Source organism: Microchirus variegatus, assembly GCF_963457635.1.
Source record: "Microchirus variegatus genome assembly, chromosome: 14".
Classification (NCBI taxonomy): Eukaryota; Metazoa; Chordata; class Actinopteri; order Pleuronectiformes; family Soleidae; genus Microchirus; species Microchirus variegatus.
The window spans coordinates 10,097,227-10,206,889 of record NC_139815.1 but is presented as its reverse complement, the minus strand read 5'-3'; the positions used below and the strand labels follow the sequence as shown (position 1 = coordinate 10,206,889).

The following is a 109,663-nucleotide window of genomic DNA, read 5'->3' as shown; positions in this document are numbered from 1 at the left end:
CACTGGAGTCGTCATAGAGGCCCCTGGTTTTGACAGCAAATAACAATAATATAATCATTGTTATACATGTACATAGCACCAAAAGTTACAAAGCGCTTCACAAATGAAATTTATTTAAAAAATTTAAAATAATACAAAGAATACAAGCATTAATACAATTATGTTTTTATTATTATTATTAAAAGGCTCAGTGTGTAAATTTTAGATTAAATTATTTGCATTTAGCAGACATTGAAGTAAGAAAGTATAATAATGAATACATTTACTTTTTTATAAGTGTACAATCACCTACCTCACCGCCCACCAAATAATATCAACTTATAATGAGTTTAGAGCTGAAACGATGAATTGATTAACTGATTATTAATCGATTGCTAAAGTAATTGTCAACTGTTTTGATAATCGTTGTTGTTGTTTTGATCGATTAATCGGTTTGAAGCTTTTTTCATTATTAAAAGAAGATTTCTGATCGTTTTAGCTTCTTAAATGTGAATATTTTCTCAATTTCTTTGATCCACATAACAAAGAAATCATTTAAAACTGAATCATTTTGGTTTTTGGACAAAAACAAGACATTGCAGAACATCATTTTTTAACATTTTCTGACATTATGGACCAAACAATTAACCGATTAATCAAGAAAATTCATTAATTTACAATTGCGAAAATAATCATTAGTTGCAGCTCTAAATTAGTTATTTCTGTATGTTTTTTTATTACTATGTTCTGTTACTATGTTATAAATATTCCATATTAAAACAATCACATTTGTTATGTGAAATGATGTGAAATATCATCATAAATATTATTATTTCCATGTATTTTTCTCAAAAAGTTGGCGTTTTTTTTTTTTCTTGACCGGCCCCTTACTGACCAAACTAGACACTCAGTGGCCCCCAGGTCATTTGAGTTTGAGACCCCTGTTTTAAGGGTTGTGGACATGCATGCACCTCTGCATCCATGAATACTGTCCTATTACTGTTTACTCTCTACTGTCTGTTTCTGCTGTTTTATAATTGACCTTTTATATACCTTGGTTTGTATTACTGTTACAACAAGTGTATTACTTTTTAAGTCTGTTAAAAGTGTTAAAGGACATTATTTTCAGCTCAGCAGTTCCTCACTTCACCCAGAGTTGAAGGTTAAATCGATTCATCCTGCAGCTATAAGAAAGGCATCAGGTCACTTCCTGTAGAGGGGACAAATGTGCTGCTCTGCTTCTCTGCCCCTGCACATCAGGTCTGGTTTTTCACTCCTGCTGCTGTAGTGCTGTGCTGTTCAAAGACACGGTGACAAAAGGGCCAGTGATTGAAGTGGTGACAGTGCTGATCTGTTTTATGAGCTTCTGACCTGCACAGGAAGGAAGTGAGGTCGAGAAACGGACCCATCAACTAACTCGTCACTGTCAGGATTCTGGACACAGCTCGACATGGACACTTCACTGCAATGAAAACTCAGAGTGTGTTAGTGGCTTGAAATGCTGCAAATCCTCATTACATTTAAGATTTGAGATTAGTTCTCTTGAGCAGATATATTGCTGAATATTGAACTGAAGATGTAAATGTACTGTATGTAAAAAGAGAAGGGAGGTAAAGAAGTTTTCTGAGGATGTAGATGTGAATCTTACAAGACCAGGAAGTGTATTAATACAGTAGAGAGAGAGTGTATTTGTGTGTGTGTGGGGGGGGGGGTACACAGCTGTTGTAGCAGGATTACCAAGGCAAGCTGATCTCTTTACCCCCCCACCCCCCCACTCCCCCGTATCAAAACACTTTACAACACAACCACTGTTAACTCTTACATGGACACCATGAGAGTAAATTAAATACTGAAAAAGTCATTTATGTCCAAATCAGGATGTGTTCTGGAGCACACAAGTGCGATTTCAATCTAATGTTTCCAGTCTGTTTTCCTGAGGTTTGCATTTACATGGTGACTTTATCAAAGTGTATTGGCGCTTTTCCACTACACAGTCCCGGCACGGCTTGACTTGGCATGTTTTGGTATTTTTTTTGCTTTTCCATTTGTGATAGTGCCTGGTACCTGGTACTTTTTAGTACACTCTTAGAAATTAAAGTGCCAAGTAGAACCATATAAGGTTCTTCGGCTTGTCCTCATAGGAGAACTCTTTTTGGCTTGAACCCTTTTAAAATCCTTTATTCAGGAAAGGTTTTAAAAAAGGGTTCTCTGGATCAAAATGGTTCTTACTGGAATCATTAGTGTTACCAATAACCCTTGAAAAACCCTTTCTTCAGGAAAGGGTTTTTCAGAAGCAAATGGTTCCAGGTAGAACCTCAGCCCTTGTAAAAGAACCCTTTTGGAACCCTTATTTCTAAGAGTGTGTCTGCTCTGGTGAGGATCCAAACTAGCTGATCTGATACTAAATTTGACGTCATCAGACTGCCGGGCCCTGATTGGTCAGAATGTCGTCACTGGAGGAGGCAAGACATCTGACTCAAGAATCAAACTGAACAATGCTGAACTGTAGCTCAGTTAAACAGACTTGCATGAATGTGCATTAATCTCCAACATTTAGCAAGGAAATCTCAATCTTTCTAAATCTAAAACGTAAATCAACATTTAACAGAGGAAACAAACCCTTCCACTGTATTTCAGTCCAGTGACATCCAGTAAGACTGAGTGTGCTCTGGTCATGGAGGAAGTACTGAACTTGTCTTTTTACTCATTCTAATGATTCAGTTACATTGAAAACAACTTATTTTACAAGTCACTAGTCAGTTTGTGTGTGTCATATGTAAAACAAAGTCACAGCATTTTCATGCAGCCGAGCTGTGATGACTACGCCCACGTTGAGGAGGTACTATAGTCATGGAAAATGAACTCATTCAGTAGGGTAATAGGGTATTAGTGGCTGTCATTACATGAACCTTGATACTTTGAAACAAAAGGTTGGGAAAGTCACTTCATTTGGACGTTCAGGGTCCCTCTGCCCTACAGGCCCATCCGGATACTTCATGACCATGACTTCATCCAGAGGATTAAAGCAGCAGAGTTTAGCTACATGTGCAGTGACATCAGTGAGTATTTTTGGGTGCTGGTCCAGTCAGATAGATGTCATCAGCAGTCAAACCAGCAGCTGTGGGTCAATGCCAGCTTTACATCTACCTACCAGGGTTTGTGAGTCTAAGTCCACCGCTTCAATATGAATAGTAAGGTATAGTACATGCACATAAACAGCTGGTTTAATCAAGGATCAGGTGACAATGGTTCAGCTGTTGCAGAAGAAAATTAAGTGCAAAATTAAGTTTGGCAGCAGAGACCGGGGGGAAATAACACTGTCTGACCTCAAATGAACAAACACATGATAAAAAATAAATGATCTAATAATAATTATCTGTGGAGTGTTCTCATTCTCTTCTCTCCACACATCTGATCATGTCATTCATTTAGAAAGTTTTCATTTTAGATGCCACTAAGGGTATTTTTTTTAGGTTTCCAACAAAAACCTTGCTTTCCTTTACATCCAATCATGAGTCAGTCAATAATTATACATTACAGCACATTACATTCATTAGGATTACCTGCTCACAGTTGGATTTCAGCTGCATGGGGCATTGAGCTGCTCCCTTTGACCACCTGTGATAGTCAGGCCGTAGAAGAAAACATTAAAGATCATAAAAGTCTGACTACATCTAAAACCGTGGAAACACTTGTGCCTATGAGAATCTGTGTTATTTCAAGCTCATCTGATCCAGATTTACAAACCAAATAAGCTGCATGAAAATAATAAGGATTATTTTAGTCGGACAACATCTTGTTCGTCTGAATTAGTTTCAACCACAACAGGCCCCAGGTCTTGGCAGCTTAGTCCTGTCTCAGCACAAAGTCCGATATAAAGGATGACGGCTCACATGTCTGCTATAAAGTGCTAGTCCGTGGATTTTGTGGGCTCACTGCTCCATATCGCTTTCCATTTGTCTGTGCCAACGTGTCCCGGCATGTAATCAACCGTGTGTTGGGGACCAGTCAGTCGGTCTGGGCCAGAGTTTTTTTTTTTTTTTACTTCCTCTCGGTTCACCATCTTCACACATCTGGTTTACTAGTTGACTGATACTGGACACTGAGTCTCTGCAATTAACGGTGAAGGTCTGAACAGTCTCACATCTGCTCTGGCTGGAAGAAAAAAAGTGCCAGTGCAGTCAGAATAATAACAATTTCACCATGTTTCAAACATGATGACAAAACAGGGACAAGTTTAATGCATGCTAAACATGACACATGGAAGTGTGAATCTATACAGAGGCGCAGCTTGTGAACAGGCAAGGCAGGCAACTGCTTGGGGCCCCGATCCGATTGGGGGCCCCCGACACTCGGAGCCTGAGGGCTGTTTTTACTGAAATGTGCAGTGACCAGCCGCCTCCTCGTCCCCCTTAAAAAACAATGGCCGATTTGCAATGACATCTCAGTAGGAAACCTCCCTAAAGGGGCCCCACCTCACTTTAACCTGTGTGAAGTTATGGTTCTGCAAGTTGGAAAATGAAGAGGATTATTTTACTCAGTGTATATATGTTTTTTTATCTCAGTTATTTACAGTATTTTATTGTTCTATATATTTATATTGTTTTATGATGTGGGTTCTTTACAGTGTAATATATTTTTTTTACTAAGTTTATATAGTTTTTTAAAAGCTATTTACAGTATTTTATTGTTCTTTACATTTATATTTTCACATACTTTATCATTACAAGGTTTTCCTATGTTATTTCATTCATTTCGAAAAAAAATAAATATTTTTAACTCATACATTTTTTTCGTTGGTGTCATATTATTTATAACATAATGGAGATGAACACTGGTTGGAAGGGCCCCCTGGGAATTTTTGCTTAGGGCCCCTACAGACTCTAGAATCGCCTCTGACTCTATACTATAGAATTTCAGGTGTTTTCATTAAGTTTTTCCATACGATAATGGGAAGTAAACATGTGAAGCACAAAATCTTTACATTTCAAGTTGAGTGAGATTAATTAAAAACAATTATGCCACGATTATGATATACATTAGCACAGGATACCTGTTGGAAGACAGATTTATCATTTTTAGACTACATCAGAAAGCATCACGGTTCAACGTTGACAGAGAAAATTATCTTTTTTTCAAGAATAATTGAATTTTAAAACAGACCAAATATGTTTTTTTTTTTCATTTTTCCAAAGGAAACATTTATTGAAAATGCAAATGTACATTTGTATAATACAAATCCTTTTTTTAAACACATGCATCTATACGACTCCACCAAAATGTTCTGTTCCTTTTTTTCGTCATCAGAATAAAACCAAACCAAAGTTTGCCGTCTTTGTTCTCCGTCAAATATTTTGACCTCTATCAAAACTCCAATAAATAAATAAAGTGCTCCACATACTACTGGATGTAAATCAGTTAATCCACCTCGCTAACAACGATTACTTCAAATACGCGCGAAATCAGCAGATTTACAGTTGATTGCTGTCTTACTAAAAGTTAAATATCTAAGAATTTGATATTGCAAATCATTTTCAAAAAAGTTAGGAAACTTAAAAGTTATTTACAAAGCAACTACAGGGAATTCTGGTCAAATATAAATCTCCAATCAGAAGATGACAACGACTGAGGAAATGGACACAAACACATCTCAGGGCTCCACTGCTTGAAGCCCCTGATTATTATTATTTTTAAATATGTTTTGTGTTGCCCTTAATCTTTTTTCTTAATTGGATATTTTATTCTGCAGACTGACAGGGAGGTGGCGCTGCAGCAGCAGCAGCACTAAAGAGCAGTTGGTTTCAAGTCAAATGTAGTCATGTAGATCATGTGATTGAACAGATGCAGAAGATTTTAACATTATTTAGCTGTGCACTCATTTGTCATCTCTCAGCATTCAGAACGATTGTGACTCAGAACATGAAAGCATCGCAGTTTTCTTTGAGCCAAACTAAACAACTAAATCATTTTCAGTTTGTGCGCGAGTAAATCTTTTCAAATTTTGCTCATGAACAGTTGACTGTAAATGTTGTGATAACAATGACCTTAGTTAGTTGTGGCTTACCTGTTGGTTACCTTAAAGGTCTCATATTACACCCTATTTCTCTAAGTTAAACTCGTTCCCTGGTGTCCTAATGAACATTTCTGTGACATGCTTTAAATACCTTAAGGATGAAGCACCACAGCAGTTCAATCACACTGCCAAAACAGCCCTGTTCAGAACGCTCTGTGTAGTAGTATCTCTTTTAAAAAAAAGTAAAACGAAACTTAAGGGACAGGAAATGACATCAGCCACAGAGGCTACTGGGAGCTAACAGCAGTTAGCATTTGGAAAAGTGATCATTTGCAGGCTCTAGCAGGCACATTGCCGTCATATATAACATGTATCCACTGGACAGATAAATCCTCTGAGGCTGGAAGTTTGCGTAGAACTCTGTGCTGCACTGTGGAGCCAAGAATAGAACTTTTCGTGGACTTCGTGGACTTCTGGTTTTCTGATACCGTTGCCCTCAGCAGCGCTCTCGTGTGTTTTACGGACAAAGCGGAGCTCCGCGATTCCACAATTCCAGGAATTTAGCGCATTGTGACGTCCCAGTGAGGACAGAAGTCAACATCGTGTGTTTTATCTCCTGTACTTAGACTGAGGAGGACCACAAAAACATGAGTGAGTCATCGTTTGTCACACTTTGCCCTTTTTTTTTGTGTCCCAAATATAAGTATATATAATTTAAATGATTAAAAAGTTGATTTTGCATAATATAGGACCTTTAATGCAACAAATGTCAGCATATGTACATAAGTGGAATTATTTTGTCAAAATTATTATGCTACGTATTTCAAAAATTGACCGAGCCTCTTATTGAAACATCGTGGTTTGATACAACTGTATGAATCACAGGGGATAGTTACTCAAATAAAAAGGTGTATATAATCTGAACATGTCTTTCTTTCTCTATATTTATATTGTAATTATAATTATGAACAGTACTGGCCGGAATTACAGGTGAGCAGTCTGCCTCCACCACACACTCATTGGTTTAATGTAACACATGACGATGGTTAAATCAGATACCAACATGAGGATAAACTGATGATGATCTGATGCACAGTAAAACCTTCATCTTAATCCATAAATAACAACATAATCACGTGTTTGTCATAATTTGACTTGACACCCTCGGTGCTGCTGCTGCTGAGGAACACAGGTTGCAGTACCGCCTCCCTACCAGCAGAGGAACCAGAGCAGCTTACTGTGTATGTGTGTGTGTGTGTGTGTGTGTGTTCAGGACCACTGGCAGGAGCAGTCAGTGGGCTCCTGGATGGTGTAGCTGACCCAGGTTGCGTTGCTGGAGCAGTAGAGCTGCACGGAGCGCCGCTGCAGCCCCGTCTCCCTGCAGCACTTGCAGAAGCGAGCGTACGTGTTGATGTTGTAGTTGTAGATGCTGGCAGACGGACACTTCCCGTCACATGACACAATGTTCACCTGCACGACACGTGGGGGAAAAAAAGTCAGTCAGATTTGCACTACATAGCAAAAGGTTCCAGATACAGATGCTACCATCTTGCACTGGTGAAGTCAGTGCAGTTTTGAGTGCTGGTATTCTGAAAAAAGCTGAGGTCACTAAGGTCAGAACGTACCTAGAAATAAAGTCTTAAAGTGGTTAAGTGCCTGCATCGATTATTATCTCAATTATTGTCTCAACTGAGCATATATGGAGAATAAAGTTTACAATTACTAAACACATTTTCTTTCTAGTTGAGTCGTCCGGAAGTAAATAAAAGGCCTTTTCTCAAGAAGACATACCGGCCTGTTGCTGCGGCAGTCATTCTTCCTGATCGTCATCCTCACCGTCACTTTCTGACAAGACTTTCCATCTTCTTTGCCTGTTCATGTGACAAATTAGTCACAATAAAGTTAGCATAAGTACAGACACAGCAAAGAAAGAAAAAACTGTGGGAAGGTGTTGACACTGATGATCATGCACAAGCCTTGAAAGTTAGGTGTAAGTGCCTGGATGATGGGTTAGAAGATGAAGGAAGAGACAGAACAACGTTTCACAGTTAAAAGCAAAGAAAATAAGAGAATAGTTACTAAGACGTAACACAAATCAAAGGAAACCCATCATGCACTTACCACTTTCATAAAACAGCTTAAACCGAAATAAATAAACCCCAAACAACAGAGTGTGTTAACATGCTACATTGAGCTTCACAGATACAGTAGACCCAGCTCCTTTTCTGTGAGACATCAGTGCAGCTGCCATATTGGAAAATAATAGGCCAAACCTCAGGATGCACGTGTGTCAGTTTTTACACTAAAATGCTTAATAGTATAAGCAAATTTACAAGCTTACCCTGCATCAGAGGTCTCAAACTCGCATCCCTCCGATCAATTTAATGCGGCCTGCCACTTAAATCAAGTTATAATGGTGTGATTTCTGTATGTTTTTTTTTATTAACATATAGATTTTTCATCATAAATACTTTTTATATCGTGAACTATATATTGTTCCATATCCATGCAGACAATTTTATTTTGAAATTCTGTGACACATTAATCATTACAAATATTTATATTGTGATATCATTATGGAATGAATATCGTGATATGATTGAATAGTTGCCTTTTCCCCAAAAAACCCCTGCCCCTCCAGTAGCTGCATCATTTAAAGGAGCATTTATTTTTGTGATTTAAATGTAAAGATAAGATTTAGCATTCATCTATGATGTTATTTGTGTCAATGGTATTTGCTGTAGCCTGTTTGGTATTTCTTTGGATATTTTTCACTATCTTAAACAGTCAGAGCCACTCTCTGATACGGCAGCTGCAGAGATGCTTCACATGAGCAGGACATCATATCTTTGTATTTATACCAACACAAACTCTACTACTTAGCATGAAAAAAAACAAAACAACAGAGTATAAACATTAAGTTGCTATGTGCGGCACAAATACCAGTCATTTCCTTCTGGAGGTTTAATGTGTTGAATAATAAGTGTTTTTATGTTATAAATGTTATAAATAAAGGACAAAAATTACAGTAAAAAAAAATTACATTACTACGTCATCATTGCTCCTCCTTTACGACTGCAATTGATAACAAGTACAAATAATAAAATAAATAAAGGTTTATTTGAATTAGCTAATGGTCCAAAATGAGTTCAATACAATGTATATGCTAGCGTTAGCAAAACTTAGATATAAGAGTATTAGGACCAAACTGAAAAGAAAGAAAACATTTAATCTTTTGAGAAAAAAAGTCAAAATATTCAGAGAAAAGTAATAATATTACTAGAAAAGTCATAATATTACGAGAAAAGTCTTTATATTAAGAGAAAAAGTCATAATATTACAAGAAAAACGTCATATTAGGAGAAAAGTCATAATATTACAAGAAAACGTCATAATATTACAAGAAAAGTCATAATATTAAGAGAAAAGTCATAATATTACAAGAATAGTCATTATATTACAAGAATAGTCATAATATTACAAGAAAAACATCATAATATTACGGGAAAAGTCATAATATTACGAGAATAGTCATAATATTATGAGAAAAGAGTGAAAATATGAGGAAAAAAGTAATACCATTACGAGAATAAAGTTGTGATGTTAGGAGAAAAATTATTATCATTATTTTACTAAAAATATTATAATTATTATTATTATCAAATAGCAACATAATGCAGATGTAAATCTCAATCTTTCCTGATGCTAAAGATAATGTGGTGCTGATGTGCCAAAAGATTCATATCGGTTCAGATTCAGATTTCCTTATTTGTGATGCCCCAAACGAAAATATAACTGATCATCTGAGATTTTGCTTGAATAATATTTATAACCACTTTATTCTCATAATATTGTGACTTTAGTCTCATAATAGTACGACTTTAATGACGAAACATTTTAAATTAAAGATGTCTTCAGTTTGGCCCTTGACTCTGTCGTAAAAAACCCATCAACAATAGTATGGAAATATGTCTATAACTGTTTTTAGATATGGAGTTTTGCTCTTCAAATATAACATAAGCAGGAGATTGTCTGGTCAGGCACATTCACACCAGCAAGTGATGAACCCTAAGTCATCTAGAGATCCAGGGATTTTCCTGCTGCCAGTGTGCTGTTGCTCTTCACTGGTGATATGTGACAGTAAATGAGAGGGAACTATGTTGTGTGGTCAATTCTTGCAAATGTTCCACCTGCTTCTACTATAGAGTGTATGTGTCTTTCATGATAAAATGCCTCACATAGTAACTTCAGTTTTCCACACATCTGCCGTTTGTGTAAAAAAAGACCCCTGCATCCTCCCACCGACACCAGCCCACATCAGTAAATCTACTGACACATGCAGACGTCTACTGCAGACTACCAACAGCACATTGTTGGCAATCAACAATGCACTGCCCAGACAGTGCTAAATGGGGAAAGAGTTTAGCTGAAATGTATATGTACTGTACATGATCCTCAGAGCGAGAATGGGGGTTATATTTCTGTCCTCTCAAGTGTGACGTCATTATTTAGGTCAGTATGAATGATTCCTGCCTGGGCACCGTTGCCCTTTCTACCGATTTTAATTTGACCTTTAATGAGACACAACTGAGAGGACTCTTCTACCAGTGGGTCAGAGTCAAACTTTGGGGTTCCATGAGTTACTTCTTTATTTTGTTTTTTTTGTTTTTGGAGGGAGTACATTGTTGAATATCAACAATGGCACTGACAAGCCTTGTTGTTTTTGTACCTTGTTCACAGTTTGTGTTAACTGTGGGAGTCAAGGGGCTAACAGGGAAAGGGAACAGAGGGAATCCAGTACCTGGTGGGATTTGTACATGAGGGTAAGCTGCAGCACACAAACCACAAACCCACATGAATGTAATCAGATGCCTTTCAGTGAGACCCTATTTTAATCATTTGGCACTTTAGAAAATGCACTTGCAGTTGCCGACAGTGAATCCACTGACAGATTTCTTTCTAATCGGAATAAACAGCAGACAAATGTGATGGAGATGACAGCAGAGTGCGGATTCAGATTAAGATTAAGATTTTGGCCTGAAAAAGGGACAAACTGAAGGGCAAACATGTTGGAAACATGTTGAGCAACAGGTGACGGAACTCGTCTGTATCAGCTGCAGCCTACAGCGCTATACGCTAACTACAGTACTGCTGCTACGCACAGCCACATCAGTTACTCACATGTTTTACAGCATCCATCCATGTAACTTACGATAGCTCCACCAACCTGAGGAGCAAATGAGAGACACAAGTGTTTGAAATTCAGAGTAGTTTAACACAAAGAAATCATGTTTTGCTTCTCTTTTCAGAACATGTAACATTTTCATGGAGCTGATTGGTCCTATGAACTCTATCTAATGAAATCTATTTTTCTCTTAGGATTTAACTTCTTTGTTGATTTTCACTCCAAATGCATAGCCTGTGTGCAAATATAGACATTGCAAACAATATTAAATCAACGTTTTAAGAAAAATACAACAAACCTCACAGTAACAAACAGAAGTAGAAGTGTCTGAAGTACAAATCTAAAATATTATACTAAATAGTCCTGTCTTAAATGATCCATATAATAGGAATATTAATCAGCAGCAGTATTGTTGCAGTTTTATTATCATTATTCAGGCTGACCTTCACACACTCTGTTTCATTGAAGGGGGGACAGCTGAAAGAGTAGGAGACGAGTGTAGGTCCAGACAAAGTGTCTGTGCAGTCGAACTTCATGCAGTTTGACACCCAGGATTTCCCCGGCTGAAAAAAAAAACCCAACACAATAACATCATCAAACTTCTTCATCTGTAAAGCAGCAGCTACACGTTGACATTATAATAAATTACCTAGGCTGAGTTGTCTATCTTTAATAGTAGCTGCACTGCATTGTTTTACAAATTTGTTTACAAAAATGTTTTACATTTACAAAAGAAAAGTAAACACGGATCACATTAATCAGACTGTACCATCTGAAAAATATACATAAACACTTCAATCACCATTTTTTTTTTTTTTTTTTTTTTAACCAAATAAAAGGTCCCATATTATATCTAATTTCTCCAAGTTAACCTAGTTCCCTGGTGTCCTAATGAACATGTCTGTGACATGCTTTGGTCAAAATACCATAGGGAGGAAGCACCACAGCAGTTCAATCACTCTGCCAAAACAGCCCTGTTCAGAACGCTCTGTTTAGTAGTATCTCTTTAAAAAAAGAAAAGTAAGATAAAACTCAAGGGACAGGAAATGAATGCAAATGAGACACAGGAAACTAGTGTCACAGAGGCTACTGGGAGCTAACAGCAGTTAGCATTTGGAAAAGTGATCATTTGCAGGCTCTAGCAGGCACATTGCCGTCATATATAACATGTATCCACTGGACAGATAAATCCTCTGAGGCTGGAAGTTTGTGTAGAACTCTGTGCTGCACTGTGGAGCCAAGAATAGAACTGTTTGCGGACTTCCCGGTTTTCGGATACCGTTGCCCTCCACAGCACTCTCGCGTTTTACGGACAAAGCGGAGATCCGCGAGACAACAATTCCAGGAATTTAGATTCTTTTGACGTCCCAGTGAGCGCAGAAGTCAACATTGCATGTTTTATCTCCTGTACTTAGACTGAGGAGGACCACAAAAACATGAGTGAGTCCTCTTTTTTCACACTTTGGTGACTGGTAGGGCCCCGGGAGTCCCAAATATAAGAATTTGTATGATTAAAAAGTTGATTTTGCAGAATATGGGACCTTTAAGAAAATGTTAATATCATTTGGAATAGTAGTCTCTGTCTCTGTCAGTTGTGATACAGTAACAGATGTAACAATATAATGAAGACTGTGACATGTAATTAAAAGCAATGACAGAAAAAGCTAGTGAGTTACTGAGCATCAGTTTATTTTCAAATTAAATCAACGTGGTTTCTTTTCTTTTCTTTTTTTTTACAAAATTCCTAATAGCTCAACAAAGACAAGTTGCCTCAGCAAGTTACACTTAGTGATCGGACCAATGTCCTACCTTATAAAGCGCAGCTGTCCCATTCTCATGTTCATAGAGGCAGGAAATATTTTTACAAACGCCACAGCACGTTGACTGGTCCTTGGGAGGGATGTAGATCTGATTCTGAAAACACCCAGAAACTATATTAACTTTGGCAGCACAATCAGGACAATAGATATGAAGGAAAGGGATGAAAAGATTATTGCAACTGATTAGAGAGTGCGAGAGTGCGTGCATGCGTGCGTGCGTGCGTGCGTGCGACATTGTAATTGTAAATGAAACTCTGAAAAATGTTATTGAGGTGGGTTGTTGTTTTGATTTGTATATGGACACCTGCTACTACTCTAAGCTACTGAAATACCAGCCACTGGTGAGTCGTATATGTCAACTAGGTTACCAATGTAAACTTATATCTTTAATCTTGGGAAGCTTAGGTCATATCAACAAAAATGTGGTTAGAGGACTGCGGTTGGGTGGGTTACATAAGACTGAAGCCAAAAGATTGGCAAAATTTTGCTCGGTGTCAGCCACCATAGGTAGTATGCGAATCTGGAGACAAAGATGTTTTGTTTACCCTTAAGTGTTTGGTGTAATACTTGAACTTATCATGTCAGTCTTGTAAAGGCATGTTGCTTTATTAACGTGAGACTTTGTCAATATTTCTTCCCAAAATGTTTGGATCTTGTTCTCCTTCTTGCAAAATTTGGATCCAAATAAAAGCATTTAAATGTGTGTGTGTGTGTGTGTGTGTGTGTGTGTGTGTGTGTGTGTGTGTGTGTGTGTGTGTGTGTGTGTGTGTGTGTGTGTGTGTGTGTGTGTGTGTGTGTGTGTGTGTGTGTGTGTGTGTGTGTGTGTGTGTGTGGTGATCTTACTGGCTGGCAGTGGGTGGAACAATTGATGCTGGCTGTGCGGAGCAGGTGGAAGCCGCTGGCCGGGTCGAGGCTGCGGCTGCACTGCCTGTTGTGACACAAGCCATCGTCCCCGCGCTCCACTAGAGTCTGTCCTGGCCTCAGCACGCCCCGCTCACCAAACACACACACTGCCTCGCGCACTGAACACACACACACACACACACACACACACACAAACAAACACAGAGAGAGAGCAAGCGGTCAGGGATCAAACTATGATCAGCAGTTGTGTTATTCATGTTGTTTAACTTCAAACGACAAAATTGTGTATGATCAATTGTATGAGAGAATATACTGTGATATATGCAGCAGTGCTCACCACACTTGTATCGTTTGCAGGAACACTGGTTCTGTGGGTCGGATATGAAGGTCCTGTCCAGCTGAGCAGCCTCTCCCTGCAGGATATGGGCAAATCATTATATATATCATATTTAATTATTTCATATTTCAGATTAGGGAACACATATTCACCATTAACTAGGTGCTTACTAACATCCATATAAGTAGCATACTAGCCCTTTATTAGTAAATATTAAGCAAGTATTAACACCTTATTTAGGAAAAATCTTCATTTATATCATAATAGAGGTAGAATAAAGTTATGTAGAATAAGGTGTTAATATGTGCTTAATGATTACTAATAAAGGGATATATATGTTAGCAAGCACCTAGTTAACAGTGAATATGTGTTCCCTAATCTCATGTGTTACCAAATATTTAAACAAGATGATTTTCAAAACAACTTTACCTATTAAACTCCTGTGAGGTCTATAAATAAACACTATATACAAGAATATATATGTAAAAAACATCATTATGTGTCCAAGCAGAAAGACTTAAAAAAAAAAATTTAAAACGTTAAGACGTACCAGGCCACATTTTGGGGAAGCAATCTTTTCACAGGAACATTCTGAAAACAGATAAAATACACCATCATCAACCACAAGTTTCATTCCTCTTCAATGTCCGGCTGACAACACTCTGTTATTTAAACTCAAACAACAGCTCAGAAACCAAGATGAGTTGTGAGTTTGAATTAATGTAAATGCAGGCAGTTGCAAACCAAAAAAATACAGACAATTGTATGAGCAGTTTTGTTCATTATGACCTGAATACAGAGGTGGAAAATTATGAATTACGTTTACTCACATTTCCTTTAATTGAGTACTGTACAGTACTTAAGTACAGTACTTCACTACATTTTAAAGCACATCCATGACTGAGTAAAAAAAATGTTGGCCTTAATATTAAAAAAAAAAAAAAAAAAAAAAAAAACTGTAACTGGTATGAGACAAGCTACTATTTTTACTTTAACTTGAGTACATTTGTAGACCAGTACTTTTACTTGTACTTCAGTAAAATGTTATCAAAATAGTGGTACTTTAACTTGAGTAGCATATTTCAGTACTCTTTCCACCTCTGCCTGAACACATCATGAACTGTCACAAGACGCACCGCATGTTTGGTTGGGGCAGCAGCGTCCAGGAGCGGCAGCCGAAAGCACTGACATTCCAACAGGACAACTGAGCTGAGGACATCTGTACGGCTCACACACTGCATATGCACACATGCACACACACACACACACAGAAAATACATTTACACATGCAGCTGTGGGCATTAGACCAGAACAGATAATCACTCTTCTTCACTGTTATATGAAGAAGAGTTATCATATAATATTTTTTTTCTCTACAATATTTATCTCGAAAATAGAGAAGTATATATTAGGTAAAGTAAAAGAACTCCAAATACATGCCTAAACACAACACTTGTATAAGTATTTCCTACCACTGACGTCTGTATTAAATTGCACACAGAACAGAATTACATGAGAAATAATGTTGACATTTAAAAGGGAAAAACAGGAGGAAGGTTGTCGATGAGCTCAAGACACTAGGACAGAAAAGATCAAAAAGTCATTCCAATAAATAAGTGTGTGTGTGTGTGTGTGTGCATGCGTGCTCTGACCACACTGGTAGGCGGGGCAGCAGTGGTCAGTGGTGTTGCCATCGATTGTCAGCACTTCGCCATCCTGGCAGAGAGAAGGCGTCGCCGGACAAGAGGAGGAACACACTGTGGGAAACACACATGGTTATACTGTATGTCACAATGGTGGACAGTGTGTGTGTGTGTGTGTGTGTGCGTGTGCATGTGTGCGTGTGTGTGTGTGTGTGTGCGTGTGTGTGTGTGTGTGTGTGTGTGTGTGTGCTTGGACTGACTGCAGATGTGGGCCAGACAGCAGCTGCCGTCGGCTCTGGTGGCGATCAGAATCTGGTCCTCTCTGCAGATGGGAACGTGGGACTCACAGAGCTCAGAATCACACTCTGAAACATATCGAGAGAGTATAAGAAACTCTCTATGTGAACACATATGAAGACACCTCCTCAAGGTATTCCAGATACACTGGAATCACGAGGCGGTAAATGTGATTTGTGAACTTATATTTAATTAGAATCAAATTATCTGTATCTGAGAATATAAAATAGTGTCCATGAGATTAAAATGGATGGTCACTTAAACACTGAGAAGCAGTTCATATAAATGTCTTATTTAAAAGGTGAAACACATTTTTGCAGACAGAAACAGGCAAATAAAAATGGTGTCCACTTATGTGTGATGGAAACTCACCACACACAAAGTGTGGACAGCAGGACTCCTGTTTGTAGTATGACACCAGCTTCTCCCCATATTTACACGCAGGAGGCGGCAGCTCGCACAGGCTCTGGTTACACACTGTAGTCATAAAAATAACATCTCATTAACATTTTATGTTTAATTCACATTTTAATTTACAGATACTCTCAAACTGCTCAGGAAACCTTGCAGCCTCACCGCAGATTTTCTGTGGGCAGCAGCTGGCGTCATCGGCCAGACTGATGACCTCCTCGCCTGCTCGGCTGCACACGGGCACTGCCACGTTGGAGCAGTTGTACTCAACGGGAACTATCGTGTCTTTGTCACAGCGGTACATGCAGCAGGCGTCCTTCGAGGCGTTCCACGTCTCGCCGTTTGCGTGAGGAACGCCGGCGCTGTCTGTGCAAGCTGTGAACACATGAGGCACAAATACAGCAGCAGCTAATGTACCATTTCGTAGCAATGTAGCACTTTCACATTATACACTTTTTCTCCAAATTAACTTAGTTCCCTGGTGTCCTAATGAACATGTCTGTGACATGCTTTGGTCAAAATACCTGTTTTGGCACGCAATCACTCTGCCAAAACAGCTCTGTTCACAAAGCTCGCTTTGAGTGCCTGTCTCTTTAAATGCAAATGAGACACAGGAAACTACGTCAGTGTCACAGAGGATCCGGCAGCTAACAGCAGTTAGCATTTGTCCGACTCTAGCTGGCACATTGCCGTCATATATAAAATGTATCCACTGGACACGTAAATACTCTGAGGTTGGAAGTCTGTGTAGAACTCTGTTCTGCACTATGCAGCCAAGAATAGAACACTATTCCGGATACCATTGCCCTCGTCTGCACTCTCGTGTTTTTTAGGGACAAAGCGGAGCTCCGTGAGACAACAATTCCAGGAATGTCTCATTGTGACGTAACAATGAGTGCAGAAGTCAGCATCACATGTTTTATCTCCTTTACTTAGACTGAGGTGAACCACAAATGAGCAAGTCATCTTTTTTCATACTTTGCCGACTCATAGGGCCTCCAGAGTCCCAAATATAAGTTTTAAAATGATTAAAAAGTTGATATGCATGATAAGTTTTTCATTGTTTTTGTATTTCCAACTGCACAAACAAATGTCCTCTCGACACTGTTGTCATCTTGGCTGTAGAGACTGTATCTTACCACACATATCAGGCGACACGCAGAGGGCAGAGTACGGCCGGTGGAGGAGCGTCCCCTCAGGACACACACAGCCCTCAGTCAGGCCTGTGCACTGGTCTGGGTCAGAGTCAAAGTCGTGGTTGGGGCAGGACTGGGAGGTGCAACCCGGCAGACAGGCCTGATACTGCAGGGTGTTGGGACACACAAAGGCTGCAGCAAGAGAAACAAACATAGATGCAATACTTCAAATTAAGACTTAAAAGACAACCTTAGGATTTATGGTTGTTCATTAGGCCATACACTGGACTTCTTTGCCTTGTTTAACAAACTTACGGCAGTAATCTGGCCTCCTCCACTCAATGCAGATGTTAAATTTGTGACAAGAGGCCACATACGCGGCCAACGCCACACACTGGTTGTTGAAGTACTCTGCATCTCGTATCCAAACCTCACAAAATGTACTGGGCGGCACCTGAGATAAAAACAAAGAGACAATCAGATAAAACTGATTACAGTCATAATAATTATTATGATTATAACATAAAAGGGCAACCATGGAGAAATTGGAGTATAATAAAGTTTATAATGCGTGGAAAAGGCAGAAAATCATTGATAAGTTCTATACATTTGTAGGATCTATTTGTTTTGTGATAAAAGCAACCAAGAAACCAGTCCACTGATGAATTAACACGTACGAAGGCATGGCAGGGGGAGAAGTCGCGGTTGTGCAGCATCGCCAGGCAGCTGGAGCAGTCGCTGGTCGAGCAGTTGAGCTCGCGGCGGCGGCTTTGGCTGATGTAGCTGGTCGTGTTGGGAACCTGCCAGCTGTCAATGAACAGGGCCGGATCCTCACTTGCACCCACTGTGGTGCCGTTGGCCAAAGTCAGGTCATTGGTTGGGTCGCCATCACAAAAACCTGTGAGTTTAAAATCAGATGACGTCCATGAACGTGGCAAATGCAGCTGCTATACATAATTAAAGAGTTCTTCATGCTTTGTTCTTTTTTAAAAATAACTAAAGTGATGAATGAGTACAATTGCATAGCACGGCTGCTCTTACCACAGAGGCCCAGTGTAGAAAGCTTGTTGCTGGAGCTGTCGGTGTCGATTACCATCATGCCGGTGCTGTGATACCACTGCAGCCTCAGACCGGCGGGGCTACGAATCAGGTACATGTTGCCTGTGTCGTAGATTTCAAAGCCATATTTCTTGAAACGAGGTTTGGCGTACCGCGTATTTACGTAGAGCTGAGGGCAAACAGAGAGTAACCATTTCTCATATGTCACAAAACATGTTGCAAAGGAAGCATCAGGAGAGGATGGAGGCGAGTCTTACCCTCCTTTGCAGCCTGTTGATGACAATATGGTTGGATTTGTGTGTGATGTTTAAGGCGACAAGACAAAGGTTAGTAAAATTCCACAGGAGCTTGAGAAAAGAGAAAAAAAAGAAGGAAAATTGGTGACAAATCAATTCAGTGAATTTATTTCTCATCATTCCATGAAATGGACTTACTGGTGACTCAGAATCGGCAGGACACTCCCGAACCAGGACGCTGACAGTCTCATTGGGCAGCTGGGTCACGATGTATGAGGCGGCCTTGTAGACGGCGACACTGTTCCCGTCAAACGTGATCACGTTCAGGTCCGGGAACATTGAGCAGCGACCTGGAACGTTTAAAGCAACAAAATGTCATCCATGTGTCAGAACAAAGATAAAATAAAAAATATGGATTTACCGTATTCTAAGCTCATAGATTATATAAGTGTTTTTCTTACATGGACAGTCCCACTGAGGGCAGCACTTGTCCCCATTGACCTGGACAGCAAAGCCGAGCAGGCCACAGTTGGGCGGTTCAGAGGCGAAGGGACAGCTTTGAGATTTGTTGAACAGGACAAGCTGGTTGTTGACGCAGATGTACTTTGTGCACTCATCAACAATCTCTGCATATGGAGGCTGCATGAAAACAAAATCACAATCTCAATATCAGAGGTTACACAAAAGAAAAAACCAAGCAGAGAATTGTTTCCTGCAAAATCTGACTGTACTCCACAACATAGCATTGCATAGCATGAGTTGCTTAACTCGAAGAGGCTTATGTAAACCATAAGCTAATTAAAATGTGCTGAAAAATGAAGATGGAACATATTTATGACATAATTTACTATTTACTTTAAATCGTGATAAAGCTATTGCAGTTGCAGCTCTGGGTCTTATTTTGAATTTTAATATTTAATGGATTTCAAAGCATGATTGTAAACAAAATCATGGAAACCAGAACACAGTTATCATGTCCTTCTAGCTGAGAATATGTCATTCTGCTGTAATAATGTAATAATCAGTATCTAGTAATACTTTGAAATGTATTGAAATATTGGATGAACGCTGCAACTGTATATATTTTTATGTCTTATAAACCCATGAGGGTTGGACACGTTTGTGCAAGACACACAAACTAAGAATCAATCAACCTAGCAGTAGTTTCTAAGTAAGTCTGTGTGATTGAAAGTTAAATGTATGATAAGTGAACCCACAGCGCACATTCCTGTAGGGGACACTGCTCCAGACGTTGTGTCCTTCGCTGCATGTCTGGTGGTTTCCACTGGTGCATGAGGGGATGTCCTCACAGATGGTAATGCTGCACCTGGACTGCTGTGGTCCACTCTGGGTGCCTCAGCGGTTTGCACAGTGGTTGTGGTTGGTGGATGTTGGGGCGTCGTAGCTGGAGAGGAAATACCGTGCTCGTGGGTGGAGATCTCAGGCGGGGACGTCAACTGTTGGGAGGTGGGTGGGGACACCCACCACCTGTCAGTCTCTTTAGTGGCCTGAGTTCTCTCAGACGTGACAGCCTCTCTGCTGGTCGTTGTGGGGATGGCGGTTGATGCTGTGGCTGTCATCAATGGAGCAGTTACGGTGGTCAAGCTTGGAACTGCTGTGATTGAGGCGGCACGTTCGGTTGTGCTCACTGTAGTGACTGTGTCGGAAGGTGTTTGCACTGTTACAGATGACACTCCAGATGTGGTTGAAGTGCTAAGGCTTGATGTGACCACTGGAAGGTGTGGAGTGGTCAATCTGGTGAATACTGTAGGAGGCCTCGATGCTACGGTAACCCTTGCAGTGACAGGCCTGATGGTCGACCTCTCAGTCGCAGTGACTCGTGGGGGAACTCTTGTTGTCACCGCATACCTGGGAGTCGTCCTGAGGGCTGTTGTGCGCGTGACGGTTGCAGTTGCTGAGGCGGGTGTAGCTCTTACGGTGGACACCAGTCGGGTGGTGACTTTTTCAGGCAAAGTCATTGGCCTTGGAGCTGCGACAGTGGTTGTGTGCAGCGGAGACCAAGATGGAGGCGGCGTAGTCGTGGCTCTTGTTGACACCTCCGCTCTGCCTGTCACTGGATGCGTCGCCTCTGTAAGCGGTCGTATGACAACAGGTCTAATTGTCGTGGTGGCAATTGCTGGTGGGGCTTTTGTAGCAGCTGTGGTGAGATGAGTCTCGGGTGCACTCGGTTCAGGTGGGGCGGGTGTGACCACTTTACTGGTTATGGTGGCTCCAATTCCTGCTGTTAAAATTTTATAAAGGGTTGTAGTTTGGGCAGTGGAAGCTGTGAACGATGCTGACGTCGCAGAGGTGACAAACTGTTGTGTTGTTGCTGTAACTGGAGGATGAGGTACTTCAGTAGTTGTAGTGGAAGTCACCACATGAATGACAGAAGATTCAGAAGTGACCGCTGGTGTTTTCACTGACGAGGTGTAGACTGGGGTAGAGGAGGTGTCCTGATGGGGGGGACGCCATGACTCAGAGGTACGTGTTGTAGCTGGAGGACGAGTGAAGCTCTCAGTTGTGGGTGTTCGTGATACTGTAGTGGTTTCTGTATCAGATTCTGGAAGTGCAATAAGTTTTGTTGTGACAGGCTGAGCAGTGGATGTGGTGGACACTCTTGAAACCTCTGAAGGTCTTGGGGATGTCTGAGTTGTTCTCTCGATAGTTGGGACAGCAGCAGACCAGGAAGTTCTCTCAGTGTAGGTTGTAGAGGTGGACATGGGAGTTGTTGTTGTTGTGTCTGTAGTCTCTGGAAGTGCAGCCGTTGTTGTTGTAGTGGCAGCTGTAGATATTTCAGAAACAGAAGTTTCAGGTGTGTCCACTTTCTTTGTTGTTGTTGTTCTCCAGGCTGTAGCAGCTGAGGTCCAAGCAGTGGTGGGTGCATCATGGTGTTGGGTTGATGTTGTTACCTCAGGTGCTGATGCAGTGGAGGTAGTCAGTTTAGTAGTTGTGGGATACGGACTCTTCTCTGAGGTAGAAGTAGGCACTGTTGTCTCTTGACTCATGTATGGTGTCGTTTTACTGGTGCTGAAAGGTGCGAGGACGAGTGTGACAGATGCTGTGGTTTTTGATGAAGTGGCTGTGGGCAAAGACACCGTTCCTGTTTCGACAGGAGGCGCAGTGGGGAGAGGTGAAGCAGTTGTGAATGGTGTACTGGGTAGACCAGGAGGGACTGGCGTGGTTGTGGTTGAAGATAGTCTCTCCACTGTTACAGTCGTTGTACTAGTGTCTGTGTATGCAGTCGTAGTTGTACTGGTAACAATGGTTGTGTCTGTAACTTTAGATGTGTCTGAGATTAGACCAGCACCTGGGCTAGAAGCTGTTAGAGTCGGAGTAACTGCTGCTGAAGGTGTCGTAGCCTCTGTGGTCTCTTTGGTTGGGTGCACGATAACAGGATGGGGAGCACTGGTGGTGGTGGTTGGTCCCTCGGTGGAGGTGGTGGTCAGTGCTGTGGGTGTGGCTGGCTGCTGGGTCGTGGCAGTGGTAGCAAGGAGTGAGTCCGCAGGTTTGGGGGAGGAGGTGCTCAAGAACAGAGCAGTGATAGCAAAAGGATCGATGGGCGTCCTTGGAGTGCTGCGGCCAATGGGGCTTACGGTGACCCCAGCCGCAGGCATCCATGCTGTTGTAGCTGTTATAGTGGTGGTGGGGTTTTCGGTCACTTTGACTGTAGACAGCTGCTCTGGCTGGACAAGAGGAGGAACTGTTGGGGAAGACACGGGTCCGGGTGTTTTGGAAAGTTCAGGTGGTGAAGAAAGGGTAGCAGTAACTGGTCGTGTTGGTTCAACAGAGGCAGCTGGCGGTGCGGTGGATGTGGCCTGTGTGCTGATGGCTGGAGGAGCGGTAGTGAGTTTAGTGGCGGGACTAGTGTGAGGAGAAGCTGAGGATGCAGTGGCGACTGTGGTCTTCAGGAGGGTGGAGGAGGCTGCAGTGCTCGTAGTGGATGCAGTGGTGGACTGAGCTGTGGATGATGTGGACGGCTGCACGACAACGGGAGCCTTAATGCCTGAAACCAAACAATTAAATAAGATGTGTATTATTTAAAAACCAATACAGTTTTGAAACAGACATTATTTCTGGTTAATTACCAACTAATTGAAGAGGTCAGCACCCACACAGATGGGGGCACTGCAGAGAGTTGAATAAAACTAATGTGCTGTATGCTGATGTAGGTTTATATAAAGATGTATTAATAACAATCATCTCAAGGCACTTAACATAGTGAGGCAGAAACCTTACAATATTATAAAGAAAGGAGAAGAGAGAGCTAACACTTCACACAATGAGCAAGCCCTAGGCGTTAACAGGAAGAAACCTCTAGCAATTACAGATCTTTTTAATATTTTAATTACCTGACGTATATCTTATTTTAATAATCCCACTCATTATGGTGATTCATAAGAAGTCGGTTTAATAACTAAAATCAACAAAAGGATACTCACAGTCTTCAACATGGACACAGCGATGAGTCACCTCATCCAAGACCATGTGTGGGGGGCAGAAGGGAAGGCAGCCCTCCACTCTGTGTAGAAAGCAACATATGGCTGTTTATGTACAAACAAGAAAGCCCAAGGATAATGTTATGCTTTCTCTGAACAAAACAGGATATTGGGTAATACCAAATAGATCAATCCAACTGGCAACTCAAACTCAAATAAGGAGAGAAACATCCTCATGAAAAGAGATCTATCAAGAATAAATCCACAGAAAGAGAAAATTTCATCTCCGTTGGGATCATTGGGAGGTGACACCTGAGTCCAGACAATAATGGTCTACAAAGTGCTGGACTTCTCAGAGTTAAAGAGAAGGAAGAACAAAGATCTGACTGACTGTGGGATGGTGATGCAGGCTTCGGCTGATGGGTCGCTGCAGGTCTTGAAGCAGGGGCTGATGCAGGAGTCATATCTCCATTGACATACAGGATGTGGTGGGACTTCTGAGCTGGAGCCTGATTGGAAAAACATTTTTTACTTTTACTTTATAACCCATTTTATTTGACTGATTTGGCATTTTTTTGAACAATTACAGTAAAAATCCCTATCACATCAACACTTGTGAAACCTTTCTGCTCAAAGAAGCAAAATTTTACTTTGACTGAAACAGGAAAACGCTTTTCATATTATGAATTTCAAAGCAGAAAACGAAATTAAAGTTTGCAAATTGTTTCAGGTCAGATATAAATTGTTTAATAAGAATTTTATGTAAATGTGCCATTAAACTTTTCCATTATTCTGGACGTCTGGACGAAAAACATGTTTGGCATCTTTGGAAACTGATACTTAAAATAAATTGGATAGGTTTTGATTGACACATTTTTAACACCTAAAGGCTTACACTGCTTAAAAACTACTTTTTGAGTGATTTATGAAACATAAATCAAACTACATTTTGAAAAAAAATTGTATTTCAGAATATTATTATTTCCTAATGTACAAGAATTGGAAATGATCCACAAATATTTCCACTGACTATTAATATGATAAATTTAGAAAGCCATTCATTTCTGTCCGATGGCTGGACTTCATCCCTGAACTTTTGCCACATTCACTGCTGTTGGCAGGAAATCCAATCTGCTAGTGCTGCTCTCTTTTCTATTAACTAAAACAAATGCTGCTGTATTTTTAGCATTAGAGATTAGTCTGGCTGCTCAAGCTACACTAGTCTCGACCTTTAAGCACAAAGAGGAGATTAAATGAACCCTAAGAAAAACCTGCTGAACCATCACTGATGGTCGAGTAAGGGCAAAAAAATAGCTCAGACGTCAACAATAAACCTCTTAGATTAGTAACGTCTCTGCCTCTTTGTCAGATAATTGACAGTGTTGACACAGAAGCATATTGAATCATGTTCATTCCGGGCTGCTGACCTGTGAGTCTGAAAAGCGTGGCCTTGCGGAAAATGTCAGCATGTCTGTATTTGAGCAGGTGGAGTCGAGGCTGTGTGCTGTGCAGGAAAAAGCCAGGCTTTGCGTGGGATTCTAGTGAGTCATAACCAGGGATCCAGGTGTTCCTGTGGAGAACGAAGGTGGCCCCGTCCCAGAATGCATCACTGTCCTCCCACTTGGCCAGCCTCACCTGGCCACTGGGGCTTGCGTACAGGAAGAAGTTTGGTCTGTGCACTGCCTCAAAGGAAACCCGTGATGTGTCTGTGTGGATGATAGAAAAACAATTCAAGGAAAACAAGTGCAGAGAGAGCAGCCACTGGGATGTTTCGTCACATTCACTCACACACTAATCATTAAAGAACTTCAGATAATGGTCTAGTCCAGATCTTAGCGCAGCATGACACCACTTATCATAAAATGCTATTACAGAGACAGGAGCCGACTCTTTGGATCTCAGGTACTGCCCTCTGCTGGTATAAATCATACTTTTCTGATAAATTCCATTCCATTCATTGCACACAATGTAATTATGGAGTTCCACAGGGCTCAGTGCTTGGGACTATACATGATTCCTTTAGGGAACATTATTAGAAATGAGTGAGGTCAATGAATTCTGCAGTAAACACCTTAGAGAAAAACTTTCTGATCACATTTTCACTTATAATAAGTAACTTTTGACCAGGACAGGTCATTTGATTCACACATAAAACTGATTTCCAGAACAGCCTTCTTCCACCTGCGGAACATAATGAAAAATAGAAACCTTCTGTCCTTAAAGGACGCTGAAAAATTTGTTTCTAATTTCTTACATTTAGATTAGATTATTACTACTCATTATTGTTACTATCAGGATGTTCCAACAAGCCTGTTAAAACCCTCCAGTTAAGTCAAAATACTGCAGTACGATTTCTGACAGTTAGCTTGTTCACACCGCCTCCCCATACAGTATAAAATTACATTTAAAATCATCCTCCTTCTCACATACAAAGCACTTAAAGATCAGGCACCATCATACCTTAAATACCTAATTTTAGTTTATCATCCCAACAGATCACTTTGGTCCCACAATACAGGCTTAACTGTGGTTCCCAGAGTGTGTAAGAGCAGAATGGGAGGCAGAGCCTTCAGTTATGAGGCTCCTCTCCTATGGAACCAGCTCCCAGTGTCGGTTTGGGAGGTGGAGCCTGTCTGTATTTAAAGTTAGACTTAAAACCTTCCTTTTTGATAAAGCTTATTGTTAGGGCTGGCTCAGGGAAACCTGAACCGTTTCTTAGTGTTGCTGCTATCGACCTAGACTGCAGGAGGAACTCCTGTGATGCACTCACACTCACTCCCTCACACTCACACCCTTACCACACTATGAATATGACTTTATTGCATGTCATAAATCTTGATCTTTCTCTCCCTAGTCTTTCCTTCCTGTCCTCTCTCTCTCTCTTTGTCCTCATCTTGCAGGCTGCAGGATCCAGATCCAGTTGTGAGGCTATTATTATTATTATTATCATTAGCAGAAGTAGTATTGCCATCATGATTATATGATTATTAAAATTGAAGTATAAAAAAAAAAATCAACAATCAATACTACTGGTTGTATAAATGACAATGAAGTATGTTAAACATGTCAAAACCAATTCAGAACTAAATTAATGCAACTGATATACATCTGCTCCTGGTCTGTTTATTCTCACCTCCCTCTTATACAGAAAATGTATAGACTTAACATAGTGAAACAAAATGAGGCTGAATTCATCTTTAAACGTATACAGGCTGAAGCAGTATCTCGGTCCATATGCAGAAATCGGAGACACCAGCCTGTTTCACCTCGCCTTGGCTCGCTGAGCAGCCTGTAGCTCAGGTTTCTGCATTAGCATTTGTTTTGAGCCCATCTGCCACTGATTTTCAACCTGTTGGCTGCTGATTTTCAACGTGTCTGCCCAATTTTAAAGATGTCTGCTGCTAATGTTAATTCTGTCTGTCTTTCAGAAGCCAATGAAAGTTCATCTCCTCACTCCAAACTCAAGTCAAATGCAGAATAATCTGTGTAAGAGGAGAACACCGGGCAACTGCTATTGCTCTCTGAAACTCTCCGATTTAAAGAGCGCAAAAGGAGCAAAATGGGACAACTGATGCAGTAAAAATGCAAACGTCTCATACTCTGCTGCTCAGTTGGAGAAAAAAATCCAAGAACTTCTCAAGAACATAATCAATACAAAATTCCACAGTTTTGCTGAAGGACCTTGTTCTCAAATGATGATTATCAATATGAACGAAAGCATACAGCGTGGTAAACAAAATCAGCTCACCATGTGGACGGGCTCTGCTGAGGCCTGGCGTCATCATGAACTGTGACAGGAAGCTGCTGATGATGTTGCTGCTGATGGTGGAGGTGCTCATGTTCACCTGCTGGAGGAACACAGAGCCGCCAGACCTGTTGGCTGCCAACACAGTGCTGCGATCCCTGAATGGGATGAGCCTGAAGGGTCCTTTACCCAAAACTGCAGAGAGAACACCATGTAAGTGCAGCAAGAATTATTACTAGTGTTAATGCAGTTGTAGATCATATATAGCAAATTGCATCTATTTAAGTAACACTGCTGATTTCCCCTCTTTAAGAAAGTCCATTGTGGGCTATTGTAAAAACATGGTGGTCCAAAATATTGGCCCTCATAGAGCTAACTCAGCTCCTGATATATATTTGATATGAAAGGCTCATTCAGGGCTACACTCTTAGAAATAAAAGTGCTAAGTAGAACCATATAAGGTTCTTCGGCTTGTGTTCATAGGAGAACCCTTTTTGGCTCCAGGTAGACCCTTTTTATAAAGCTTCCACCAAGAACCCTTTTAAAACCCTTTATTCAGGAAAGGGGTTTTAAAGGGTTCTCTGGATCAAAATGGTTCTTACTGGAACCATCAGTGTTACCAAGAACCCTTTAAAAACCCTTTCTCCAGGAAAAGGGTTTTTCAGAAGCAATGGTTCCTCAGAAGAACCTCAGCTCTTGTAGAAGGACCCTTTTGGAACCCTTATTTCTAAGAGTGTAATAAAAAAAACAATTAATGCAATCAGGTGATTGTACACTAAAAAACAAAAAGTATTTTATCCTTCATTTCTCCCAAATGAAAATAATGTGTCATCTAAATTCTACACAAAACTTTAAGCTTGAAAGTGATTTCAAAATAAAAGGCAAATAAAAATGAAGACACTTAATGAAAGCACTGTTGTTTTCTCACATTCACACAAACTGTTTCACTGCCATTCGACTAAAGTAAGAAATGTACGAAAAAACTAAGATTTACTGTGTTTACCAAGTGTATACATTTAAATGTTTTATCAAAATGTAATTCCTAATTTTCCTGTTATTTATTCATCTGGAAAAGCAGAAGCAGACGAATAAATCACTGGTCTGGAAAAGGAATTATCCACAAATGAAAATTAGCAACAATTCAAGCATAATTGATTAATCAGAGTTGGTCAAGAAGTAGGTTATGAAAAGTAAATTAAAAGTAGTAGTAGAGATGGGGAAATGTAGACACTACCATACCTTTGTTGAAGAATTCACAGTCATAAGCTGCAGAGAAAGTAAATAAAATACAAAGTTTTTAATGTGCTTATTAGCTGTCTAGCTTCATAATTTGTCAGTTTCATAGCCTGCGAAAAACAGATTGTCTGACTTACGGCACAGAGACGGGGAGCGCCAGTCGACAGGAACGCCCTGGTGACAGCAGCGCTGGGCGTACGCTGCCACGCTGCTGCAGAAACACTCGCAGTCACCTCCACGACTGCAGGCACACGTGTCTGCCAGGCAATTCATGTAGAACCAGGTAACGTCCACCTGATGACCCAAATAAAGCAGATTAATCAAGCAAATTCTGTTCCTATTTTGTGCTACTTTTATACATCTGACTCATTTGCTGCAGTAACCAGTGAATTTCTACCAAGGTAGGGTTAATTAGGTCTAATCTAATCCAATCTAAAAACACCTTTCAAACTAAGGTGATGAGCGATACTGTAGAGATTGTAGCAGGAGTTTGACAATTTCAAACTCTGGCGCTCATTCACAGTACATTAAAACAGTCAGAAGTCAACTCCGACTGAGGGCTGTTGTTGTTATTCAGTTACTCACCACTGGGTGGCAGGCCTGGAAGACCTCAGTGAGCAGGACGGCACACCGCCGCTTTGCAAAAGGCTCTCTGAGGGGATTGAGGCTGCAGGGATGTCTGATGTCTGGACTGTTCACACACTGAACACACACACACATGCACAAATTAAAGTGTATTTTTCAAATGGAAGGAAAACATACATAAATGACATAATTCCACCCTATCTTTCACCCCTATCCTGGACTAAAATAAGTGAAAAGAAATCTTAACATTTAATAGGATTACCTCCAAAAAAGAATCAACAAGATAGATAACCTCCTTGGCAGAGGTTACAAAGCTTGTCTTCCAACTATGTCCACACACTGTCCTCCTTTTCATCTTCTAACATCCTCTCACTAGCGTCATATTACATGAACAAGTGCTGGAACAAGCACAATGACAAGCGTGGCTGGAAATGTCAGTGAGGATGATACAGGTGACTCAAACCTCTGCTGCAGTCCAGCTGTTGCCAAACTCCTGCGGGGTCGACGAGTCAATGTTGTCCGGCGTCCGCATCTCGTTCACCGTCTTCAAGTCGTAGTTTCCGCACAGGCCGCTCAGCTTCCCCTGAACACATCACCAACATCTCCCTTCAGCTGGATGTTTTCTCAAATATTGACGTCCTCTTCATATTACAGTATGATTTTATTGTAATTATTTTTACAAACGTTTTAAATTCCATATGCTTCTTTTATTTGCAAGGTTTTATACGTGTATGCCTGGCATCCACAAAATTAACATTTGGACAAAATGGAAAGTAAAAAGAGGAATAGTCTACGTGTTCAGGGACTATTACGATGGTAAAAGTCATTCCAAGCTACTTTTTGTATTTTTGAGAAGAAAGTAATTTCACTGTCAAAGTGCATTAGGTCAAATGGATCATTTCCTGAATTTCAAAAATTCATTAAAATGATCCCTTAAGAGGTTTGCTAATATTTTCAACGGATCCTTGTTCAGGGCGATGCCGACTATTATGATGGTAAATTTCAAGTAATTCCGAGATACTTTCTGTTTTTTTGAAGAAAGTCAGTTCACTGTCAAACCGATCAGGGTAAATGGATAATTTCCTGAATTTTAAAAAAATATTAAAATTATTCCTTAAGAGGTTTGCTAATATTTTCAACGGATGCCGACTATTATGATGGTAAATTTCAAGTCATTCTGAGATACTTTTTTTTTTTTGAAGAAGAAAGTCAGCTCACTGTCAAAGTGCATCAGGGCAAATGGATCATTTCCTGAATTTCAAAAATTCATTAAAATTATTCCTTAAGAGGTTTGCAAATATTTTCAATGGATCCTTGTTCAGAGCGATGTCGACTATTATGATGGTAAATTTCAAGTCATTCCGAGATACTTTTTGGTTTTTTTGAAGAATGTCGGCTCACTGTCAAAGTGACCATGTTTTCATTGTAACGTGATATTAAGTCATTATGCTATATTAGGCCAGTTTGACACCTCTGTTGTAAATTATGGCAAAATGTTTCAAATGCCAAACTAATCATCGCATGTCAATCCCACAAAAAAAGTAACAGAACCAGCGTCCTACCTGCCACCGAGGCCCGACCTGGATGTGGATTGTGGTCTTACGGTCCCAGAGGATGGTGACATCATCCTCAGGGAAGTGAATCACTGTGAAGTATCCAGCCGGCCACATGAGCATCCTCTGCTTCCTGTCAATCACACTGGATGGATTCTACGTAAGAAAAAGCATTTCAACTTTAATAGAACTCTTCTTACATGTTGCTGTCATGACAATAGCAAGTGGGCAGTTGAAGTGATGGTGACTCTTACCGGCTTTCCAGTGTCATCGTCAAAGGCTATGAAGGATCGTCCAATAGTGATCATTAGTGATTTCCTGCAGATTACTCCACTGTCAAAACAGTCGACGTTCTCGGCTGTAACACCGAGCATCGCACCCTCGCTACTCTGAGAAGTTCAAAGAAAAAATAAAATGTAAATGAGAGTAGTGATTGTAATCACGGGTTACTTCAGAATAAAAGCCTGCATATTGGTTTTATTTTAGTTTTGACATGCATTGTCCCAAATATTAAGGTGCAAATACAAGTTTAAAGGGATACTTCACCGATTTGAATGTGGATTTGTAATCTGTTTTCCCTTATCCAAATGTGCCCTACTGTGAGTCAAATGACGCGTTTTGCGTCACAGTAGGGCACATTTTGAAAATGGAAAACAGATTATTTACAACTCAGTGAAAAACTGAGGGAGGGAAGCACATTTTCTAAAAAAATACTTCTGCTATTCTAGCAATACAAAGCCACATTCAAATCGGTGAAGTATCCCTTTAACTTGTTTGAGATGGTCTATAAAAGTATTTTGATTATTTATAAAACATGCACATTCCCAGTTCCCATTCTTTTGCTTTAAACACATTTAATACCTTCACAAGATAGACTTTGCATGCACCAACGTAGTCATACAGCAGGCCGTCAAATGTCCTGTAGTGGCGATCAGCGTAAGCCGTGCACATGGACGGACATGGACGAAACACACACTGGAACGTTCCGTGCTGGCAAACACTACAAAGAGAGCAAAACCTGAGCGATTCAGCATCAACTTGTCCCTACTTGGTGTAAAGGCCCTTTTTTTCCCCCACATCTAATGGCCGTCTTTTGTCAAGACCCTCAGGTTTACAGTAGGCAGAAAAGTGGCCGGTGAATCGTCAAAGGCTGAATCTCAGCTCGTTGCGCTATTATACGCTGTCATCTAGATCTTCCTCTCTGGGCTATGAATCGAAGAAGAATTAGAGGGACGAGAGAATGACTGAGATCACATGGAGGACATTTCCTTTCACCAGGGGGTTGAACAGTCTGAAGCAGAGGGAATCAAAGAGTCAAACAAGGGCCCGCTCTGTTTTCATGCAGGCACATTTTTTTTTCCTGTCCTGTGATAACAGAATTATGGATATCAAGTGGCCACTTGTGCTGCTCGAACTGTCTCAGGAATCAAAGGATTCAGGCCAGAATATGACTTTTAAAATTTAGAAACATGACAAATACTGTTTGGAGAAGGCAACATAAATAAGTACAGCAAAGGTCATTCAATCAGTAGCAACTGGACTCCTAGAATTTCCATTTCCATTTCCAGAGTCCGGTTGCTATCCATTGACTTTGAACAATGAATAGAATGGATAGAATTAGTAAAGAGCTGCATTAAAGTACTAAACATCAGACTATTCTATTAGTGCAAAAAAAAAACTGAATCTGACTTTTAGAAGGCTTGAACGTACCACTCATGGCAGGGAGAGGAGACTCGGTCTCCTGGGTAATACTCCTTTCCTTTCCACAAACAGGGACAGGCCAAGGGTTCAAAGCACTCATCTCCATGTTTCAGCAAGCTGGGAACAAACATGAAATATATTCCACAGTTCAGTTGTGCTGATTCAGAAAATTGAGCCTGGATGTTGTATTTTGAGATCAACCCAACGACTTTCTGATGCTTTCTTGGGTTAAATCATGTAACCGTGGCTAATTAACCTCAGAAGAGGCAGGTCTTTGCTTTTGCTTTGTTTGTCCACTGGGAATCAGGACAATTACCAATATATGGTGCCAAAAAATACTTAATTGTCGTAGCAGGTGAACAGTGGCGTGATCTGTTATTGAGCAACTGCAGATGAAACGCTGTAACACTCGTTAGTACATGAGAAAACCAGACAATTAGGATTCTCAGAGAAAGCGAGAGAAACAGTCTTTGTCTGGATGCCTCCATTGGCTTTCCAGCCTACGAGACGAAGCAGATAGGTATCTCGTCATATTCGGGGGTTGAGTTATATCGACTGGTGAGGCTGCAGACAACGACGTGACACACTGAATGGTGCTGCCACAAACCTCAGGTTCATCTGAGTAGAGTTACACCCCAGATAAAAAGTGTGTTAACAGCTCCCTTTATCCAGCCGCCAAGCTGCTGTATCAATTACTCTGATCAAAGATTCAACAATCACTCTTTCTCCTGACCTATGTGCACATAATGAATAAATCCTCATAAGCGCTCTCATTTTGAACTCAATCCCATCCGATGACGTAAAAAGTGACTGTGGAAGAATTTGCTATATGGCGTGACGACCATGATGCGGTGCAGCAGGTTGAACGCAGCCTGCGATGAATGTGGACTTGTGTCAGGTTATGCGCGAGAGATCAAGTTTAATCCTACAAGGATTGGAAAATGCAAAGTGCACTTGTGCAAACTCGGTGTTAAAGGGTTAACAGCTGAGTGGAATTGGCAGCACACTAATATTGTGTCTCTACTGCATGATCACTAATGCACAAACTGACCCCAGCACAAGACAACAGCACCAGGATTATTTTTTTCTACAGTAGAAGTCTGGGGTGTGACAACACAATCTCTCTCACCACTGGCCCCATTCAGACCATTAACATCCTGATATAACGATGCATCCTGGATGAGTCTGCTTCGAACCACTTGAGATTAGATCTGATTTGCGGCTCATGTCTGTTTGTGAGGATAAAATTGTGATGATCAGTGTAAATAGTGTGGCAGTGGTTACAGATACTAAATCAATGTATTAGGTGGAGATTAAAGTAAAAAAAACTCCAGTGTGTTCACTGAGGAGGTGGTCTCTAATCTGTGCTGAGGATGGATGGATGGACCCCTGTGATTGGATCTGAGGACAAATTGGACGGATGTTTATACCAGGTCTGAACGAGGTCGTGGTCATTCTGCAGAGAGTGTTCTCATAGATCGATGTTGAGGTACTATGTCCACACTGTGACCAAAACGAAATTCCAACATGTCACATTGTCCTGTTTTGCACCTCAAATTCCAGGTTCATATGAGTTCACTGGGACTAATGACACCAAATGAGGAATTTGTAAATGAGTGGACGATCATAAACAAAGTGTGCCATTGTGGACGAAAACACAAGTGGTTCTTCTGTCAACACCTCTGCTAATTATTTCCTGTTTGGTGGTTTTACGTCCAGCAGCAGGTGAATCATTTTGAATTGAGATACAAATAGATTTTCATGATTTAAATGTTGCATTAATGTGACACGAATCTGCAAGATTCTTATTTCCTGCTGTCTGCTTTAGAAAGGAACAGTAACGTAGTCTGCACAACTATAGTACTTCTACTGCACAACTGTACTACTATACATACTATGTATGATTTATCAAACCTAATGGGAGCTCCTGGCATTAACAAAGATATGGGACACAGTTGTGGTTATTTGATATTGTGAGTTAATATTAGTTCCTTTTCTCATATGACATGTTTTACTTAATTATTACATTGAGGTGGAATTGTAAAGATTTTATCTACATGTACATGTGTTGTATGTATATATATATACAGTATGCATTTATGTTTTGTTTGTGCTTAAATGTGTTAGTGACACGTCAATTCCACCACATCAGTTTGAGCTTGAGGTCACATGTTTCTTGTCAAGTTCCCTCAAAACTGTGAAAAACGAGCATCTATAAATAACTCCTGACTCCTGACCAATGTCACCCAGTGAACCTTTACCAATCTCGCTGTCACTGCATTTCATGTCGCTATCATCAGGGAATGTTCAGGTTTAATGAAACCTCTTTGTGTCCATGTATTTACCAAATCAGTTTACTTCATAAACTCTCCTGTTTTCAGGGAGTTATTAAACACCGTCACGTACCACGACTGCACGGCTTGTCGTTGCGACGATCACAGAGTTTAAAGAGGTGAAGGGGGATTAAATGAATCACACCAGTGAGGTTTGGCAGAGGTGACTGCGAGGAATCTCTGGACACAACTGACCTTTTCCTCTGTGTGTGTTTCACTACGTCAGATGATACACTGCAGTGTCTGAGTAACAGGCAGAAAAGCCAAACTGCTGCTATTTATAGGACAAAGCACTTCAGTAGCACAGGGCACTAATTTATGGACTTAATTGCATATTAATGTGTGCATCCTATCGTGTGATTTTCTGTAAACATCACTTTGTAGCCCTGTGGCATCAAAATATACTTTTTAGTGTTATTGTCTGGTTTTGAATTGAGTTGCCTTTAAAGAATTACGCAGAACACACACAGCCCTCCGTGATGTCGCCAGCATGCCCAAGCTCTAAAACAGCAAGACAAAAGACCACTGTTGTCTCTCTTGGCACAGAGCTACAATTAATCAGATTTACTATATAATCTGTGCAGTGTACAAAGCTAGCATATGTTTAAACTGACCCCCGCCTGTTCATTTTGTAATCAGGATGACTCTTGATCAATGTCACAGAATGAAACCACTTAACCCGCGTTGCAGGCCGAAGCGATTAGAGGGATCAGGTGACTGTAATTCACTCCACGAAGTTTGCCCACGTCATCTGTGGATTTTAAGGACGTTTGTCCGCTGTGGAAAATCTAGCGACCGTTAAAAAAAAATATCGGCCATGAACAAACAGCTTTCAAAATGAAGTTTCTGACCAAACACCAAAAAATAAAAGTGCTAAGTAGAACCATATAAGGTTCTTCGGCTTGTCCTCATAGGAGAACCCTTTTTGGCTCCAGATAGAACCTTTTTATAAAGGGTTCCACTTAGAACCCTTTTGGAGGGTTCCTCCAAGAACCCTTTTAAAACCCTTCATTCAGGAAAGGGGTTTTAAAGGGTTCTCTGGATAAAAATGGTCTTACTGGAACCATGAGCGTTACCAAGAACCCTTTCCCGAAGAAAGGGTTTTTCAGAAGCAAATGGTTCCAGGTAGAACCTCAGCCCTTGTAGAAGGACCCCTTTGGAACCCTTATTTCGGAGAGTGTACCATCTGCTTTGAGGAGTCAAAGCAGCAAAAATGATCTACAAATGTAAAAGTAACTTTGTGTTTCAAATCGAGCAACAGCCCATTCATATTTAGTATTTTTTTATACTTTATGTTACTTTTTTAACATGTTTTTTTTCTGTGATAGTCCTTATTTTAGAAAGGTGCAACGACACTGTGTGAAATCGACTCATATTGACTCATAGTACATGGAATCAGAGTAGGGCCACATTTTGGTAACGGACTAAAACGTATTTGCCAGTGATGCATTGAATGGTTTTTGATAATACGCAATTGTCATGATGCAGGAAAAAGGTCAGGATTGTCATGAACTTCCATACACAATGATTCATAAATAACTGGTAATATGTCACTCACCCGGGGGGGCAGGTACATCCAGTCACACAGGGCTCATGTGTCGAGCAGGTGAGGTTGAGCAAGTATGACTCACAGGTGCGCTCACAGGCCACGCCCCTTCCTGGCAGGAAGTCATCCTCCCCTTCGGAGCAGTTCTGGTAAAGTTGACCTGCTGGACACAACCTGTCTGCAAGAATAAAGGAAGGAATCGCAGGTTAGCAAGACACTATACAAGAAATGCTCCACAGTGTCTTTGAGAAATAATCATTCCATATTTTAGAAGTTAAGCTTTTAACTGAGTGACCTACCAATGTCCGTTGTTTGAGACACCAGTTTACCATTCAGGCAAAGTCTGCAGGCAAAAAAAACAGAGGTGGCCCGACATGACGGAAGTAAATACAACAATACTGTGGAGAGGTGATTTAGGAATATTCATGAAATCAAATAGATTTATAGAGAGTTTTCCTTTTGCTGAACTATAGAGACAGTGAACAAAAACTTGTAAAAGAGACAGACAGAGTGAGAATTTGTCCTTTATGACAAGAAATACTTGACAGAAACAGGAAAGAGGATCTTACTGAACACCTGCTGACGTCATGATCACATCTCCCGGCTCATAATCTGCTCCAAGGAAACTGCAGGGACATTCGCTCCTGAAAAACAACACACACACACGTACAGTATTTATTGTAACAACTGTTTTTGTGTATTAGCTGTACTGACAAAACCAGGCAAAATCTTCAGAAATATTACATCTAAAGGTACACATCAGGCACACAGATCACAAACACTGTTCCGTTTGCTCATTACGGTTGAAAGAATATTAAAGAGTTACAGATATGTATCAGTATGCACGGTACTGCATTAAGTAATTAAATCATTTCTGGGTTTGCCCAGTTATCAAACTATAGACTAAGTTGTCTTATTATCTTGCTTGGTTCCACTGTGCGTTAGCGCTTTCCAATTATCATGATCCACTAGTCGTACCAAATATCTCTTTAAATGGCATTCAAAATGACACACTGTCCATTACCATGAATAGAAATGTGGATTGTATGCATTTTAACAGTGTTAGAAATGTTTTTACTATTCAATTTTTGGTAACACTTTAGATTCGGGAACACGTATTCACTATTAACTAGGTGCTCACTAACATATATCTATATATAAGTAGCATACTAGCCCTTTATCATAAAGCACATATTAACACCTTATTCTACATAACCTTATTCTACTTCTATTACGACATGAATTAAGATTTTTGTTAATACATAATAATAATACTTAATATTTACTAATAAAGGGCTAGTATGTTACTTATATTCATGTTAGTAAGCACCTAGTTAATAGTGAATGTGTGTTCTCTAATTTTTGACTAAGTCTCATAGTTTTACAATGTCTTAATGCAGAAATTATATTTTTAACATCATAACCAAACCACAAAAAAAAAACAAAAAAAACAATTTCATGAAATTAAGATTAAAAAAATCAAAGTCATTAAAGTGCACCTATATTGTGGTTAACTGTTTTTAACAGAGGCTGAAAGCCTTTGTAACATATAGGCCAGCGGCACACATCAGCCTCTGTACTACAAATTCTTTCTCACTGGTTATCAGATATCTGTGTCGTCCCCGGCTCGAGTGGGAATGAAAGGGGGGTTTCACAGAGGATTCCTTAATGTAACTTTATCACATGGTAAGTAAGGCACCACACTGCGCTAGGATGTAAAAACCTGGGACATTTAAGAGGAATTAAGCTTGGTGTCGTCGGGGGCAGAGCAGGCTAAAAGGGAGAGTACAATTAACAAGGTCTGCTGGCTCTGTAATGTCTGCAGAAAAGACACCGCGCTTTCCACTTAAAGGCTGACCTAAACTTCACAGCAGATACAAATATCACTTTAAGAGGACTTGTTTGGTCGAGTGCCATATAATAGGCTGCACAACCCCCACAACGGCAAGGCAGGCAGAGCTGGAGCTGCTCCGATACAGAATAGGGCCATTGAGTCAATCCTGTTTTCTGAACATGACACTAAAACAACAGAATTGGAATGCAATAATGCTAATGCTCGCATGTGTGTCTCGTAGTGATGCATATAGGCATGATAGGAGATTGAGTTAGTTTAGTTAACTCCTGCTTAGAGGCATCCCTCAAAAACTTCCTCAGTGTTACCTGTGGACACAGGTGTGTGTCCGATGGTTGTAGAATGATCCCTGAGGGCAGACGCAGCCTTCCTCGCACTCGTCCCCACAGTGCTGCGGCACAGAGAGGGCAGAGCAACGGCTCTGGCAGGACGACACGCAGGTGCCGTACTGCATGTTGCCAGAACAGGTGACCGCTGCAAGAAAAGAAGGTTCAAAGTTTTTATTACACCAGAACCAACCCGTCCTCCAACTGAAACGTAACTATGGGTCATTTTGGCCAATCCCTGAATGCAACCCATAGGTACATATTTAGTTGGTAATGAGGTTAGGGATAGGGCCCACAGAAGGAGTGAGGTTAAGGCTAGGGCTAAAGGGTATAGGCAGTACACTCTTAGAAATAACCGTATAAGGTTCTTCGGCTTGTCCTCATAGGAGAACCCTTTTTGGCTCCAGGTAGAACCTTTTTATAAAAGTTCCACCTGGAACTCTTTTAAAACCTCTTTCCAGAATAAAGGGTTTCTCTGGATCAAAATGGTTCTTACTGGAAACATTAGTGTTACCAAGAACCCTTGAAAAACCCTTCAGGAAAGGGTTTTTCAAAAGCAAATGGTTCCAGGTAGAGCCTCAGCTTTGTAGAACAACCCTTTTGGAACCCTTATTTCTAAGAGTGTAAGTTACAGACAATGACATAAAAAATAGTGTGTAAAAGTCATGGGACGTCATGGGACAACATGGGAGTTGAACCTGTGTTGATCACACCAGAGTATAATGCTTTAACCACTAAGCAAACTGCCGGTGGAAACCTCACTGAAGCTACTTGATGACTACACACCCATGGTAAAAGATTGCTGTTACTAATGAGTGTCTATTTTAAATGTATGGACCATCCATCCATCCATCTCCTACCACTTTATCCTCCAAATCAGGGTTGCGGAGGGTGCTGTGCCAATCTCAGCTGGCATAGGGCGATAAACGGGGTACACCCTGGATAGTTCGCCAGTCCATCACAGGGACACATAGAGACAAACAACCATCCACTCATGGTCAATTTAGAGTGTCCAATTTACCTAATCCCCAAATCTGCATGTTTTTGGTCTGCGGGGGGAAACCGGAGAACACCCATGCACACAAGGGGAGAACATGCAAACTTCATGCAAAAAGGCCCTTGTTCTGACTGGGTTGCAAACTCTGTACCATCCATCCATCCATTTTCTACCACTTTATCCTCCACATGAGGGCATCTTTATCATTTTACCAATGAACTGATACATTGATGAAACATTAGAATGTCATTTATATATATATATATATATATATATATATATATATATATATATATATATATATATATATATATATATATATATATATATACATATATGTGTATATATATCTTCAGTGTTTCCGCTAAAAAGATACCCATCTAAATATGCAGCCTATTAGCGAGCTAGTAAGCTAGCATACAGCACAATATTCAACGTGTGTTTCGCAATGCACAGCTCTTGGTACCATGAAGCATCCCAGATTTGCATTGCAACTGAATTATAGTTGACAAAAACAACACTCACCACAGTCGGGTATGTGAGATCGAAAGTCAATGATGACAGAGAATCTGCGGCAGTGGTGAGCGTAGTGGGCGAGAGCAGAGCAGAAGCACGGCGTCCCGCACTTGCAGGTGTCGGAGCGACACTGTTGATGGAACGGTGTCGGACTGAGGTACTCGTGGCAGGCAGAGAAAAGATCCTGGTTCAGGATGTCACACATACTCGAGGCGTAGGCCACTGCGCGGGGGAACATCAACGATACAGGTGAGGCCGAGTGTCACCACACACACCAGGCCGGTGAAGTGAAGCTCTTTCGTTGAGCGTCACATAGTTAATCATGAAAATGAATGGAAAGCTGCACTCTTACATAACACTAAATCTATGCTTGAAATGAAGGGGGAAAAAAAATCAGAAAACCAGATTCTAAATCTAAAGAAATCTCATATTGAACATTGTTGAAACTAGCACATAACTTTTTAACTTTAACTTATAAAGTTTTGGGACCACATGGGAGATGCTGAGTCATGAAACAGGGAGAAGAGAAACTGACCAGCCTGCTGGTGTGTGTCACAGGGATCAAGCTGAGGTGTGCTCAGGCTGGTCGTACAGGCCGACAAGACTCTCCAGGCGTTTCCAAACAGGTGGGGAGTGCTTTCTATCATACCTGACGGAGATCTGCAGGAGGACAAAACACAGCTCTTGTTCATTTCATCCATTTGAAAGTGATATTGAAGCCACACAGGCAGTTATCCTCCTTATGACAATGACATTGAGTGGTGATTATCTCTACTTTCTGATTTTACTGTTTAAATAACCAGTACCAATAATGTACCCAATTCCCAGTTGTCAACATTGTCAGTCAAAGGCAAATGCTTGCTTATCCAAAACTACTTATCCGTAGTACTGGTTGACAACCGCCGATGGGGGATTCATGTAAATTCAAATTTTCAAGAAATTGCAGGTAACTTTCAAAAGAAAGCATTTTTTTTTTTTTTTTAGACCCTACAGTATTTCAGATACAGGCCTCTACCAAACGGTTGAGACGTCTGTTCATAATAAACCTGGTTTTCATAATTCATAAAGTACAACATTCAGTCACATTAAAGTGTTAGTGAGTTCAACTTGATGGATTTTTCAATGAGATATAGTGACTTAGCGTGTGGTCGCCCAAATGGTTGAGTAATACCTTAAAGGGTTAAAAAAGGCAAAGGGAAAAAACAACTTGCATTTCTACCACATTTTCTTTTGTTTGGAATTTAAAGACCTATTGAAAAAACTATGCTTGTAATCTAAGAGGATGAATAACATTAACCACTTTTATTTTTTGGGGATACACGATTTTCAAGCTTACTGTATAAACAAAAATTAGTGCATCTGGAATCAGGACAAGAAATGTGGGGAGGTGGAAGGTGATGTAAAAGCGGGAGTATTTTTCAAAGCAAATGAGAAATTAAGTTGCTCCTATCTGCAGTCCTGCAGTAAACAGTCCCATCTTTACTCCAAAAAGTTGATGTATACCATAGAAATACAAATGAACTTAGTCTGTTGATTTGAAAAGTGAAGTCCAAGTGGGAAGTAGCAGTTAGCCACAGGCTGCAAAAAGAACTCTGTTGGAATGGACGTCCATGTGGACAGCCGACTAAACATGCGAATAGTTTCAATGTCTTTTTCAAAATAAGATGCTATCAATTTTACTAATTGTTTTCCTCTCAATGGGACGTTAACATATGGCACATATGATTGAATACCATCTGGTATCATCCAACAGTTGCAAAAACTGACATGATCTCAGTCAAATCATGAATCTCTGGGCTTCACAACAGCAGTTAATTTCGAATGGCGTACTCTCAATTCAACACTGCTCAGCTCTAATCAGTTTTAACGATCAGTAAAACACTTTCTTGAGGACTTCTGGCAAAGTGAGTTCTCGGAGCATACGACCACTTGAGTCACCGACTGTAATGTATATCCATTTACAGCTGTTCGACAACATCCGCACTTTACAGTCGGCCATTAGGACACGGTAGAGCGGAGTTCCTTTTCCGCGAACACTAAATTCCTTGTTGAAACGGTGTGTCCAGTTGGGTGCTCATCTGGTCCACCTTAAAGAGCCGATCAGAGAGTGAGGCTTTTGATGCTGAGCTGCCCAACCCGTGTGCATTACAGAGAGAGAGTGTGAGACGGAGTGAGAGAAAGCACTTCACCATCACCTGCCTCTCTGCCTCTCTAACTGCTCTCTCCTTTCACGATTAGATGGGAAGTTAACAGAGGCCACAGGATGGGTTAAATGTCAGCCGAAACACACTTACAGGAAGTCATCTTGAATGTTTCCGTTGAAGGTGCCGCACAGCCCCACCGTGTTGTCCTTCCACCGCTCGTCGGCCTGCAGGTAAAGGCGAAACTCCTTCCAGCTGTACTGCAGACGCAGACCGAACGCCGTCCTTACCTGGAGGAACATGGACGACAGCTCCTGGACGTGGAAAACATCTGCAGGAGGACATTCATGCATTTAAATGTATGACGCCACAAACAAATAACGTGATATTGTTTCTGTTCATGAAGGCAAACAGAGGAAGAATAATAATCAACAACAAAAATCACCAATCTGTTATCATGTTATTGTCTTTTGAAGATTGCAGTTATGCATATGTGTAACGGAGACTAAGTTGTTGCAGCAATGGTGCTGAATTGAGCTGATGGAGCCAAAATATCAGATCATTCTCACAGAAGTCAGCACAAAACATACAAAAGGGCAGGAATACTCAGAGGGAAAGCATTTTGTGCAATACAATGCGGTTAAGTATTGGGAAAATTTTTAGTTCAATAGCAGAGCTGTCACTCAATCCCTGTCTGCCATGATCCTCAGAATGCTGAGAGTCGGGGGGGGGGGGGCGCTGGACGTGAACAATGCTGGACGTTGATGAAAGATGAGGAGTTTACCGTCAGAATAGGGCAGGGAGATGTGGTACTGTCCGGCCATGAAGACCTCGCCGACATGACTCAGCGTTATCTCTGTCTTCGGATCCTCATCAATGACCAGGTTAACTGATTGGATGCAGGCGCCATCCAAATGCTGCAATTGAGATGAGACGGCTTGATGAAGGATACAGGACAAAACTTGTGACCAAACTTTAAAAAAACATTAATCTAAACCCTGAAACGCTCGAATTTCAAAACTGCACTTAAGTCCATCACTTAAGGTAAAACTACCATTACTTACTCTGCCGCATCTGAGACAGTAAGCGATCCGCCTCTGTAAATCGTTTCTTTCAAAAGTGGCAGATCCCCACAGCCACAAGGTTCTAGCACCCACACCTCCCCCCTTCTACTCTTCCCATCATTCACCTCCTGTTTTCACATAACCTTCTCTCTGTCCAAGTCCCCACACCCACCCCCCAGCTCCTCTCTTCACCTCCCGCTTCACTACAAAGCCATTCACAGCTCTGTCAGTCAGAGGCTAGATAAGGTAATCCAGTTCAGTTGGCTGTTAGAGGGTCTTGGGCCCCTGCTATGATGAGTGGGGACATCTTATATCTCACCCTCCGTCTCCTCCTCCTTCGCTTTGCTGAGCAGCTCAAAGGCTGATGGGAGATTAAAGGCTTGGAGAGAGCGGAGTGGAGACGAGAAGAAGTCTCTTCTAATTTTCATCCTTATCTTACCCGGAGTTTGATCAAGACATTTCCTCAACTCACCTCTTGAACAAAACGACCTCAACTCAGCAGGGATAATAAAGCACTTATGTGAGACAGCAAAAAAGAAAAGAAAAACACTCACGGCTCCACAGGGGGCATTCTGGATGGTGACTGTGAACTTTCCTGAGTTCCGACTCTTGGCGAGAACATACTGACATGTCGCAGGAAAGGTGTAGAGCCGTCCGTCAAAGGAGTGAAAAAACATGTCGCCAGTGACCGAGCACTCGCCTGAAGAAAAGTATAAAAACGTTGTTTCTCTTATTAAAGGAGACATATTATACCCTATTTCTCAAAGTGAACTTAATTCCCTGGTGTCCTAATGAACATGTCTGTGACATGCTTTGGTCAAAATACCTTAAGGATGAAGCACCACAGCAGTTCAATCACTCTGCCAAAACAGCCCTGTTCAGAACGCTCGTTTTTGAGTGCCTGTCTCTTTAAATATGCAAATGAGACACAGGAAACTACATCAGCGTCACTGAGGCTCCGGCAGCTAACGGAAGTTAGCATTTGGAAAAGCTATGAGTGGCGGACTCTAGCCGGCACATTTGCGTCATATATATAATTATTTATTCACTGGACACGTAAATCCTCTGAGGCTGGAAGTTTGTGTAGAACTCTGTGCTGCACTGTGCACTGTCGGACCACAAAAAGATGAGTGAGTCATCTTTTTTCACACTTTGCCTACTCATAGGGCCTCCAGAGTCCCAAATACAAGTATTAAAATGATGAAAAAGGTGATTTTGCATAATATGTCCCCTTCAAAGAAAGGTCAGTTTGGTACTTCTGTGTGATGGTACAAACCTGGGCAGCTGTAGTCCGTGCAGTTCCACACTCCACCCACGCATGTGCTGAAACAAAAAAGCAGAGATGTCCACAGGTGGCTCTGGGAACACGAAGAGCTGAACTAATCGGCTAGTTCACTAGCTGAGAAACTGGACACATTTCACCCAGGTGGTCAGATCTGAGGAGATTAAACAGACTGCGCGGAGTCTGCACAACAATTATGTTGTAAAGCAACATGGCCTCACAAGGTCTTAGACATGTCCACCTGGGGTCCATGTTCAAGGTCAAAAGGCAGCAAGATGAGGATATTATATAAATAATATAGCATTTACTGTAGAGCCATAATTCTCTTTCTTCATCACAGTCTGAGAGAAACGTTATATGTTGCTTACCAGTTGTTGCACTCCTCCTGCAGAGTTTGTCCAGAGGGGTAAAACATGCCGTGGTACTCACAGGGACAGTCAGACGGCATCACACACTCTCCATCCTCATAGATCAGACCTGAAAAAGGGACAAGATAGCTTTATATTTGGGATAGGTGGAAGTATCAGTAATGGAGTAGTAATGCACAGTATGTCATTTCTGCTCAATCAAAACAATAACAAAAGACCTGCGGTTTCACGACATTGGGAACTTGGAATGATTGGATTTGTTGTCTTATTTAGCTTCAGCTTTACAGAAAGAGCTTCACTGGCAGACAGTGATGTGAATCACGACATTAAAATAAACAGTGTTATTTATTTCAGTCATGGGGTAATCTAGCTAATTACTTTTCAGTTGTTACAATGCCAGTTGTAATGATTACAGATACTATAATTAAGCTCACTTAAGCTGTTTTCACATCATCTGGCCAACCAATGATGACGCAAACAATCAAGAGACACGCGCAGAGATGGCAAGGCCAGCGAATTCTAAGGTAGCGTTTTTCGAACAGTTTAATTGTGGTACAATTAGAAGCATAGTGATGATAATATCTATAAGTACATTTAATAGGCACCTTGTCTCACATTGTCCCACAGCAACATTAACATAGTGCAGATTAGTTTACAATGTGTTCTATTAATTAATAATTGATAAGTGACTATTAAGTGTCCATTTAATTTATGAAATATATTTTAATATTCATACATTTGAATGTAAAGTTTCATGGGGGGGGGGGGATAATCCAAATTCTTTGACATATTTGAACATTTAAAAAAGTAATGCAATAGTTACTTTCCATGGTGACTAGTTCCTTTTACAATGTAGCAACTCACTTACTAACTTACTGAGTTACTTTTTGGGAGAGTGTTTGCTTTGCCTTGGAAGTTAAAAAACGTAGTTAATAGCGGATGACGTCAATAAATGATGACCAAAATTGAATCAGAAACATGGATTTCTATGGATATGAAGGGTGCTGGAAAAGTTGTGGGTAATGTAAGTACACTACTAAACAATATATAACACAAGTCTCATTGTTTTTTTTAATGCAAAAAAATTGGACTACATTAGACACGATATGAATTAAAACTAACCATCTGGACAGTAGCACCCGTCCAAGCAGGCCAGCTTGCTGTCTATGCACGTTCTTTCAATGTTGCAGGACCGCGGGCAGCAGCTGATGCATTCCCTGTACTGCAGACCAAGAGGACACTGCTTCGCTGGTCACAGAAATGAAATATCGCAAATATGTCAGAAACTTTCTTCTGCAGAGACTGATATATGATAAATATACATATATATATATCTGTATATAGGAAAGATAACACCCCAAGCCAATTGCAGGTAAATCATGGGGGGGGGGGGATCATAAAGCTCAATCTCAGGATAATATTTTAAGGAAATTATAAATGATAACTGATACTTACTAATAAATTATGGCTATGTACGATACATTTTAAAATGTAATTGACTTTTATGGACGCATTCGTATGAAATAAGGAGGTCACACATTATAATGTTTGTGTTGCTTTCATGGGTGGCACACAGCGGACGACGTACCACACTGAGGAATGTGTCGCCTCCAGTCGTGCAGTGGGTGGTCAGCGTGGGCACAGGCTCGGGCGTACTCGGTGAACACCTGGCATACCACATCGCCGCTGGGACCCGACCTTTAAACAGAGAAACACACAGAGAGGAATGCTTTGAGAGGAGCCAGGTGACTTTGTGGACACCAAGCCAGGTAGACTGAAATGATCTTTAAGTGAGCACCTCAAAGAGATAACATTATCAGACTGTGGATGAATAAATATGCAAACTATATCTAAAAAAAAAAAGCTTTTGTTGTAATTTTACACGTCTAAACACTCTGATATGGTGAATTAGTTTGTGAAAAGGGAAAACTGTTGACTTTACAGCTGGTGTCTGTTCCCAATCAGCCAACAGATTGCCGAGGCTAAAGTTACCCTCAGAGGGAGCGCATGTTCATGGACCAAAGCCATTAAAAGACACAAATGAGAAACCAGAGGGTGCTCACGGTCTTCTTCATGGACATGGAAAGTTATTTCAATAGGGTGAACCCTGCTTATTGAGATGAATGCTTGTTTCCTCTCTGGAGTCATTAAAGTGGATGTGAATCTGTTGCTCTTACGTGCAGAGGTCATTGGAGCAGCTGGCCATGTACGACAGTGGGCTGACAAAGTCATGGCAACTCCGAAACGGTGGATCCAGCAGCATCGTACACACCTCCTCCACTTTCTGCAAACATGAAAAACAGGCAAAACAGAACAAGTTTTTCCTCGTTATTCCAATAAGAAGAAGAACAGATTTATATTCGAGTGTGGGCACATAGAGGCAGGGATGAGTTAACATTAAAGGTGCATTATGTAATAAATCTAAAGCAACTGGTCATAAAATCCTCCTAATATGTCACAGAGACTCAGGAATAATGTTCATATAACAAACTGAACTCACCAACAACAACAGTAGAGCCAAAATATTTGCATTAAAAAAAATCTTTTGCAAACTGCAAATCATGTTTTGGCATGTGGCGCCACCTACCACCGTCTACCAATCATTGCAGTCAGTAGAGTCTCAGCTGCCGAGCAACCACGGGTTGCCAGTTACGTCAGAAAACGAAACCTAAAAGACCTCAGTATTTTGAATTTGAATGTAGTAACCGTTTTTGGCCACATTCTTACATATGGCACCTTTAAGGTTTAAAATAGGCAGTAAGGCAACATGAACAGTGTCAAATGTGTACAACACCAAAGAAGAAAAAGACAAATTCAACCAGGTAATTCCCAATAAACATTTAAAATCACATTAAATAATAACAATTAAAATAAAGTACTTTCAAAATTAAAAACTCTACTTTTCCATTAGACACTGTGTTTCGTATCTGTATTTTTAGGGTTTTAGTGAAAGAAAAAATGCAAACCAAAAACACACTTTGTTTTCAAATATTCATAGAATAGAATAGACGCCTTTATTCTCTCACTGTATTAGTATTAGTGCTAGAGTAAAAATACTTTATCTTTACTGCTTAAGTTTTTATCAGGCTCTTTACCAACAGCACGTGAGCATCAACTGCAGCACAGGGTGAGGAGAAGCCTGAAGGCACCATGGGACATTGGGCCTGGTGAGGCTCCGTCTCTACCCAGCTGTTACCGAACATCTCAATCTCATTCGTCAGCACACCTACGGGAGAGAGAGGAAGGATGAGAGACAGAGAGCGCGTATTTAACTGGTGCATTCAAGGACAGTCAGGTCGGTTACCCTAACCCAGAGGGAGGTTATTGAGAGCATGTTATATTTTTTCACATTCAGATTTTGATGGGACACAAACTTGTACTTGAAGGTGCAATAAGGTGCAATACTTATCCAATACCTGGAATTGGACTACATAAGTAAGGCAGAACAATTAGGATATGACGGATATGACAATGTGATTTATTTTTGTAACATCAACAGTATTCACCGTGATACTGATTTAAAAAGTGATGGATTACCAGAACATTCTAAAATATGAACTACTCTAGTCTACCCTAATGCAAGACACACACAAAAACACATAAATTGTTTCCTGATTTCCATAGAACACAGAACAATCAGTAATAAAACAAATAAACTCCAACCTGCTTTAAAAATGACACAGTTTTAAATGGATGCAGTTCTGATGAGCTGTTGTTAGGCTGTAAGTGACGTTGAAGTGAACTTATTCTTGTGATAATAATAATCATATCCAACATATCAACCCTATTAAGACACTGCTTCTTGATTAATTCTAAATCAAAAAGTCAAGTCCATCTCTGTCATTGCTCCTACACTACTATATTTAGACCGTAAGTGGAGCCACACGTTTGTTGCTGAAGTAAAAAAGTGTCACTGAACAAATCCTTGAACAATTGTACTGATCAGATTACAATCTTTGTGTTGTGGCTAAGTGCTTACTGATCACAATCTGACCATGCATGTTCAGGTCGATTCATGAGACAGAACTTAAAACAAGCTAAGCTGTTCCTATAAGCCACATGGTGAGATCGTCGGAGTGATAAGTGACGTTCAACATCACACCGCAGTCGCACCGTAATTACTTTAAACGAATCGACAGCTTCATTTACAGTAGCTTCACATCTAGACGGAAGAAATGACCCCACCATAACTCGTCCTCAGGTCATCCTGGACGTCTGCGTTGAAGTTTCCACACAGACCGCACGTTCTGCCCACAAAGTCCGGACTGAGCTGGATGTAGACGGAACCGCTGCGTCCCTCCCAGGCGAGCGTGAAGCTGTGATGCAGCGTCACCAGAACGTACTGGGAGATCTGCTCCAGCTGCAGGTCGTGGATGTGATGAGGCAGCTGCAACCTGAAGCCAGAGACCAAGATAATATAATAGATGCGTTTTTTATCAAGATGTTTTCCTGGGTTACACTGCTGACCTTTGACCATTAAAGGTTACGCTGGTGGCGTCTAGCCGGACTTCACCCTCCCAAGGCAGGAAGAGGCTGAGCGATCTTTGGCAGGTGTAGGGGGCGGAGCCACAGCCCGGGTCATTATGGACCTGTAGACAGGAAGATCCAAAGTAGAACTGTAGGTGACCATTCATGTGAAAACTGTTGCAGTGCAGAGTGTTATTTATCCATTCATCCTTGAAGCCGAGAGAGTGATTTTATCAAATGTAATTGAACTCCCTACAGGTGTTCCTTCCATATTGCACTCACAAAAATATGAGGTCACCATGACCTTTAGCTTTGAATCTATAGTTCATCTGATTTTTTTTTTAGTTCTGACATTAAAGAGTGATATGTTTCATTTTACTTGGACCCTTCTACACTCTTAGAAATAAAAGTGCTAAGTAGAACCATATAAGGTTCTTTGGCTTGTGCTTTTTGTAAAGGTTCCACCTGGAACCCTTTTGGAGGGTTCCACCAAGAACCCTTTTAAAATAATTTATTCAGGAAAGGGGTTTTAAAGGGTTCTCTGGATCAAATGGTTATTACTGGAACCATTAGCGTTACCAAGAACCCTTTGAAAAACCCTTTGTTTGGGAAATGGTTTTTCAGAAGCAAATGGTTCCAGGTAGAACCTCAGCTCTTGTAGTAGAACCCTCTTGGAACCCTTATTTCTAAGAGTGTAGGTTTCTAATGCTATTCATAATAGCCTATAGTACTAGTACTTTAATGAGCAGATGTCACAAAGTGCTTCACAAAGTGATCTTTTCTATAGATAGCAGGTGCAGCAGAGCAGCAAATAACTACCAGCTCATGCACAAATGGGGGAAAAAAAACTGTAGACAAAGAAAACTGGGCATCAAAACCTGGTATAAATGCTGGAACTTGGCCATGAAAACTTTTTTAAGGCATTCCTGGACAAAGTCATCTATTTTAAAAAAAAGTCTCTGCTCACTTTCTGCTCACATTGCAGTTTTTGTTCATGAAAAACCTGGTGTTAGTAATGATGTCAGTGTACATTCAGTGATCATCATGCATATATGGATATTTACATTACCCACTTTGGTTTTAGTCTTCCCGTCCACAGCTACAGTATCTGTTGCTCTCTCAGAGGAACAAAGTCTCAGTCTGATGCAGATGATTTCCAGGCATAGCGGGTAATTGCGGTATTTAACGGTAATTGACTCTAATAACCAGATAGCTTTCACTAATCATCAGAGCAAGTCTTATCCTCAGGCTAAGACGGACGGTGGTTTGGAACAGGAGTTCAAACATTCCACAACTGGAATCAGGCATCAAAATACTGGACTAACCTGAACAACCATGCCGGCCTGCGTGCTTTCCTCGCAGTCCTTGAGCAAGGTGTACGTGCATCGGCCGGGGAAGAAGAAGTAGAGGCCATCGAAGGTCTCAAAGTTGTACTGGCCCCACGTTCTGCAGGTCATCTCTCTTTCGAATCCAGGATTTGGGACTGAATTTGATGAGAGAAAAAGACGACTGTCAGAGCAGTTTTTCACTGTGTTGTATAGATACTGTGTGTAGTTTACCTGTCTGACATCTGTGTCCAGTCGCCTGATACAAGCTGCAGTCACATGTGTCAGACTGAATGCATTGTCCTCCGTTCAGGCATGGAGACATACATTGCTCTGATGGGAGAAGAACAACTGTCACACAATTATATAATTAATGATTCATTAGAAACGTGTACCAAAGAATAACAGCAACGACTTTTGGCTTTTAGGTTAAATTGAACTTTGTTTTATTGTGCAAATACACTCTTAGAAATAAGGGTTCCAAAAGGGTTCAGAGAACCCTTTAAAACCCCTTTCCTGAATAAAGGGTTTTAAAAGGGATCTTTGTGGAACCCTCCATAAGGGTTCCAGGTGGCCAAAAGGGTTCTGCTATGAGGACAAGCCGAAGAACCTTATATAGTTCTACTTATCACTTTTATTTCTAAGAGTGTAGCAAACACACAGAAAATGTGTTTAATAATTATACTACTTTATCCAACTATATCTGTGATTATTGGGTTTATAAAAAGACAGAAAACAATGAATAGAACATAGAACCTAGCCCAAGTGTAGCCCAAAATGTAAAGCTGTTGTTTCCTATCAAAACAAGCTGTGAAATTAGCAAACATTGACGAGGGAGAAGCTATGAAAAAGACTCAAAACAGTTGGAAACTGACAAATTGTTACATCCAGTCGCCCATGTTGTAATCCGCTGTGACGCACATCAACAATAAGAACCGCTGACTCAGATGACTACGTTTGAGAATCAGTCGGCCACATGCTTAAGCAAAATTTGCCATCTGTCTGACAGCGAGGCTCCGACAAACGTCCCAGTCATTGAACGCACCACTAAACACCAAATGATGGCTCCCCATCCTGCGCTAACACCATCTGCACAGTGGACTTACAGGTTTGTCTGCCCAGTCAGCCATGTCCCACACAAGCACAGGTACTATAACGAGGTTTGTGGAGGGGAAAGTATAGTGATACCTGAACATAAAAAAACTACCTGCCTGCTGTTCACTCTGTCAAACAGACAGCTGGACTGTTGGTCACTTTCAACCCATATTTGACAGCATCAGGATGAAATTACATATGATTCACTCTTATTTTATTTTACCCACCAGGGAATCTGTGTTGGCTACTAGTCTGAGGAAAAGCTTGGGCCTGAATCATCACCTGGTCAGGTAATAAAGTTTGGGGGCTTTTTTGGTCAGGAACAAGTGTATGGATTTTGATTACATCCATGCTTTGTCCAGTTGTTACTTCTGCCTTGACTTAACTGTATCATCATTTACACAAAGCTTCTTCACTCACTCAACATCCTTGTTAAACCCACCTGGACTCCTGCGCAATGACAACCTCAGGGTTTCCTTCACATGCCTGTTGTGAAGTGAATTATTAGCTGGATGCTCCTCTGGAGAAAATGATCCACTAACTGGTGACAATAAACCAGATGACGAGTGGTTTGGTTGTTCCGAGCTGGTCCGAGACTGGTCAGGCTGTTTCACATTTGACTGTGATGTGGTATGAGCTGTTAAGCTGTATGACACAATAGCTGGTGTTGTGGTTGTTGGTGATTCACTGGCTATGGTTGTTGGTGTTCGGCTGAATGGTGTGGTTGTTTGTGGTTCTCTAGCTGGTGTTGTGGTTGTTTGTGGTTCTCTGGCTGGTGTTGTGGTTGTTTGTGGTTCTCTGGCTGGTGTTGTGTTTGTTTGTGGTTCTCTGGCTGGTGTTGTGGTTGTTGGCGACTCACTGCCTGGTGTTGTGGTTGCTTGTGTTTGGCTGGCTGCTGTAGAGGTAAGTGATTGTTTGGTTGGTGAATGGTTGGATTTTACTGCGCCTGTTGATGACTGAATAGCTGGTGCTGTACTGGTTGGTTTTTGGGTTTCTGTTGCTTTTCTGGATGATGATGATGATGTTCTTTGGGGTGGTTGGCTAATTGGTGTTTTTCTGCTTGGTGATTGGCTGACTGCTACTGTGCTGGCTTCTATCTTAGTCGAAGACTGAATGGATGGTGTTACACTCGCTGATGGGGTGTTTGATATCGGAGTGGTCGATGACTGGCTAGGAACTCCTATCTTTCCTGGTGTTGTGCCGCCTGGTGATTGACTATCTAGGGTTATTTTTGTAAGCTGGCTCAATGGTGTTGTAGTCTTTGGTGATCGACTAGCTTGTGTGCTGCCTGGTTCTTGTCTGGCTGATGACGTGGAGGTCAATGATTGGCTAAAGACTTCTGTCTCTCTTGGTGATTGACTGATTGGTATTATCGTTGGCAACTGTCTTGATGGTGCTGTGCTGGCTGATGGTTCACTAGCTGGTGTGCTGCCTTGTGATTGGTTGGCTGATGTTTTGATAGTTGTTGATTTTCTGGGCGAGGGTGTGCTGCCTGGTGATTGGCTTGATGATAGTGTTCTTGAAGCTGTTGTGGTTGCAGATGACTGGACAGAGCTGAGGGTCCATGAGGGTGACAGTGTCCTTTCTGTGCTGGAGGACGTCAGGTTGTACGTGACTAATGTTTGGCTGACCGATGAATGACTTGAGGATGATGTGTTGCTTTCTAGGCCATCGGTCATTGTCTGGAGGTCCTTCAAGGAAAGAAACTGCATTAGCAGGTGTGTCATGCAACAGTTGAGACCATTCACTCATACTACAGCCCTAATCTGATCCTACTGAGCAATGTTTTATCCAAACTAATATATTAAATTATCATTTTCCAAATAAGTCTTGATGCTGCTAAGAGAGCAGAGTTAAATCCATGTTACAGAGCCTGATCATTTTAATTAATACCATGAGTGTAATACAATGTCAAGAAAAGCAAGTTCTGCTCTCATGTGACAGATTAATAAATAGTTGATTAATATATGGAACACCCAAAATCCCTGAGTGTTCAGAATGGTCTTTGTTTTACGCTGTTAATGCTACCTAAGGCAAAAATGAATATCTAAGATGTGATAATTGTTGAGTTTTGATAGGCAGATAGTAAATAGAAGATAAATGCAGCTTTGTTATCAAAAATCATTGGCATTTGCATCAGCATTCAGAAACCACGGCACTATGATGCTTTCATCCCACAAGGGATAAACAAAACAGGAGGGTAGGGGGGATTGGGTGAGGGGGTGATGATGAAATATTAATCGCAGATCAGTATCAATACAGATAAAGGAAATTAGCAGGTTGAACACAAATACAACAGTACACTCTTAGAAATAAGGGTTGCAAAAGGGTTCTTCTACAAGGGCTGAGGTTCTACTTGGAACCATTTGCTTCTGAAAAACCCTTTCCCCAATAACCAAGGGTTCTTGGTAACGGTAATGATTCCAGTAAGAACCATTTTGATCCAGAGAACCCTCTAAAACGCCTTTCCCGAATAAAAGGTTTTAAAAGGGTTCTTGGTGGAACCCTCCAAAACAGTGCACCTTTATAAAAAGGTTCTACCTGGAGACAAAAAGAGTTCTCCAATGAGGACAAGCCAAAGAACCTTATGTGGTTCTACTTAGCACTTTCATTTCTAAGAGTGTAGGTCAGCCCAGATGTCCTGATGCATTGACTCAATTTGAAACAAAGTACATTACACTGACATGAGATACATCTCCTCTCTATTGCTACATAACTGGTAATTGTTTTGTTCATTTACAATCGCCCATGTTTTAATAAGCAGATTCTCACGCCTTGATGGGCCAAAGGAAAAACAGACAAAAGTAACAAACACATTCAGGCTGATAGAGGCATTGACAGAAGAAGGGTAAGACAACAGAGCAGCTACTGTATATCCCTGCAGGGACTCACTCATACGTCTGTGTCTGAGGGGGGAAACACTTACACAAACACACAAAATGGGCACATCAGTCAAGGGAACAATGCCCATTTTCAGTTCATATATATATAAATAGATATGTCATCTATGTTTGTGCTCAGTCAGACCTCATGGGAAATGTATGTGTTTGTGCACAGATTTACAGATATTTCAAAGATAGTTTGGACTCAGTCAGTACAAACACAGGTAATGTCAGTGTATGAATTGTAAATTCATCAAACTCAGTGTGTGAAATGTAGACATTCTGTATAAAAAAAAATTACATTGTGTAAAAGTTTTTGTATAAAAATAGTTACTATATATTTTTTTGACTCTACTCCAGGTGTGTGTTTAGGTGCGAGTGTTGCAGGTTTTTTTTTTTTTGGATTATCTCTGACTGTGTGTTTGCTCCATCAGCACCAGTGCTCAATGCAACGGCCTACCTGCCCTCCCTGGGAAGCGGTGTCCCATTTCTGCTGCTTTATACTCCTGCTCCCGCTGTTGGGACATAGAGAACAAGGAGAGGGTTTGTTCCTGGTCACAGGTGACCCCTCCACCCCCCCCCCCCCCCCCCCCCAGTCGCACCCCCCGGCCCCAACACTGGATGTGACAAACCCCACAAACCCACCTCCATTACGGAACACACCAAACCATCAAAGAGGTAAAGACAGTTTAGATAAAATAAATATATCTGTGTCTCTAAAAACCACAGTGAAATCAAAGCAACAACAATGATTGACAACATTACTGAACAGTAAATCTGCTGGTTAGTGTAAAAAAAAAAGTAGAAAAGAGACAAAAGGCACCATTGCAAGTTTAAACATTTTACTTGTTTTGTGTGACAGTTGTCCAAAAGTCCAAATATTGTCTTTTACATTTAGGACTCATGATTAGTGATTTTCAGCCCTTGTTATCACAATAAAATGATTTGGATAATCATAATTTTGGATTATTATAATTCACAGTGTTATGCTGTGAATCATAGCATAATATGGGAAGAAAACACCAGCAGAACCACACACTATACAGCACTGTGCAAATGTTTCTTATATTATAGAGCTCTCAGTCCAATTGAAGCTCTGGTACAAGTTTGAGGTCAATTGGATTTTCAGATATAATGATGGAACCATCTCCAGAGACAAGATCGGTCTTTCTAAGGACACATCCTGTCTGCCATCGCATCACTGCAGGTTCTCCAAGATGCTCAGAGCCATCTCTAAATACTTACTGTGTTGGTTTGATTTTGTTATATTTATTTATTTATTTACTTGCATAAAGTTGTATGACAAATAACATGACGTTACATATTCTTAATCGTCAATATGATCAGATCATTTATAACTAAAACTTTGCACAGCACTGTATTGTATATAGAATATAAAAACAATATTAATATTGTACAATATATAATATAATATATAATGTAATCATATCAAATTAAAACATTTTAAATCATGACATCAACAAATGTTTATATATATACATATATATGTGTGTGTGAGTGTGTGTGTGTGTGTGTATTTAAAAACTACTCACTTTTTTAATTCATCCCATTCTGAAACGTTCACTCTCTCAACTGCCCAGGAAAGATGAGCTGAAATTAAAGACAATGAATTAATAAAAATATCAAAAGTAAATAATAAAGACAGTTTAAACTTTAAACCTGTTTAAACACAGAGAAGACGCTGAGCTGCCACATAAAGGTCAATAACTGATAATATCAGTATTTTATTTATAATTTTTTTTCACTTATGAATCTGCCTTTGTTTTTTATCATTTGCAGGCTCTCACAGGTGAACTCACCTTGATAAATTAGGAACAAATAAAACGATAACACGCGAAGGAGCCTTTTCCAGCTGCTTCTTAAATATGGATCCATTCGTGTTCCGCGGATCCCGCCGTCCGTCAGTCGGGTTTGGACAGCATCACCTGATGAAAAGCCTGCGGCTGAACTCCCGACGGTTCCTGCGCTGCTCCATCCGCCTCATCCAAGAGCGGCGCGCCGCGCGCCTCAAGAACCGCTACACCTGCTCATTAGCATAATGTATGCGCATGTGGGCGGGGCCGAGGCAACAAAGTGTGTGTGTTTGCGTGTGTGTGTGTGTGTGTTGCCTCCTCACTACTTTCATGAGCACGGACCAGTAGTCCTCATGGAGACTAATCCTCAAAACCTGGTCCTAAATGAGGCGGTTTCTGAGGTACTGGTTAAGCAACTGCATTATGTCAATGCTGTGTCCTCACTAAGATATAATGTCATGTCGTCACTAACGTCAGTTCACTGCTGTGCTAGGTATTCAAGCTTTAAGCACCAAAATGACGCACACCCATTAGAGCTGCGCCCTCACGTGGTTTGCACGCAGTAGTGCATTACAGCGGTATGTGCAGGGGATAGAGACCTTTTTTCAAATGAAACTTAATGTTTGTAAAGAAATCGGCGCTTTTTCTCGCAGCGTGCAGATCAATTATTGTTCATGCATTTTGCATGTGATGACTTACACAATGAAATAATGCCTCCATGTTCATTAGTCAGAGTCAGACATTGTCTCTGCCGAAGCATTTGCACTTTGCTCTGAACACTGGGAAACTGTGTTTATGGTGTGGATAAGTGACTTTTAATTATCTGGTGGTTTTGAAAAAGCAACTGAGGAAAAATAGCACAAAGATAAATATGTAGTGCAGTTTGGTTGGCTGGATTGACTTTAGTTCTTCACAAAACAGACAAATCTGCTCCATTTTCCCTCTGTGGGTTGACTGTGATTACTACAGCAGATTAAGTCTGTAAATATAATATATGAATACAAAAATACTTTACTCACTTATCAAGTGAATTTAGCCTTTAATCATTAAATGAACACCCATAAGAGAGGTTATATCAGTGTATCAGGTGTTTTTCAAAACCAGATATTTAAATGTATTGTGCAGCAGTGCCTCCTAACCCTTGATTTAAGTAATTCTTAAGAAAAGTCTGACTTAAAAAGAGTTTGAAATACTGTTTGCACGAACATTAGCTTTTTCAATGTCTCCAGAAAACAAGGCTTTTATGAGCCGACTGCAGCTATTGTTTCAATGCATCACAATCTGATAAAATAATCCATACTGATTTCACATGATATAAAAGTGAATTACTTCACACTTCTGCAAACATGTAACTTGTATTGGTGTGCAATTACATTACAGTACCATCTGGGGTGTTTTTCAGGATTTGTTTCTTACTGAAATTAGTAACATTTCTGTACAACAGAGACATTTTACTGTAAGTAAAAGCTAGTTTTTTGCAACTCACCTTTTCCTTCTACCAGATGAACCGTCTTCTTGTTCACTGGTGGAAAGCCGTTTTGCATCATGCATTAGAACAATAATTTCAGATAATAATAAACTATTATTTGAAAAGTGTAAAACCAATTGACAAACTTAATTAACATGAGGAGTTTTCTCTTCTTTAGCCCCAGACATAATATTGCTCATTAAACCAAGCATATGTTGATATAACTAAAAATATAAGTGGGCCATTTCACTCACATTTGAAATATTGATTATTATGTTCCAGAATGTGGTTTCAACAAAGTCCCGAGTTGGGATTTCTTTGTGTGGCGTGGCCTCTCATGTCGCTTACCAAACAGACCATGACAACCTCACCTGATCCCGAACACATCCCCATCTATTAATGTCAGGAAACACAAACCTCGAGGGAAAAAAAAAAAAAAGCTTTATGCTGCTGAAGTGACCCCAGTGTCACCCGTCTGCACACAGACTTTCATTTGCATGTGAAAGTCTGGGTCTTCGGCAGAGGAACCACTTCCTGTCTGTGGCTAAAAAGGCTTTTGACTGACTGAAGCCCTCAGAGACCCCAGCAGGGCTTTGAGTGGCCCGACCAGGTGTCTGCTTTCATAAATGGACACTGACCAGGGAGGGAAGGGGCTGAAAGGAAGACAGATTTGAGAGAAACTGTTGAGAAGAGAAATAAGAGTTTTGACATCCCTCCAACTTCATGTCTGCACATACATGAAACTTGAAAGTCTGTGTGTTAACATCTTCAAACTTGTATTTTTACATATTTTCCTACTTTCTTTTTTGGGTGGTTAAATATTTAATTTACGGGCATCATGGGCACAAAGAACATTGTTTCTTTTACTGTATATATTCTGGAAATTGTCTATTATGTACACTTTACATTATATTCTATTTAACTTTTTATATAGTCTCAGTGTTAATATCTTTTATATTGTACTTTTCTTGTTATCCTTATCTTTACTGTCTTGCTGCTGTAACGCTGTAAATTTCCCCACTGGTAGACAAATAAAGGACTCTCTTATCTTATCTTATAAGAGATTACACATGTACATGCACTGCAAAGTGATGTGTGCCATGCACCATCATTCCATCATCATGTTTTCTGTAGATTAAAGTGGGTTCTGCACGAGTAGCTTTACTTTAATTTAATGCATATATGTGTATGTTTTTCGGGAAATTGACATTTTTGTCGTCTAACGATTCACATATGGTAAATTTGTTTCAGTGTTCTATTGATCTATTACAAAATTTGAACTAACACAGCCAAAATGATGACCAAGAGAGAAAATTTGCCCAAATGGACATAAATGTCCATAATGAAGCTGATGGGTTAATGCAAGTTTTGCACACTGTACTAATGTCTCCTGTTTTTACTGGACATAAAACATTCTTTCCAAAAGGTACTTCTCATATCCTACTTCAGTGCAAAGGTGTTTTCAAATTAGTAAATTCATTTATTTCAAATAAACAGCGTCAAGTTAAAATCTAAAAGTTACCATTTCATGCAGTGTACCAGATTATACCTTTTCCATGTGCAGTCCCAACAAGTTCTGGTGGAAAGTACTGGGCAGGTGTCTACAAATGCATATGGTGGGGGAGGGGCCAAACTATTTAAAACTTAAAGGGGTTATATACCGATAATATGCTTTGGTCAAAATACCTTAAGGATGAAGCACCACAGCAGTTCAATCACCCTGCCAAAACAGCCCTGTGAGGAATGCTCTGTTTAGTAGTATCTCTTTAGGTCCACCTTAAAAAAAAAGTAAAACAAAACTTAAGGGACATGAAATGACATCAGCCACAGAGGCTACTGGGCGCTAACAGCAGTTATCATTTGGAAGAGTGATCATTTGCAGGCTCTAGCAGGCACATTGCCGTAATATATAACATGTATCCACTGGACAGATAAATCCTCTGAGGCTGGAAGTTTGTGTAGAACTCTGTGCTGCACTGTGCAGCCAAGAATAGAACTTTTCGCAGACTTCCGGTTTTCGGATACCGTTGCCCTCGCCTGCACTCTTGTGTGTTTTTTACGGACAAAGCGGAGCTCTGCGAGACAACAATTCCAGGAATTTAGCGCATAGTGACGTCCCACTGAGTGCGGAAACATCGCGTGTTTTACCTCCTGTACTGAGGACCACAAAAAATGAGCGAGTCATCTTTGTTCACACTTTGCCTACTCATAGGGCCTCCAGAGTCCCAAATGTAAGGATTTAAATGATTAATTGATTTTGCAGAATATGTCCCCTTTACATTCTAATTCTCCAACAGAGACTTGATATGTCTTGACTGCGTCAGGAGCAGTAAAGTATAATAGCAATGCAAAAATAGGTTGCCAGTGTCTAAAGAAAGACATACGAAGCTTCACCAGCAAGAGTTAAAGGTGAAGTAAGTAGTTTATAGTGACATCTAGAGGAGAGGCTGAAATTTACAACAAAGAACTGCTCCTCTGCTCACCCCCTCCCTTTCACTGAGCGCTACGATATCCTCAGCCGGTCAAATGTCGTCCTCGTTGTCTTTCTCCGTGTCAGCAGATGAGGTTTGTGAGGCGAGGGAGAGGGCGAGCTACCACGGCCGTAGCAGACGAAGAAGAGAGAGTGAAGGCGGCACTTCCGCTACAAGTAAAGCGACGCTTGATTTGTTCTCTCGCGTTTGTCCTTACAGGCTCCGGTAGAAACATGGTGTCTCGCTGCCAACAGTGGCTATGCAACAGCGGCCCGCGACCATGTTATTTTACATGACTTTTTGAAACACTATGAAAATGAAACAGAAAATATTATACAGCGACTAGACAATGCAGGAGCACATAATATGTATAAAAAAAAGTGGATTTTGGGTTATATAAACCCATAAATACTACACAGTGTCCCTTTAAGACAAAAAAAAAAAACTGGTTATCCTCTAAATTGTAAAGTTTTCATTTAAAAAGGTTTTCTTACCATCACCATCTGCAGATAACAAGAACATATGAGGACATTTTCACACTGGCAATCTAAGTTTGGATGCCACCCACTCTCAGTTCTCTGTTTGGGGTGTGCTGACGACATATAAACTCACCAGATCAACTCAAGAACACAACTTCATCAAGACATTTGATTCCTCCAGTTAGTTAGACGATGGCATATATTGATGAGGTCGATTGAGTTCCAGAAAAGTGTTGCTATTATTCTTTGCAACCTATTTATTATCAATAAACCATCAACAACTATTAATCATTTGTATCAGACTGCTTGATGTTCCTAATAAAATGGCAGCTGATTCAATGCTTCTTCTTCGTCTGTTAATTCTGTGTGGGGTTAAAGTGTCAGCCCAAAAGTGGGAAAAGACAAACCAAATGCAAAAAGTAAGTCACATTCTTTATCTTTAACCCAACATCTATCCCACCCCGGTGAAATCTCGGACACTGATCTGTGCAAACTGCACATGGCGTTCGAAAAAAAACACAAAATCTGTTGGAAAAACAGAGAAAAAACATTCATTGTGTGCAGTTTCTAAAATATTGGACAGCATTCACATCAAGTTCTGTACTCATTCAAAAAGACTACATTAAAAAAAAGGCATAGAACATATTCAATCATCACTAACCAGTAATTATTAACAAGAGTGTGATCTCGTGTAGGAGTTTGAATGCTGCGTTCGTGTGCACACTGGACAAAGAAGAAGAATAAGTTCAATGCGCACTACAACCACAGATGAATCTACAACGTTTGCTGTTTTTATTTAACTCGGGTGTCACTTAGGGTGATAAAAACTTGTTGAAAGAAATGTATTCTGTTCTGATTATTCAAATCTTATTTTAGTTTGAGCTTCTCAACTCTGGATGGAAATGGCAAATACTGTAATATTGGCACTCGGGGACAATGAGACATGACTGGGGGTTTAAGAACAGTGCAAACCAAAGGTACACAAAGCCAAAACCCCCTGGAATGAAGTATGTATGTATATAGCAAACTACCACCCGTGATATTTGTTCTTTCAAGAGTTAAATAAAGAAAAAAAAAGACAATTTTGAAGTATAATTATGTACCACAGTTTATATCTCACAGAAAATAATAAAGTATTGATCTCAAGATAACTGCCAGACCCGCTCATCTCCTTGAAGTCTGCGTTAATTTAGGACTTCAAATTGTGGAGAGCGGGAACCTCTCAGTGTACAGTCTGCTGGAAATTATTATTAGAAGAATTCAGAATCGCAGGCAGTTTCTTGAACAGACTTAATGATGGAAGAGTTAAAACGTCCCACTATCTACAAAACAGGGAATGAATCGACGTATATTTACATAGGTTTTTTGATGGATGATCATATCCACCCAAACTGCTGATAGACGTAAAGAAAGAATAAAATCCTCGCACTCACTTCAAATATCTTAATATTTTTGAAGGTTGCTCATGTGTTTTCTTGCATTTCCTACTACTGAGGATGCTGTTAGCCAAATATAAATATTCTGTTCTTTTGAACAAAACCTTACATGTAATTTAAATGAAACTTAGCTTAAGGTTAACAAAATGTTTTATCAACATTGAGATGACAAAACTCAGTGTGCATGTAGGTGTGTGTGTGTGTGTGTGTGTGTGTGTGTGTGTGTGTGTGTGTGTGTGTGTGTGTGTGTGTGTGTGTGTGTGTGTGTGTGTGTGTGTGTGTGTGTGTGTGAAACGCTGGATCTTTGGATAGAGTCCTGCATGGTGCCTGGCGTGATTGCGTTATCTTGACCGGTGGTTGGCGAGCAGAAAATCCTTGTCTTTACAGGTGAGGCACAGTTTGAGGTTCCTGAACGAGCCGCCCGCAGAATAGAACGCCCAGATGCCCATCAGGAACAAGATGACGTAGGTGGGAACAAGGCTGGCGACATACCCGGGGTTTTGGAAAGTCTGTGGGAGAAGACGACGAGAAATTAAAATGAACACAGCATATTTACAACATTCATTCATTCATTGTCGACTATATCCTCCACATTAGGGTCACAGGGTCATTGGAGCCAAGGCCAGCTGACATTGGGGTTACATACACAATACGCCACCATGTATTCTGTATTTATAACCTAATAAAGGCTACAGGTTTTCTGCAAGTTATGCTATGTAGTCATGTTCTTGTAATATTTGTAAGCATCGATGCTGCTAACTTGACCAGGACTCCCTGGAGAAGAGCTCTCGCATCTCAATGGGACCTCCCTGGCTAAATAAAGGATAAATAAAATGGATTCGGATTCATCTAGGGATGCAGGACTGTAACCTTCATCAGCAGGTGGATCTAAAAGTTAATAAAATCAGTCCTTTACTTTATGAGTTAGCTGCTAACAAACAAACAGCTGAACAGCATAACCTCATTAGCAGAGGAAATTAAACACAGTGACATGTAATCACTCATTCTTTAGTTCATGGTAGATAAACAAAACTATGAATTAGTATCAAGAAATGTATATATATATATATATATTTTTACCACTTAAGTTACTTCCAAGGTTTGTATCACCATAGAAACAGGGGAGAGTTGTGACTGGATGCACACAAACGAGGTAGTGAATGGTTCCATTGTATTATTCCAAGGTAAATGATCCCCTCAGCTTGTTAATTTGCATGATCTGGAAAATCAATTGACATGCTGAAAATGTTGAGGGTCACTGAGGAGGACATTTTAGAAGTGAGGAGTAAAAGATGAGTGCGGCAATCAATTAAAACCGTGGCTGTATGCAGAAGCACAGCTTGTGAACAGGCAAGGCAGGCAACTGCTTGGGGCCCCGAGCCGATAGGGGCCCCCCGACACTCGGAGTCTGAGGGCTGTTTTTGCTGAAATGTATCAAAAATGTGCAGTGACCAGCCGCATCCCCCATTGATTTGCAATGACATCTTGGTAGGAAACCTCCCTAAAGGGGTCCCACGTCAATCCCATGAAGAAGAAAGACAAGTGGCTCTGCTGGCGCAGATAATGATATAATCATAGCATTAACAGTAAATGACTGCTGTTATTGAACTGTTAACTTTGTCTAACTAACGGGGACACAAACTTGAACAGCAGCTAACATTAGCGTCAGAGCACTAGCTAACGCTAACTAGTAGAAGCAGTGCTTAAAAGGAGCCGATGAGGAATTGTCTGGTTTAGTAACCCCAAGAAAACTATTTAACTTCTATACTTTACCTTTTGTTAAGTTTCTATACATTTTTTTAAGTTATTTACAGTATTTTATTGTTCTATATATTTATATCGTCTTATAATGTGGGTTAGTTACAGTGTAATGTATATTTCTTTACTAAGTTTATATGAGATTGTTTTTAAAGTTATTTACAGTATTTTATTCATATATATTTTCACATACTTTATTTTCACAATTACAAACATTGCATTGTTTTATCATTCATTCGGAATAAAAAAATCTTCTGACTTAATACATTTTTAGTTGGCGTCAGATTATTTATAACATAATAATGATGAACTCTGGTCAGAAGGGCCCCCTGGGAATTTTTGCTTGGGGCCCCAACAGACTCTATAAACGCCTCTGGGTGTGTTTGGTGAATGCTTTCGTCCTCTCTCCGTGCGCGGCAGAATATGACGTCGTCCGCGACGTGAAAAAAACTTAATCAGGTGACTGAGGGACATGAAAGGAAAAGTGCCAAGCGAGTCGTGTGTCTGTTTTTACGCGTCATTTCTGGAGAGTCGAGTCGCAGCAGCAGCAGGAGGAGGAGGGACGTAACGGATACAAAGACTGCCGTTTGAAACAACTACTATCTCAGCGAAATAATGCCGTTCAATGTTCACAACACGGAGACATGAAACCTACAAAGTCCAGCAGTAAGAAGCGGCCGTGGACTTCAAAGTGAGTTTTACGCCTGGGCACGTGAACCGCAGCGATTCATTTAAATATATATACTTATAATATTTCACTGTGTTTGTTCAGGAAGGCTCGTGACGTGACGCACACTGGTCTGGCACAAGCCCTCGCCACGGTAAACGCGATAAATGAGCTGCAGGAGAAACGCCGCGAGGAAGAAGACCTGAAAGCGTTGATAGAGGAGCGCAAACAGGTGCGGAGCTAGCAAAAAATATATCCTCCATGACAGAATCATGAGGGGCTTTTGAGGCCACCAAGAGTATGGTGTATATTATATATAGTGTAAAAACGCCATATGTATATTATACACTGTATAATATACATATGGCGTTTTTACACTATATAGTACGGCATCGACTCGACTCTTCACAGTTTGGTTGGTTTGCCATTATAGCACGTGTCAAACTCAAGGCCCGGGGCCCAAATGTGGCCCGCGATGTGATTAATTGGTCTCAAAAATCTGTGTTAAAATAGGTCTATGTTGCTTTAAGGCGTGCATTGACCATAAACTACATTACCCACAATGCATGGCGATCGGGTTACCCGCAAAGTGACGGCACCGCCACTAGATCGGAGTGCATCGTTGTATATGCATCATGCGACGAGTGAAATTGAATAAGTAATAAATACAGAAAGTTATTTAGCAATATGTTACATTTATTCTGTATGACAGTTACATCTGGCCCTTTGAGGGTATCCAGCCCTCAGTGAAAATGAGTTTGACAGCCCTGCATTATAATATAGTACCTCCTCAATGTGGGCAGGGTCATCACAGCATGGCTGCATGACTTTGATGTACTTAATTATTATTATATCAGTTAATTAAAAAGATTTGTTCAGTACTTCCTCCATGACTGGAGCATAGACTCCTGACACAGTCACTGAATACAGCGGCCGGGCTCGCCGCTCGTGTTTGCAGGCTTTCAGCATTGCTGTCACCAAATACACCAGACACCTATTAAAGGAGATTTTAGACATTTCCTTGCTAAAGGTTGGAGATTAAGCCACGTATTCAGGATTGCTAAATCCTTTTAACTGAACTACAGTTGGGCATTGTCTGGTCCGATTCTTGTGCCTCTTCCTGTGATGGCACAGTGACCAATCGGTGGCCGGCAGTCTGACGACATCACACAAAATAACTAAGCAAAATAACCGTGCCGAGGTCGAGTCAAGTCTCGCTAGTGGAAACACGGCAATAGTGTTATGGAATTCTTTTTTTTAAACGAAAATCCAATCAATCAATGTAAATAAAAACCAGCAAAAGCAATTTAGCCGAGTCATGTTTGGTCTGGTTATTTCTTTATGGGAAAGTAGGCCTATAGGACCTTTGAAATGAGTCGGCACAAATATGTTATTAACAGCTTCATGATCTAGAACGACTGTATCGGACCGATATCAGTATTAGTAGATACTCGAGTTTGATATTGGTAGTAGACACAAAAATCTGGTATTGTCCCATCCCTATTTTGCCAGAACGTTGATTAAAGTTTGTGTGTGTTTTTCTGTAGGACTTGGACAGGCTGCAAAGGTGCATAGACGAGCGACAGAATGAGAGACTGAAGTCGCACACTAGCTATGAAATGTTTCAAAAGGTAAAAGTACAGTACAATATTTCACCCAACTGCTGTATTAGTTGACAACAGCCTAACAACAAAACACTCTTTCTCGATGTTCGCACAGCACCAGGACGCGGAGACAGCTTGTACCAAAGCTGTTCATGAAGCAAAGACTGGGGCGATTGAAAGAAAAAAGCAGATAAAGTACTTAAAGGGTGAGAAGGCTCAACTGCTGGAGCGGAAACAAAAGATTGACCATCAGGTGCAGAAGGTCATCGTGTACTCGCATGTCATGGAGCAGATGGTGGAGGTGGCTGGGGTAAGCACGTTTTTGCTAGTCACAAATTATTACAGAGAACACATACATCTGCTAATATGAAACAAAATGCAAAGCATATTTCCAATAGCTGAGCTGGACATGTAAATATTGACATCAATACTGCCTCCTTGTGTGAGAACAGTTCAGTGATGCAGAGACGCTTGCCGATTGTTTGGAGAGACAACTGGACTTGAGAGAAAGGCTCCTAAAGTGGATCGATGACCACAGAAGGGAGAAGCAGATGGACAAGAATGACTTAGAGGAGATGGAGGAAGTGGAGTCTGAAGCTCAAACCTGGGTACCCATGATTTACATTGTGTTAAATCAGACCAAATCAAATATGGCTAAATCAAGACTTGGCCATCGTCTTCTAGTGTTTGTCAAACTTGATTGTCGCTCTCTTCATACAGGGAGAAAAGTTGGACAAAATTCATAAAGATATTGCAAGGAAAACAGATGAATTGGTTAAAATTCATCAGGCAATTCAACACATCTACAACAAAGTAGGTGGCGAATCACAGACTGACCCAAATGCACAGCTGACCGAGGTATGTTCAAAGAGACAGAGCTGGCGACCAACAAACAACAATCATAAGAAATGACACATTGCATACTCTTTCTGTCTCCCTATTAGATCAAGCTGTTCATCGCTATCCATAAAGACAAAATGCAACCATCAACATCTGGATCTAAACCCGCCCAAACGCAGTCCTGTCCGGTCCTGGACCTATTATGATAAGTCATTGATGATCGTCATGTTCTGACAACACAGTGGTGTCTTAACTGGCACAGCTTTTCTAGCCTTAATGGTGCTAGAGGTCCAGCAAATGCAGCCCGATAGCTTGAACTGTAAATCATCACGAGATGAGTGGCTCTTCAGACAATCGAGTTAATGAATTCTGATGAGCATTTCAACTGGAGTCAGTCAGGTAAACACACACAGAAAAAGAACAAGAGAAGGAAGAACAGAAGAATACAAGAATGTCAAAGTATTCCCCTCTATGACACATTCCATTTTCCTCATATAAAAAGGAAGCCAGATAATTATTATGGGTTGTGAAATGATAATAGGGAAAGAAAATCTTGTATATGGATGAAACCAAAGGTTGTATGGGGGACTCACTCATAATTTGGTTTAGCTGAACACTACTTTGTTACACATCAGAAGCCATTAAGATTAGCTCCATGGTTTATATAATATTGCATTTATGTATTAAACTGATAAGCATCTACAGCTGTTTGGAGTAATTAATATAATATCTTAAACTGCAATGCGGCAAACAGAAGTTATGAAGTAGCAGAAAAATGTAGTTGGTCACTGAATGACTGTCAACGCCACGTCTGGGTGGCTTCATGACCTCTGACAGAAGGTATCGCGTTTGAACTTTGTTTCAACTTTGGCGAAGAATCACATCGACACGATGACGAATCAGTGTTTAGATTCTCCGGATGATGTTGCATACTTGCTAGACTCAGTTCATAATGGATAACGGCTAATATAACAACTTTCTAGCTCGTATTGAGGCCAGACCGGGATTACATGGAGTTATACCAACTGCAGGTGTTTCATCCCAGCTATAGAGTGTCTGCTCACCAAACGAAAGTATGGAAGCCATTCTCATCCATACAGAGCTCCCCAAATATACAGTGAAAGCTGTGCCTGGCTCCAGATGACAAAAACATTGTGTAGTGTGACCTTGTCGTTACTTGAAACTCACCCAAACCTACTCTCAACCCCCTGTACCTTGTACCTTGCCATCAGCATCACTTACCAGACAAGACACCACCAGGTGACTGATAACGACAGCAGCCACAGCCCACCAGCGCTGCTTCTCACAGGCATCGAAGAACACAACGCCCCAGAACATGTGAAGCAGGATGATGGCCATGGTCATGAAGGCTGAAACAAAGAAACAAAATTAAAGCTGCAGCCACTTTTTTATTCAAAACTGAATTTTAACAAAGATTCAGCGACTTCGACATATTGACACACTTGATATCGCATCATTCATGTGTGGACACTTATCCAGTATATCAAGATGCACGTAACAAAACAACATTTTTTACCCGAGGACAGAAAGTAGTGCTGTGAGTCTCCGTGAATGCCGATAGTCCCTGGTCCCACAGAGTCGGCCAAGATGTTTACCACTGAGAAGGCTCCACTCATGAAGCCAAAGCCAAGACCAGACACTGAGATTAAAAACAACAGAAGACAAGTAAATTTCACACCAAAGGTCTGGAAGAACTTGATTTTGTCAACCGTAAAAAACCATGCCAGCTAACAGCGCCAGGAAGGTACCCCTGCCACCCTCTTTAAGTACCCAACAAACTCACTGCACAAACCTGTCCTGCTTCAAATAATAAATCAACACCCACCTGTTCAGAAACTGAATGAATGGTGTGTATTCAATATTTTGTTTTTAAATCCCATGTGAGTTTTTGAGCATTGTTAAATGATCTCATCACCATCATCATTCTGTAAATAAAGCTTTTTCTTTCCCGTTTAGGACTTAATGAAAACTGGAGGAAGGATCTTAATCTTACATAAACATATTTAACTTACTAGAGCTACATGGAAACAGACATAAATAAGGTCACTATATGAAGTGCAGCAGAGAAGCAGTTTGTGGAAGGTGCAGGTTAATCGTACCATAGGCCAGCTGCCGTATAGAGATGGGCATGGTTTCCTCTTGACTGAGAGTGAGGAGTCCTTCATTTGCTTTCCTGCAGAAAGATTCACAAATACACATGTAAGTGCCTTTATTCCTTGTTTTACCATGGTCCTATAAACAAGAGCATGAATAGTAGAGAAGTAAGTGTGTCAGTGAGTGGAAGATGATACAAGCAAAAGGTGGAGAAACCAGGACAGGGACTTTTACAGTGTGTAAGAAAAGTGAAATAGAATCAAGTGAGAGGTGTACGGATGCCAAGAACAGTGGCAATAACTTACTTCAGTAGCTTGTAGTAAGCAAAGCGGAAGGTTTCCTGAAGCAGAACACACAGCACCACGCCAAAGATGAGCAGACCTTTCTGCTGCGCGGCACTCTCCTTGTTACTGATCTGAACCGAGATGAACCACACAAGAGACGACAGCAGCAGAGACACCAGCCAGAAAAAGGCTCTGCCAAGAAAAACAAATAAATACATTTAACCATGACATCAAATTTCAATTACAGGCAGGTATAGCATTATTTAATTAATGGCATTCGATGGGAGTGATTTATTTATTTAGAAGTCACTTAATGTCTTTGTTGATATCTTAATGTTACATGGCCTTAGAAAGTACCATGTGTGAAGACATGCTGCTACATTTCAACAAATGAAAAAGCACAAACATAATTCAAAGACGATGCTGGACATGTATTCTCATTCAACTGCTTCTAATCTGACTTTTGGAAAACACAAAACTAAATTAAATGCAAGAAATAACCAGGAGGTAATCAACAAATTAAAAGCTACCATAACAATACACTTCTCCTAAGCCTGGCTACGGTGTGGCTTCCTCCTTAAAACATTACTGGAAGCATCACAAGTGTCAATTCTGAACTTCCAAATATTTCCAACATGTGATGTTATGAGTTGGTGACCTTTGAAAGTCCCAGTTTCCAAACAAACAGGCAACGATAATGATGTCTGTGACAAAGTAAAACATCTTGGCAATTGTATTAGTCATCAGATGACTGATGCTTATGACGATTAATAGTATCTGCAGGCAATGTTGCACGTTGTACGCTCAAGCAAACATTGTTGTTTGCAGGTTTAGTAAATGCTCTGATGCTATCTTAGTTCACAGCATATTATAAACCTTTATGTACAACACATTTAGAGACAAACCAAAAAAGATCTAGCATACGGAGACTACTGGTGGAGTACAAGGATGCTCAGAGGCCCGAGATGGTGTAGTGCCAGGAAAACTGTTCGCACGATTCTGCATAATTCAATACTACTTACAGTATTAAAGAATCCCATTTTAATATGTACTTGTTGTCAATTTGATGCATCTGTAAATTAACACAATACTAAACCATTATTAGGTTTGGTGTTGTGGTCCCAGGTCCGGCTATGAACACATTGTGGTAAAGAAGCCTCAGAATAAGATTAGGTGTAACAGAAACTACACTAAATGTTGTATTATTTATTATTATTTAGATTTGCTGTTTGTTTTCATGAAGTGGTAACGATGTTGTGTCAAGTGAGTTCCATATAAAGCATTTTAGAAACATTACTGTATATTCTAAACCTTTGAGTGTCCGTGGAAACTTATAATGCATAGTTGTTGTTGTTTTTTTCCATTTCAATGCATTGTTTTCGTTTTGCTAATTGTTTACGGATCCATGAGTCCGTGATACAGTCTGGTCTGTGTGGCAGGTCAGTGTATAAATGCCCGGCTATCATAAACTGGCTTGTTTTAATATATAATACAGTATAGCAGCAGTTTTTAGAACAACAGAATTAGAAGCAACGGTGCCCGGTTAGCAAGCTAATGATGATGTCTGTTAGCTAGCAGGCTAGCTCTGACACATACCGGTGTTTTGTCTGAGCTAAACATGCAAAACAGTGTGGATAACACCGTGTTGTAATAAAGTTTCGTTTACTCGCACTCCGTCCCCATAGATACGACTTAAAACTCTCACCCTGCTATGAGGAAAATGACCCTCAGCGGCTCCCGGGCGATGGTAAACAGGAACAGTGCGATGGCCGGGCCGAAGGCGATGAAAGTGCAACCGAAAAACACCGCCGCCGTCATTTTGGCACTTGGTGGAGAAACCGAAGTCCTGCCGCGAGCTCAATTGCCTAATATGTCTCCTCAAATGTTCGATTTACAGGAAACTGTGATAAATGTAAACTAATCACGGCCTTTTGTCGTCCCCGGACTTCCTCCCTTGTTGGTGAAGGTCTTGTCACGTGATCACGGGATCGACTTTTTCTTTTTCGTGGGTTACCGAGGAGACTAGCTTCTGTAGAATACTGGAGCACGCCATCTGTCGGTGTCGTGGAGAAAGTGACGCTGGAAGTCCAAGCACCGACTATGATGACGTCACTTGCTAAAAGCGTCCTCTTTTTCTAATATCACTAAAGACCAATACAAAACACAAAAAGGAATGTTTTATTATCAACCTTATAATATTTTAGCGGAATGTCATCTTCACAAATTTATGAAGACATTGTTTGTGTATATAATAATATATTTAGTTAAAAACCAAAAGGCTGCCATGACTGTAGATTTGTTTTTATAAATACATATTTTGTTTTCGTATGTCCCGTATATTTATTTTACTCCTAAATTTAGTTTTTGTCTTTGTTATCTATTTGTTAATTCACACGGTATAATCTTTATCAGTAATAATAATAATAATACCCATAATCAATTATTGTCACTCTATTTATTGTTCGTTTCTTATAATTGACATGCCTTGTTTCACATGTGCTGCTATTATAATACGTTATATTATATATACAACTTTAAACATAAAAATGTTTATGATAAAATTAAAAGCAGCAGCATTGGCTCTAAATTGTATGAACAAGCTTAAGAATGGCTTTACAGTGATGGGACTATGTTGTGTATGTTTCTTAAAAATGGAATTAGGGATTATTTATTTTATTTAGCTTTTGGAAAATTCTGTAATCATTATGCTCTGCATAGCAATCTGATTGCACAAACGTTTTGTTTTTTTCTTGTGATATCAACTAAAGGGTTGGTTGAAATTGTCCACAGTGCAGATACTTCTCATGCAGTCAGTTTCATGTATTAACTAACTTAATGATATATTTTCACTTTCAATTCCCCTTTTTGTAGTTAATCAATGGCAAAAAAGACACAATAAACATGTTTTATTCCTCTTATCTTCTGTACAAATTTGCCAACAATAAATGGACTCACATAATAAAAAGACATTGACAATGCTGACAACAGAGTGACACATTAGTGTTTAAGCCTCTGTCTCAAACATCTTCTTCCTGCCGTCCATCCCTGCTTTGTCTTCGATGTTCTTCCTCCAGTTGCCTGTTTGCTTCTCCTGAGAAGGACATGGGTAAATACAAACAGCTTATTCAGATTCACCAGCAATTCATTCTTAAACCTGTATGATATTGCAACGTCCTAAATGCTCACCTCCTCTTTCACCTCCTTTTTGACCTGCTTCAGGTTGGCCCTCAGGTCCATGGACACTTTGTGTTTTGAGCCCAGCAGAGCAGCCAACATGGCGTCGGCAGACATGCGCACCTTCTTCAGTGCCGGCTTCTTAAACTTGCCTTTAAGATCCTGAACCATTAGCTTGAGGTCATCGATCTGAGAGAAGAGACGGTCACTGACATCGTGTGTAGAAATATATCTACAGTCTGGGTTATCTTAAGGATGCAGATAAACGTGTGTACACTCTTAGAAATAAGGGCTCCAAAAGTGTCCTTCTACAAGGGCTGAGGTTCTACCTGGAACCATTTGGTTCTAAAAAAAAACCTTTCCCGAAGAAAGGGTTTTTCAAGGGTTCTGAATTTTTGAAATTCAGGAAATGATCCATTTGCCCTGATGCACTTTGACAGTGAACTGACTTTAGTCTCAAAAACAAAAAGTATCTCGGAATGACTTGAAATTTACCATCATAAAAGTCTGCATTGCCCTGAACAATGACCCGTTGAAAATATTTGCAAACCTCTTAAGGAATCATTTTAATTAATTTTTGAAATTCAGGAAATGATCCATTTGCCCTGATGCACTTTGACAGTGAGCTGACTTTAGTCTCAAAAACAAAAAAGTATCTCAGAATGATTTGAAATTTACCATCATAATATTCGGCATATTTTCCTAATACTGTTAATATATGTAATATGTTCGTAATACTGTTTTTAACATGCAATTTGTTCAGCATGTGAAGTTTTTAGATGTCATCATTACATTCAAATAAAAGTAAAGTGCAAATAGAAGCTGCTTTTTCTCTTACATTTTAATCACATGATTGAAAAATCAGTAGGTTAATTTTATTATTATATTTATTTGCCTTCCGTGCTTGTGACCGGGTTCAAACAGAGATTTTGTGAAACCTAAAGTCAATGACATGTAACATGTTTAACAAAAGTGCCTTTAACTGTGTGCAATCATATTTTTTAATATAGATTATTGAAATGTACAATAATACAAGCTAAATAGTCATTTAATTGTAAAATACAGTGAAAGTAATTTTAAATGTCAGTTGACACTGTATTTTTCATTTACAGGGCAAAACTGTACATTTCAGTGACAGTAAAAAGATGTTAATTTTACAGTAACATAATGGCAACCCCAGTTCTTTACTGTTTTTTTTACAGGAACATTTCTAACAGTGTGTGTAAACACAAAAAAACTGTTGCCAACAGACTTGGAAAGGCGCACCTCTTTGTTGGATTTTGTCACTTTAATCTCCACGTCATATCGCTCCTCATCCACCAAATCAATCTGCTTGTGAAGCCCCCGGCACAGATCCTGGTGTTGTAATAATCACAGGAGGAAGGATGTTTAATTCTGAGGTTGAAGGTCATGTTTGTGAATACAGCATGTACTGTAGGTGTTTCCTGTCTCCAGTGTTTTACCTGCAGCTCCTGCACACTGCCAGGGACAGAGAGGGTGGAGCAGTTCTCCCCCATATACATCATCTTCTCCTTCTGGGCCTCCCTTGCTTCTTCCTCCAGCGTCGTCTGAGCTATCTGCAGCAGCAAGCTCTGAGAAGAAGGAGTTCACAACACCATCCATCACTACCACTGCAACCACAAGGCTGGAGATGAAAACTAACGGCTCAAAAAAAGACCACAAAATGTGTCTCACAGACTAATTATTGTCATTTTTTTGTGTATTGAGTATTGACAATACAGAAATGAAGAGGCGTAAAAGTCAAAATCTGATTATTGCCATGTTCAAATGAGCCCAGTGGCTCAGCGGGAGAAACAGGAACTCGCATATAAAGTCCTCTGTTGTTGCTTTTAAAGCCCTTTGCTGTGTGTCTTCCCCCACATTAAGCTTCAGCGCTTTAAATAATGCCAAAAATACATGTAAAAGAGAAGGAAATATGAATATGTGGCATCACTTTATATGAAGGAACACATATACACATATTAACATGCATATAAGTAGCATACTAGCCCTTTATTAGTAAATATTAAGCACGTATTAACACCTTATTTAGGAAAAATCTTAATTGATGTTGTAATAGAGGTAGAATAAGGTTATGTAGAATAAGGTGTTAACATGTGCCTAATAATTACTAATAAAGGGCTAGTAAGCTGCTTATATATGTTAGTAAGCACCTAGTTAATGGTGAATGTATGTTCCTTGATATAAAGTGTTACCTTAATATAAAGTTTGTACTGGCAAAATGTATGAGCTGCTTCTGGCCCTGATTATTATTCTCATATTTTTCTCTTAAAAGCGTGTTCATTTGTTCATTTTTACACTTTTGCAACATTCTGGCTTACCTTGAGGTGATTCCTCCTGCTGGTTGACATCTTTGTCCTTAAAATATAAATAAACAAGCAAACAAGAAGGGGAAAAAATAAAATCATATAATTTTCTTCATTTTTTCAAAAATAATCATCTCACTGACTTACTCTGCCATCCTGATCGGACAAAAGAAACGAGAAAAATGGACCCACCACAGCTTTTAGGACTCTTTATAGATGTGTGTTCAGTGTGTGTGTGTGTGTGTTTGTGTGATGGACCAGCACCAGTTGGCCGAGAGCAGCAGCTGAGCCTGAAACAAATGCTTTGAGAATTTTATTCTTGACTCTTTCAGACAATGTGGGACAAAGACAAGGACTCAATGTGTGTGTGTGTGTTTGTTTTTTTATTACCAACAAATCCCTCCAAAAGCCCTAAAGCAACACAGTCGATCCAACTAACAAATACTGAGTTTGTATCCAGAGCTTTGATCAATAAATAATCTATTGATGCTTTGAAGATTAGCTCTGATCTTTTTTTACCAGGTTGTGGATCATTCAGAACTGTCTGTCTCTTGAATTTAAATACTTCAGGGAGAAAGCCAGGTAATCCTCGGCAAACTCCTTATTAACTTTGCAAACTGCAGATTGAATATAAACATTGAGTCTCTCTGCTAATCACCAAAATAAAGCTAATAGAAAACAAATATACAGTAAACCTGATGGCAAAATCTGCTTTGCTGAGCTAAGAAGAACTGAAAAATCTAATTGATTTGGCTAACAGGAAGTCAAATCCTGGTGGTTTTGTAGTATTTTGTATGTTATGTTAATGCCACTGTAAATGTTAGTGATGTTTAACTGCAATGGGGTCTGACAAGTGTTAACAATAAAACAAATAGTTCAAGGCTAAACACTGAGGTTAATTAAAACTCAGTTTCCTACGCTGTGCTCCATCTGAGTCTGCTCAGCTGACTGTTTCATTCCTGCTATATTATTAAGTAGTGTGTGTGTGTTTTATTTATTTATTTAAAAATATAAATGTCTGCCATCACCCAGAACAAAACATGAAGTTGTGAAAGCAACGTGACTTTTGACTTTTGTTCTTTTAACTATAAACAAAAATAGTCGAACTGTCCAGGCTGTAGGGTTATATACCAGGAGACTGGGAAAAGTCATGTTAGTATTAAATAAAAGTAAGTATTTAATAAAAAACACCTCACAATACAAGAAAAGACTTTTGTAACTAACTTCAGTCAATCCCAAAAAGCCTCCTGTCAGCAGCTGTCAGGTCTGAGAGGATTTATTGCTCCACATGGTTTTCATCATATTCAGCTGCTCAAAGACCCAGTGAGGTGATGCGGCATGTACCTTTAAGTACAGTTTTCTTCTTTAAAAGAAAATTAAATGATTATTATTTCAGTATTGTGGCTATTATTTACACAACATTTACAACATTCAACTCTGGAATGTTTGTGGATGGACCACAGATCCTTCATCTCTTTTTTACTTTTAGATATATTATTTTCTTTTTCAAATGTGCAGGAATTAGTGACATTTAATGGTATAATGAATTCCTCTGCTCACCCCTCCATTTCCCAAGCACATGAGGGGAACTACGGTGGCCTCCATTTACCAGAAAGAATGTCATACTTCTTCTTCTCTGGCTGCTTTGTCCATTCAGGTTCCTGTAGAACAGGGACCAGCAAGTAAATGTGGTCAGTGGGTAAATTAGGGCCACTTATGGCCACACAAACAAAAAAAGATTTGCTTTGCCTTAAGATAACAATAATGTAGTCTTAAAGGTACGTACGTACTTGCACTGTTAATATTTATTGTGCTTCATTACAATTTTAATAATTATTGCTTCTTCTAATGAGCCTAATGTGTAATTAGTTATTTTACTGACATTTACTCCCCAAACATGGCAAACAGTAATGTTTTTATTCTTCAAATCACATTTAGTTTAAGTTAACTGTCAATTCCAGCAACAGAATCTATTTTAATCAGTTCATATATTTTCAGAACAAAAGCTCTGAAAGCATTATGAAATTATTAGTTTTATTTTGTGAAGCTAAGCAAATATTTTAATAGTTTGAATTTTAAATATGTAATAATCAGATTTGTTTAAAAAAAAAAAAAAAAAAAAAGATACTGATGCATGTGGGCCAACATTTGCTGACCCCTGCTGTAGAAACATGAAACATATGGTGGCCTTCAATGAGCAAGGCCCTTGCTTTAAGTACACATTGTGACACAAATTACCTTTTAAATAGTTGGGACCAGTTATATTTCAGTTGCAGGTCTGGTGTGCAACCAAAGCGAGTAAAACTACACTGCGTAGTCTAAAATGCTTTAATTTTATCTTCATAAAATGACCGGAAGTCGAATTTGTTTTTCCCTTTCAAGAAGGCTTTTATTTTGCTGACCGGATGTCCGGTAGCTTGATTAATGCCAGTTTGACAGTAGTGTGAAGATGGCGGCTTACGGTCGCCCCGAGCTGCAGCTGCTGCTCTTACCGTTCGTGTGTCTGTGCGGTTTCGGCTCCGTCCTCGGCCTGAAAGCTGCCGGCGGCCCGGCTGAGCCGCCGCCCAACGTGCCCGTCCTCAGAGCCGCTGACGCCGCAGTCCAGGATGCACCTGCTGCCGTCGCCGCTGCTGGGGCCTCGCAGCCGCGAAGGGCGACTGCTTGGAAGCTGTCGGAGGAGGAGGCCTGCCGGGAGGACTTGACCCGGCTCTGCCCCAAGCACACCTGGACCAATAATCTGGCCGTGCTGGAGTGCCTGCAGGACCGCAGAGAGGTAAGAGGGACGCCGGCACAACTGACACTTTCACACCGCTGCGCGAAGGTGTGATGGGCATTTGCTGGGTGTGTCGCCCCGGTGGGTTATATCCACACCTGGTGACACTGATGTAGAAGTACAACAGCAACAACAAAACATATGTTTATATCTATTTAATTTAATACATACAAGCAGAAAAAACATTATTAGTAATTCATTTTAACGCACATTATTGGACTGTATACAGGTGGAAAAAGTGGATAACCTGTTCTACACATCAATTTCTTTTCTTTTCTGCTCTATAGACACTAACATGACTTCCACTGTGGCTATGAAAGTGTCATTAAGTGCCAATTTATTATTATTAATAATAATAATAATAATAATAATAATAATAATAATAATAAATATATATAATTTATTTCCAAGTCCACCCATCTGTTTCTGCCACTTACCAGACAAAAGTAATATGCACTGATACTCCACCACCTTTAATCTTTAGTGCTTTTACATGCAGATCTGTTAAAAATCATCCCATCATATTCTAGTTCCTGTTCATCAGTATAATGATTTTAAAAATGTGACTGATATAGAAATCAACATTAACCATGCATCAGATTCACATTCATTCATTCATTCATTCATTCATTCATTCATTCATAGGTAATTGATATCTCTCCATTTGTAAATTGTATTTGTATTTAAATTAATGTTTTGTATTTGGCTGCATATGGATTTGTCAAAATGAAGATCCCTGAACAAAACAAGCTTTAAAAAAAATAAAATAATTGATTTATGGGAGGAATATGAATAGTTAAATAATCCTTTATTTATTCATGTATATATTAGTTTGTTTACATTGTCTAAATATGTTACATTTACATTCGTTACTACCTCTTTGTGTGCCGACAGAGTACTTTGTACACAGTACTTTGTGCACAGTGAAGTAATTATCAACCAGTGAGTGTGAGTGTGTCACCTGGCTGTCAGGTGATATTTAACACTCTATAGACGACAACAGTGTCCTACACACACACACATAGACACACATAGACACACATAGACACACAGTTCATGTTTGTAGAGTAAAAAACCAACCAAACAAACAAACAAAAACAAAACTTGTTTAGACAGGAGAAGTTATTCCAGCAGATCAGTTTGTAATGAAAATAAAATGTATTGGGATTTGGGTTCAAAGTCCACTTTGACCTGGCTCTTTCTGTGTAAAGTTTGCCTTCCTGTGTGTGTGTGTGTGTGTGTGTGTGTGTGTGTGTGTGTGTGTGTGTGTGTGTGTGTGTGTGTGTGTGTGTGTGTGTGTGTGTGTGTGTGTGTGTGTGTGTGTGTGTGTGTGTGTGTGTGTGTGTGTGTGTGTGTGTGTGTGTGTGTGTGTGTGTGTTGTCTTTGAAGACACCCATGCTGCAGACATGCAGATTGTGATCAGGCCCTTGACACACTGCCCCTAATTGACCCTTGACAGGAGAAGAAGTTGCTCTTGCACACACTCTGCATTGCCTACAGCAGACGAGCGACCAGCACATACAGTCTACATGACACATTATACACTGCAGCATTTGTTCATCTTGTCAGTAGATCCTCACACATAATCCTATGACCATGTCATGAGTGGTTTCATCATCCAATTTAAATAAGGAAGGTATGTGAGAATGTTCATGTGCTTCTTGTTTGCAAGCTGTGGCTCTTCCAGTCTTCTGATTGGCTGGAGCTAAACATCTAAATCACACCAATCTGGCTCACAAAGGAACAATAACGCTGGGCGAGAGCTGTGGAGAACTGTCTCTGACTGTTAGCTGAACATTGGGCCGTTGTGTTGTGGGCTTATGATGGAGATGGATATGTGTGACAATGGCTGACTGTGACGTGACCTGGAAAGTCTTTTGAGTTTGTGGTTATGACCAGACATGTGTTAAGTCCTCTGTCTTTAAAAGCAGTATTTATTATTTATAAGTGTTTTGCCGTTTACAAATGCTGACTTTACCATTGTGCATTAATGCATAATCAGTGGTTATGTCTGGTGTCAATTCATGTGAAAACACACGAGACCTCGAGTGCAGTTTTATATGTTTTATTGTCCTGCACGATTCTTCTTCCTTTTTCACCATACTGATGACAACACACACACACACACACACACACACACCCCGCTGATGGCCCTGAATGATGCCCTCTTTACTGAGATAATTACATCGCTTCAACAGCAGTAACAGCTGTGGCCTCCTGAAGAGGTAAATGGCTCTGATAAATCTGCTGAGACACACCCCAACACACACACACACACACACTTTAGTAGTTGTGGAACATCAATGCGTGTTTTCACGGCATCCGAGAGTTTATTAGTGGCGATCTGTCCTGAAATGGGACACAAATAAATGTCGGACGATCACTCGGTCAACTGGTTTGCTCAGTGACTCTGCACTGACTCAGTGTGAGGATGCTGATATCCTGGAGCAGTGTTCTGTCTTCTGTCAGCCTCACGGGGGAGGGAGCAGTTTTTCTGTCAGTGCAGCTTTTTTCACTCTGTTGTGCCATGTTGTGCCAACACTGGTTTAGTGGCTTGTGACTCTCTGATTTGAGTCGGCGCTGCATTTTTCTTTTCAAGAAATGGTCACACAAAAGCACTTCTCAGATTCACACAGTTCTCAGATTCTCAGCTGTTCGTTGTTGATCAAATGATCCGCTTTCAATCTTTCTTGTGAAAGAACCGATACTGATTCACAAAATCCTGAGACTGAGCTTTTAATTAATGTAATTTCCCATATTCCCTGTACAAAGTTCATGAGACTACCATGCTTGTGTGAGTCCGCGAGATGGAGCTAACAGCTTAGCTAAAAACAGAGTCTGCACATTTGTTTGTTACTTTGCGATCTATGTTTTAACGCTTTAGTTGGTTTATGTCCTCAATTGTCACCACAAAACAACATGACATCACTCTGCTGGTCTGGAAGAGTCCAGAGGTACGGTGGTCCTTGAATGCAACAGATAGTAGAGTCCAGTTTATGATGGACCTTGAATGCAACAGACAGTAGAGTCCAGAGTTTACGATTGTCCTTGAATGCAGCAGACAGTAGAGTCCAGTGTATGATGGTCCTTGAATGCAGCAGACAGACAGAGTCCAGGGTTTACGATCTTCCTTGAATGCAGCAGACAGACAGATTCCAGAGTTTACTATGGTCTTTGAATGCAGCAGACAGAAGTCCAGAGTTTATGATGGTCCTTGAATGCAGCAGACAGTAGAGTCCAGAGTTTACGATGGTGCTTGAATGCAGCAGACAGTAGAGTCCAGAGTTTACGATGGCCCTTGAATGCAGCAGACAGGCAGTCCAGAGTTTATGATGTTCCTTGAATGCAGCAGGAGAGTTTACGATGGTCCTTGAATGCAACAGACAGAACAGTCGAGTTTATGATGGTCCTTGAATGCAGCAGACAGTAGAGTCCAGAGTTTACGATGGTCCTTGAATACAGCAGAGTCCAGAGTTTACGATGGTCCTTGAATGCAACAGAAGAGTCCAGAGTTTACGATGGTCCATGAATGCAACAGAGAGTAGAATCCAGAGTTTACGATGATCCTTGAATGCAACAGAAGAGTCCAGAGTTTACGATGGTCCTTGAATGCAACACACTTCCAGTCTTCTTCCGAGGAGCAAAGAGGACATGGATGACAGCAAACTGTCAGAAGTTTCTAGGCTGTATATTTTGTACTGTTTTTAATTAATGTTGTTTGAATTAACACTATTCACTAAAACTATATTTCTCATAATGTAGTAAGTCAAAACGTTCTATCTATGTTTTAACGCTTTAGTTGGTTTATGTCCTCAATTGTCACCACAAAACAACATGACATCACTCTGCTGGTCTGGAAGAGTCCAGAGGTACGGTGGTCCTTGAATGCAACAGATAGTAGAGTCCAGTTTATGATGGACCTTGAATGCAACAGACAGTAGAGTCCAGAGTTTACGATTGTCCTTGAATGCAGCAGACAGTAGAGTCCAGTGTATGATGGTCCTTGAATGCAGCAGACAGACAGAGTCCAGGGTTTACGATCTTCCTTGAATGCAGCAGACAGACAGATTCAGAGTTTATGATGTTCCTTGAATGCAGCAGGAGAGTCCAGAGTTTACGACCATCAAGCACCATTTTTAATTAATGTTGTTTGAATTAACACTATTCACTAAAACTATATTTCTCATAATGTAGTAAGTCAAAACGTTCTAGATTCTGTTTAGTTTGCTGATGCTGTTAAATATTTTTCATAACCAAGAAAAAATTGCCATGGAAACAGAATTATAAAAAAATAAATGAATGAATCAATATTGAATGCAAATGAAGTGGGACCTTGTGAATGAGTATCAAATAGATTCAGGAGATTTTATTTCTCACCTAAAAGCCACATTTGAATAAATGAAAACATCAAAGAAATTGCACAGAATGGCTATTGAATTACTGATATTAATCTAACAAAAATGACTGAATATTTGTGCTGCCACAATGCTTTACTGATACTGACATGTGATACATTTAACCTTTTGTCTTTTTCAACAACATCATGATTAACAGATCTTTTTCAGAGTAGTTAAAAGAACCGCAAATGTAATTGTAACATTAATAAACTTTTATTTCACAGCCTTAGATAATATGAGCACTAAACAACTGTGTTTCACTGCTGTCATTAAGAAAGTCTATTGTTTAGTGCGACTGCTTATGCCAGCATTTTATTGTCTCTTCACTCCATATATTTGATCGATTGCTTCTGTATTTATTGTGAGTGGCGTTTTGCCAACTCGGGTGTGTGTGTGTGTGTTCTCGTAAATGATTGAAATGCCCGTGGTAAATGTAGCTTTGCTTCTTTGTCTCTCTTTTTCTGCAGGAAACTGAGCTTGGTCCCGACTGTAACCATGTAAGTGCTACCAAAGTATACACACACACATTCACATGAACACAGATGCATTCCTATCCTTCTATAGTTATGAGGACACTCATAAGCTATTTGTAGACATGAGCTTAAGAAAATGCCAGGACATTTTAGTCTGGACATTGTCTGGAGTCCATGCATATACTGGAGTTTTGACATTCACGTGTGATGAATACACTTTTCTTTTAGGTGAGAGTGAGACGTGAGAAAAAGCTGCTCCTTCCTCAGTGGGTGTGGATTTTCTCTTTTGCTGTGTCCTCACTTGGACGTTGCTGGTAGGAGAATCTCCAGAGAATTTTCAGAGGGACTGTTGTGGACATTTATGTTCACACACACACACATTCCCTCTGGAGAATCCCTGGAGTTCACTGCACATCTGACAGCAGCTATAGTGTTTTCCCTAGATCCTAAACTGAACCGTTTTCTAACCATGAACCGTAAAGGAAAAAATAAGCACATTTAAAGATGAATTTCACAGATATAGTCATTTTTTAAAAAATCGATAAAATAATGGACCAATGCAAAATGGCTCAGTAGCCCCCCCACGGGTCAAACGCCTATGGAGTGGGAGTAAAATTTAGTTGCACCGAATTTCACGAAATTTGGTGGGAATATTGTCTGGCCCAAGGCAGAAAAAAAATCCTCTTGACACCATGACCTCAAATCAACAGGAAGTCGGCCATCTTGGATTTGGCGTATATATCTTGGCGAAGTTTCGTAATTGAAGACCCATCCAAGATCAACAGTTATCAGAATCTTTCGCAGATTCAAAAGGGGCGTGGCCACGGCAGCCATCGGAATTTTGTCGAATTTCACCAAATTTCACCCGGCCAGAACACAGAGTCCAGGGCTTACCTGGCCTGGCGGTGGCGTCGGCGGATGCGAGGTCCCGCACAACGCTGCTTGCAGCTTTAATTCTTGTTGTTATTATTACTCAAAAATCACTATAGATATCTTGATAAAATTGCTTTTGTGAGTATTTAAGGCCACCATAATCGTAAAATAAAAGTCTGATGTCATCGTGACCACAGTCCTAGCCTTGAGAAACCTCAACTGTTCTTTCATCACTCTGTCATTCAGTCGGATGTCGCTGCTCTTTTTGTGGAAAAAGGCTCTTAAAGCCTTGTCTCCGTTGTTCAGAGTCCATGGCAATTAACAGCAAGACAAGTCTATGAAATGTCACAAGGTTAATGGACTACTTGGACTGTCTTTATCGCCACACAGGGAAGCACTGGGTGCAATTAACTTGACACGAGACACGCGCACACACACACACACACCCAGACAGCTGTTGAGTTGTTATTTTATGGGCGTTCTGACTGTCAGTAGCTGTTATCTGTGGCCGCTGCAGCCGGAGCTTCGCTGGCAAGAAAACAATGGACACAATAAATAAAAAAAAAGGCTGAAAAGGTACGGAGAATACAAAAGGAGAAAGGAGAGCGAGAGATTTAGAATCTTCTTCATTCACACAGCTGAGTCTAACTTTCATTGCCCTATAACACCGCTGGGGAATTAAACAATGTATTTATAATAAACTAGTAATGATTCAATGCACACTGGATCTTCTTAAGAGTCAAACAGTGACGACATAAAAAGTTTAAATATTCACAGGTAACAACAATCGTTAACATCTTAACAAATCCCTCTTATGTTTCTTGATGTGCAAGTATAGAAAACATATAAATATCTGTACATCTAACAATAATATTCTTTATTATTGAATTTGTTGTATAAAATGTTAGATGCCCAACATTAGTCCCTAAACTTTTAGATGTACATTCAATCAGTCAGTCCATTCAGAGCCATCATTGCTGCTGTCCAGAAGCCTGGGGACATAAGCAAGGACAGTATTGGTCAAACATAAGGTTTTGCTCAGGGAACTTGAGAGTTGAAAGTGGTCATGACTTGGGGATAAGTCATAAAGGCTTTTAATTTGTTAAGATTAACCTTTAATTTGTTATTAAAAAGTCGATGTATCTACGTTACAGAGGTTGTCTCTAATTATGTTCAAACTCTCTCTCTCTCCATCAGCTTCTGTGGAACTACAAACTCAATCTGACCACAGATCCCAAGTTTGAATCGGTAGCAATGGATGTGTGCAAGAGCACTATCACTGAGGTCAGTCTGCACCCCAATAATTTAAAGTTAATCTGAATGTTAAAAAGTGCCAAAACCTTTTGCACTGTATCGTACATATTTTCAATACATCTTCCCAAACCCTCAGATAAAGGAGTGCAACGAGGAGGAGCGAGGCAGGGGCTACCTGGTGTCCTGTCTGGTGGATCACCGTGGCAACATCAGCGACTACCAGTGCAACCAGTACATCACCAAGATGACCAGCATTGTCTTCAGCGACTACCGACTCATCTGTGGCTTCATGGACAAATGTAAAGAAGACATCAATAACTTGCACTGTGGCAGCATCAATGTAGGACACAAGGTGGGAGGTGTGTGTGTGTGTGTGTGTGTGTGTGTCTGTTCTTGTTTGTGTATCTTTGTGAGGACCAAAAAAGTGTGTAAACAATACAGAGTGAGGACATTTTGTCTGGAGCTCGCATCTTTAAAGGGCTTTTTGGGGATTAAGACATGGTTTTAGGGTTAGATTTGGGTTTACAGGTATACTACTGTTCAAAAGTTTGGGGTCACCTATACAATTTTTCTGGGTTTTCCATTAAAAGTCACACTTTTATCCAGCAAAACTGTTTTCAACTGTGCTAACATCATTGCACAAGGGTTTTCTAATCATTCAATAACCTTCTAACGCGATTAGCAAACACAATGTACCATTAGAAAACCAGACATTTGCAGCTAGAATAGTCGTTTACAACATTAACAATGTATAGAGTGTATTTATGATTCATTTAATGTTATATTCATTGAAAAAAGTGCTTTTCCTTCAAAAAATAAGGACATTTCTAGGTGACCCCAAACCTTTGAACGGTAGTGTGTAGATTAGGGTAAGGGTTAAGGTCAGGCATTTGGTGTGATGTTTAAGGTTAGGGTAATAAGCGAGGGAATGTATTTTGATTATGAGAATGCTGTGCAAATGTGTGTGTGTGTGGATGACATGCTCTGTTGTGCATCCAAGAAAAGGACAAAGACAGAATCGATCATCTAAAATGGAAGTGCAGGCAAAATGTACTGCATTTATGCAGAGCCTTTCCAGACTTAACAACCACCCAAAGTCACATTCACACACACACACACACATTCACACAGTGCTATAATATGCAGAGCTTCTTTTGTCACAGGGCAATTTGTGGTTCAGTGTCTTGGTAGATGGTGTCAAATCTTCAATAATTATTCAGTCATAGAAGACCGAGTTTGAATAAAGGAACACATTAAACTCATGCACAAAAGCAGTGCAATTAAAAATAAATTATATAGTTAATTATATTGATTTGTTGTAGTTTGACATCTGTTCAAAGTGTGTTATTATTATTGTTATTATTATTATTATTATTATTATTATTATAATAACATAATTGCTCTTTAAACCAGAAATAACTTCCTGTGTCAGAGCGTCTGTATGATTCAAGAGCTCAGTTAAAAGATGCAGGGTGATCAAAACAACCACATAGACGCCACCATAAAGAGATGCACATATCCTCTTTACAGTCGCTGCATAACAGTCCGGGGGTTCTGTGTAATCTGTCTGTAGCACATAATCATGACTCACTTCCCTTTGTCGTCTCCCCCTCTTCTTCTTTTGCTCCCTGCTTCTTATCAGGACGTGCACTCTCAGGGTGAAGTGATTGCCTGTCTGGAGAAGGCGATGGTGCGAGAGGCAGAGCAGCAGGATCAGGCTCATCCAATCAAAGAAGTGTGTCAGAGGGCAATCCTCCGCGTGGCCGAGCTGTCGTCGGACGACTTCCACCTCGACCGGCATCTTTACTTCTCCTGCCGAGATGACCGAGAGAGATTCTGCCAGAATGTAAGGAAACAGATTTCTGCAGAATTAATTTGTCAATTTTGATTGTGGCTCCATGTAAGATTCTCTTGCTTTTATATTCCACACAGGTTCAGGCGTCAGAAGGCAAAGTCTATAAGTGTTTGTTCAACCACAAGTTTGAAGATGCCATGTCAGAGAAGGTACGGCAACGAATAAAACACAAGCTTCTGCATTACAATGTGTAGTCACTGACGTTCTCACTTATCCTCCCCAAGTGCCGCGACGCTCTCACGACCCGTCAGAAGCTCATCTCTCAGGACTACAAAGTCAGTTACTCCCTGGCTAAAGCCTGCAAACTGGACCTGAGGAAGCACCGCTGCAGCCTGGACACCAACCTGCCGAGAGCCCGCGAGGCTCGGCTGTCGTACCTGTTGCTTTGCCTGGAGGCTGCTGTCCACCGTGGTGAGCTGGGGAGGGGAAGGGAAGGGAGTGAGGTGGTGAAACAGCTACATAGTGCTATTAAAATGAGATCAATGTGGCTGAAAACGCCAAGAAAAAGCCCACATTAAGTTTTTATTCCCATGCTAAAAATAAATCTGGACGTTTAGCAGTCACGATTTTGGCTTCTCAAGAACCTAATCATCGGATACTGAAAATGTGTTAGCAGTGTTTTGAAAATTACCCAGGAATCCGCAGGGAGTGATGGAAGTTCTGTATGAGAGTATTAAAGGACTCGTATTATACCCTATTTCTCCAATTGAACATAGTTCCCTGGTGTCCTAATGAACATGTCTGTGACATGCTTTGGTCAAAATACCTTATGGATGAAGCACCACAGCAGTTCAATCACTCTGCCAAAACAGCCCTGTTCAGAACGCTCGCTTTTGAGTGTCTTTCTCTTTAAATGCAAATGAGACGCAGTAAACTACGTCAGCGTCACTGAGGCTCCGGCAGCTAACAGGAAGTTAGCATTTGGAAAAGCCATCATTTGCAGACTCTAGCAGGCACATTGCAGTCATATATAAAATGTATCCACTGGACCCGTAAATCCTCTGAGGCTGGAAGTTTGTATAGAACTCTGTGCTCCACTGTGCAGACAAGAATAGAACACTTTGCGGACTTTCGCTCTTCCAGATACTATTGCCCTCGCCTGCACTCTCGCGCTTTTTAGGGACAAATCGAATTATCTCCTGTACTTAGACTGAGGAGGACCACAAAAACATGAGTGAGTCATCTTTTTTCACACTTTGCCTACTCATAGGGCCTCCAGAGTCCCAAATATAAGTATTAAAATGATTCAAAAGTGGATTTTGCGTTATATGTCTGTTCCCCTTTAAGCATTTGCAACATCACAACAAATTGAAGAGATCCATCTAAACTGAAACTGAAAAAAAAAAATATAAATACTCCATTGGTCAGTGTCCAAAAGGCAGGGAATAAGGTCCCTCCCACTTTTTTACAGTGTGTCTTTAAACTTTAAAAGAGTAAAAACAATGATTTTGAAGTTTTCCACTCCAGTTACTGTATTATATGCACTACACAAACCAGGACACAAATACAAGAACAGATTCAGATTCATAATGAGACATTTCTTCCCCCTGATGAAGACAGAGCAGTGTTGGTGTATGTCCGTGTATCACCACCACATACCTGCGTCAGTAATAATCCGATGTTGTGCCGTCCAGGTCGTCCAGTCAGCGGAGAGTGTCAGGGCGAGATGCTGGATTACCGGCGGATGCTGATGGAGGATTTCTCCCTGAGTCCGGAGATTGTGCTCCACTGCCGCACGGAGATCGAGGCCCAGTGCTCCGGTCTGCACCGCAAAGGCCGCACGCTCCACTGCTTGATGAGAATCGGACGCGGCGACCACAGCACTGCCGTCGACAGCGTCTGTCAAAGCGCAGTAAGACACGATGTTCTCTTATGTGTCATTTTTCACATTACTATGTAAAATGGAAATGGCTACAAGTTGAAAATGAAATGAAAATGATATGAATCACTAAAACCTTTTCCCACTGCAGCTGAAGACTCTGATCCAGTCTGCCGACCCCGGAGCCGACTACCGGATTGACCGTGCGCTCAACGAAGCCTGTGAGTCTGTGATCCAGACCGCCTGTAAACACATCCGCACTGGAGACCCAATGTGAGCACAGACACGCACATGTTTATACTGTGTGCACTGAAATGATTGTGTCAGATAATTCTAATCTTTTCTGCATGCTAATTATTAATGAACTGTGGATTCAAGTGTCCTTGTTATATTGTAAGACACAACGTCAGAGCCTGGTCATTTTGTTATTCATACCACCGCTTCTTTACCTGCTGTGATAACATGAGTGTGACACATGATGAAACATTGTGTGTGTGTGTGTGTGTGCAGGATCTTGTCGTGTCTGATGGAGCATCTGTACACGGAGAAGATGGTGGAGGACTGTGAGCTACGACTGCTGGAGCTGCAGTATTTCATATCCAGAGACTGGAAGTGAGTCTGTTGTGTGAATCTCAATCCATCACATCTGAACTACAAGTTATTAAAGTATATTTTAGCCACTCCTGAGCTCCTCTTATCAGGATGAGCATGGACAGATAACTCATCTCTGATCTCTTTGTCATTATTGACACATTTAAGAAAATGGCCCCTTCAAAAATCCCTTTTAAGGGACTTTACTGAAAGATTATTATGAAATTAGTGACACATAAAGCCCAAAATAATCCCATCTACTGCAACTTTCACTTTAAACGAACACTATGTAACGTTCGCTGAGCAGCACCGGCTACTACAAGTGGTTGTTAACTGTAGTGTGTAACTTTTAAATATATAATGTAATATAATATAGCAGTGTTTGCATCTTGCGTTGCCCGGCAACATTACAAATGATGTTAGATCTGTTCTCAAAGATCAAACAGAAGCAGAATAATAACATTAGCGTTAGAGCTGAAACAATTACTTTATTAATTGATTACTAAATTAATCGTGAACTATTTTGATAATCGGTTTGAAGCTTTTTTTCATGATTAAAATAGGATTTCTGATTGTTTCAGCTTCTTAAATGTGAATAGTTTCTTTGTTTCTTTGCTCCATATAACAAAGAAATATTGAAAAATTAATCATTTTGGTTTGTGGACAAAACAAGACGTTCGAGAGCGTCGTCATTTCCAGGTTTGACAAACGTTTTCTGACATTTTATGGACGAAACGATTAATCGATTAATTGGGAAAATAATCGTTAGTTGCGGCTCTAATCAGCAACAGCAAAAATTATGCATTGCAGCTTTAAGTTGTTTTTATGTCCAGGTAAAAAAAAAAAAAACCTATAAGAGTCTTTGCTGTGCCGTACAATGACCTAAAACGTGATCTCCAGCTTTCTAAAACACACGTGTTCTCACTGTAACAAACAAACACAGTTTCTTCACTGAATATCAAACATAAACAGTGTTTTTTTTTTGTTTTTTTTAATGATTTGGGCTGCACCTCTGCCTCTGTCGCACACAGACTGGACCCCATCCTGTATAAGAAGTGTCAGGGCGACGCTGCTCGCCTCTGCCACACCCTCAGCTGGAATGAGACCAGCGAGCTGATGCCTCCCGGCGCCGTCTTTTCCTGCCTCTACCGTCACGCCTATCGCACCGAGGAGCAGGGACGTCGGGTACAATTACACCAACGCTAATAATAGATCACTGCGATGTGTTGGAGTCAGTCTGAGGCATTCCATCGTTGTTTCTCCGAGAGATTGCAATTAGCAGATTTAACTGTGATGTGTTTTTTTGAATTTAACAGGTAAAGCCAGAGGAACCGGTATAGTAATCATCATCAGTATCATAATCCTGGTGAAGGGTTTAAATTATTCATAATAATAATAATAATAATAATAATGATGATGATGATGATGATGGCAAATTACTTAATTTGTGCCTGTTAAACAATGATGGGGAGTTACTATTTTAGATTTTTCTTTTGTGGTAATTTGGGTCATGTAAAAACAAGAGCAATGAAATAATTATTAATTGACAATTAAATTTAAGATCATAGACGATGCTCAATAATGTGAAGGAGGGCATGAGACACGAGGGAAGATTAAAGTACATGATATAAGTGCAGCTAATTGCATTAATCAACAAGGCAATTGGGCTTCACCCCATTCAAGTAAAACAAGCCTCTGGCAACCCCTGCTGGTCATAGTGGCAAGTGTGGAAACACAAACGGACAGAGCCACCAAAAACAACTTCTTTGGAAAATAAGTGTTTACCCTATAGATTTCCCATTTTAATTTTCATCATATTTAATTTTCCAATAAATATGATAATTATATATTATTGTAAATGTAACATCATTTTTTTTTTAATAATGTACAATTGTGTCACTTTAATCAACAGCCGTCAATCAAGCATCAATAATTAATCAATTAAAAACAAATGACATCATCAGAGAAAATCAGAGATTGATCCATCTGAACATTAAGATGATGCTTACTCAATAATCCACCTGTAATAATTATAAATGACGATAATACACAACAGAATAATATTTGTTTTTTCATACACAAAGTTACTTATATTACTAACTTGTCATATTTCTACCTCTGTCTGTGTTTTTGTGTGCGCTCACCTGCAGTTATCGCGAGAGTGTAAGATGGAGGTTCAGCGGATTCTCCACCAGAGGGCGCTGGATGTGAAGTTGGACCCCGAGCTTCAGAAACGCTGCATGACCGACCTCGGCAAGTGGTGCAGCGAGAAGACGGACACGGGACAGGTGAGGACGCAACCCGCAGCTGACGCCTGCTCCGACCGTTTCCTGTTGGGTTTGAACACAGAGCACAAACGTTTGCTTAATCCTAAACTGCAGAAAGAGTCAAAGTTGATTTTAAAGAGCCCATATTATACCCTATTACCCCAAGTTAAACTCGGTCCTGGTGCCCTAATGAACATGTTTGTGTCATGCTTTAGTCAAAATATCATAAGGATGAAGCACAATAGCAGTTCAATAACTCTGCCAAAACAGCCTTTTTCAGAACGCTCGGTTTTGTGCCTGGTCATTTACATGTGAATGAGACCCGGGTAAACACGTCATGCACCGTCGTCCCAACCCCTGCTCCATATACCCCATAGTAATGTCCCTTTACCCGTTGTTACTGCGTTTCACCGTAATGCATAGAGTGACCACAATTTTGGCTTCTCGCGATCATAAAAACATTAGAATCGAAGAAAAACGATTAATGCGCTGCGCGGCGTGTATGTAAATTCCTATGCTAGAAAAACACCTTGAATGCACCAGTGTTACTGCAGCTGCAAGTGAAGTGTGTGGATCAATAATGAGGAGAGAATGTGAAAACACGACAGTAAGGCAGCCTTTGGTTGAGAAGAAATGTAGGACAACATCTACATCTTTCTGCAGTGCTTTCAAACGCGTGCTCTTCATATTATTGATCCACACGTCACTCGCTAAAGGCCACATTACGTAACTGGTGCGTTCAAGGTGTTTTTCTAGCATAGGAATTTACAAACACGATCAACAACAAAGGGCTTGTGAAGCTTGTGAACATTTTTTTCATAAATAAAATATATCCACTGGACACACAAATCCTCTGAGGCTGGAAGTTTGTGTAAAACACTGTGCTCCGCTGTGCAGCCACTCTTCCTCCCTCGCCTGCACTCTCGTATTTCACAGGGACAAGGAGGAGCTACGGTGGAGCTCTGAAGTACTCTGTCAGCCGGACTAAAATGATTAAAAAGTTGATTTTGCACAATATGGGCCCTTTAAGTCTGTGTCCATCTGTTCCAGGAGCTGGAGTGTCTGCAGGATCACCTGGAGGACCTGGTGTCTGCCTGCAGGGACGTCGTTGGCAACCTGACAGAGCTGGAGTCAGAGGTGAGAGGTCACTGAAGGTCCTGAGATTAGCTGGAAATCAGTGTACAATCTTTCTATCACACTATGATTAGTTTTTTTGGTGTCTCAAGTGTGACTTCCTGGCTCTCTTTCTCTTCCTCTATCGGCTGCAGGACATTCAAATCGATGCTCTGCTCATCAGAGCCTGTGAGCCCATCATCCAGAGCCACTGCCATGTGAGTACACACACTGTACACAGTTGTAGTGAAACATTTACACACTGTTCTTACACTCGCATTTAAATTTCCTCCATCAGGACCAAAATCCCTGACAAACTCTTTCCATGCAGATGTAGAAATGTTCATTTTCTGATTCATTCTCATTGAACATCTGTTCAGACTTAACAACTCCCATCACAACCTTCATCTAATGAGTCTCTGCAAGTCCCTGTAAAGCAGTAATAAAATGGTTTACACCATAAAATTGTGTCATTAACCGCTCGGCCACATTTGAATTGCTAATTCTATAAAGTTAGGTTTAAAAAAATCATGTAAAGCTGTCTGAGTGACGTAAGAGGGTGGGGCTTAGCCTACAGAAGCAGCTCCAGAGAGTTCTGAACACAGAGGTTAAGAAATAGTCAAATTTCAGACTTTATTTATACGTAGTTCCTCTGCGTTTCACGCATTTCCACCAGCGAATGCTCTTTTTTTTTCGAATTTCTAAATAAGTATAAAATAAGTATAAGTGTTTAGAAATAATACGTTCATTTTGTATGCGTTTGTTTTTGTGTGTCGCAGGACGTAGCCGACAACCAGATCGATACGGGCGACCTGTTGGAGTGTCTGGTTCAGAACAAGCACCAGAAAGAGATGAACGACAAGTGCGCAGTCGGCGTTACTCACTTCCAGCTGGTCAGTAACCATGGCAACACGTGTGCCTCTCTATTCCCAATTTCATATGTTTACTTTTGTGTCTTTAATATTACTCTGGAGTTTTCTGTTGTTGTTTCTGTTCCTGTGATAAAGCTGACTATATTTTATGGTTGATTTTATTGTCTCCCACTGTGATAATAAACTATCAAAATGTACAGAAGGACCAAAGTGTGAAATGGAACCCTTTCTCTGTCTCTCTCTCATGTTTCAGATTCAAATGAAGGATTTCAGATTCTCCTATAAATTTAAGATGTCCTGTAAGGAGGACGTTTTGCGCTTGTGTCCAAACATTAAGAAAAAGTGAGTCAATTATCCATGAAAACATCCTGAAAACTCCCATTTACATTTGAAGCTTTTTTTCTGGTTGGTTTAAAGTTTGGATCTTTAATCACATCTCTTCTTCCGCCCTGCAGGGTGGATGTGGTCATCTGCCTCAGCACCACGGTGAGGAACGACACGCTGCAGGACGCCAGGGAGCAGCGGGTGTCTCTGAAGTGTCGTAAACAGCTGAGGGTGGAGGAGCTGGAGATGGTAAATGACCTTCTTCATAACTCCTCAAACACAGAGCTGAGACCTCACTTTTTTAATTGAAATCTCTCTCCTGTAGTAAGTATTATTAGAATGAATATACTATACCGTCACCCTCAATAATCATCTCAACATCTTCTTTTTAAAACATGGCGAAATGAAATTATCTGTAAATAGCTACACAATTTTTAAGGTAAGGAAGTTTAAATCTACACAATTTGCAAAAATTATTACTGGGCAGCTCAACTCAAAACAATAATGTTGTGTTTATTGTTGTTACTATTGATAGTCCTACTTTGAATTGTTAAAATTAAAAGTTTCATTGTTAAAATTAAAAGTTTCATTGTTAAAATTAAATTTCCCAGCCACTGGTGACCAAAAATAAATGTTAAAAAAAGTGAAAACTTAAAATGAAAACATTGTCAACAAGGCAATCAGAGATGGCAGACTTCACCCCCATTCACTTAACAAGCCTCTGGCGCCCTCTGCTGGTCATATTGGCAAGTGCAAGTGTCCACGCATAAACAGACAGACAGAGCCACCAAAAACACTCCAGGGGTGAAGTAAAAAATAAAAAAAATAAACTCATTATCAATAGCTACTAAAATTATGGTAAACCTAGAATTTTATCAAGTTAAAGATATTGTACAATAAATTGAGAGACGCACTTTAAAATAATCCCAACAACTCACTTACTCAAGAATGGAAGTTACATTCACACACGATCAAAACATGGGAAAATATATATTAAAAAAAACAATAACTGAAAGAAAATGAGGTGAATTGTTTGTGTCTAGTCATAAACTGGAGAGAATTGGAGTGGAAAAAGAAAATGAGATATTTAAGAAGACTGGTCACAATGGCCAGATATATATATATATACAAAATGGTGTCTGTGGTGACGAGGAAGCTGTTGGGCTCATGGGGATCCTTTCCCCCCTCCAGGGATTCAAATACATGAAAAGAGATTGTTCCTATTTTAATTATTAATGTTATCCTGTGGTTTCAGCCACAACCTCAAACATAAAACAATGGCAGCAGAAGCTGAATGCAGTGTTTGTGATCAAAACAAACCTTTCTCCTGTTTCCTCCTCTCAGTCTGAGGACATCCGCTTGGACCCAGAGTTGTATGAGCCGTGCAAATCTGACATCAGTCGCTTTTGTCCCAACATGAACTTTGGCAACGCTCAGGTAACGGAGATTATAAACAGTTAAACATGTTAAACACTAATCTCAGAAATTCCTCACTTCAGATTGTCTCATCTCTTGCTCTCTCCCCTTTCTCCTCCTCGTCCTAATCCCCCGCTCGTCTCAGATGATCGAGTGTCTGAAGGACCAGAAGAAGCAGCTCAGTCAGCGTTGTCACCAGAGGATCTTCAGGCTTCAGGAGGGAGAGATGAACGACCCGGAGCTCGACTACCAGCTCATGAGGGTCTGCAAGCAGATGATTAAGGTGCTTTTGTGGAAATAACTGATTATTATACATATTTACCAACCTGAACCACAGGTTACAAATCTGTTCTCTCTCTGAGAGGAGTGGAAGCAGCAGATAAACAAAGATTTACGCTATGTACAAATAACTAACAATGCTGTTGTGAAATATAAGGTCATGTTTGTTCTACTCTTGATATAGGGTAGAATGACTGTTTAAAGATTAATTGAGTAATCGTTTGGTCCATACAACGTCATAAAATGTTGAAAAACGTCGATCAGTGTCAAACCTGGAAATTATGATGTTCTCAAATGTCTCGTTTCCGTCCTCGTCTCAAAATGATTCAGTTTAAATGATTTCTTTGTTATGTGGAGCAAAGAAACAAAGAAAATATTCACATTTAAGAAGCTAAAACAATCAGAAATCTTGTTTTAATCGTGAAAAAAAGCATCAATTGTTTCAGCTCTAGTGTAAAATTAAAGATGGTGGTTCCCCATATAATAAGATCTGAATTAATGCATTAATCAAATGATGTAGTGAAATAATCAGGTTTTTTGTTGTTTTTTAAAAAAAACAATGGTTCGGAGAAACTCGTTAAACGTTAAATTTTTAAAAATGTGTTGCCTCTTATAAACAGTTTTTTATTTTAATTATGAAAACTAATTATCAATGAAAAACAAATGTAGAGGAATACAACGTTAACCCTTTAAGAAAAAAGAAAAAGAAAAATGATTTCTTTGCATTAAATTTTTTTTTTAATTAGCCCCTACAATATTTCAGATACAGACCTCTACCAAACGGTTGAGACGTCTGTTCATAATAAACCAGGTTTGCATAATTCATTAAGTACAACATTCAGAACAAGTCACATTAATTTAGTGTTAGTGAGTTCAGCTTGATGCATTTTTCAGTGCGATATAGTGACTTAAAGTGTGGTCGACCAAATGGTTGAGTAGAACCTTAAAGGGTTAATGTGACATAAGTAATTAGTAAACATTTAGCACGTATTAACACCTTATGTAGTAAAAATCTTAATTCATGTCGTAACAGAGGTAGAATAAGATTATGTAGAATAAGGTGTAAATACATGCTTAATGATTACTAATAAAGGGCTAGTATGCTACTTATATATGTTAGTAAGCACCGAGTTAATGGTGAATATTTGTTCCCTAATCTAAAGTGTGACCGTGTTTTACCAGTTACCTTTTTTTTACCGGTTTGCTTCTTGTCTTTATCTGCAGCGCTTCTGCACCGAGGCGGACGCCCGGAACGTCCTTCAGTGTCTGAAACAGAACAAAAACAGTGAGCTGATGGACCCCAAATGTAAACAGATGATCACGAAGAGACAGATCACACAGAACACAGGTATATACACACACACACACACACACACACACACACACAAGAATAAGAAAAATTAAGAATGATATCTGACTCACACGTCTCCATGCACCCGCACCTCTTCTTCATCCTTCTCCTCCAGACTTCAGGTTGAACCCGGTGCTGAGAAAAGCCTGTCGAGCCGACATCCCCAAGTTCTGCCAGACCATCCTGAACAAGGCGAGTGAGGACACGGAGCTGGAGGGTCAGGTCATCGCCTGCCTCAAACTCAAATACGCTGACCAGGTAAGACACCGACGGAGAAACTCTGTCACTTTATTGGAACACATCCAGAAAATACACTGCCGTTCAAAAGTTTGGGCTCACCTATATACGATTTGTTTGTGTTTTCCATTAAAAGTCACACTTTTATTCATCAAGAGTTGCAAAATTAATAGAAAATATAGTCAAGACATTGACAAGATTATAAATAATGATTTTTTTATTCAAAATAATAGTTTTCAGCTGTGCTTACATCATTGCACAAGGGTTTTATAATCGTCCAATAGCCTTCTAACACGATTAGCAAACACAATGTACCATTAGAACACTGGAAATGGGCCTCTATACACCTATGTACATATTCCATTAAAAACCAGACGTTTGCAGCTAGAATAGTCGTTTACCACATTAACAATGTATAGAGTGTATTTCTGATTCATTTAATGTTATATTCATTGAAAAAAAGTGCTTTTCTTTCAAAAATAAGGACATTTCTTAGTGATGAGAAACATGTATGTAGTTTTAAAATAAACAAAACTGCTTCTACAGGTTCAAGTGTCAAGTATTTAGTGTGACCGACTCTTATAAATATTATAAATGTTACTGGTAAAACTTTGACCTAATAATTAATGTCGACAAATATCTATTTATCTATCTGTTAAAATGTCTATTACACCAGGTTTATTCACTCTAATCCAAATGATCACAGAATGTGACGGACATCAAAACCACAAAAGCTTTAGCACATTACTGTATATGCAATAAAAATGGTGTATTAAAAGTTACATTTGAGTTAATGCTTTAATGTACTCCTAAAACTACTACTATGTACATGATCCTCTTTTTGTCTTTCGTTGACCTATATTTATGGACTTTTGTACACATAAACAGCCAACATATGAACATATGGCAGAATGAAAAATATAATAATAATAATGACAATTTTAATAATACTTAAAGGACAAAGAAAATAAAGGAATAAAATAAAATGAATATTACAATAAAATAAATAAATAAACCCACAGTACTCTTCATATAGGGTATTCCCCACATTTAATTACATATTTTCATTATCTCACTCTCTTGAGTTTCTCAGGAGCCAGACTTGATGTTAACTTATTTTAAGCAGTGGTCAAGAGAGAGGACGCATCAACTTTTAAATGTATCTCCGGTCAAATGAAAGAGTCATAAATGTTTCAGTGATTGCTGTTAAAATTGTGTTTTTTTTGTGGTGTTGCAGAGATTGTCGACAGACTGCGAAGACCAAATCAGAGTGATTCTGCAGGAGTCGGCGTTGGACTACAGACTGGACCCTCAGCTGCAGATGCACTGCTCTGATGAGGTAAAAGCACAAACTCATTCTGTTGTTTTTTTTTTTGGTTACAGCTGGATTTAAATGCTTCATTGTTTTCATTCAGGATAAAATAATAGATTTTTCTTATCCTGCAGATCTCTAAGTTGTGTGTGGAAGAGGCTGCAGCTCAGGAGCAGACCGGACAGGTGGAAGAGTGTCTTAAAGTCAACCTGCTGAAAATCAAACAGGACGCCTGTAAAAAGGTTCATATTATGTTGTTATGGTCCTGTCCATGAGTGTGTAGAAGTTAAGTGAGTGGGGGAACTCAAAAAGTGCTGATGCTCATAAAATAAAAAATAAATATACAATACAGTCAATTGGCAAAAAGTACTCACTTGGTAGAGGGACAGGGTGTGAGCCGGAAAAAGAACACATTCCATTTTTATGCAGATCTGGGTTGCCTTTTAAAAACCAGTCAGGATAAAGTTGGTACTACTTAATTTGTCATTTTTATTGTGTGGATTTGTCACTAATGGATCACAACTACTCGTCGTCGTTTTGCTGAAACTCTCCTCGTAAATGAGAGGAAAAGCGAACGTGACGCGACCTCCTGACGGTCTTTTATTGTTTCAATTGAGAGAAATGAGTTTAAATAACAAGTTATTTTGTACATTTCTATCACAATACTCTTATTTTTGTGCCTGCATTATATTACATATCAGCTCTTATGGTGTGGCCTGTCTTCTACCTTAGCTGAGCATTCTCTGTTGGAAGGAAAGTCAGTGGCTGCAGTTGACAGATTCATTTAATTCATTTATTTTTTTAAATCCATTTTTGTTTCACAAAAAGAGAAGAACTAAGTTGTGTCAGTGTTGGTTCTCAGTCTTCTACAGCTGTAAGAACTATTTCTATTTTTAAATATAGGCTCCAATATAGACAGTCCTGGTCTAAATACAGTGAGGTCCATAAATATTGGGACATCGACACAAAATACCTTTTCAGTCAACTGTCCCATTACTTTTGGTCCCCTAAAAAGTGGGAGGCGCACATAGAAAGTGTTGTATTTCCTACACCGTTCACTTGATTTGGATGTAAATGCCCTCAAATTAAAGCTGAAAGTGTGCAGTTAAAGCACATCTTGATCGTTTCATTCCAAATCTATTGTATTGACGTATAGAGCCCCAAAAAATAGAATAGTGTCAATATCCCAATATTTATGGAACTGACTGTATAATGAGTTTCAGTGTGGACTCACCTGTGCTTTGTTTGTCCATGTTTCTGTTGATCTGTGCAGGAAGTCCTGAACATGCTGAAGGAGAGTAAGGCGGACATCTTTGTGGACCCGGTCCTTCACACTGCCTGTGCTCTGGACCTCAAACACCACTGTGCTGCGATCACACCCGGCAGAGGGCGACGTGGGTGCTTTTTTCACATTCCATTTCACATTTTAAAGGACTTAGAGACGGCACCTGTCAGATATAGTTATACATTACTGTACATCTCACTAGGCCGTGGTTTAGCAGCCCCACTGTGGTTGAACGTTCTCCCTCCTTCTCACTGCACAGAGATGTCGTGTCTGATGGAGGCGTTACAGGACAGGAGAGTTCGTTTGCAGCCGGAGTGTAAGAAAAGACTTCAAGACCGCATCGACATGTGGAGCTATGCTGCAAAGGTGAAGAACCTTACAACCTTCTTATGGTTTTTTTTCTGCAGAACCTTAAACGTCACAACTAATCCATCCATCAATCTTCTACCACTTTATCCTCCACATGAAGGTCGCAGGTGGCTGCTGTGCTAATCTCAGCCGACATAAGGCAATAGGCGGGATCGCCAGTATCAAAACTAATATTGTACTATATTTACATCTAGATTGTTATAAATTAGTAACAAACGTTTCCATGACAACTGACTGGGGAAAAAAAAAAGACTCATATGACGTCATGTTGACGTACCATGACACCGGAGTTAGATTCGTTAGCTGCATTAGCTCCTTTTAGCGCCGGTTAGCACGCCTATAGTTGAACTGGAGCGGCCTGTTTATGAAAGGAAAAGAGCAGCGTAACTGTGTACTGCGTATGTGTGCTTCCGTTTTTTTTTTAAAGTTTAGCGTGACTTTAGAGACTCGTTTTAAAGGCGCCATATGTAAGAATGTGGCCAAAAACGGTTACTACATTCAAATTCAAAATACCGAGGTCTTTTAGGTTTTGTTTTCAGACGTAACTGACAACCCGTGGTTGCTCGGCAGCTGAGACTCTACTGACTGCAATGATTGGTAGACGGCGGTAGGTGGCGCCACATGCCAAAACATGATTTCAAAACATAAACATGATTTGCAGTCTGCAAAATATTTTTTTTAATGCAAATATTTTGTCTGTACTGTTGTTGGTGAGTTCAGTTTGTTATATGAACATTATTCCTGAGTCTCTGTGACATATTAGGAGGATTTTATGGCCAGTTGCTTTAGATTTATTACGTAATGCACCTTTAACTATCGGGAGTCATGTAAACATCCGGTCAGTCATCAGTGGAAATGCGTCGTTGAATAATATTGGTTGTACGCCCTTTGCGTTGCGGCGAATACTGCATGTATTTTTCTGTGGGCGCTTGGGTTTTCTAGTTTCCTCGTACATTTCAAAAACAAGCAGAGGTTGAATGGAAACTCTAAATTGATTGTTTTGACTGTGAGAATGTCAGGTTATTTGTAGAGCTGCCCTTTTCTTTTAATAAACAGACCGCTCCAGTTCGACTGTAGGCGCGGTAACGGCGCTTAAATGAGCTAAGGGAGCTAACGGAGCTAACTGGAAAACTCCGGTGTCGCGGCACGTAAACATGACGTCATACGCTTCTATTAACGCGCGTTAACCTTTTGCACAGCACTAGTAAATATTTGCTATTCTCTCTCAAACATGTTTTACAGCTAGAAAAACCAAAAAATGTGTTTCTGTGACGCAGCAGTAACCTTCCTCTCTGACCTCTAGGTGGCGCCAGCAGAGGGCTTCTCAGACTTGGCCGTGCAGGTGATGACGTCGCCGTCCAAGAACTACATCCTGCTCATGATCGCGCTGAGCGTGAGCATCCTCTTCACGGTGGGGCTGCTGTGCGGTCGCATCACCAAGCGAGTGACCAGAGAACTGAAGGACCGGTAGAGGACGCGGCGCTCCGAAGCTTCAACAAACACTCGCATTGTCCCCGTTTCTTCCTTCTCTTCTTCCTTCTCCTCCTCCTCTTGGCCTTTTTCTCAGATGCTCAGTCTGTAAACAGCCGAACCTGCACAGTGCCAACACCAGTGCCCACATCTGGATCCCCCCCTCCTTGGTTTAAAACTATTTATATCGAACATGCAGAGCATTTTTTTTTCTCGTTGGAAAATATTCATCGTTTTTGGGAAAGCACTTATTGTTTCATTTCTGATCCTGCCCCTCACATACAAATCTACTCGAGGATGTGGTCTGGGGTCAGGTGGCGTGAAGTCGTCCAGCAACATTTCTGAGGGCTGTCCCTGATGTTTGGATATCTTTGTGGAGCGGGAGTGAGAACGTTTCGGCAGATGAATTCTGAAACATTCCTGTTTCTTTGAAAGTCCTGTCCTCTCTTCGCTCCACCTGACGATGAAGTTTCAGGCTGGTCGCCATCTTCAGGAACGCTGTGTGTGTGTGTGTGCATGTTTCCGTTGAATCTCCATTAAAATGTGAATTAATTCATTGCAAATCTTTATATTTTATGCCTTATTTATTGTTGATTTTCCAGATGAATAAACGGGAACCGTTTCATGCGGTTGTTCAGATTAACGAACGTTGGGAGGCTTGAGTGTTCAGATTACACTGGAGAGGGTAAAGGGGGGAGTTCTTTGAGGTTGTGGATTTGTTTTATTTTTGACAATGACCTGTTGAGCCTTTATTTGCATTTCTGTTTTACGAACCAATCCTGTCACGTAACACGGAAATGCCTGGTTTTCTTTGTTATGTGAGGGATTAAAGTTGTGAAGTTGAGGAGGAGACTAAACTGAGGATTCCATTTGCACAAATTATTCTAGTCTAACACATTTCCAATAACACCATGCTATGGCTGTGCCACCATTATAAAACCTGCCCCAAGCTGCTAATCCATCCAAAATGGGCTTTATTCTAAATTAGGAAAAAACCCGATATGACTGCAGCAACTGTAAAGAGCCTTAAAACGAGTGAAAATAAAACCAAATTGACAACAGAGAGACACACAAGAGCCAGAAATAGTGTCATTTTGTATGTAAGAGTAAGAGGATGGATGTCCATTATGATCTTTCTACTGCTGTGGGACACCTGGAATTTTACAGTGATTTATTGATGTTTTTTGATAAAGAGTTTTTCAATAGTTTTGATGTTTATTTGGCCTAGAACCACATTAACACGTGTGTCCCCCCCTCAGCGCTCACATTAATCCTGAATGTGTTTGTTTGTATTTAACAAATCAGATGTAATCGGTACATAAAAACACTGCTGGGCTCGTCTTCCCCCCCTCCCCCCATTGTTTCCAGTCTTTGTGTTAAGCTTTGGAATTAAACCGAGACAAACTGGGTTAACTGGAATATTCTGTTATAGTTTGAATTTGGATTAGACGGATTGATTTGAATACATGTAAACATTAATCACTTGAAAACAAGAGAGAGTAAAACCACTCACCTTATAGAAACTGAAAAGAATTAAACATGTGGGTTTTTTAATTGATGAATATTTCATTTTTGCACTTTTGGCCTTCGTTTGCTGACTTTTTTTAAAAATTATTTCTGAAAGGCGACTTTATATCAAAGCTTTTACAGCTTACATGCATGAATGATTCAAAATCAAGTCAAAGACTAGAAAGTGACATAGTCCACGATGTTTTCTGCTCACACACATAAGGGATTTTGACAGCGTTGATTCAGAGCAGTTCTAAGACAAAGGTCATACTCCGTTTTGCACTGGACTGCACGCGTGTACAAACATAATCAGTGTGCAGTTTGTTGGTCGTGTTTCTTTCTTTTTTTAAAAATATATTTTGCCATGAGATATGAAAACGCAACAGAATTATCGTGAGTTTTGATTTTGCTGTAAAGAAAATTTGTCAATTTAATAAAAAAAAATGTCTGCAGATTTTCCAATTTTTTTTTGTCTCAGTCCTGGTTCAATATCACAAAATATTCAGTGCATGATGGAAAATTTTCTGAGCAGCAGCGCCCTCTGTAGACAGGTTTTGTAATTCATTCTGTGCAGGTAATTACAAAAAATAATTGCCAAGTGTAATTTAATATATTATATTCTTCTATGCAAGTGTGGAAAATATGGAAGAGGTAAAACTTAGCCTTGATAATAAAACATATCCTCAAAGTAAGTCGAAATTATGAGATGAAAAGTCATGATTATGAGAAAAAAAAAGCTGAAATTTAGATAAAAAGTCATAATTATGAAATTAGAAAATGTCGAAATGATGAGATAAAAAGTCAATCATGAGAAAAAAAAGTCAAAATTATAAGATGGTCAAAATTATGATATAAAAAGTCAAAATTATGATACTTTTTAAAAAGTAAATGAGATAAAAAAAAGTTACAATTATGAGAACAAATTTAAATGATGAGATAAAAAGTAATTATGAGATTAAATGGAAATTGTGAGATATCTGAGATGAGAGAAGATAACTTTGACGATATTTTATTATCAAGGCTAAGTTTCACCTCTTTTTTTCTGGCAGAAAGGAGCCTACATAGTAAAGTGCCATAGAAAATAAAATACATACAAGTATTCAGGATATTATTGTATATTATTTACGCATGAATGAAGCAACCTGAGAATAAACAGAGTGCAGAGAGCTCTTTATTGTTGCTTCTCACTTTATACAGTTTAGAGTTTACTGTACATGATTTTGGAAAAACAAAAAAAAAGAAGCAAGGTTAGCAAGCATTAATTTCTCTATAGCGTATTATTTTTGACACATGCCTGTGTTATTCTGAAGCAGCGCTCAGATCAGCGGACACTTTCTCGCACACAAATCCAAACATAAACATGTAAAACAGACACATTTTCACTGCAGTGTGTGTGTGTGTGTGTGTGTGTGCGCTTTATTGTTCCAGCACAGGAACAAAATAATCACTCGCAACAAAACCACCTTTCACAGGTTCGCTGAGCCGAATCTGACAATTTGCTTTGAATTTAAAATAAAACACGGCGCTAAATTTAAGACAGGAAAAACAAAACAAATTAAAAGTTGACGGAAAAATGCTATTCTTTAAAAAAATGTCACCAACAGTCGACTCGATATGAACATGCAGCAATCACGTTAAGAAATAACCGACGAGTAAAGACAGTAAATTCAGTGTAACGCGAACAGTCTTCCGAGTAACTGAATGTCATGATTGTGAGAAGATGATATGATGGAAAAATCAAAGACAAACAAAATATGTTCTACTGGTTTCTACTGTGGATCAAACCAAAGCAGAAACTTTGAAATCTACTAAAGTCATTTATTTCATTTCTCTTTAAGTTGATTAATGATGAAAGTTGATTTTGGGGAAATTAACTCATTCCCTTCCCCACAGAGAATTCAATTCAATTATAGTCGGCAGCTATTTAAAAAAGAGCCTGGGTTAGAGATGAAGAGAAGCACGATGAAAGGTTTCTGTTACCTTTAGAAACAGACAAACGGTCTTGATAAGATACGAGAGCTACAAACTGCAGATTCTCTCATATCAGACAGAAACTGAATAAGCAAACTTCCCTTTACGTCCAACTAGCGGACGACGAGAAGAAGCGCATTTTAATCGACTGGACGACAGCGAGCATGACGGTGAAATCCAGGATCAATCAGAAAATTGATAGATGATGGAACGGAGCCGGAGTCCACGAGTTAACTGACGGTTTCTTAATGACGTGATTCAAAACAATAACTGGGACCTTCCTTTTCCACGAGAAGACTTTATCTTACAGTCGGCGTCTACATGACAGTACTAATAATAGCTTTTTATTGGTCCTGGCATCTTGAGTGTAGTTGTACCGTTGGCTGACAGACGACAGAGAGTTGACCCATCAGGATGAAACGTTCTGGACGTAGTTGGCGGGGTAGAGGCCGACCTGACCGCTGCTCAGCCGTCCTTTACACCAGCCCTGCTCGTCTTCTTCACCCAGCTTCAGCAACTCCTCGCCTGGAAGAGAGAGGAACGGAGAGTCAGAATCAAATAAAATCAAATAAAATCAAATAAAAGGCTACATTCATACTACTATATTTTCATTTGGGGAACAAAAGGCTCTGTATCCAGACCTAAACACACATTACACGAGTATTCAGGATCAGTGGTATGTTCTCTACAGAAAGTACCTCTAGCGATGAACAACAACAACAACAACAACAACGGTAAAACAAGTCAGAACAGCTGAAAGTAAGAGCTCATGGAGCACAAAAGTAAATAATAATAATAATAATAATGCATTATATTTAAGGCGCCTTTCAAGACACTCAAGGTCGCCGTACAAAAAAAAAAAAAAAAAAAAAAAAAAAAAAAACAAGGTAATAGCAACGGGTAGGGGGTTAAAGAGTCAGACGGAGTAGGCCTGTTTAAAAAGGTGGGTTTTCAGGTGGGATTTGAAGATGGCAAATGAAACAATGTTCCTGATGCCGGGGGGGAGGGAGTTCCAGAGGCGGGGGGCAGATCGGCTGAACGCTCTGGCCCCCATGGTGGTCAGACGGGCAGGAGGCACAATGAGGCTGATAGATGAGCCAGATCTTAGTGACCGAGAAGGGGTGTTGGTCTGAAGGAGGTCAGAGAGGTATGGGGGAGAGAGGTTGTGGATGGCCTTGAAGGTGAGAAGCAGAATTTTGAAATCGATGCGGAATTTAACTGGAAGCCAGTGAAGCTGTTGCAGAACAGGAGTGATGTGATTGATAGAAGGGATCCTGGTGATGATCCGGGCAGCAGAGTTCTGAGCCAATTGGAGTTTATAAATGGACTTGTGGGGAAGACCAATAAGAAGGGAGTTACAATAGTCCAGGCGGGATGTTACCAGGGAGTGGACCAGGATAGCAGTAGAGTTGGGAGTAAGGGATGGGCGGAGACGGTTGATGCTGCGTAGGTGGTAATAGGCAGACCGAGTGGTGTTATTGATGTGGGTCTGGAATGAGAGAGTGCCGTCAAGGACGACACCCAGACTCTTAACCTGTAGGGAGGGGGAAACAAAGGAGTTATCGATGGGGATTGTGAAACTTTGAGTGTTGGCGAGAGTGGATTTGGAACCTATGAGGAGAACCTCGGTTTTATCACTGTTGAGTTTCAGGAAATTGGAAGAGAACCAGGTTTTGATTTCTTGTAGACAGTTACATAGGGAGGAGGGCGGGAAGGTGGAGGTGGGTTTGGAAGAAAGGTAAAGCTGGGTGTCGTCAGCATAACAGTGGAAGTGGATATTGAATTTCCGGAAGATCTGACCAAGGGGGAGGAGATAGATAGTGAACAGGATGGGGCCAAGTACAGAGCCTTGGGGAACACCAGAGGAGAGGGGAAACGGTTGGGATGTGAAGGTTTTCAACTGGATAAACTGGGTGCGGCCAGAGAGATAAGATTTAAACCACTCCAAGGGCGTGTCGGAGATGCCAATAGATTGTAGTCTGTCGAGGAGGGTGGTATGAGAGATTGTGTCGAAGGCCGCACTCAGATCAAGGAGGATAAGGATAGATAATAGTCCGGAGTCAGCTGCCAACAGTAGGTCATTAGTAATTTTAAGGAGGGCTGTTTCTGTGCTGTGACGTGGGCGGAATCCAGACTGAAACTGTTCGTAAAGGTTATTGCTATGGAGATAGGCATGTATCTGTGAAGCCACTGCTTTCTCCAGAATCTTGGAGAGAAAAGGTAGGTTGGAGATTGGTCGCAGGTTATTAAAGTCACTGGGGTCTAAACCGGGTTTCTTAAGTATAGGTGTAACAGCAGCAGATTTAAGAGTGGGCGGTACAGAACCAGAGGTGAGGGAGGAGTGAATGATAGCAGTTATCAGAGGTAACAAGGAGGGTAGACAGGAAATGACTAAGGAGGTAGGGAGGGGATCAAGTTGACAGGTCGATGTTTTAGATTTCAGGATAAGATCCGAAATGTCAGCAGCAGAGGGCAGTTGGAAGCTAGAGAATGCTTGGGATTCTCTAGCTTCCGGAGGAGAGGGAATGCAGGGGATTTGAGGGGTCAGCTGCTGATGGATCATGTGTATTTTTTCATTGAAGAATAACATTAGGGAGTTACAGTGTTCTGAGGAGTAGAACTGTGCAGGAAGTGAGGTCGGAGGGCGTAGTGTGTTGTTAAGGACTGAGAACAGGGCTCGAGTATTCCCATTACCAGCACTGATTAAACCTGCATAGTATTGAGATTTGACTGAGGATATTGTGTCTTTGTAGAGAAGGATGTGGGTGTGATACATTTCTTTGTGAACGGAGAGTCCGGTTTTCTTGAAGAGCCTCTCTAGTTGCCGTCCCTTGACTTTAAGTTGTCGTAGATGCGGTGTGAACCAGGGAGCAGCATTGGTAAACGACACAGTCCTAGTTTTAACAGGAGCAAGTGAATTCAGCAGGCAATGGAGGCCATGATTATAGTGGGTAACCAGTTGATCAAGAGAAGATGAAGAACTGAGGCTGGGGAGGTTGTTAATGCCTGTGGTGAGATCAGCTAAATTAATATTTTTGATGTTTCGAAAAGAAATAAGCCTAGACTGCTTAACTTTCGTTAATCTTAAGGTAGCGTTAAAAGATATTAACAAGTGATCAGAGATGGTAAGGTCATTGGCAGAACAGTTAAAGGGAGTGATGCCAGAGCAGCATACGAGATCTAGGATATGACCTTTAGAGTGGGTGGGGAAATCAACATACTGTTTAAAATCAAAACCATCCAGGCAGGATGTAAAATCCTTGGAGATGGTTTCGTTGGGTTTGTCCATATGGATGTTAAAATCACCAAGCAGAATTATATTGGGACATAGTGAGGTAAGGTGGGTGAAAAGAGCAGAGAAGTCATCAATAAAATCCTTATTTGGCTTAGGTGGACGATAGACAGTGACTAAAATAGTGGGAGTTGGACCATTCAGTTGAATAGCCATGGCTTCAAAAGATGAGTATGTCGTCAGTTTGAGAGACGAGATCTTCCAGGTCTCGCGATAAATTATCGCGAGACCTCCTCCTCTTCCGGTGAGACGGGGCAGACTGGAGTAAACAAACCCAGGTGGTGTAGCTTCATTGAGCTGAGAGAAATCATTAAGTTGTTGCCACGTCTCGGTTAGACATAAAAAGTCATACTTGCGGTCGAGGAGCAGGTCACACCTGTGTTTACAGGTAACAGCAGGGTTTTCAAACTAAACCCAAGTGGTAATGACGACAGATTTATCCAGACCAGAAACACTTTATGCACAAACTGCTTAAAACCAAGACATATTCAGTTTACCATCATAGAAAAGTGTGAAAACGTGTAAATATCCATACAGTATTAAATTAATTCCTGTTCATTTTTACATAAAAAGTACTTAAAGGACTCATATTATACCCTATTTTTCCAAGTGAACCTAGTTCCCTGGTGTCCTAATAAACATGTCTGTGACATGCTTTGGTCAAAATACCATAAGGATGAAGCACCACAGCAGTTCAATCACCCTGCAAAACAGCCCTGTTCAGAACGCTCTGTTTAGTAGTAACTCTTTAGGTCCACCTTAAAGGTCCACCTTAAAGAAATTAAAACAAAACTTAAGGGGCAGGAAATGACATCAACCACAGAGGCTACTGGGAGTTAGCATTTGGAAAAGTGATCATTTGCAGGCTCTAGCCGGCACATTGCCGTCATATATAACGTGTATCCACTGGACAGATAAATCCTCTGATGCTGGAAGTTTGTGTAGAACTCTGTGCTGCACTGTGGAGCCAAGAATAGAACGTTTCACAGATTTCCGGTTTTCAGATACCGTTGCCCTCGCCTGCACTCTTGCATGTTTTACGGACAAAGCACATTGTGAAGTCCCAGTGAGCGCGGAAGTCAACATCATGCGTTTTATCTCCTGGTCCAGGACCGCAAAAACATGAGTTATCTTTTTTCAGACTTTGCCGACTGGTAGGGCCTCCAGAGTCCCAAGTATAAGGATTTAAATGATTAAAAAGTTGATTTTGCATGATATGGGACCTTTAATATTCTGTCTGCTAACAGTTCATGTCTCTGTAAGGTTGCCTGTCAGAGAAACTGTCAGGAAAACAAAAACACACATGAAGATTCAAGTCTCTCATCTCACTGTGTGACATTAAGTGGTTTCACTGCTTCCTTTAATGCAGTCAACTTAACAGGACTTACCTGAATGAGTGATGACAATCCCTACAACAAGTTAAGATTAAGCTCACACTTGTATTCTTGATGTTCCGAAAAAAAAAAACATCAGAACATGCAAAGGATGAGGAAAACACAGCCATTCAGAACAGATTTCAAACAAGAAAACCCTGCATTCATACGTGAGGCAGGTTAATGATTTACTGAAGCTCTGTTTTCCTTTCTGTTATGGTTCTGAAATAATTCCATGCAGACAAAAGTAAACATCTTCAGTTTGCATGTTCATTTGGAGATTAAGTTTTCCTCCAAGCTGCTCGTCCTTCACAGCTG

The 109,663-nt window shown here is 40.3% G+C and overlaps 5 protein-coding genes across 7 annotated transcripts in view; 1 reads left to right on the top strand and 4 right to left on the bottom strand.

The window, feature by feature from the left end:
• Window positions 1–7,261: 7,261 nt before the first annotated feature.
• otog (otogelin) lies at window positions 7,262–57,791 on the bottom strand (the record flags this gene model as incomplete). Its single annotated transcript, XM_083901051.1, has 56 exons — window positions 7,262–7,462; window positions 7,784–7,863; window positions 11,174–11,219; window positions 11,621–11,740; window positions 12,987–13,091; window positions 13,841–14,019; window positions 14,199–14,274; window positions 14,749–14,789; window positions 15,335–15,433; window positions 15,851–15,955; window positions 16,102–16,206; window positions 16,511–16,615; window positions 16,715–16,924; window positions 17,689–17,877; window positions 18,001–18,139; window positions 18,363–18,583; window positions 18,727–18,913; window positions 19,002–19,091; window positions 19,179–19,330; window positions 19,442–19,619; window positions 20,198–22,986; window positions 23,423–23,502; window positions 23,811–23,928; window positions 24,847–25,125; window positions 27,168–27,359; window positions 28,404–28,430; window positions 28,538–28,694; window positions 28,986–29,102; window positions 29,449–29,568; window positions 30,548–30,694; window positions 30,793–30,927; window positions 31,400–31,538; window positions 32,249–32,356; window positions 36,131–36,296; window positions 36,418–36,461; window positions 36,688–36,762; window positions 38,279–38,444; window positions 39,819–40,031; window positions 40,345–40,469; window positions 42,104–42,281; window positions 42,735–42,867; window positions 43,569–43,714; window positions 44,291–44,337; window positions 44,665–44,773; window positions 45,787–45,912; window positions 46,253–46,362; window positions 46,842–46,948; window positions 47,760–47,890; window positions 48,850–49,058; window positions 49,132–49,253; window positions 50,457–50,614; window positions 50,691–50,789; window positions 51,994–52,171; window positions 54,894–54,948; window positions 55,987–56,044; window positions 57,734–57,791. 56 exons carry the CDS (start codon window positions 57,789–57,791, stop codon window positions 7,262–7,264), a joined length of 9,849 nt encoding a protein of 3,282 aa, XP_083757177.1.
• Window positions 57,792–61,135: 3,344 nt separating this feature from the next.
• aph1b (APH1B gamma secretase subunit) lies at window positions 61,136–71,329 on the bottom strand. Its single transcript, XM_083900810.1, has 6 exons — window positions 71,075–71,329; window positions 69,391–69,561; window positions 69,091–69,164; window positions 68,508–68,630; window positions 68,213–68,340; window positions 61,136–62,610 (listed from the first exon to the last, which is right to left on the bottom strand). The coding sequence occupies exons 1-6, from the start codon at window positions 71,185–71,187 to the stop codon at window positions 62,443–62,445; spliced, it is 777 nt and encodes a 258-aa protein (XP_083756936.1). The 5' UTR covers window positions 71,188–71,329; the 3' UTR covers window positions 61,136–62,442.
• Window positions 71,330–72,373: 1,044 nt separating this feature from the next.
• On the bottom strand, window positions 72,374–74,915 carry LOC310936746 (troponin I, fast skeletal muscle-like; the record flags this gene model as incomplete). The annotated part of the gene is made up of 5 exons (XM_083900880.1): window positions 72,374–72,460; window positions 72,556–72,732; window positions 73,810–73,899; window positions 74,007–74,135; window positions 74,886–74,915. The coding sequence occupies 5 exons, from the start codon at window positions 74,913–74,915 to the stop codon at window positions 72,374–72,376; spliced, it is 513 nt and encodes a 170-aa protein (XP_083757006.1).
• A 2,404-nt stretch (window positions 74,916–77,319) lies between these two features.
• LOC310936376 (Golgi apparatus protein 1-like) lies at window positions 77,320–103,032 on the top strand (the record flags this gene model as incomplete). Of its 2 annotated transcripts, XM_083900428.1 has the most annotated exons (26): window positions 77,320–77,643; window positions 82,508–82,537; window positions 84,584–84,670; window positions 84,777–84,992; window positions 86,283–86,486; window positions 86,573–86,644; window positions 86,720–86,906; window positions 88,130–88,347; window positions 88,466–88,587; window positions 88,825–88,926; window positions 89,937–90,090; window positions 91,056–91,193; window positions 92,223–92,309; window positions 92,441–92,503; window positions 93,065–93,178; window positions 93,411–93,499; window positions 93,613–93,730; window positions 94,826–94,918; window positions 95,043–95,180; window positions 96,401–96,524; window positions 96,643–96,785; window positions 98,002–98,103; window positions 98,211–98,318; window positions 99,350–99,470; window positions 99,621–99,727; window positions 101,034–103,032. In XM_083900428.1, 26 exons carry the CDS (start codon window positions 77,320–77,322, stop codon window positions 101,199–101,201), a joined length of 3,429 nt encoding a protein of 1,142 aa, XP_083756554.1. In that variant the 3' UTR covers window positions 101,202–103,032. The 2 variants fall into 2 exon arrangements, with proteins under 2 accessions (XP_083756554.1, XP_083756555.1); XM_083900429.1 differs by lacking the exon at window positions 82,508–82,537.
• A 1,696-nt stretch (window positions 103,033–104,728) lies between these two features.
• pacsin3 (protein kinase C and casein kinase substrate in neurons 3) overlaps window positions 104,729–109,663 on the bottom strand; it is a 28,571-nt gene continuing 23,636 nt past the window's right edge. The window contains exon 10 of one of the 2 annotated variants that reach the window (XM_083901186.1): window positions 104,729–105,205. In XM_083901186.1, the coding sequence (XP_083757312.1) occupies window positions 105,090–105,205 (116 nt within the window). In that variant the 3' untranslated portion in view covers window positions 104,729–105,089. The remainder of the gene's footprint in view (window positions 105,206–109,663) is intronic. The other variant, XM_083901187.1, reaches the window with a different exon arrangement.

What these genes read in the sequence shown, in the direction of transcription:
- aph1b (XM_083900810.1), bottom strand. Translation starts at nt 71,187, where the DNA reads ATGACGGCGGCGGTGTTTTTCGGTTGCACTTTCATCGCCTTCGGCCCG. An exon ending in GTCATTTTCCTCATAGCAGG is followed by an intron (nt 69,562 to 71,074) that starts GTGAGAGTTTTA and finishes TTTTCTTGGCAG; the next exon opens with AGCCTTTTTCTGGCTGGTGT. An exon ending in TATACGGCAGCTGGCCTATG is followed by an intron (nt 68,631 to 69,090) that starts GTACGATTAACC and finishes TTTTAATCTCAG; the next exon opens with TGTCTGGTCTTGGCTTTGGC.